General features: G+C 34.4%; 12 protein-coding genes and 1 long non-coding RNA gene across 16 annotated transcripts in view; 5 read left to right on the top strand and 8 right to left on the bottom strand.

Annotated features, from left to right (window-relative positions):
- Positions 1–17,519: 17,519 nt before the first annotated feature.
- On the top strand, positions 17,520–21,588 carry LOC114196309 (Tetratricopeptide repeat (TPR)-like superfamily protein). Of its 2 annotated transcripts, none has more exons than XM_085666199.1 (4): positions 17,520–18,287; positions 19,401–19,547; positions 19,709–19,789; positions 20,642–20,856. In XM_085666199.1, the coding sequence occupies exons 1-4, from the start codon at positions 17,634–17,636 to the stop codon at positions 20,648–20,650; spliced, it is 891 nt and encodes a 296-aa protein (XP_085522325.1). In that variant the 5' UTR covers positions 17,520–17,633; the 3' UTR covers positions 20,651–20,856. The 2 variants fall into 2 exon arrangements, with proteins under 2 accessions (XP_085522325.1, XP_027942711.1); XM_028086910.2 differs by lacking the exon at positions 20,642–20,856 and adding an exon at positions 21,183–21,588 and having other exon boundaries at positions 17,521–18,287.
- A 5,508-nt stretch (positions 21,589–27,096) lies between these two features.
- On the top strand, positions 27,097–28,720 carry LOC114163629 (O-Glycosyl hydrolases family 17 protein). Its single transcript, XM_028047931.1, has 2 exons — positions 27,097–27,461; positions 27,616–28,720. Exons 1-2 carry the CDS (start codon positions 27,097–27,099, stop codon positions 28,718–28,720), a joined length of 1,470 nt encoding a protein of 489 aa, XP_027903732.1.
- A 1,542-nt stretch (positions 28,721–30,262) lies between these two features.
- Positions 30,263–51,909, bottom strand: LOC146883897 (uncharacterized). Its single transcript, XR_014984478.1, has 3 exons — positions 51,624–51,909; positions 46,028–46,111; positions 30,263–30,526 (listed from the first exon to the last, which is right to left on the bottom strand). It is a non-coding gene; the product is annotated as an uncharacterized LOC146883897 (long non-coding RNA).
- On the top strand, positions 50,910–53,135 carry WRKY51 (WRKY DNA-binding protein 51). The gene is made up of 3 exons (XM_028046613.2): positions 50,910–51,195; positions 51,328–51,477; positions 52,759–53,135. Exons 1-3 carry the CDS (start codon positions 50,963–50,965, stop codon positions 52,952–52,954), a joined length of 579 nt encoding a protein of 192 aa, XP_027902414.1. The 5' UTR covers positions 50,910–50,962; the 3' UTR covers positions 52,955–53,135.
- An 8,819-nt stretch (positions 53,136–61,954) lies between these two features.
- Positions 61,955–65,555, bottom strand: LOC114196054 (programmed cell death 2 C-terminal domain-containing protein). Of its 2 annotated transcripts, XR_003606614.2 has the most exons (6): positions 65,367–65,555; positions 64,803–65,220; positions 64,473–64,710; positions 63,607–63,808; positions 63,174–63,315; positions 61,955–62,506 (listed from the first exon to the last, which is right to left on the bottom strand). XR_003606614.2 is itself a non-coding variant. In XM_028086550.1 (5 exons), exons 1-5 carry the CDS (start codon positions 65,457–65,459, stop codon positions 62,390–62,392), a joined length of 1,068 nt encoding a protein of 355 aa, XP_027942351.1. In that variant the 5' UTR covers positions 65,460–65,553; the 3' UTR covers positions 61,955–62,389. The 2 variants fall into 2 exon arrangements, 1 of the variants encoding a protein (XP_027942351.1); XM_028086550.1 differs by lacking the exon at positions 63,174–63,315 and having other exon boundaries at positions 65,367–65,553.
- Positions 65,556–67,032: 1,477 nt separating this feature from the next.
- On the bottom strand, positions 67,033–72,317 carry ABCF5 (general control non-repressible 5). Its single transcript, XM_028048342.2, has 9 exons — positions 71,317–72,317; positions 70,237–70,578; positions 69,705–69,845; positions 69,422–69,601; positions 69,145–69,300; positions 68,626–68,727; positions 68,409–68,537; positions 67,355–67,459; positions 67,033–67,260 (listed from the first exon to the last, which is right to left on the bottom strand). Exons 1-9 carry the CDS (start codon positions 72,169–72,171, stop codon positions 67,165–67,167), a joined length of 2,106 nt encoding a protein of 701 aa, XP_027904143.1. The 5' UTR covers positions 72,172–72,317; the 3' UTR covers positions 67,033–67,164.
- Positions 72,318–77,394: 5,077 nt separating this feature from the next.
- Positions 77,395–80,559, top strand: LOC114163320 (sorbin/SH3 domain protein). The gene is made up of 3 exons (XM_028047563.2): positions 77,395–77,608; positions 78,576–78,824; positions 80,204–80,559. Exons 1-3 carry the CDS (start codon positions 77,591–77,593, stop codon positions 80,249–80,251), a joined length of 315 nt encoding a protein of 104 aa, XP_027903364.1. The 5' UTR covers positions 77,395–77,590; the 3' UTR covers positions 80,252–80,559.
- A 7,094-nt stretch (positions 80,560–87,653) lies between these two features.
- Positions 87,654–94,579, bottom strand: LOC114164040 (GTP-binding protein-like protein). 2 transcript variants are annotated; one of them, XM_085666846.1, is made up of 10 exons: positions 94,306–94,579; positions 93,909–93,962; positions 92,898–93,071; positions 92,296–92,367; positions 91,331–91,390; positions 90,395–90,504; positions 89,333–89,632; positions 88,551–88,742; positions 88,179–88,234; positions 87,654–88,132 (listed from the first exon to the last, which is right to left on the bottom strand). In XM_085666846.1, the coding sequence occupies exons 1-10, from the start codon at positions 94,345–94,347 to the stop codon at positions 88,029–88,031; spliced, it is 1,164 nt and encodes a 387-aa protein (XP_085522972.1). In that variant the 5' UTR covers positions 94,348–94,579; the 3' UTR covers positions 87,654–88,028. The 2 variants fall into 2 exon arrangements, with proteins under 2 accessions (XP_085522972.1, XP_027904306.1); XM_028048505.2 differs by having other exon boundaries at positions 87,654–88,089; positions 88,183–88,234; positions 94,306–94,578.
- A 15,327-nt stretch (positions 94,580–109,906) lies between these two features.
- On the top strand, positions 109,907–113,644 carry LOC114162269 (shikimate kinase 1, chloroplastic-like). The gene is made up of 10 exons (XM_028046094.2): positions 109,907–110,228; positions 110,587–110,645; positions 110,770–110,824; positions 110,896–110,968; positions 111,221–111,308; positions 112,164–112,246; positions 112,345–112,474; positions 112,644–112,722; positions 113,017–113,081; positions 113,207–113,644. The coding sequence occupies exons 1-10, from the start codon at positions 110,015–110,017 to the stop codon at positions 113,252–113,254; spliced, it is 894 nt and encodes a 297-aa protein (XP_027901895.1). The 5' UTR covers positions 109,907–110,014; the 3' UTR covers positions 113,255–113,644.
- Positions 113,645–121,040: 7,396 nt separating this feature from the next.
- LOC114196079 (F-box/kelch-repeat protein SKIP6-like) lies at positions 121,041–122,468 on the bottom strand. The gene has a single exon (XM_028086596.2). It carries the CDS (start codon positions 122,382–122,384, stop codon positions 121,302–121,304), a length of 1,083 nt encoding a protein of 360 aa, XP_027942397.1. The 5' UTR covers positions 122,385–122,468; the 3' UTR covers positions 121,041–121,301.
- A 4,208-nt stretch (positions 122,469–126,676) lies between these two features.
- On the bottom strand, positions 126,677–132,049 carry LOC146883898 (uncharacterized). The gene has a single exon (XM_085666069.1). The coding sequence runs from the start codon at positions 127,703–127,705 to the stop codon at positions 126,749–126,751; it is 957 nt and encodes a 318-aa protein (XP_085522195.1). The 5' UTR covers positions 127,706–132,049; the 3' UTR covers positions 126,677–126,748.
- A 4,805-nt stretch (positions 132,050–136,854) lies between these two features.
- On the bottom strand, positions 136,855–142,358 carry DPE1 (disproportionating enzyme). The gene is made up of 15 exons (XM_028048459.2): positions 141,503–142,358; positions 141,329–141,417; positions 141,196–141,256; positions 140,962–141,040; positions 140,190–140,326; positions 139,919–140,077; positions 139,738–139,814; positions 139,112–139,251; positions 139,000–139,031; positions 138,847–138,921; positions 138,318–138,390; positions 138,124–138,212; positions 137,591–137,635; positions 137,348–137,500; positions 136,855–137,197 (listed from the first exon to the last, which is right to left on the bottom strand). Exons 1-15 carry the CDS (start codon positions 141,875–141,877, stop codon positions 137,093–137,095), a joined length of 1,689 nt encoding a protein of 562 aa, XP_027904260.1. The 5' UTR covers positions 141,878–142,358; the 3' UTR covers positions 136,855–137,092.
- A 452-nt stretch (positions 142,359–142,810) lies between these two features.
- LOC114164821 (MIZU-KUSSEI-like protein (Protein of unknown function, DUF617)) overlaps positions 142,811–144,179 on the bottom strand; it is a 1,389-nt gene continuing 20 nt past the window's right edge. Inside the window, exon 1 of the mRNA XM_028049595.2 lies at positions 142,811–144,179. This exon is cut by the window's right edge and continues 20 nt beyond it. Coding sequence (XP_027905396.1) covers positions 143,435–144,172 — 738 coding nt within the window. The 5' untranslated portion in view covers positions 144,173–144,179 and the 3' untranslated portion in view covers positions 142,811–143,434.

Here is a 144,179-nt window from a genome sequence, read left to right on the forward strand (position 1 = left end):
TCCACTTACAACCAATGGGTTTTGCTCCTTTAGGCAAATCTACTAAGGTCCAAGTATTATTTTTCTGAATTGATTAAATTTCAGTCATAATGACCTTATCCCACTGTTTTGCATCAGGAACACTAGTAGCCTCTAGAAAGCTTGTTGGATTTTCAACTAGATAGGTATAAAAGTCATCTCCAGAGGAAGTTTCCTTCCTCTGTCTTTTACTTCATCTCAAAACTTCACACATGTCATCATTATTTTTATCTATAGATTGTTCAGGTATCTCACTAACCTTTAAAGGAAATTTATGTTCAAAGAACTCAACATTTTTTGTCTCCACAATAGTATTATGTTCAATTACATCACTTTTAAGAACAAGAAACCTATAGGCAACACTATGTTCAGCATAGCCTAAAAACATACAATCAGAGGTTTTAGAGCATATTTTTCTTTTCTTAGGATCAGGTAACATTACCTTAGCTAGGCACCCTAACACTCTTAAATATTTAAGATTAGGTTGATAACCTCTCCACAACTCATAAGGAGTTTTACCGGTTTTCTTATAAGGTATTCTATTTTGTAAAAAATATGTAGTAAGAAGGGCTTCTCCCCATCAAGTGCACTAAAACTAATAAGCATGGCGTTTATTATTTCCTTAAGAGTTCTATTCTTTCTTTCAACTACTCCATTAGACTCAGGTGAATATGGTGGGGTTACTTCATGGATGATACCTTCTCTAACACAATATTCATTAAACAAAACATATTCACCACCTCTATCTAATCTAATCCTCTTAATTTTCTTATTCAATTGATTTTCTACTTCTGCCTTATATTTTAAAAACACATCAAAAGCTTCATATTTATGCTTGATTAAGTACAATTTGGTGTATCTAGAATAATCATCTATAAAGGTTACAAAATAATTTTTACCACATCTAGACATGGTCTATTTTAAATCAGCTAGATCAGAACGAATTAACCCTAACAATTCAGTTCGACGTTCTACAAAATAACAACTTTTATTTGTTATTTTAGATTCTACACATATATCACATTTACCACTTTGTTTATCATGCATGTTAATTAATCCTAGTCGTTGCAATTTCATAACATGCGAAGAATTCACATATTCTAATCTAGCATGCCACATATCATACGAGTCAACAATATAAGCAGAAGAAGATTCATTAATAATTTTTGAAATATTGAGTACAAAGAGACCTTGATCATAATATCACTTCACAACGAAAACATTATATTTTGTCATTACAATTTTGTCAGATTTGAATGACACTTTAATCCCAACTTTTCTCAGTAGTGCTACAGATATTAGATTAACTCTAATAGAGAGCATATGCAACACATCACTCAAGGCTAGATTTTTCCAATATGTGACTTTTAGAAGAACCTTTCCTTTCTCTAGACAGGAGTTGTCTTGGAGTCACCAAGATAAACGTGTTCTTCTCCATCCCCTACACTAGTATAGGAAGTAAAAGCACTTCTGTTTGCACAGATGTGCCTCGTAGCACCAGAGTCTACCATCCAGTTACTCACATTGGTCATCAAATTTACTTGTGAAACGACCACAACTATAGTATCTTCCACTTGTGCAATATTTGCCCTAGGAGAATTGTCGTTTCTTGCTCTACGCCTACACTGAGGTGTATGATGGTCAGGCTTTCCACATACGAAACAATTTCCCTTTTTCTTAAAGGTGGGGTTAGATCCTTTGTCGACGGGAATTTCAAAAATTACTTTTCTTGTTGTGATCAGGTTCATTCTCGTACCTTTTTAAAGTAGGTTTTTCTTCTACAATGTTAGCTTTTGCAGATAATGCTTTGGCCCTTATAGTAGCACATTCCTTCTTGTTGGTATCTTCGACTATGATGTGTGTAATGAGCTCTTGAAGTGACATCTTCTTGTGCCTATGTTTCAGCTGTTGTTTATAGTTGGTCCAAGACAACGGTAGTTTCTCGATCAAGAGTTCTGAAACGAACTCATTTGAAATGATTATGTTCTCTACTTTTATATCTTCAAGCAACTTGTGATATTCGTTGATTTGGATATTAATGTCCTTATCTTTAATCATCTCCTAGCGGTAGTAGTTTCTTATGATGAATCTTTGTTTGACTACGTCTTCAACAGTATATTTGAGGATCAATGGATTTCAAATTTCTTTCGCTTCCTTGTATGAACAGTATACATCGAACAAATGATTAGACAATGCACTAAGTAAAGTGTGTCGACATACCTTGTTTGCATGAATCCAGTCTTTAACTTGTTTTGAAGGGATATTGGAGTTGGGTTTTGAAGATGTGAGAGCAGTAACAACTCTATACATGTCTAAAAGGGTAGACACACATTCTTGTCAGCGTCGAAAGTTTTATCTAGAGAATACGTCGATTTTTGACACATCCGAAAACGGTTTCGCAAAGACTGTCTAAGCTCCGAAAACAATGTTTGGATTATGCGTAGAGGATGTGTTGTTGTTGTTGTCAGCCATAAATCCTTAAGATTGTTTTAGTAGCTAACAAAATCACGAACAAAAAGTCTTCTCGAGGCGTGTAGATTCACTACCCTTAAGGACTTATCCGTGATGTATTGCGCAAGCTCCCTAGGATACAACAGGAACTTCTCGGAATTTTCGAAGCTTTCAGAACTAGCAAGATAACTCTTAAAAAAGAGTAAATGAATAAACTTAGGATAAAAGAAGAGGTATAACAGAGAAAGGATGAAAGAACAAGAGAGAATGAATGAATGAAAGTATGAAAGTGTGTTTTGGAAGGGAATTGATGCACCTATTTATAGGTGAAGGATGGGTGTAGGATGAGTAAAAAATTCCATAGTTCATGGAACATCAACAACCCACTCAACATTCACTATAACATGGCTTACATAAAGAAGGAAAGTAACGTACAAATAAATTATGGACCAAGATATGCAAAGGAAACTTTACAACTTCCGAGAATGTGGCAACGAGAAAAAATGGTTGTTAACCTGCAAATATCTTTTGCAATATTAACAATTATTTTATAACAATATCAAGGTGTATAAGTTCAAAAATTTTATATTAGTTGGAAGTATTATTAGCAAAAGGAACATGTTATTGTTTGGCTTGATGACAAGCATCACAAGTATTAGTGTCATAAAAAATAACATAGGGATATTTTGTTGACATAATGCGAAGACTGTCATTAGAGAGATGTCCTAAACAATAGTGCCACAAATTTATGTCCTTGGAATTATAATTAGTTAAAGAAGAAATATTATTTATGTGGATGGTAATGTTTACAACAATAGTATATAGGTATAGGCCAACTTCATTTTTAACTAAATCAATCAATTTGTTGTTTTGAGATCCTTGTATAACACAACCAAGAAAGGTAAAAGTGAGATTGCAAGTGAGGGTTTATATCAGTCGAGAAACATACATGAGATTATAAGAATGGAAGGAAACTGCATTTACATGGATATTTAGAAACAAATATCCTTTTTCCACATCTTTACTCATTTTCATATAACTAATATTTGTATTTAACGCATCCAAAACTCAGTGTCATATTACTAGGCATATAAGGAGAACCACAAAAATGAATTAAAGTAGCACTATAAGCCTTAGAACGATAAAGATAATATTTGTATCAGTCTATTAGAGAAAACCAATTTTAATTGGTTAAGTTTGTCATGATGAATTAGATTAGCTAAAAGTAGTTAAAGGGTAATTGCATACATAGGAGATGATCTTAACAAGATAACATACCATGCAACATTGAAGACACACTGCCATGTTCGTAGTAACCATATACCATAAGTTTATGCTCCTTTGAATAGTTATATGCCCTTAAAGCAACCACATTATCGTGCCTAATCCTCCCGACCATCTCCATCTGTTGTTTAAACTCCATTTTCTAACAATGAAATCCTTCAACCTTTTCGCAACCACGGTTGTAGCGTCTTCTAAAGCAGCGTTGTACACTATCCCAAACGTGCCATTTCCAAGCACTTCAACATATGCTCTTAACAAGTCCTCCAAGTCAAATGCAAGAGCACAACCCTAAGAGAAAACAACTTTGTTCTTGTCTCGACTTTCAGAACCTTCCCTTATCCTAGAAGTGAGCTGGTGGTGAGGGTTGGTTGGGTCTGATTGTGTGAGTAGTGTGAGCATGGTGGTGGTGAGGATGATCTCTACAATATGCACTTGTTGTTACAAACTTAGGGTAAGCTTATGCAGGCCATGGGTCAACCCGTGCTGTTAAATCATATTTGTCCACATATGGCAATGGGGCGAGGCGGGGACGGGTTTCACTATCCCATACCCATCCCCGTAAAAAAAATCCATCCCCATCCCCACACCCAAACCCAATGGGTATCAAAGTTTTATCTCATCCCCATCCCCACCGGGTAACAGGTATAATCTCGTACCCATACCCGTACCTGTTTCCTTACTACTTCAATATAAATTTTAATTAATTTTTATAAAATAATAAAAAATTACGATAAAGGAAACATAATATTATCAAATATTCAATATTAGGAGGATGATTGTTTCTTCGATATCAAATACTTTGAAATAAATTATAATTGTTTACATTTTAGATTGGAATACCAAATAAAATTTCATGAGAACTAGAAAATTTATTAAATTTGCAAACTCAAACATTAATGAAACCTAGTTGATAAAAAAAAAAAAAGAGTAAAAATTTAAAGGAAAAAAAATATTGAAATTAAAATATATTTTAAATGTTTGTTTACTTCAATTTTTTAAATTCTAATGAATCTCTTTTTTTATACACTAATAAAAATGATAATACATCGCTTAATCAAAATGACACAAATAATAAATAATAAACATAATAAAATAAATTTAACATGATTATTGTATCTTTTGAACTCCAATATATGTTGGATGGTGATAAAAAAATATTCATGGCAATTACATTAAATTTTGATATTGTAGTAAATAAAAGTTATTTATATAATTATAGTGAAAAATTACAGTATGATTGATATAATGAGTTAGAAAATAAAAAATAATTAGATAAAATATACTGAAATAATATTCTACATGGTGAAAATAAACAACAAATAAAAATATTAAAAAATTAACAAATGTATGTCTTAGAAACAATTTGAGAAACTATTGAAAGAAAACACACAAAGGAAAAAGAATGTATAATTAAGGATATGATAAGATGAAAAATACCTTAGACATCTAAGAACACTTTTCAAATATCAACATATATACTCAATGGTTGAAAAATAATTGTTTTAGCGAAATAAAAGAGTTCTTCAAATGAAACAAAAATTAATAAAAATAAGTAAAGAGTTTTTTTATATTACCTAGTAAATGAAATGTTTATGCTATTAAACACTTAAATTGAGAGTATTAAACATACTCATGTGAAAGGAGAATATACAATAAATAAAAATATTAAAAAATAATAGAAATATTCAAATATGAGACATAAAAAAATTTTAATTGACATACATCATTTTAACATAATTACATAAATGTTATGATAAGATGAAAAATATATTGGAGATGCGAATGAGTTTCATGACAAACCAAATAGTTAGAAGAAATAAAAAATTGAAAAAAGAAAAAAAAAAATATATATATATATATATATATATATATAGGGTTACTTAATTAATTGTGAATATTTTAATAATTTAAATGATAACGGAGATATGGCGGGGACGGGTATTATGGCGGGGATATGTACATACTCATAACCATCCCCATACCCAATTGAAAAAGCCGGGGATTCCCCATACCCATACCCATACCCAGTCAATGCGGGGATTCCCCGTCAAAACGGGGACGGGTTCGGGCAATACCCACGGGGACGGATTTATTTGCCATCTCTAGATCTGTCTAATATAACTCAACCAAGAGAGGGGGTGAACTGGGTATTTAATCTTTAATTGATTTTAAATGAATCTTGAAGGTTTCTTTAATCTTTATAACCCAATTTACCAGTTCTGCAGTTCTGTGTTAATGGACTGTTGAAACCAATCAAGAAAGATGTAATAGAAGAGAGAAACAAAGAACACACCAATTTATATTGGTTAGATTCAAGATGAATCTACGTTAAGTCTTCTCCTAAGTAACCCACTTAGGAGGATTCCACTAAATCAATAAAGATTCAAGAATTACAAGAGCATCTATATAATCCAAGACCCTAAAGACTAAGGAGCTTGATCTACAAATCAAGAACTCCCCCTAGGAGCAATGCATCCAGACAATTGCACCTAGACCTTCATTTTACACAGTGAATCAACTATGAACAGAAATACAATAAGAAAGAACCAAGGAACGAATACACCTAGTAGTTGTGCAGATTTGTCACTTGACTCCTAGATCCAAGCTTGACCCATCAAAGTTGAATCCACCATCAATCTTTTTGAATCTTTACTTTAATGATCTCTCAAGAATGCTTAGGAACTCTGTAAATCTCAGAAGGGCAGTTTCTCATAATGTTTCTCAGTAATTCTGTAATTTTTCTCCACTTTAAAACCGATTTCAGAAACTAGTTTTATACATAGTTCTCTGTAGTCATTAATGGATTAGGAGTTTACCTAATAGATTATCGTGAGTGTGTTTTCACTGCATTAGTGTAGTACTCTCAGCTAATCTATTAGTTAAGTAGCTAATCGATTTATGAATGCACATTCAAGAGTTTGATGGTTGATACAATTCAATGCAAGCTTGTTTTACATATGATATTTTCGCTCTAAAGCCCTAATGCACAAGCTAACAAAGCAGGACTAATTCTAAACTAGTAATTCACATGATGTGTAGCCTTGGACATCATCAAAATCATCTTCATTTGAGTTGAAGTAGCTCCCCTATCAATACGTGCAGGTCGTGGTCCAGCCCGCACGGGTCACGAGTTATGCGGACCAGACATTGACAAGCCTTTGACAAGCCTGTGGGTTCAATGCCCCGCCCCGCACATTTTTTTACGGGCCTGTGGTTCTACCCGCCGAATCAGACCCTTACCCATAATTGAGAGTTTGTCCCTTCTAATGCACATTAAGAATGTTATTTTAATCACATGTAACTATTAACCTTAAAAATATTATTTTAATGGTATATGAATCTTTAGTTAAATTGTGTGTGCCTTTTTGAATTCAATCTCATGACATAAAATGAAAAATACCGTTTGTTGAGTTTCTACTTTAATGCCTTTCGGAATTGTGGGAGATTAATTGGTAGTCTTTCACTTGGGGGACAAAGGATACTTTGAAAATGAAATAAAATAATATTTAATTAAACGCAATAAGAGTCATAATTACTTATTTTAACTTTTACGTTTGTTAATTTTGCCTACGGGATTAATTTGCCTGTAAAGTGACATCCTAATGAAACAATGCTTTTCTACAATAATAGCTCTCTTTATAATGCTTTTATAAGTCTATGTGTATAAAATAGCCTCAGTGTGAAACCTTCTATTCGTCCTCTTTCGGGATATTAATTAAATGCTAGGTGAAAAGATACCTAAGAGAGGATTATTATTCCTTAAAGTCGTTGTTATTATTACCATATTTTTGTCATTGCAAGTTACCAGTTTTAAAATCAATTCCATTGCATGATAAGGTTTGACATTGTACACAAAAGCAGAATAATATTATACCTGAACAAATGACAAGCAGACAAAACCTTAACTCTTTTCCTCATCAGATATAATTTTAGATTTCAGAATATAATGAAAAAATTATAATATAGTTTAGATAATTATAAATTATATAATTTAAAACTCTTTTAAATTATATATTTTAAAATGTTATTTCAAATTAATTTACTATAAGATATTAAGACAGGGATAGGTTAGTCACAACGTATATTACATAATACACGATATATTTTAGATAATTCTAAATTATATGATTTAAAAATGTCTCCAATACGTTAGTCACTTCCAATATCAGGGGATGCAAGAAGAAATTAAGGTGCAGAAAGAAAACTCATCAAAACACTTGTTCTTTCTCTTTGTATTAGACATTGAGCCCAAATATGAATAGGTGTGGAAAATGGAATAAGTGTTCTTTAGAATATGGTCGGTTGTTTCTTTCTGTACCTCCTTTTGTTTCTACTTGTACCTCCATAATGCCTATAAATTCTAAATTACTTCAAAGTAAAATTATAATAAGAGGTAAAATTATCCTGCACCTCTTTTTTCTTATTAGTATATTCCGATTTATGTAATATAGTTACCAGAAATTCTCATATTATATGAATTTTTTTTTGTAAATTTGTTAAAAGAATTTGCAAGAAAAGAATTTTTTCTACTATTTTTTCTAAAAATTTTAATTGACAGGTAATTTCTTTGTCGGTAATCATTTTCTACAAAATTATAAAATTTGCAAGTACTTCCTACAAAATTTGTTGCAAAGAGTGTTTTATACAAAATATTTTACGAGAAAATTGGTAGCAATTTCTTGCAAATTTTTTTTCTCTCAACAAAATTTGTAAGTATTTTTTATGAAAAAATTTTCAAAACAAAATTGACAGAAAATATGAATTTTTTTGTAATGTATGAAATATATTTTTAAATTCAGATACACTCTCAAAAATATTTTTTTAATACATGTGCATTTCAAAAAAATATTGTCTCATGTTAGGTTTAGAGTCATATCTTACTGTGTTTTATTTCCTCTGCTACACTAAATCATCTTAAACAAACACAACATGAAAGTATAACATTTATGACATACAATAATTTATTAAAATAAAATTTAATATTAAATTTCAATTTATTTAATATATAAGAATTATTTTTTATTTTTTTATATTCTACATTATAATTATATTTAATTATTATTTAAAATTATAATATATTTTTTAGATATATTTTAATTATATATTTTACATTCGTATTTACATTTAAATCTATTACCACAACCTATGATTGGGGAATATAAATCTATTACAGGTAGTTTACTTCAATAGAGTTCAAAATTAGTGGAGTTGTGCAGATATTGAGAGAATATTGAACAGAGTTGGGTATTCCTCCTTTCTCTGAAACACTATAAGCGTTTGCAACGATCGCAACACGTATTCTCCCCTTTGGTGTGTAATTCAGCAGTAGCAGAGGCCAGTGTCAATGTAGCATGGATGTCCATTATAATGTTAATAATAATAATAATAAAAATTGTAATACCAATACTAATAATAGTATAACTAATACTAATATTAGTTAAAAAATATTAATAATATTATTAAAAAATAATATTAATAAAATTATTTATACTAATATTAATTCAAAAAATAATACTAATAATATTATCAATGATAATATTAACCATGATAATATTACCAGTTATAACTGACACTAAAATTGATATATAATCTATATCTATACAAAGGATATCTTACTTTTATATCCACATTTCTATTTCCAATTTTACTCCTTAATAAATAATTGTTTTTGTAAAGTAAAATAATTATTTTATCACTGCTATGACAGATTCAACTTTTCTTTTAAATAAATCACTTTTAAACTAAAATAAGTGTCTTCAACAAAAGAAATTATCTAACAAATCAATACAAAAATATTTATAATAAAATTTAAAATAAATTTATATCTATTTTTAATATTGAAAAAAGTGAATACAGATACGTGTAGTATGTTTTCACTATTATTAATCTATAAAGAAAATACAACTTTTAGATGTACACAATTTTGTTTTAAATTAAATAATTTTCTATTTTTACTTTTATATATATATATATATATAATTTATAATAATGTATAAAGAAACTTTTTTTTTCACATTTTGTTATTTTAATTTTATTTTAAATTATTATTTAAAAAATTTCTTTTATGTACATATTTTATTTTTTTAATTTTATATTTAATAATTATTTTAAAAATTAATTATATATTTTTTATCGAAAAACTTAAATTTTTATAAAAATTAAAAAATGTAAACACACAGTATTATGTATGTTGACAAATATATTTTTACTTTTACTTTTATGTTATATAAAAAGAATACAACTTTTTTTTGTACACACTTTATTTCTAATTATATCCCTGACAAATAATTTTTTCCTTTTACTTTCATATTACTCAAGTAAATCTCATTTTTAACTTTTATACATTTTACATTGTATTCTTGCAAAGTCAATTTTCAAATTCTCGTATCATTATAATTGGTTTTAAAAGACTCACAGAAAATCAACAAGGCTATCGAAGTTCATATCTTTTTCATTGTCTCTCACCTTTTGATCTCCATTGCTTTGTAAAAAAAAATTTCCAACCTTACACAAAACTAATTTTAAAACTAAAGTACTTCCAAAGACTCCCGTCATGCCAATAATTCACGAAACACTCTCTTTTTCATTGCAATCCCTAAATTCCTCACGAACATAACACTTTTTTCACAGTTTTTTGTCTTTCCTTTTTTAATTTACATGATACACTCTGCATATTTAACTGTTTCAATAGTTAGTTGTCTTCCACCCACAGGATGTGAACCACTACTGCAAACTTTCCCTTGAACAGTTTATATAGTATATGTATTTTCACTAATAATATATAAAGAGAATACAACTTTTTGGTGAACACAATTTTGTTTCCAATTATATCCTTGACAAATAACTTTTTTCTTTTACCTCTATATTTCAAAATTAAATCACATTTTTAACTTTTAAACTTTCTTCATTGAACTTTTGCAAATTCGTTTTTCATATTCTCATATCATTATAATTGATTATAAAGGACTCACATAGAAAATCAATAAGGCAATCACAATACTCATCTTTTTCGTTGTCACTCACCCTTTGATCTCCACTTGCTTTGTTAGTTTTTTTTTTTTTTCAGACCTTACACAAAACTAATTTTAAAATTAAAGTACTTCCAAAGACTCCCTTCATGCCATAAATTAACGAAACACATTTTCTCTTTCATTGCAATATGTAAATTCATTACGAGCATAACGCTGTTTTCATACCTTTCTTTGTTTTTTCTTTCTTAATTTACATGATACAGTTACCATATTTAACTGTTTCAATAGTTAATTGTCTTGCACCCATGGCATGTGAACCACCTGTGGAAACTTTCCCTTGAACATTTTAAATAGTATGTGTTTTTGCTAGTAATATATAAAGAGAATAAAATTTTTTGGTGTACACAATTTTGTTTCCAATTATATCCCTAACAAATAATTTTTTTTACTTTTACTTTTATGCTATATAAAGAGAATACAACTTTTTGGTGTTCACAACTTTTTTCCAATTATATCCCTCACGAATAATTTTTTACTTTTACTTTTATATTTTAAAAGTAAATCTCATTTTGAACTTTTAAACTGGAAGAACTTAAAGAGAAAACACGTGAATTGAAGAGGAATGAATAAGTCTTGTTATTCAAAAAGTGGAGTAACAGGTGGCTTTTATAGCCTTTTACACGTAATGAAGCAAAACAGAAAAAAGCTACATACCATGGCACATTTACACGAAAAATAAAACTGACCCTAAAGAATCGGGTTTATTAAGAACGTGAAATAACAAAATAACAAATAATAACTAATTGACTATCAATCCCTCCCTTAAGCTAATGCATCTGATTTGGCATTGAGCTTAAACTTCAGCCGCGTTAATTACTCCGAGCATTCTACGAAATTTCACAAATTTCTCCAATTTGAGAGGCTTTGTCATTATGTCAGCAATCTGTTCTTCAGAGCTACAGAACTTCAGTTTCACAATTCCATCATTTACCAAGTCCTTGAGAAAATGAAATCTTACTCCAATATGCTTGCATCGTCCATGGAAAACAGAATTTTTGGACAGCTGAATTATAGAGTTGTTGTCACAATGAATCTCCGAACTTTCTCTTTCTGCAGCTCCAAGTTGTTCTAAGATTCTCCGAAGCCAAACACAATGACAAGCACAAAGTGCAGCAGCAATATATTCAGCTTCCGTGGTTGAGAGACTCACTACATGTTGTTTTTTCGAAATCCATGAAATGGCTCCAGATCCCATGATAAAAACAAAACTTGAAGTGCTCTTCCGATCATCCCAATCTCCAGAATAATTGTTATCTGTATAAGATACAAGACCTGCATTTTTGCTATCTTTTTTGTATAGTATACCAAAATCAAGTGTTCCTTTTATATACCTTAAAATCCTTTTTGCTGCGAGCCAATGAGATGACTTTGGATTTCCCATAAATCTACTAATTAGGCTTACTCCATACATCAAATCTGGTCGAGTGGCTGTGAGATACATAAGACTTCCAACTGCTTGTTTAAACATGGTGGCATCTACTTCATCTCCTGTCTCATATTTTGATAACCTTGTTTCAGGAACAATGGGATTCTTCACAGAATTGCTATTTTCCATGCCAAATCTTTTAAGGATTTCTCGAGCATATCTTCTTTGGCAGATAAAAATTCCCGCTTCATTTTGTATAACCTCAATTCCCAGAAAATATTTCATCCTTCCCAAGTCAGACATATCAAATTCTCTCATCATTGAGCTTTTGAATTTATCACACATATTCCTATGATCTCCTGTAAAGATGAGATCATCTACCTAAAGACTAACGATAAGTATGTTACCTCCTTCTTTCTTTGTAAATAATGTGTGCTCGCTGAAACATTTTTCAAATCCTTCACGGATAAAATATGCTTCTATCTTGCTATGCCATGCCCTTGGTGCATGTTTAAGGCCATATAATGCCTTTTTCAATCTGTACACCTTGTCGTCGTTTCCCTTTATGATAAATCCTTCTGGTTGTTCAATAAAAACTTCTTCTTCAAGTTCTCCATGAAGGAACGCACTTTTTACATCAAGTTGGAATATTTTCCCACTCATGTTGAGCTGCAAGTGCAAGAATTAGATGTACCGTATCAAGTTTAGCTACTGGTGCAAAAACTTATGTGTAGTCTACTCCAAATCGTTGTGCATATCCTTTTGCCACCAATCTTGCTTTGTGTTTCTCTACTTCTTCATGTTCGTTGAGCTTGGTTTTAAAAACCCACTTGACTCCAATTGGTTTGACACCTTTTGGTAGGTCTGTCAGCTCCCATGTGTTGTTCTTCTCTATAGCCTTCATCTCAATTTTCATTGCCTCTTGCCATTTTATACTTGTTCGTGCTACTTCGAAAGAGAATAGATCATTTTTAGTTGTGAACATCATGAGATTTTCTTCTTCTATAGCTAAATCAGCCAAATCAGCCCCTGTCACATAGTCTGTCATCCATATTGGCTCTCTTCTAACTCTTGTGGGCCTCCCTTGATCTGAACTTTCTTGATCAGTGTCGCTATCCTCACTTGTGGGTGATCTTGAGCCACTATCACTATCTTCATTTTCTTCTTGCTCAACTTCTTGTTCAACTTCTTCTTCTTCAAGAATGTCTCCTTCATCTTCACATATTAACACATCAGCCAACCTTTCTTCATCGGTTCTGCCCCAATCCCAGCTTCTTGCTTCTTCGAACACCACATCTCTACTTATAATTATTTTCTTGGAAACAGGGTCAAATAATCTATAGGCTTTTGATTCATCACTAATTCCAAAGAAAATACATATCTTACTCTTATCTTCAAGCTTGTTCTTCTTTGATCTGGTATATGAGCATGAGCCACACAACCAAAGACTTGAAAATATGCTACTGTAGGCCTCACATTGCTCCATGCTTCTTCAGGAGTTGTATTTTCTACCACTGAAGTTGGACTGCGATTTTGGACATGCACACACCATTTCACCGCCTCTGGCCAAAATACTTTCGGCACTTGCCTTTCGTTTAATACAACCCTCACACCATTCATGATCGTTCTATTTTTCCTCTCAGCAACTCCGTTTTGCTGCGGGGTATAAGCAGCTGTTAATTGCCTTCTGATGTCGTGGATTTTGCAGAATTCTTCAAACTCGTGTGAAGTGAATTCACCACCTCTATCCGTTCTCAAGCAAGCAATGTGCCCGTCAACTTCTTTTTCAACGCTAATTTTGTAGTTCTTGAAGGTTTGGAGTGCTTCAGATTTCTCATGTAAAAAATAAACCCAAGCTTTACGTGAAAGGTCATCTATGAAGGTTAAGATATACCTTTTGTTGCTGTTTGAGGAAGGTTTGAGAGGACCACATATGTCAGCATGCACTAGTTGTAGTTTCTTTGAGGCTCTCCACGTGCTCCTTTTCGGGATTAATCTTCTATGTTGTTTTCCAATCAAACAAGTGGTGCAAATCTTCTTTGGTAGCTTCAGATTTGGTAAGCCCGATACCAAATGGTTTTTTGAAAGTGTGTTGAGTCCCTTGTGATTAAGGTGCCCAAATCGACAATGCCATAAGTGAGCTTCCTTCTCTGTCTCTATCTCTGTTTGTAGACACATCATCTTCCTTGTGCTGCAATAGCTAATACATAAAACATTCTATTTCTACTCATATTAGTTTGCATGATTAAACCCTTCCCAGAGTGAAATACTTTACATGTTCCATTCTGAATCAAGATTGTCAATCCTCTTTCTTGAAGTTGTCCTAAGCTAAGAAGATTATTCTTAAGCTCAGGAACAAAGTAAACATTGGAAATTATTTGAGTAACCCCGCCAACTTGCATTCTTACACTTCCTTTTGCTACTACTTTCATTGTCATGTCATTTCCCAATTTCACAGTTTGGCAAAAACCTTCTTATAGATTAGAAAACCAACCTTTGTTACCTGTCATGTGGTTGCTACATCCTGAATCCAAGAACCAAACTTCCTCATGCCTAGTTTGGTGCAGATCCATGTGTGACATTAACATGAGTTCTTCTTCTTCTTCCATCTCTACGTAGTTTGCCTTTTTCTCCCATTCTGGACATTCATATTGAAAATGTCTAAGCTTGTGACACTTGAAGCATTCAACAGTTTCTTTGTTTAGGGACCGTCTTTCACGTCCTCTTCCTCTGCCACCTCTGCCACCTCTGGAGAAGGCGCGTCCTCCTCTTCCTTGTCCATAACTGTCATCATGAGCAACTTTCAATACGTGTTCCTCCACTTGATGTTCTTGCATCCTTTGTTCGTGAACAAGAAGACTTCCATGGAGTTCATCAAGGGTTAAGGTGCTCAAATCGTTTGACTCCTCTATCGCACATACAACATAATTGTATTTAGAAGTCAATGATCTAAGTATCTTACTGACCACCGTACTTTGCTCTATGTTTTCACCATTTGATTTCATCTTGTTCACTACACCAAGGGTTCTTCCCAAAAAGGTGTCCACCTTCTCACCTTCTTTCATACCCAGTAGCTCAAACTCTCTTCTCAGGGCTTGAAGTTGTGCCCTTTTTACTTTGGTGGAACCTTGGTACTTCTGCCGCATTGAAACCCAAATCACCTTCGAAGTCCCTTTGTCAAGAATTGTCTCCAAAATTTCTCTATCAATGGCCTGGAATAAGAAATTCTTAACCTTCAAATCCTTGAGCTTGGCTTCTTCCATGCCTTTTCTCTGTGCCTCACTGGTTGGTGCGGTTCCAATTGCCAGCGGTGGGATCCCTTCATCTACAAGACTCCATAACTCTTTACTTCTCAGAAAGCTTTCCATCATCAAAGACCAATGATCATAATGACCATCAAATCTTGGAATAGCTGGTTGCACGAACTTTTCTGACATTTCTTCTGTAAACTCACGCACAATTTTCACTCTATATCAGGGCCCTTACGGAGCTCTGATACCAGCTGTAAGAAGTTAAAGAGAAAACACGTGAATTGAAGAGGAATGGATGAGTCTTGTTATTCAAAAAGTGGAGTAGCAGGTGGCTTTTATAGCCTTTTACACGTAATGAAGCAAAACAGAAAAAAAGCCACATATCATGGCACATTTACACGAAAAATAAAACTGACCATAAAGAATCGGGTTTATTAAGAACGTGAAATAACAAAATAACAAATAATAACTAATTGACTATCAAAAACTTTTTTCATTGTACTCTTGGAAACTCATTTTTCAGATTCTCATCATTATAATTTTTTATAAAGGACTCACACAAAAAATCAATAAAGATATCACGATTCACATCTTTTTCAATTCGCTCACCCTTTGATCTTCACTTGCTTTATCAGGTTTTTTCCACAAACCTTACACAAAAATAATTTTAAAATTAAAGTACTTTCAAAGACTCCCTTTATGCCAATAATTTGCAAAACACACTCTCCCTTTATGCCAACAATTCACGATATGTAATTGGGTGCAAACCTCACCAAAACAGTCAGTTTTGTAAGTTTGAGTTAGGTTTAAAGTCCACATTTTAACATGGTATCAGAGTCATGAATGAGGGTTTATCTTAGCGATATTTATTATTTGTTGGACTTATTGTTTCACCTACTAACGAGTCACTATCAGACCACCTATTAGTGCCTAGCCCCACGTTCGAGATGTATATACCTATAAGTGTAGGAGTGTGTTGGAAATCTCACATCGAATAGAGATAAGGTTAATCCACGATATAAAATAGGTGCAAACCTCACATCTCAAACTAATTTTATAAAGTTTAGTTAGACTTAAATTTTATTTCTTAATAATTACGAATTCAATTGAATGATTATAAGAACTTTGGTGCCTATAAAGGGAAGATGTTTCTACATGTGGATGCTAATGACAAGCTATTGAAGCGTTTATGCAAGTGATGACGTGACAATTTGATCTTTCAAAAGTGAGATCCAAGATATTCTTGAGCAAAGGATGAAAGGTGGATTAAGCTTCAGAAGCCTAGTAAGAGTTTTCAAGAAAAAAAAAAGGATTGTTCTGTGGAATCTTTCTGGCAAGACTTGAACAAGATAAGAAATTGATGTATCTTTTCCTCTTATTAACTTTTTTTATCAATAACAATATATAAAGGAAATTCCCCTTTTTGTGTCCACTTTTCAAAATACCAATTTTACCCTTTCAATATAATAATTTATTAAATTTTTAAAAATTGACTGTTATTTTTACAAATTTTTTATAAAATCGGATGTTTATGCTTCTTCTTTTCTTCTTTATTTATCAATGACTATTCTTTTATCTGTTATGATATATTTCACTTTATTTTTAATAAATATAATTTTAATTTATATATTAACTTAATAACATTATAATATTATCACCTACTAATATAATATCTCGTATATTTAAAAAGTGCATACACACAGACACGATAGCGCCTGTTACGCTAGTTATGATAATGTTGTTTGTGAAATTGAAATTGCATTGTCTTTTTTAAAAATTTAATAATACGTCGTTATGTGTGTTCATATTTTTAAATATTTTTATTTTATTATAAATTAATAAATACATGTAATTTGATTAAGTTAGTATATAAGAAAACAATCCTGAGAATAGAAAAAATTATCTGAATGTTTATAGTATAAACTACAAATACAATAAAGAAAAAAAACTTTTTTTATACAAAATATTTTAAAATAACAATTAATTCTAAAACATAAATTAATAATTATATCATAAAGAATAAAAAAAATTAATAATTAATTTAATACAGAAAAAATGGTATTACACCAAAGGGTATTCTGAAGTAAAGATGTATAGACGATAAATAATGAGAGATTTAAGTCCATTAAGAGGTTTTAGGAGGGAGAGGGATAAAAGACGACGAAGAGGTGTCCTTGGTCTCAAACTCCGACGACAACAGGTGAGTATTCCCGGCAAGAATATCTATGAAAAATGGCTTCAACTTCAGTCACCACTTTCTCCATCTACTCCGAATCCCAATCAAAGTTCCGCAATTTCCTAGGCCACCCACTGATTCCTAACCGCAATAAACCCACATCAATTTCGGTTCCACCTGCCATGGTTCGCGCCACCCTTTTCTCGACATTCACTTGCTCCCAAACCCCTTGCACACCCTGCTCGAATTTTTCACCGGGAAGAGCTTTATTCAAGTTCCTCTCAGAAAAGGTGGCATTTTTCCTCATTGGGTCGTTTCTGTTGTCGGGTGCCTTCAGCAAGAGAGCTGCTTTCGCAGAAGCATCGCCTTCTGTGAGTTCTGATGTTGTGTTGGAGGAGAAGGTGAAGCCCGCAGAAGAGAAAAATGAGGAAGAGGAAAGCGATGAAGAGGAGGAGATGTGGGAGAAGGTTTTGGAGAAGGACCCGAAAAATGTCGAGGCTCTCAAGGTGGTTTTGTATGGGAAAATTAAGAGAGGGAAGTCAAAGGAGGCTGTGAAGTTTGTGGAGGATTTAATCGCTGCGGAGCCGAAGGAGGTTGAATGGAGGCTTTTGCTTGCACTTTGTTATGAGACAATGGGGCAATTGAGTAAAGCTAAAAGATTGTTCAGGGAAATCTTGAAGAGAAGGCCTCTTCTACTCAGAGCTTTGCATGTAATGTCTTTCGCTGTTTCTTTTTTGCTGTTAAAATTTTGAATGTGTACTGTAAAGTTTGAATTTTGGTTCTGTTAAAAAGGTGAGTGGATAGATAGGTAGGCTTTGGTTTGGTTATTTGAATGCTCTCAGATAGGGATTAGCAATTCTGAAAATGTGGTTCATATTAACTGTCAAAAGCTTTAGAACATAAACTGACAAGAGGATTTGTTTGGTGATAGATTTGTATGAAGAATATTAGTGGCAGTTATGATGGTTTCTAATCAATTGTTTAAATAACTACTATAACTATACTGTAATGTAACACTGATTTGGAAAGTGTGGTTGGAAGGGTTGGTTTTGGGATGGATTCAAATTAGAGATGAGGTTGTCTCAGTCTGGGGATCATAAGGTAATATGGAAGAAACTTAAATGACGATTTGAGGACAAGGCTGATCCTATGTAGCTCCAAGTTTCCCACTAAAGAGAAAGAAAGTGAACGGAAAATAAGAATATGTTATTGGGTATTGTAAATTATGAATTATTCTTCTTAGAACAACCTCAAACAAAATCAGTTTTGGAGAACACGTAAATCCCCATCTTCATTACCTCCTTTCCTCATTTTCATAACAATTAACTGTTTGATTGGAGACCTACTAGCATATTCATTACTTATGTATTGGCATGGTTCCACATCCTACCAAGTTCCTTTCAATTGTTGCGTTTAACTGTATTATTTTCAGTTTCTTATTATGTTGCATGCTGGTATTATTATTATTATTATTATTATTATTATTTATTTCTGCGAAAAAGTTTAACTCGTCACTGTCCTGTAAACCTTGCTTTAACATCTTGTGTTTACCTAGAAGTTTAGAATTCTTGTAGAGCTTCCTGATATTATTTCTGTATCATCAATAGTATTGAATTGTTATTTCTTTGTTGAATTTGGCCTTTTCCATTTTGTTGTGAGCGTTCTTTAGACAGGATTTGATTAGGTTAGTTCGAAATTTATTCCAAGAGATATGTTGCGTACTTTAGATTTAGCTTTGAATGTAATACGTTGGTTATTCCATGGCACTTTATTTGTTACGTTTTTCCATATATGAATGAGATGAGTGACACTCTCATTTACAGGGTTTGGCTATGGCAATGCATAAAAACCATGAAGGTCCTGCTATATTTGAAATGCTAAATAAGGCTCAAGAATTAGCTTCTCGTGAAAACAGAGTTACTGAGGAGAGAAATATAAGAATCTTAATTGCACAAATGCATGCTGTACAGGTGAACTGATGATCCATCAACATAGGGTGGGATTCTTTCAAATTGTTCTATTACCAATCAAGTTTCCACTTTCTCTGCTTATCGGCTACCAATTCAGGATAAACCCAACACAATATCTGTTAGACTTAGTTTATCATGCATAGCATTTCTGTGCTTTGCAGGGTAATTTGGAGGAGGGCATAAAGAGATTGCAAGAATTGATTGATCAAAATCCTCGAGATTTTAGGCCTTATATTTGTCAGGTGAGTTTATCAGCTGGTTAATTATGAGTTGTGCATACAGTCAGTGGTACATTAGTTAATCTTTGAGAATCGTTATGAACATATAGGGTAGTGCCAATGCTTTATAGACAAAATTGCTTTTTATCACAATATTGCCAAACTTTTGGTTCATTTGGTTTTAAAACTTCAAAACTGGAAACATTTTATGAGCTGAAGCACTTATTAATCTGATAAATACAAAATAAATTACTTGGGTCAGAGTTTTAGCTCTGCCAGCTGGACAAAAAAATCATTGACTTGGTCCCAAAGTTGGCTCAGTCGAATCCTTTGATCAATCAAAACTTAGTGAACCAGGTAAGAAAAGAAAAAAGAAAGGGTAAAATTCGAAACCAAGAACAACATGCTGACTAAATGGAAATATTTTACATTTTCTATTAAGTTCTATTGTTGTACTCATGAAATACTTAGACGCAATTTGCAAAATTTAACATAGTTACAGCTTTGATAAAGAATATAGACTGGTTTGTTTATGATTTTTTTTTTTTTTTCATTTAGGAATCCAAAGAGTTATTCCATGAGGATTAAAACAAACAAAAAACTTGCTATTTGTAGGGACTAAATTCTTAATTCAATATCATTTTCATTTGAAAAACTTCAGAGCACAAACACTGAGAGGAGAGGTTTTCAAGAGACTCGGCAAGTGTGTTCTGTGTGATCATATTCTGATTGTATGTAACAAAATTTCTAGGGTGTGAAGAGTAAGAAAACCTTGGTAGAATAGTTAAACTAAACAGTAACTTCTTTCTCCTATAACTGGTGTTTTCGTCAAAGAGAGCTCACTTTTGTTTTTTGTGTCTGCAATGCATGCTGAAGATGCGGTGAGCTTCAAAAACTTGTTTCGTTTCAGTGTTCAAGGAGCAAACTTTTATTTCCATTTTCCATGTTGCACCTGTCTGGTTTTTTTAATATGCTTATTATTTGTGTTAATGCAATTACTTTGGTAGTATACTTTTGTATGATAATTCACACTGAATGACTACTTTCTTTGGTCATAGAACCTAAAGGTAGAGACAGAAGTGATTATGGTTGATTGTGTTGAGAATAGTCTAAGTATGAATCAAAAGTCTCACATTGGATAAAATAGACAAAGTTAAACACTCTATAAGAATAAAGACCCATAACACTATTGCCTTAAAGTTTTGGTGTAAAAGTGGTGTCAAATACCTTGTATACGTGTAATACAAATGTTATATATATATATATATATATATATATATATATATATATATATATGTATGTATATATAACCACAATCTCTCAATATGTCTATAACCATAATCCATATGACGTAAAATATATAACCCATCAGATTGCTTTCATGAAATGGCTAAACTGATTTTGAACAAAATTGCAGGGAATAATATACAGTCTCTTGGGTAAAACTGAGGAAGCTGCACAGCAGTTTGAAACATATCAAAGTCTTGTGCCTGAAGAATTTCCTCAGAGAGGATTTCTGGATGATGTTACCATAGCAGCAAAAAAAACATCCTTTGAAAAGTTTAATAAAGAATTTAGAAATCAATTTTCTTATCGGAAATAAACTTGCTGTCTTGGCAACTATCATGGGTGCAATTCAGTGGCAGACTCTTGATAAAGCGAAAACTTAGACTACTTTCTTGATGTAATACAATGTATAGCACAGTTTTGTTTTGTGTTTTTTTCTTGAGCTATATTACATGTTTGGTTAGGATTTTCTTGTTTTACTTTGCTTAAGATAATGTATTTCAATCCTAAAATATGGAGCTCTATTTTGACACAAACTTTTCGGCTCTCGTTTGAATGTGTTAGAGTTTCATTGATGATTGACACCTCTTTTCAAATGGCGTATCTGGTGAAACTTTTCTCACTACACTTTAATGCAGCAATTTCTTATCATAATGGAAAAAAAACATTATATGATATTATGCAATCTTATATTATTATATTGTTATTTGTAATTATAACTTTTAACAGAAAAAAATGGCAGGTGTTCTTATTTAAAAAAGAAGAAGAAATAACTGGTTATTAAACTTCTAAAATATTACAATCTAAAAATAAAATATAACAAACTTATTTTATGATTGCCATTTCTTTACTATATATAAAATATTTATTGTTTGTATTATTTTAACTATTATTTATATTTTCGTTTATCTAAAACAAAAAAATTAGGCATTTAGTTTTGTATTATTACCTTTATTTTAATAAAATAGAGACAACACTTAGGAGTTTTACATAAATAATGATAATTCACTACAAAAATAAATATTTAAATGGGAAGCCATTTTTAAGACAAAATAATTAGTTTCTATAATAACAAATTTAGATAATAAAAATTATTGATATTTAAAATTGTTATTATGAATAAATGTTATAATTGATTTGTGAATTAGTTACTAACATAAGTTATTAAGATTTTAGCTATGAAAAAAATTAATGTCTAAATTGGTCTCTAAGTAGAGACCATTTTTAGACACTAATTCTTTTGATAGTTAGTTAACATTAGAGGCCAATTTAGTGATCAACATTCAAAATTCAATTATACTTTTTTATTCATAATAGATACGATTTTAAATGTTAATAATCTTTAATTTATAAATTGATCATTATACTGACTAATTTAGTTGCTACACAGAAATTTTCTAAATTATATTATTGTTCTTTATGATGTAATGTAGTAATATAATCAACATGAAATTAGAGTTATTAATATTAACATTAGTAGTGGAATAAATGTTTATTAATTGATATTCAATTATAACATATTTAAAATACAAATGTGATAATGCTGATTCATTCGGTAATGTGTTTAATAAGGTTGAGTTAAGTTAGATCGATCAATTTGACACCTATACTTCAAACCCATATCTTACATTTTCTAAATCTCACTATATTAGTATAAACAAATAATAATTGTTTGGTCAATATTTATTTTATTATATTATTTTAGAAGAGAAGTCATCTTTAATATCTTTCCATGTGAAATTTGGTACAAATGAGGTTTAGTGAACTATTTATTTTTCAATGTTGTTCGGTAATTAAAAAAATAGTAATTGGTTGTATTTTTCTTAAAGTATATATTTTTTTGTTAATGTCGTTTAATTGTCTAATGTATGTTGGATAAATGATTAATTTATAATTGGATCATTCTTTAAAAAATCTTAGTAGGAAGTTGATCATCTCTCTTATAACGTTTTTTTCTCTAAAATTTTTGTCTTTTCTTCTTGATATTTCACTCAAATATCATTTGTTGTTCAATTAGAGCTTGTCATTGCAGTCACCATGAAGAACTCTACAAATATCATTGATCAAAATCAAGAATAGAGTAAGTTCTCTTTTTCCTTGTTTGTAGGAGCTCAATTTGTGTATTCCCGTTTTCTTGATTGTTTTTTTTTTTGAGTTACATGTGATTTTTCTCTACTCCTATTAACTCTAAGAATTTTGGTGAGTCCACTCATGCCCTCATATAATTAATTTGATCTTCTTGTGCGTGTAGATAGGTTTTTAGTGAGAGGGAGATGTGGAAAGGTGATTGAGATCTTAAGTTACCAATTGAGGTGAGAAAAGCTAAAATTTTGAACTAAATGTACAATGATTTTCATCTATTTATGATTATACACTTATGTGGTGATCTGATATACTAAATTGTCTGTTGAATGTTGTCTTGGTTGGTATGAGATGAAAAATCGCTAAATTGCATGTTTGTTATGTGTATGTATGGTGGAAATTGGGGTTTCTTTGAAATGCATGCTAAATGAGATAAGTTTGTTAGCAATAGAAGTGTGTAAGAATTGGAGATGTTTATGACTTGATGGAAACTTGCAATTAGTTTTTGTATGCTTACCATTTGCTAAATTGCAGGAAATTGGTGTCTGCGTTATGTAGACTCATTGGATGAGTTTGGTCGAGAGTCAGGAGATGCCTTCACGGTGAGCAAGTAAACTCTCTTAGAGTGAGTGCTAGATTCAAGTTTGGTAAAGATTCCGGGAATGGGATCTTGGTAAGCGAGCCTATTCTCACTAGGCGAATTTTCATGCTATTTGTTCCAGTGCTGGACTCGTTGGGCGAGACCACTAGTCACTAAGTGAGTGAACCTCCATGGGTTACTCGTTGAAGGTCACTCATTGAGCGAGTACATGATATCGTTGAGTGAGTTTGTATTTTCCATAGTGTTTTGTTTGAGAAGGAATTTTATGAGAATTTGAGAAGGAAAGGTGATATTGTTATAATGAGGTGGTTATCAAGTAAATAGAATGATATGTGATACTATAATGTTGTGATTTGTTGTATGGTTGTATCCTTTCTAAGGAGCAAGCTTATATAGTAATTCAATTTTAGTGTTATGGTTTGACTAAGGAACCCCTTTTGAAGTCATCATTATAATGTACTAGACTCATGAACTCATGTAGAGGTTGGAGTTTAGGTAGTGAAGAGTGAAGGAGATTCCTATAGTTGGCTCTGAGGTCGGGACCTCTTTTCTTTTAAGCTATAGAGAATTAACCTTGTCACAATTAGGGGAAAACCGATTATCATTACTGGTTTGTAATGCTTGAAGCTTTAAGGATTTTAATCTTTGGGTGATAGGTGTAGGGCTTCTAGAGTTCGAGTTAGTGCATAAATCTAGATAAATTGAGTCTAGAGTTAAGTGCTTATGGATGTATGCTTTATTGTGGAATGTATGCTCAATGGTTTTATTTTCTTTTTAATTTCATTTGAATATTATGATCTCTCAAAGTGATCATTAGCTTACCCTCCTTCGTGTGTTAGTTTTCGTATCTCTTTTGCAATGGTCACTTTCACGACGTGAGCAGACGGGGCAACAAATGGTGATGAGGCTAGCCAATATGTTGATGGTCGTCTTTGGAGTTTGTTTTGGAAAAATGTATATAAATATATATCAAATGGTGTAGTTATTAGTTTTAAAGTGTATTATGAAAATTTTTTAGTAGCTTATGTAGTTTTGAAGAACTATAGTATGTAAAAAGACTATAACTACACTATTATGGTATTTTTATGTATGCTTCATTCAACTATATGACCAGGTATTGTTTAATACTAGATTTGTAGGAATCCAAGATAGTTGAAATATTGTATTTGGGTTGTTACATTTTTTGTATCAGAACAGTTGAATTCTATGGTGACTTTTGTCTTTCGGTCTATGATCCTTGAGAAGGAGTCATATAAGTGATTAGAGGTTTTTAAATAGTGTTAAGTATAGGTTATGATTATTGTATTTCCTTGTGTGAACAAAAAATATGGCACATAGGCCACCAACCCCTCCGCCTTCTCCCTCTTCATACATGTCTAGTCTAGCAAGGGCGATCGAGACCATGGTTGCAACTTTGCAGCAACAGAGTGCGTCCAAGTCACAACAACATCATGTTGCCCTCCAACAGATGGAGGCTGCAAGGTTTGCACTAGAAGCCTCTTAATGACAACATCTAGTTGCTGCATTGCAACTGTTGGAAGCTACCAGAGTGAAAATTGGAGCTTCTCAACCACATAGTTCACAACCCGTTGAGTGGAGTTTGGAGGATTTTCTGAAACATAGTCCAAGACGGTTTGATGGGAAGACAAGCCCCAATGAAGTAGATCAGGGGATGAAGGACCTAGAGACAATTTTTTATACTAGAGGTGCCTAGAGGAGAGTGAGCTTGTTTACACTATGTGTATGCTATCGAGAGAGGCAGAACATTGGTGGACTAATCATGAAGCTAATCATGGAGGAAAAAATGAACAAGGGGTGCCATGTGTCAAAAAATTGCTATATGTGCTTCCTAATTTGTTACGTTTCTTGATAACATACAAAAATATAATATCATAATTTAATAATAGTAAAAACTAAAACTAATATATTTTAAAATTTTTAAATATTTTAAATAAGCATAAAAATAAAAAATATTTTTTTTAAAAAAAATTGAGTTTTAATACCATATAAAACACTTTTAAAATAGTAAGTTTTCCAAAATGAAGATGACACAATTCACTTTTTTTTACTATAAATAACTATTTTTTTCGGTTATGAATAAGGATAAAAACCTTATCATGTAAACCTATTCTTCTATAAAGCAAAAACTCATATTTATTATAACTTTTTAATATATGATGAATGTAAAACGTGTATTTCACTTCATTCATATTTCATTAGATAGAATATTCTCGTTCATACTCCATTAAATAGTATATTTACATACTCGTTTAAATATTCATTAAATAATTAATTTTACAAAAATGTAAAAGTTAAAATAAAAAAAATATGATATTAACGAAAAATTAAATGTAAAAAATAATTTTTTTTCTCTTCATGTCAACTAAGAATAAAAAAAATTATAATTACATAAATTTTAAAAAAAATACTAAACAAAAAAAATATATTTTAATAATTTACAAGCTATTGCTTCGTGTACTCTCCTAATTATTAATTGCAACTACACAATAATTGAAAATTATTAAAATATCTTTCGTTACCCTACCACACTATTATAAGTGAAGGAGAACGTTGCAAAGAAAGTAGAAGTGAGAGAACACAAAAAATAACTCATTCATGAAAGCTTTTTTCGAAACTTATTTCATGTATTTGGTAAAGTTTGTTTCAGAAATCTCATTTCAAAAGGTGTTGTATACACTTTTGGAAAGTTTGTTCCGATAATCCTATTCTAGAAAATTTATTCCAAAATATATTTCATGTGTTCCAGAAATTGTTATCAAAATTTTGTTTCAAAAAGTTTGAAAAGTTTGTTCCTAAAAATGTTTAGAATATGTATGTTAGAAGTCAGTTTTACAAAGAATAAAGAGCCATTTTGAAAATTTGAAGGTTGCGCAAAGAAATTTTGAAGTGTAGAAAGCAAAAGCCTTATTGACAATCTGAAAGCTTGGTCCACAAAGAACAAATATTCCATAAAAATTTATGGGCAAACTGAAACATGCTAAAAATAGTAGAAATGGTTCAACCGTATAAACTAAAAATACCCTCATTTACTCATGTTCTCTAATACATGGTAAATTATTCAATAGACATCGTCGACAAAACTTATTTATGTTGTTTTAACAATTACAACATGCCAATTCTTATTTATGAGTGTAAAAACAACTACTAGAGTTATATTGAGTTAAACCTTAAATAACCAGTGTTTTGAACTCTTTATTTAGACATAACAAGTATGAACATTTAAGAAAAACAACTTATTTTCGTTTCCAAAACTCAATATTTCCTTCTATAAACCTCTTCGATATTTTTCAATCTCATCATTGTAGTATCCACTAATTTACCATTTGCAACAACTCAAAGCATGGCTCGAGTGCAGTTCTTTGTGTTTTGTTTGCTATTGGTGTTAGCTTTGTACCAATTTCAAGATGTCCAAGGTGCAGAGTCTGTACCAGGTCTTGGCATCAATTGGGGTGCATTAGCATCCCACCCTTTGAATCCCAACATTGTGGTAAATATGTTGAAAGACAATGGGATTAAGAAGGTTAAACTTTTCGATGCAGATCCTTGGATTTTTGGTTCTTTGGCTGGAACAGACATTGAAGCCATGATTGGAATTCCTAATGATCAATTGAGTAAATTTGCTGGAAGTAGCCATAGTGCAGAAGAATGGGTGGAAGCAAACATCACCAAACATCTTCATGGTCGTCATGGGATCGTAAACATCAGGTATAACATTAAGATCCATGCACTTTGTCATCATGGTAAACCAAATTACTTCTCCACATTTAAAAACATTAAAAATATCACAACAATGTCATTTAAGTTTGTGAAAGTTCAAAAATGTGTTCTTTAATTCCGCGTAATCATGTTATTATTGCAGATATGTATCTGTCGGAAATGAACCATTTATGAAAGCTTACAATGGTTCATATGCGGAGACCATACTCCCAGCAATGCAAAATATTCATAGGGCTATCAACAAAGCTAGTCTTGGAGACATAGTGAAGGTCACCACAACTTTAAATGCTGATGTTTATGAGTCTCCTTCAAACAATCCCTCAGATGGAGATTTTCGGAGTGACATTCGTGACGCTATGCAACAAGTATTGAGTTTTCTTCACGAAAATAACTCGCCATTTCTTGTCAATATATACCCTTTCCTTAGTCTCTACCAGAATGAAAATTTTCCAGTAGAATTTGCATTCTTTGACGGCCAAGGAGGAACAGTTCAAGACAAAGATGTGCAATATAGTAATGTGTTTGACGCAAATTTAGACACCCTTGTTTGGTCATTGAGAAAAGCTGGCTACCCTAACATGAGAATTGTGGTCGGTGAAATTGGATGGCCAACTGATGGAAACAAAAATGCCAATAACAATAATGCAAAAAGATTCTACCAAGGGCTACTTAAGAAAATGGCAAACAATAAGGGAACCCCACTTCGCCCTGGCGCCATGGAGATTTATCTATTTTCTCTCACTGATGAGAACATGAAGAATATTGACCCTGGTAAATTTGAGCGTCACTGGGGAATTTTTGGCTACGATGGAAGTGTTAAGTTTCCAATTGATTTTTCTGGTCAGGGACAAGACAAATGGCCTATAGCAGCCAAAGGTGTCGTGTACCAGGATCACATATGGTGTGTCCTAAACCCTGATGTTAAGAACTTGAGCCTTTTACCAAGTGCAATGGACTATGCTTGTGCTAATGGGGATTGCACGAGCTTAGGATTTGGTTGTTCTTGTGATAATTTAGACCTAGCTGGCAATGCTTCCTATGCTTTCAACCAGTACTTTCAAACAAGGGACCAAAATGTTGATTCTTGCAATTTCAATGGATTAGCCACTATTGTGAAACAGGATCCATCCAGAGGAAGCTGCATATTCCCTATAGAAATTGAGAGCAACGGTGATAAGCGAAGAGCAATTCACACTCTTGGAACCCATTTGATTGGCTTGGTGTTGTTTTTTATCACATTCACATAAATGTTGTATTCAATAATTATAATTTTTAAAATTCAAATTTGACTTTTGTATGAAAACATCTAACATACTTGATTTTAAGTTTGTTTTTAATCCCTGAACTTGACGTGAAATTAGAATTTTTCCATGTCCGAAACTTTGATACATTTTAGTTCTAAATTCTTAAAATTAATAAATATAGTCCCTTTTTCTTCTTCTTGTACTTTCTAGCTTTACTCTTTTCTTCCAACTTTTGCTTGAAAACTGGACAATCTAGTTTTATATGGCCTTGTTTGCCATATACAAAACATGTAGGAACAACAACTTGTTCTTGCTTCTTGAAAGGTCTCCTTGTTTATGTAGATTTGTGGTTAGCTTTATTTTTATATTTGAGGAATTTGGAAAGCATATTTACCATCAGATTCAAGGCTTCACTTTCTCAATTCAGAAAAAAAATTTAGCGTCATTGGGGAATCATTTTCTATGATGGAATATGGTCAGGGACAAGACAAATGGCCTGTAGCAGCAAAAGGGGTCATGTACCAAGATCACATATGGTGTGTCCTAAACCTTGATGTTAAGAACTTGAGCCTTTTACTAAGTACACCAGACTATGCTTGTGTTGGTGCGGATTGCATAAGCTTAGGATTTGGTTGTTCTTGTGATAATTTAGACCTGGCTAGAAATGTTTCCTATGCTTTCAACTAGTACTTTAAAACAAGGGACCAAAGTATTGAGGCTCACAATTTCAACGGGTTAGCCACTATTGTGAAACAAGATCCATCTCAATTTCAACGGGTTAACGTAATTTGGTTAAAAGAACTATATTGATTTACTTTTAAAGTTTGTGAACCAAAATGTATTAAAATTTCGGACATAGACGAATTCCAATTTTAGGTCAAAATTCAGTGACTAAAAGAATAGTTAACCCTACTTTAAAATATAAAATATGAAAAGATATTTAGACGTTTTGCTTGTGGGAACTTTCGATATTCGTATTTGATATTTAAAAAGAGGAGTTATCAATAAGGTTCTCAATCAATTTGTTGATATAATTTTAAAAGTAACAAATTTATAATATATGATAATTTATTAATGACAATACAAAACTACTTTACACCGTTACTAAATAGCCTTTAAATTGCATATCCATCGCAATATTAACATCTTATGCCTAACTAAAATTTTGTAGAAATGTAACAGATAATCCATTACATTTTTAATATAATCAATTATGTTATACAATTAATCATTTTAAAGTGAAAAAAAATCAATTTAAATTTAATATATTTAAATGTTTTATAGATTTTAAAGTTTCATTTTCCATATTAAAATGCAAGGTAAACCCACAAAAATATAGTATGAAATTGCCTCCTTAACCAGAAAAACAAAGAACAAAGCTGTGAAACACGGGTGTTTTTTCCTACATTTCATAAAACTTTTGGACTTCCCATTCATTTTGGAAATAATTTTCTATATTTTGAAAATAATTTTTTATAATATATTTTTACAGTCTAAAAGTTCCATTTTAAAATAGATGGAAAGGTGCCCATAATTTTACGGGACAAAGAAAATTAAATTCTTAATTCACTATTTTCAACTATTCTCTACATTTTGGATATATAACTTTTTTTCTCAAAAAAAGTAAAGCTCATAAGTTGATTAAGTAGAGTGATCCATTTTAGAAGCTATAGATATTATTGACGTGTTATTGCTTCCTACACTCCCAAAATCACTAACGGCATCTGAACACTGATAAAAAAAAGATTAAAATACTTTCTCTTATCGCACCACCCCCAGCTGCCGCTGCCACTTCCATCCTTGCCACCACTGCAAAGGAAGAAGAAAAGAGAAAAACGCTGTAAAGGACAAAAAAAAAAGAGAGAGAAAAAATATAGAAGGAAGTTTTTTCTGAAAAGTTATTTTCGATATTCATTTTGTGTTCCGGAAAGTTTATTCTAAAAATCTTATTTTAGAAAGCTTGTTTTGGAATATATTTCATGCATCTGACAATTCTATTATGAGAAACCCCTTTCAGAAAGATTCCAAAAATTATGAAAAGTTTGTTTCTAAAATTTTCAAAAACATGTAATTTGAAGGTCACTTTTACTTGGGATACAATTGTCATTTTGAAAATTTAGAAGTTATGTAAAATAATCATGGGGTGTTAGAATATATTTACAATATTGTTTTGCCCTCTATTACTTATTTTGTCTTTTGTGTAACAATAAGGTGATTCTAGAAATAGTTTGTTGCTGACTGTCAATCAGATATTATGCCTACTCTATATTTCTCTCCATTCTAATATGGTATATAGAGCTTGAAAAGTCTTTTTCATGGCTGACGTCCCTGGTCCCACTACTCCCTCTCCCATACTATTCTCTTATACTGTATCAGAAAAGTTATCTGATACCAATTTTTTAATATGGAAGCAGCAGATTGAACCTGTTATCAAGGCCCACCGCCTCCACCGATTCGTGGTCAACCCTAATATCCCACCACAATATACCTCCCTTTCTGATTGTGACCTAGGGAAAGAGAATCCCGATTAGACTCTATGGGAGACACAAGACCAACTTCTTCTCTCATGGCTGCAATCTTCCCTCTCTGATTCGTTCCTTCCGCACGTTCTTGGGTGTACATCTCTCTGGTTCTGCTATGTTTCCATCTGCCACAAATCCGCCCGTCCCTCTTTTACTCACAAATTTGTTATATGTTCCTTCTATTAATAAAAACCTAGTTAGTGTTAGCAAATTTACTAGTGATAATCATGTTTATTTTGAGTTTTACCCCTCTCTTTGCTTTGTCAAGTCATAGGTTGACCACTCTGTTCTTCTCTCGGGCTATCTAGGATCTGATGGTTTATACCAATTTCCTTCACTTCCACTGCACTCTATCTCCAAGTCCTCTCAGTGTCATCTCTCACAACACTTCTCAACTGTTGCCTCTAGTGTTCCTTCGTCATCTTCACCTGCATCATCCACCAATTATGTTGTTTCTTTATACTCTTTGTGGCATCATAGACTAGGCCATCTGTCATCTTATGTTTTACAAAATGTTCTCAAACGTTGTAATCTTCCTTCCATAAATAAAACACCTGTTGACTTTTGTGTTGCATGCTGTATGGGTAAATCTCACCAACTTAATTCTCAGTCTTCTTTCACCACTTATACCCAACCTCTTGAACTTATTTTTTGTGATCTTTGGGGACCATCCCATGTTCACTCCTCTCTTGGATACAATTATTATATTTCCTTTGTTGATGCTTACAGTCGGTACACCTGGATTTCTTTCATCAATCATAAAATTAAAGCAGTGCAAACTGATTGGGGTGGTGAGTTTCGACCTCTCACTCAATTTCTTCACTCTGTTGGCATTCATCATAGACTCATTTGTCCTCACACCCACCATCAAAATGGTGTTATTGAACGTAAGCATCGTCACATTGTTGAAATAGGACTCACCCTTCTATCCCAATCTTCTCTACCTCTCAAATTTTGGGACCATGCTTTTCATACTGCTGTTTACCTCATTAATAGACTGCCTACTTCTGTTGTGCCCCATTCTGTTCCTTATTCTCTCATTTTTCACAAAGATCCCAATTATCACTTTTTACGTGTGTTTGGTTGTGCGTGTTATCCTCACACACGTCCTTACAACCACCATAAACTAGCATTTTGCTCCACGTCTTGCACCTTTCTAGGCTATTCCTCTTGTCACAAAGGTTACAAATGCCTTGATTCCCATGGTAGGCTTTTTATTTCCAAAGATGTCATATTTGATGAACACACCTTCCCCTTTTCATGCACCTCCCCTACCCTTCCTTCCTCCACTCTTCAATTCCGGCCTCATCCTCTTGGTCTTCTTCCTACTCCAGTTGCACCACCCATTCAGCATGCTCCTCTTGAGTCAACCTCTGTTTTATCCTTTCCTGTCTCCTCTATTCCTACATCCTCTCCAGTTAGTTCTTCCCCTACTTTACCTCCTTCTAGTTCTGCTCCTGATTTACCTCTAGCTACCCCTCAGTCCACGTCCACTCACCCCATGCAAACTCGGTCAAAGTCTGGTATTATCAAACCCCGCCTCTATCCCTCTCTTCTTATTACTACTGCAGAACCTCATACAGTCAAGCAGGCCTTGTCTTCCCCACTTTGGAGAAAAGCAATGCATGATGAATATGATGCATTATTGGCAAATAATACATGGTCTCTTAGCACTCTTCCCTCGGGTCGTTCAACTTTTGGCTGCAAATGGATTTTTCGAATTAAAGAAAATCCTGATGGCACAGTAAACAGATACAAGGCCAGGTTAGTTGCCAAAGGTTTTCACCAGAAATTTGGTTGTGATTATTCTGAAACTTTCTCTCTTGTAGTGAAGCCTATCACTATTCGCATTATTCTCACACTGGCTGTTACTCACCACTGGTCTATTCAACATATTGATATCAACAATGCATTCTTACATGTTAGTCTTCATGAAGATGTTTACATGACTCAACCCCCTGGTTTTGAGTCTGTTGATTCACCTCTTGTTTGCAAACTTCATAAGTCAATTTATGGCCTAAAACAAGCCCCTAGAGCTTGGTATGAGAAATTCACCACTACTCTTATTGGTTTTTGTTCCTGCAGAGAATAAACAAGAGATTAGACACAAGCGTCACCTTACCATGTAGTCCGCTATCTCTTCAGTTGGCCTCTTCCCGGTCAATACGTGTCGGCTTGGACCCAGGAGGGGTTACCTGCAGAAGGGTCTCCGAAGCTCAAGTTAGTCAAAGCTCTCAGAGAGTCAAATCAGTGATTAATGAATGCGTACCTTTAAATGATGGGGTCCACGTGTATTTATAGAACATTAATGACGTTTGACCATCGCATGGGCTGGGTTTTGACTTGGGCCCCAGCTTGGGCCATGAGTGGGCCTGGGCCCCAAAACAGGCCCTGGAGGTCTATTGAAGGCGGGGCATTGATGTTAGTTAACTTTCTAGACAAGTAGTCGATTTCGACCGGCTACCTGCCTAGGTGGCTTATGCCGGTGGTGTTCGGGTACTAGATGCTAGGCGGTTTTGATGTGTATATTGTTTACTTGGTTGAGTTTGGCTAGGTACGGTACACCAGTCCCCCAGCCTTGTCCGATATGAGTTGTCGGTCAAGGATTACATGTGTTGGTGAACTAGCAAAACCAGCTAGGTGTGATACACCAGTCCCCCAGCCTTTAAGTGTGGTGAACAGTGTTAAGGCTTGGGATTTGTAGGTGTCAGAAGGTAGGTGCAATGGCGTCAGGTGGTCACATCGTTAACTTTTGGCGCCGTCGTTTTATGTGTCATATCCTTCATAATGATGGTGTCGATTGGTATGGGGTTTTATTTTGGCGGGAAGAATTTTAGTCGTTTGGGATCGTGGACTATAAATATGGGTTTGAAAGCAGCGGAGGGTTTACTTGGTTCATTTGCGAGAGTTTCGAATTCAGAGATCTTGTGCGCATCATATTGTCCGACTAGTTCCCAAATTCAACCGACATCTTTCCGTAAAAACGAAAACATGTATGTCTAGTAGCGATAGCACATCGTTATCTGCGTCTAGTAGTAGTCAAAGTACTGAGTCGGATAGGAGTAGGGATGAACGGCTTCGCGGAGAGGGTATGAGTGCTAGAGTTGGCACAAGTGGAATGCCAATGGAGGTGGTGAGGGAAGTTCGAGAAGATCCTCCTGAGGAGCTGGAGGAGAGTAACTGGCCGGCCAAGGGTGGTTATGCGTGGGTCGCATCTGATGTTCGTGACCAGCCATCACTGTTTAGGTGGTCTCGCTTGTTGAACTCTTGGCTAAACTGTACACCCGTCATGTCTAGAGGGGTCAGCGGAGATATTGTTTCGTTGGAAAGGGTGAGCGCCATCGACCGGGTATGCCACGGGCAAGAAGGGGCTACCGAGAAGTTCTTTTATATGTATATGTGCCATTTTTCTCAGCTTCACATACGACTACCCTTCGACGACTTCACTATGGGCGTGCTGCGGGCGTTGAATGTGGCGCCTACTCAGCTACACCCTAATAGTTGGGCTTACTTACAGGCCTTCCGCATTCTGTGCGAGTCGTTGTACTTGGAGCCTTCCCCTTATGCATTTTTGTATTTTTATGATACCAGACCCCGGAGGCCGGCTACTTGGCTTTCTTTAATCAGTCGTCCTAGCATTAGCAGGTTGGATGCATTCTCCCAATCTTTCAAGCACTTCAAAGACGGGTACTTCAAGGTCGTAGTGAAGGAGGGAGGTGAGCCGTATTTTCTGAATGCGGATGGGAGTACCAAGTTCCCTTTTAGTTGGACCAACAATCCTTCTCGTTACAAGGACATGGGAGTGGAGGAGTTGTCGGCTGGAGACAAGGAGGTGGTGGGGATGTTGTTAAGATTTGTGGATAAGTTGCCCACTAAGAGCTTAGTTAGGGTTTATAATTCGGTGCATCCGATAATAGATATTGAAGGTATCTGTTTATTACTTAAGCTGTGTTAATGATGTTAAGTTGTTTTGATCCGAGTTGTGATATGTTATTGCAGGGCATATGGCGCAATCTGGTAAGAAGAACTTGGCGCTCTTTCAAGCACTGAGGAAGGAGATGGCCGCCAAGGCCAAGGAGGCTGGGAAAGCTGGTGTTCCCAATTTGCAGGAATCCGTGGTGGAAGTACATGTACACGGCGGAACGAAAAGGAGAGCTGAGCTCCCGCCTCGACCTGGGAAGGGTAAGGATGTGAAGAAAATAAGGACATCTCGATCAACCTCCTAGATACTGTTGTGAACTCTATCGATAACATGGAGGTTGATCATATCGTGAGAACAATGGTTGAGTTTGGGAGCAAGGCATTAGTCTTGGCGGTGAGATTACGTATTTGGGCTTTTTCTCTGAGTTCGGGAAGGAGGTTGAGATGTAAGGCCATGTTCTGGTGGTTGTGAGTTGGGTCGTACAGTTCTCGGCGCAGGGACGGTTCGCCAATTTCTACTGGTATCATGGCGTCTGCGCCGTAGACTAGGCTGAAAGGGGATTCATTTGTTGACGATTGAGGGGTGCATCTGTAGGCCCATAGCACTTCAATTAATTCTTCCGGCCATCGGCCTTTAGCGGTATCCAATCTTTTACGCAGTTCTACGAGGATAACTTTGTTTGCCGCTTCCGCTTGCCCATTGGTCTGTGGGTGTTCTACCGAACTTGTGATATGTTTGATGCCTAAATCGGTGTACAATTTTGCTAATTCCTTGTCAATGAATTGTCGGCCGTTATCTGTTATGATGGTATGTGGTATACCATATCTGCATATGACGTCCTTCCACACAAACTGCTGGACCTGCTGGGCCGTGATGGTGGTCAATGGCTTGGCTTCAATCCATTTGGTGAAGTAGTCAACAGCTACGATTAGGAACTTAACCTGTCCTTTGCCGGGTGTGAAGGGGCCTAGGATGTCCATTCCCCATTTAGCGAATGGCCAGGGGGACAATATGTGGTGTAGCTGTTCTTGTTTTTGATGTATAAGGTTGTCGTGCTTCTGGCATGGTTTACATTTCTTGACGTAGTCTTGGCAGTCCGCCTCTATTGTGGGCCAGAAGTACCCGGCTCTGAGAATTCTTGTGGCCATGGTGCGCGCGCCTGACTGATAACCACAAATTCCTTCGTGTAGTTCCTTAATGACGTACTGGGCTTGTTCTGGCGTGACACATTTAAGTAGGGGTTGGCCGTATCCGCGTTTGTAGAGGTCGTCACCTACCATAGTGTACCTAGTGGCCTTGGCCAGCCAAGTTTTGTCCGCGTCGGCAGGATGGTTGCCGGTTTTGAGGTACTGTATGTAAGGGGTGGTCCAGTTTGGGTTTTGGGTGGGAGTGATACTGTTTGATGGGGTATGTGTTAACGTTTGGCAAGTGTGTGTAACGGAGGGTGTGGATAGTGTTTGCTGCAGCAAGGACCGGTTACGGTTTTTGAGTTTGGTGCTGGCTAATTTGGAAAGAATGTCGGCTCTGACATTATCGGTTCTGGGTATGTGTTCGACGCGGACTTGTTCAAAGGCGGATTGGATGATTGCGCGTACTAGATGGTAATATTGTTGGAGGATGGGGTCTTTGATTTGGAACTCGTCGTTCAGATGACCTACGGTGAGTTTGGAGTCGGTTTTGCATGTTAACCTTTTGACACCGACTTCACGGGCTAGAGAGAGCCCGGTGAGGATAGCTTCATACTCGACTTGATTATTCGACGTTTTGAAAGCGAAGTGGAGAGATTTCTCAATGAGGATGTCGTTGCGGCCCTCCAGTACGATGCCGGCACCGGCACCCCTTGGGTTGGAGGAGCCATCTACATGAAGCGTCCATTGGTCCTCAGTAGGTGCTTGCTGCAGGTCGTTGACAAAGTCTAAGAGACATTGGGCTTTGATGGGGCCGTGTGGTTCATAGCGGATGTTGAATTCGGAGAGCTCCACGGCCCATGATGACATGCGTCCGGCTAAATCTGGTTTTTATAGTATTTTCTGAATTGGGTAATCGGTCTTGACGGTTATGGTGTGGTTTTGAAAATACGGGCGTAAGCGGCGTGCGGCGTGGACCAAGGACAAGGCTAGTTTCTCTACCATTTGGTATCTGGTTTCAGGATCTTGTAGTGTCCTGCTTACAAAGTAAACAGGATGCTGCGTGCCTTCTGCTTCTTGGACAAGGGCAGCACTGACGGTGTGATCGGTGGCCGTGATGTATACTAGCAGGGGTTGGGTGATGTCGGGTTTGCGGAGGATAGGGGGTGAGGTTAAGGATGTTTTGAGCTTGAGGAAGATTTGTTCACAATCTTCAGTCCACGTGAACCGGGCGGACTTCTTTAGGAGCTGAATTATGGGTTGAGTTTGTTCTGCTAGTTTTGGCAGGAAGCGAGATATAGCTGTGAGGCGGCCAATTAGTCGCTGGACTTCCTTGATGGTGGTGGGGCTACGCATCTCGATGATGGCCTTGCACTTTTCGGGGTTAACTTCTATGCCGCGCTGGGTTAACATGAAACCGAGGAATTTACCTCGATCGACGCTGAACACGCACTTGTCTGGGTTTAGGCGGAGGTTGTACTGGTATAGGGCGGAGAAAACTGCTTCTAAATCTTCAGCGTGCTGATGATGGCTCGGGGACTTGACGACCATGTCATCGACGTAAACTTCGACACAGTGTCCTGTGAGGTGGCTGAAGACTTTGTCCATTAGCCGCTGGTAGGTTGCCCCAGCGTTTTTGAGGCCAAAGGGCATGACTCTATAGAAGTAGTTGGCATCATCTGTGATGAAGGCGGTCTTGTGCATGTCTGCTGTGGCCATGGGTATTTGGTTATAACCTGAGTACGCGTCCAAAAAGCTAAGTACTTTATTTCCTGCCGCGCCGTCTACGAGGCGGTCGATGTTGGGTAGGGGGTAGGCGTCGCGAGGGCATGCCTTGTTCAGGTCTGTGTAGTCCACGCACATCCGCCATTTACCATTGGCTTTCTTCACCAAGACAACGTTAGACAGTCAGGTGGTGTACTGCGCTTCATCTATAAATCCTGCGCTCAGCAACTTCTCGGCTTCTATCTTGGCGGCCTGTCTGCGTTCTTCCCCAAGTTTGCGTTTTTTCTGGGATACGTAGCGGGCTTCTTTGTATATCGAGAGCTTGTGGGATGCGACTTTAGGGTCTATCCCAGGGAGGTCGGCGGCTGACCAAGCGAAGAGATCCGTGTTGTTTATGAGGATGGGTGTAATTGTGGCACGCTCATCAAGATTTAAACCAGTGCCCAAGTTGATGGAATGGCCGTTGGGGAGTTCCAGAGGGGTTGTGTCCTCAACTGGTTCGAGGCGGGCATCCTGGCCTATTCTGGGGTCAAGATCCTCGCCGGATAGGGCTATGCGGGAATTAGGTGGTCGCTCGATGTGGTTTATCTGTTGGATTGGGAGTTGGGGCCTTAAGCTTGCCATGTAGCATTCACGTGCCAAACGTTGATCACAGTGGATGGTTAGGATGTCACTGGATGGTGCTGGGAACTTCATGGCCAAATGGGGGGTGGAGACGACTGCACCAAGGGTGTTGAGGGAAGGACGGCCCAGGAGTATGTTGTAGGATGTGGGTGCGTCGACTATAAGGAAGCGGATTGGGATTGTTTTTGTTTGGGTTCCCTCCCGAAAGATAGTATGGAGGTCTATGTAGCCCCGGGTGGATACTTGTTCGCCAGAAAAGCCGTATATGGGCTCATCATACGGTATCATAGCGGTGTCGGGGAGTTGTAGCTTCTGGTAAGTAGTCCAGTAGAGGATGTCAACGGAGCTGCCTTGATCTACCAGGACTTTCTTGACGGCATAGTTTTCAATTTCCACTGTGATGACCATGGGGTCGTCTTGCTGGTGGTCGAGGCCATGGAAGTCGTCATCTGTGAATACGATGGGGGGCATACGTCGTCTGTGATGGGATTGGGTGATGTGGTTTATGGATTGTATGTGGCGGAGGTGTTTCTTTCTGGCGGAAGAGGTGGAGCCTCCGCTTGCGAAGCCACCAGAGATGGTGTTAATGGTGCCTCGTAAGGGGGGGTCGGCAGGGGTAATGTTGGTGGAAGCGGGTTGTGGTTGTTGGTCATTGGGTTGGGTGGGGTGGTTACTGTGGTGGGTACCGCTTGGGTGTCGTCTATGGTCGTGTCGTGGAGGGTGGCGGGTGCGGGAGGAGGAGGTGTGGTCATCCCTGCGGATGAAGCGGCGAAAATGGCCGGCGCGTACCAGTTCTTCGATCTTATCCTGGAGCACTTTGCACTCTTCTGTAGTATGGCCTTGGTTGCGGTGGTACCGACAATACTTGGTCATGTCGGCGTTAGGAGGGGTGGTTGTCTTTCGTGGTGGGGGGAGGAGGTCAGCCTGGAGGGCCTCGTCTAGGATGCGGGAGCGGGCGACTGTGAGTGAGGCGTATCTGGTGAAACGAGGTTGGCGGGGTTCACGTGGGCGGGTGTCAGGGCGCGGGTGAGGCTGTGGGGTGGGATTGGGGGTGGGATTGGAGGTGTTGGCGGCATAGTCGCTACAGAATTTGGTGTGAAGAGTTTGCATTTCTTCCATGCGAACGTAGTCAGCTGCGCGCAGCTTGAGTTCATGCATGGATGTGGGTGGGTGGAGGTATACATTGTTGGCGAAGGGTCCAAGTTGTAGGGTGAGGGTCATACATTGGAGTATCATTTCCTGATTGAGGTGCGGTGTGCGAAGGGCTGCTTTACTAAAGCGATCGATGAATTTTCTGAGTGGTTCATTGGGCTCCTGTCTGATGCCCAGTAGGGATATGGTGGTGGTTTGGTGTGGGCGGCTGCCGGCGAAATGTGTGGAAAACAAGTGGGAAAGGGTGTCGAAATTATCAATTGAGTAGGGTGGGAGGGTGGTAAACCATTCTAGGGCGGGGCCTTTGAGTGTTGTGGGGAAAGCTTTGCAGAAGACTGCGTCTTGGGATGTATATAGAGCAACGTGTGTGATGTACACTTTCAGGTGTTCATCGGGGTCGGTTTCGCCAGTGTAGCGATCGAGGTTGAATGGTTCCCACTGGGTCGGGAGAGGGGTGTTAGCGATAAAATCGGTGAATGGGTGGCGGCGTCTGGGTTGGTGAGGGGGGGGAATGTGGGGTGGGGGTGGGTGGGTGATCATAGCGGGAAAGGTAGAGGTGATGTTGTGAGGAGGAATGTGGGTTGTGGGAAGGTACTGTGGATTGTAGGGTGGGACATATGTGGTATGGAGGGTGGTGGGTATGTTGTAGGGGATGTGGGTGGTAGGGAGGGTGGGGGCGGGAGTTGGGGGTGCGGTGAGCCCCGGTTGACCGGATGGAAAGTGGTGAGGGTGGGTAGAGGTAATGGGTGTCTGTTGGGTGGTGGTGAAGGTGTGGGGGGTGGGGTTGTATTCACTTTTCTCCTCTGTAGGTTGGAAGGCCGGAGACTTCGTAGCTTCAGAGATCTCTTTGGCTTTTCCCTTGAGGTCGGCATCTGCCTCGATCCTCCTTCTGAGGCGGGAATTCTCTTGTTTAAGCGCTTCCATTTCTTCAGCGTTGCGCTTCTTCAGGTCTGCGAGCTCCTGTTGCATCTTTACCTGGCCGTCTAAGATGGCGGCCAAGTCAGGGGTGATGCCGGAAGGTCCAGAGGGACCAGCGTCCACTTGCTTGCTAGCTCCGGCTTTGCTACGGGTAGAAACCATCTTCAGAGAAAAACGGGTACTAAAGGTGTTCGTCTCGTGCCCCACGGTGGGCGCCAATTGTTCCTGCAGAGAACAAACAAGAGATTAGACACAAGCGTCACCTTACCATGTAGTCCGCTATCTCTTCAGTTGGCCTCTTCCCGGTCAATACGTGTCGGCTTGGACCCAGGAGGGGTTACCTGCAGAAGGGTCTCCGAAGCTCAAGTTAGTCAAAGCTCTCAGAGAGTCAAATCAGTGATTAATGAATGCGTACCTTTAAATGATGGGGTCCACGTGTATTTATAGAACATTAATGACGTTTGACCATCGCATGGGCTGGGTTTTGACTTGGGCCCCAGCTTGGGCCATGAGTGGGCCTGGGCCCCAAAACAGGCCCTGGAGGCCTATTGAAGGCGGGGCATTGATGTTAGTTAACTTTCTAGACAAGTAGTCGGTTTCGACCGGCTACCTGCCTAGGTGGCTTATGCCGGTGGTGTTCGGGTACTAGATGCTAGGCGGTTTTGATGTGTATATTGTTTACTTGGTTGAGTTTGGCTAGGTACGGTACAGTTTTGGTTTTCAGCAAAGCAAGTGTGATCCTTCTCTCCTAACATTCACCTCTGCAGATGCTTGTGTGTATGTACTCATCTATGTGGATGATATCATCTTCACCGGATCTTCTTCTATTTTACTACAGACAGTTATCTCCAAATTAAGCTCTGTTTTTGCCCTTAAACATCTTGGAAATCTTGAGTATTTTTTGGGCATTGAGGTCAAATGAATCACTAATGGCTCTCTTTTACTTTCCCAAAGCAAGTATGTTCGAGATCTTCTTAACAGAGCTGGCATGATTGATGCAAAAGGCATTTCTACTCCTCTTCCTGGTGGTCTCAAATTGTCTAAACTTGGGTCTGATTATATGGATGATCGTTCTCTTTATCGGTCTATTGTTGGTGCATTACAGTATATCACTATTACCAGGCCCGAGATTGGATACAGTGTGAATAAAGCTTGTCAATTCATGGCTCGACCCCTCATGGATCATTGGAAGGCAGTTAAGCGTATTTTACGCTATCTAAAAGGATCTATTGCTTATGGTTTGCATATTCAGCCCATCTCAAATGTCCAAAACAACTACAATATTCATGCCTATTGTGATGCAGATTGGGCTTCAGATATTGATGACAGACGTTCCACCTCTGGTGCTTGTATATATTTTGGTTCGACATTGGTGTCTTGGTGGTCTAAAAAGCATACATTGGTTGCTAGATCAAGTGCTGAAGCTGAATACCGTAGCCTTGCCATTACTGCTGCTGAAATTGTGTGGCTCCAATCTTTACTTCATGAACTTCACCTCAAATGCAATACCCCTGTCATCTACTATGACAATCAAAGTGTTGTTGCTCTAAGTCACAATCCTGTTCTTCACTCCAAAACCAAGCACATGGAACTGGACATTTTCTTTGTTAGGGAAAAAGTACTCCAGCAGTCCTTAATTGTTCATCACATTCCAACTGTTGATCAAATTGTAGACATCCTAACTAAACCTCTCTCACAAGCTCGGTTTTCTGCTCTAAGACACAAACTCAATGTGATTGATCATTTTCAATCACCTTGAGTTTGAGGGGGACTGTTAGAATATATTTACAATATTGTTTTGCCCTCTATTACTTATTTTGTCTTTTGTGTAACAATAAGGTGATTCTAGAAATAGTTTGTTGCTGACTCACCTCTTAGGCTCTATATAATATTGTTTTTGTGCTCTCTATCATTTGAGGAAATATATCAGATATTATGCCTACTTTATATTTCTCTCCATTCTAACATGTGGTACAGGCAAAATAATTCTTGTTGACAATCTGAAATCTCGGTCCACAAAGAACATATGTTCAATAACAAATTATGGGCAAAATAGAACATGCCAAAAACAAAGTAGAAATGGTTCAATTGTACAGACTAAAAATACACTCATTTTCGCATATATTCTCCAATACATGGTAAAATATTCGATAGACATCATTGATAAAACTTATTTATGTTGTTTCAACAATTGCACCATGCTCATTCTTATGTATAAGTATGAAAACAACTATTAGATTTATATTGAGTTACACAGTTAAATAACCAACATTTTTGACCGTTTAAGAAGAATAGGTTTTTTTTTTTTCAATACAATATTTTCTTTTATAAACCTCTTCAATATTTTTCACTTTCATCATTGTAGTATCCACTAATTTATCATTTATAACAACTCAAATCAATACTCGAGTGTAGTTCTCTATGTGGGTATTTTGTTTGATATTAGTGTTAGCTTAGTTTCAATTTCAAGATGCCTAATGTGTATAGTGTTAGCTTAGTACCAATTTCAAGATGCCTAATGTGTAGAGTCTGTACTAGGTCTTAGCATCAATTGGGTGCTATTAGCATCCCACCCTTTAAATCCCAACATTGTGGTAAATATGTTGAAAGACAACGAGATCAAGAAGGTAAAATTTTTTGATGCAGATCGTTGGATCGTTGGTGCTTTGACTGTAGATAGCTCTACGACGTATGTAGATAACTCAGATAAGTTAATGGAGCAAGTGGAGAGCTTGTATAGCTCGATGATGCATCTTGAAAAATTAGTGGTGCATATGTACAATTCAGATAACAAGGACATGTGCAAAGATGAGCTTGTTATTCAAAAGTTTAAGATTACAAAAAGCGATTTGCAACAGAGAAATGAAAAGTATGTTAGAGACAATGGAGTCTTACAAGCAAGCTTAGACAAAAGAAAGCAAGTTTTGCATAAGTGGTGCTTGGATCTTGAACAAGATGTTTCAAGTTTGCAAGAATAGTTGAAATTAGAGATGGATCTGAGAGCTACATTGGAGGTGCAAGGTGAGGAGTGACGACTTGCAATGAATGATGAGATAAATGCGATTGAGCGCAACAATATATGGGAGTTGTTTGATCCCTCAAAAGGAGGTCAGCCTATTGATACGAATCTGGTTAAGAACAAGTTGGCTACTAAGATAGCAAGGAACATGATGAATAACAAGTCAGTCAAAGGGAAGAACAAGTTGGCCAAAGCGAGGAACAAGTCGGCCAACAAGAAATTAAGTTGACTACAGAAAGAGTAGAGAACAAGTAGACTACAATAAAAGAGGAGTCATCTATGAAGAAAATGAAGAACTTGGCTATTCATGAAAAGGATAAGCACAATGTGAGAAGAATTATTGCACATGGAAAGTCTAGATGAAGAACAAAGGAACCGTGATGAAGGATAAGAGAAACATTTATGTTTACGGGGGAGTTTTGTTGATTTTAGAATAAACTTAAATGGGTTAAATATGTTTTTGGTCCCTTAACTTTTATTGAATTTTGGAATTAGTCCATTTTGAAACTTTGGACTAATTTAGTCCTTCATCTTTCGAAATACGTGGATTTAGTCATTGTAATCAAATTTTGTTAAGTTTATTTTACATTTCAAGCACGTTTCATAATAGTATTTGACTTAACATTAAAGCAAAAATGTGTCAAACAATATGAAAAACTAAAATACAACACTGAAATGCATACAAAACATCAAATAAACTTAACAAAATTTGATTAAAAAGACTAAATCCATGTATTTTGAAAGATGAAGGACTAAATTGGCCTAAAATTTCGAAATGGACTAATTCCAAACTTTATTAAAAGTTAAGGACCAAAAACATATTTAACCCAACTTAAATGAATTAGCCGTTGAAGTCTTAATAATAATTAATAAGTTAATTATTGTTGTAGTTAATAAGTTAGTCATTGTGGATAGTTAATATACTGACCGTTGTAAATAGTTAGTGTACCGGTCGTTTTAAGTATAATAGTAAGAAGTGTGAGTCTATAAATTTTATTGTAAATTCTATGAATAAACAACAAGAGATAAATAAAATTTTTTAACAATAAAAAATTTGTTTTCTACCGAAGTCACATATTCCCTATAGAAATTGAAAGTAGTATACTCTTTGAACCTTTTTATGTTCTTGGTGTTGTTTTTTATCACAATCATAGAGATTATATTCAATAATTATAATTCTTAAAATTCATGTTTGACTTTACTATGAAAACATATACACACGTGTTAACTAGATAAGAACATCTAACAACAATATCTAACAATGAGAAAACAAAAGTATATAAAAATAAGAAAAAAAACACGTGTTACATTACTTTTCTTTTTCTTTTTTTTTTTGTCTTGTTTTAATTTGTAAGGTTATTTCCTCGTACTTACAGCTATAGCATGCGAAGTTTCTTAGTTGCTTACAGGTGCTGTGACAGTAACATAAGACTCTTGTCACCGCCACACCTTAATTTTTGAAACATGAAGTCATGTCAACTCCCAAAATAAGAAATTTTGGAACATCTTGTACGCTTTTGCATTATCTTGTTGTCAGTTACATAGCCATGGATCTTAAATTAGCTCCTCATAATAGTATTATGCATTGAACCTTTCCTTGCTTCAGATTTGTCCTATTGGAGTTTGACTTACGGTCCTCAACCAATCTAGTTAATAATTACTTAAAGGATACTCTAAAAACATTTTATAAATATATTTAGAGAAAAGGGATAGAAATACATTAATGAAATTTAATTAAACTGCTCTTATAGGTGAATATAGAACATATACAGTGCATAGTTAATTCGATTGATTAATACACATTGGTTGTGTTCTTTAACAAATAGCATTGCAACTTATTTATGTGACAAGCTTTTCAAAATTTTAGTGATATTTCTTCTAAACAAAATGTGTTTAACAAAGGAATGAGAAAATGTAAATAAAAAGAAAAATGATACATTAACAATTTTTTTTTTCACAAAATTTGACAAACTATAAGATAAAAGAGTATTATTTTTATGACTTTTTTTGAATAAAAAATAAAATAAAATAAAATTATTTTAATCCTATTTATAGAAAGTTTGTTAACTTTGTCAAAACCTCATGTTCCAAATAAAAATTATAAAAGTGTGAATGAGTTTTACTTTTTATTTTCACATTGAAAGATTTGAAAACTAATATATAGAATATGAAGTTTGTTTTACTTTTCACATAAAAGGAGCTAATTAATGTCCCCACAGGAATGTAAGAGGAAAGGAGGTCCTAAAGGGAGAAAAATCAAAAGTTGATTATTATCTATTCACAATGGCTAAATATAATCACCTTGACCAGGGCATAAGAAAAGAGAATGTTGTTCACACATGACATGACACTTCCCATCCAGATGTGCCCTCTGTGCCATGCATTCTAAGAAACAATGATATCAAAATTCCAACTAAATAAATTCAATATGAAATAAACTGAATTTTCTTTGAATATAATATAAAGATAAAGAAAAACATATCCCCATACATCTCTATTTGTTTAAAAGAATACTTACCATACTTTTTCTTTTATCTTTTTTCTTTCATTATATTATTTTCTCTCTTTAAATATATTAATTATCGTTTAAATATATGAGACTCTCATAAATTAAAGAGCACTACTATAAGTGTTTTAAATAAGGTCTTGACATGGATCAATTTCACTTAAATGCAATCTTTATCTTCCTACTAAAATTAATATGTCATTGCTGCTTTTTTAATTGTTAAACCTAATTGTCTTCGAATCCAAATTTTTTACTAATTTTTTTAATGTTATCATTGGCATTAAAAATATATTATATTAATATTTTAAATATCTTTTTAATATATTTTAAAGGTTTAAATACCTTTTTGGTCCTCATTTTCACAGTGTTTGTTGCGAATGGTTCTCATTTTTACAGAATATTTAAAATGATCCTCATTTTTACCGAATATTTAAAATGGTCCTCATTTTCGCAATTCGTGTTTTATTTGGTCATTTTCTGTAACGCGGTTTAAATCATTAACGGAGCATTGTACAGGTGGCATGATTTGTATTAGGGTGTGTTACGTGTACTGTACATGTGTGGTAATTAGATATTTGGGGTTAAACAAGTGAGCTAGGGTTTTGGTAAGAAGGCAGTTGGTGAGTTTTGATAATCTTGTTTCTCCATTCCCAATTGTGGTGTTGTTGCAATCTTCTTCTTCCTGCAATCCCATTATATAGGTATGTTACGGTCCCAATCTTCTTCATTTACCTCTGGTTGTAATCGTTGGAGGCAACCGTGTTGTATAACTTCGTGCACTGTTGGTGGTTCAACGAGAAATGGATTAACCCCCATTTGTAGCTGCGGAGGGATGACGACTTTAAGGATGCCAAGAACTCCAAAGAATATTGGTAAAAAATTTTGGGTACAATCTGTTTTTATTTTTGTGTTAATAATAAATTGGTTTTAATTTTTGATTTATTGATTTACAAAGTGGTGGTTCCAATAATGTGGGCTGCAACTTTTTCAAATGGTGGTGTTGATGAAAAGATGTCATCATCATGACACAAATGAGGCATATTAATGATTTTAAAGTCTAATATGTTTTGTACTATTGTTAAATGAAGAAATGAATTAGTTTGATTATGTTGATATTAGTCCCAACATGTTCAAAATGACATCTTAATCTCAGCATTGAAGTAAGTGATATTGGTCTAAGCTTGGAAAAAATTAAATTCATCTAACTCTGGAAGAAGTTAAATTCATAATATTAATTCATCATCATCAAAATACACTACATCAATGTTTGACAAAAGTGAAATTGAACGAAGTTTAAGGAAAGTCCAAATGCAGTACAATGCTTGACTCTCCACTTCATTCCGAGCTCAAGAAAGACGAAGATGAAGAAATTTCTCTAATTGCAAAATTTACCCTAAATTGTAAAATTAACGTTAATTAGCCACTTGTACAGTATACGTAACACACCCTAATATAAATCGTACCACCTGTACAATTCTCCGTTAATGATTTAAACGGCGTTACAGAAAATGACCAAATAAAACACGAATTGCGAAAATGAGGACCATTTTAAACATTCTGTAAAAAAATGAGGATCATTTTAAACATTATGTCAAAATGAGGACCATCTGCAATAAACACTACGAAAATAAGGACAAAAAGGTATTTAAGTCTATTTTAATATTTTAAAATAAGTGATATATGTATTATGAAAATACAATAAAGAAACAAAAAAAAAAAAAAAAAAAAAACCAACATCGTCTTCTAACATTTTTCTCCATCCGATATAAGTTGGGATTCTGATTGCACTTACATTAATTCCCTTTTTTGATTTAGGTGTGTTCTCACTCTCCTTAATAATTCATTGTTTCAATGTCTCTCGCTTCTCGACACGTTCAGAGCATACATACTCTAACATTGACCTAACAACATTCTGAGTTATTCATATAAAAAAATAATATATAAATCAAATAAAAAAATATTTCAATCCAAACTACATATAAGTAGGGATGGCAATGGGGCGGGGCGGGGACGGGTTTCACTATCCCATATCCATCCTCGTAAAAAAAATTCATCCCCATCCCCATACCCAAACCCAACGGGTATCAAACTTTTGTCTCATCTCCATCTCCACCGGGTAACGGGTATAATCTCGTACCCATACCCGTACCCGTTTACTTACTACTTTAATATTAATTTTAACTAATTTTTATAAAATAATAAAAATTACGGTAAAGGAAACATAATATTATCAAATATTCAATATTAGGAGTATGGTTGTTTCTTTGATATCAAATACTTTGAAATAAATTATAATTATTTACATTTTAGATTAGAATACCAAATAAAATTTAACGAGAACACAAACATTTATTAAATTTGCAAACATTAATGAAACCTAGTTGATAAACTTTAAAAATATTTTTTAAAAAAACTATAAAAGGAAAAAATATTTTTAAAAAATATAAAAGGAAAAAAATATTTAAATTAAAATATATTTTAAATGTTTGTTTACTTCAATTTTTTAAATTATAATGAATCTATATTTTATACACTAATAAAAGTCATAATATATCACTTGATCAAAATGATGCAAAGAACAAATAATAAACATAATAATAAAATTTTAACATAGATCTTGTATCTTTTGAACCACAATATATGTTGGATGGTGGTAAAAAAATATTCATGGCAATTACATTAAATTTTTATATTATAGTAAATAAAAATTATTTATACAATTATATTGAAAAAATTAAAGTATGATTGTAATGAGTTAAAAAATAAAAAATAGTTAGATAAAATTTATCAAAATAGTATTCTACATGATGAAAATAAACAAAAAATAAAAATATTAAGAAATTATCATATGTGTGTCTTATAAACAATTTGGTGACTATTGGAAGGAATCACACAAAAAGAAACAAATATATAATTAAGGGTATGATAAGATGAAAAAATCTTAGAGATCTAAGAAAACTTTTCAAATATCAACATATATACTCAATGGTTGATAAAGAAATGACGCAAAGAACAAATAATAAACATAATAAAATTTTATCATAGATATTGTATCTTTTAAACTCCAATATATGTTGGATAGTGATAAAAAAATATTCATGACAATTACATTAAATCTTTATATTGTAGTAAATAAAAATTATTTATACAATTATAGTGAAAAAATTAAAGTATGATTGTAATGAGTTAGAAAATAAAAAATAATTAGATAAAAATTATCGAAATAGTATTCTACATGATGAAAATAAACAAAAATAAAAATATTAAAAAATTAACAAATGTGTGTCTTATAAACAATTTGGAGACTATTGGAAAGAATTGCACACAAAAAAAAGAAATGTATAATTAAGGGTATGATAAGACGAAAACTATCTTAGAGATCTAAGAAAACTTTTCAAACATCAACATATATACTCAATGGTTGAGAAATAACAAAAATTGTTTTAGCGAAATAAAAGAGTTATTGAAATGAAATAAAAATTAATAATAATAAGTAAAGATTTTTTTTATATTACCAAGTAAATGAAATGTTTATGCTATTAAACACTTAAATTAAGAGTATTAAACATTCTCATGTGAAAGGAAAATATACAATAAATAAAAATATTAAAAAATAATAGAAATATTCAAATGTTAGACATAATTTTTTTTAATTGACATATATCATTTTAACATAATTACATAAAGATTATGATAAGATAAAAAATATAATGGAGATGCAAATGAGTTTCATGACAAACCAAATATTTAGAAGAAATAAAAAATAAAAAGAATATATAGGGTTACTTAATTAATTGTGAATATTTTAATAATTTAAACGATGATGGAAATATTGCGGGGACGGGTATTATGGCGGGGATATATTCATCCCCATCCCCATCCCCATACCCAATTATTAAAAAAATCGGGGATTCCCCATACCCAATTAAAAAAATCGGAGATTCCCCATACCCATATCCATACCCAGTCAATGCGGGGATTTCCCGTCAAAACGGGAACGGGTTCGGGCAATACCCACGGGGACGAGTTTATTTTCCATCTCTACATATAAGTCAAAAATTGTCTAGATCAAATAATTTCATAGGATAAATACTAATTTGTATATAATTAAATAAAATGGAAATTTCTAAAATATAAATTTAGATTTGAAAAATAGATTTAGAATATTTTTAGATTTTTGGCGCTTATCACGGAAATCAGAGGCAAATAGCATTTTGGGTGGAGTGATTAAGTTCCCATCCGATGATAAACAGGGATGAGCCAGCATCAATGGACAGCCACTACATATATTTCTTCAAAAATTAAGAAAAAGTGAATATATATATATATATACATGGACATAACGCTACCACACTAGCTATGCATCTATCTATCGTCTTAAAAAAGCATTAACATGGTATCATTGTGTTATTTTCACGGTCCCATTTATACCTATTCTGCAAAATTAAAGTGGTAGGGAACCCCTACTTGCTACCTCCTACGTCATCACGCTGACATCATCTTCATCTGTCTTATCTTGACTCCTACCTCTGTGAGCAAGTTCGCAGCATCCTCCAAGGTGTTTCCAAGTATTTTCGAATATCAAGCATATTAAAGAAAAAATTAAAAACAAACATTAATTACTTATTACTATATATTATATATATATATCCAGTGTCGCTGTGCTTTGGTTCCAGCCCTGGTAAAAGCCCAAAGACTCTTGGGTCTCTGCAACATACCACCACACCACCATGGAACACTATTTTGGAAACCCTAATTTCCGTCACTCTGCCATGCTCAACATGGCACCATCTCCCTCCTCCGACTTCATCATATCTGATTATCTCATCTTGGAAGATGTTGTTGATTATCATCATGAAGAGTGTTGGTCGCAAAGCACTGAAACTGAATCATCGGAGAAAGCAAACTCCAGTGATGCCAGTCATGGATTTGGTGATGCAACCTCCACCACCAACAAAAACATGTAATAGCTTTTTTTCTTGATTTATGTTGTTTTTTTCGTTAAACAAGAAAATGTATATGGTGTATATTCTATGCTATTTCATGTGTAGATATTATTAATTAATGTTGTTGTGATTCAACGTTAATGTGACAGAAAGTGCAAAAATAAAGGGATTCAGCAAAAGAAGGCAGAAGTGACTCAAAGCATCACGTTTAGAACAAGATCGCAGCTCGAGATCATGGATGATGGATATAAATGGAGGAAATATGGAAAGAAGACAGTGAAGAACAATTCCAACCCCAGGTAATTATTCTAAACTATTAATTTCACAGATTATATGAACAAAACAACTCTCTTTATAAAAACAAGAAAAACCCTTCGCATAAAACTGCAAATTAAAGAAACATGTAAAGTAACTAGATTAAAGGAACAGTAGCAATAAAAGGAACCTGATGTAGTACAGTTAGTCAATGCTCCATTGCTTCCTGTATCATGAATAGCTTTGAAGGATTACGTTAGGATCTAAGTTGGTGAATTTAGAAGGATGTGAAATAATTAAAGAAATGAAGATTGTGTAGACATGAATGGAGAGGGAAGTGAGGGAATGATGTGAACCATGCACTGTAAAATAGGATAAGATATTGGGCCCGATAGGTAGCTAGAAAGATAGAGATGAAAGTGGTGGCGGCTGATATAAATATATAAACATATATAGTGGTTAAAAGAGGGGACAAGGACTAGTCCTGGGCCTTAATCATACATGATTGGAGTGTTATCAATGGTGAAGCATTATGTGGGGATCGTTTGTTTGCGCTTGATTAACAAAAGTAACATGCTTTGCAGTGAGATTAGGACAGTTAAGTGAGCAATCTTTCTTTATGAACACTGCACTGATGCGGCTGTGAGACCGTACATGACGTGGTGGCACTTTGCTGACCTAGTTTTAATTCGCTCCTGTGCTTGTTTTAGCCTAAAGGAAGAAGGAAAGGGTAGTTAAGAACACAAAAATACTTACTAATTCATTTTCTTGTACGGAAACCCTTCAAATATTTTGGGAAAGTGCTCACCTGCTAACTATTCTTATAGTTTAATAATATTTATTAGTAAAGTTCAAAAATAAAGTAAAAATTGATTAACATACTAACGTTCAATATTTTGAAGGATGTACACTCCACTACAACATGAAATTTTGTCTAATATATGTACTTTTTAGGAATATATGCATTTTGGAAAATTTCATATTAGGTAAGAATTAGAAAGTTAAGTTTCGAATAGAAGAACATATTACAAATATTTAGTTTCATTTATATTTTATTATAGTTAATTTCTTCTTGAAAGACCTAATAGTAATATATTGGAGTTGATAGTTTGTGTTAGTAACTTGTTGAAATCGAAACAAACATGACCCGGTTACGAATTTATTAATGAGTTAAAAATTGATTTTATAAGAACATTCAGTAAATTTTAAAATAAAAATAATTGAATGTAATCCTCTCTTTATTTTCTCTTTAAAAAATTTGTAAGCAAGTTTGAGTAGATAGATAATTTATTGTGGTTTTGAAAGAATTGATAATGATTGTGCAGGAACTATTACAAGTGTTCAGGTGAAGGATGCAGTGTGAAGAAAAGGGTGGAAAGGGACCGAAATGACTCCAACTATGTTCTAACAACGTATGTTGGTGTCCACAATCACCACACTCCGTCTTCCTATTATACCCAAATGCCTTTGCTGCATTCTGATGATTGGAACCTTCACCCTTCTGCAACTCAAAACTCATAGCTCCTCATTATATACACATACTTAATCATAATTATATTGTGTAATTAACTATCTCTTTCTCCATTTCAAGTTTAATTATGTACACATCTATTCATCCATATAAACTTATATGGAATAGATGGTGACCACTGTGGCTACCGTGTTATGTATTACTATAAATACAATCTAACATTTGGAATAAGACGTTAGCATCATGTGAAAATGTTGGAACTCTAAATACGATATTGAATAAAAATAGAAAGGTTGAACACTATATAATAAATTTATTATTTTAAAGTTTTAGTTTAGATTGGTGTGAATTCCTTTTAAGGATTGATCTCCATGTTTTATTAATATTATATTTTTTGGTGATTTTTTTCGAAAGATCTATTAATTTACACCAATCTCCCGGATAAACTTTGGATTATGATGATCTTAAGTATTTGGTTAAGGAGAGTGAACCTAGTTGACTGAATAAAAGAATGTGTAAAAATGTTATGTGAGCGATGATGCAATTAATTTAAGGGCAAAAGAAACGTATTGAGATAAAGCCAAATGACCGGTGCAAAAATGAAGTCAAATTATCAAAATTATTGGTCATCCAAACAACAGAAGTAACGAAAACAAACATGCGAAGTAGTTGTCTTTATTAAACTCAACATATAATAAAAGGATCGAATATGTCTTGTGTCAAGGGATTATAGGATTTGTAAAGATATGACCAATCACATTCCCACTACCTTTTTATCTTTTTCCCATATATAGTATGGACAAGATATAATATTGCTTATACCAGAAAATCAAACACTGCATCAAGGTAAAACTAGTGGGTAAATGCATAGCTTTGCCTCTTAATTTAAGGTAAAAATATATATACAACTCTAAATTTTCATTATTCGTTTTGACTAAATGATGGATAATATAAAAGAAATAAACCATCATTTCTCATCCTTGGCTAAATGATGGATAAGAATTAGTTCTTTTTTTATTAAGTTATGGGAATGTTTTGTTATTAAATTATATATTTTTTATGATAAATCTCTGCACATTCATGGATTAAGGGAAGTTTGATAGAATTAGGAAACAACTGTATATATCAACCAGCAAACCCTTACAAAGTCCCGCAAAAGACCTTAAGGGATGAGTTGTGTAAATAAATTGATTTATTATAGAAAATTGCTCTAGGATCATGATTCTCACACATTCAATTATATAAATTATAATAAGATATTATCATTTGCTTATGAGAATGTATTTTTTAATTTGTCTGTTCTTCAATTACTCACCGTTTTTCAATCTATCTTTTTATTTTTTTTTTCTCACACATTCTTGATTAATGATGTCCAGTTAAAGAACTTATACTCTGAAACATAGAATTCTAATTTTATAAGTCAATGTTCATCAGATTAGACTGCACTTTATTTTTATTTTATTTTATTTTATTAATTACGGTTTTTTATAATAACCATTAAGTCCATGTAAACAGATGAACCTAGACATATTGCAAAATCTGATGATGTCGCATAAAGAAGACAATAGAGAAAACATTATTAAGCAGTTCTTACAATGGAAGCCCCTGCCTCGTACACATTGTCTCTTGTTAAGAACAAGCTATTAGCGACGAAACCTCAGAAACAAAAACGAAAGCTATAACTAGTTCACGGAGTATTCTTAACACAACTGTTTTATTCAACTTGTTTTATCTGTGAAATTTATTTGGAAATTATACAAATATAAAAATGTGTGATTCATACCATGATTTTGTCTCTATTTATTTTTGTCTAGTACCTAATTGTTCGGGGAGGTAGCTGAAGCAAGTTTTGATAGGGTAGTTAACTTGTCACCTCCAAATATCTGTGAGCTTTGACCCTCTTTTTCTGTATTTGTTTGGTCTAAAGGGTTGAACGAGCCATTCCATTTGCTATACTCTTCTTCCCGAACAACTTTTCAACTAAATAACATACTCTTCATATTTTTCTTTTTTCCAAACAATATATAGTATGTTTTATTTAGACAAATAACACGTTTTTATTCTGCTAGAATTTCATAGAAAACTGAATTTTAAATATGCTTTTGGACTAGTATGTTTTTACTTCTTTTTATATCAAGTACAACAAAAATATGTTCAAATTCAATTTCTTTTGAAAACTGAATTCTGAACTAACACAATAAAAATATACTATTTCATAAATAAAACTTACATTGTAGTGTTTAAAAAATTTAACAATATACTATTTATGTATTGTGTAAAAATTTCTTATTCTTAAATCTTTGATAAGAAGAAATATATTATACAACAATGAAATAGAATTATTAATAATAACAAAATAATATTATTACGAACAAAATAATAATTGTAATTACAATAACTGATTATTTTATTAAATGTGTTAACATATATATCAAATATTGAAAACACAAATAAATATGTAATTCGTTAAAAATTATATTTTTTTTTTCTAATAATACTTGTTCTAGTCAAATGGTAAATGCAATAAACTAGAACATTGAGAGTAGTTTGTCCTTCTTTCTTAGCTTCTATTATCCTTTTATCCTATATCATCCCTACCCTCTTAAATATTTTCATTGTTGATCTCCCAATGTCTTATTTACTTTTGTCATCCATATTTATTATCCTTGTTTAACTGTCCAAGCCTTTACTATCCACCATGTAACCTCCATAAATACTCATCAAGTCACCATTTTATTGATCGGGGCCAAATAACATTGGACCTATCACCACACAATCCTCTAACCTTAGCATTATAATGTGTAAGGCTAAAGAGGTTTTGTCCATTGATTCAAATGAAAGACCCTTATTATGAGCCCAAACAACATTGGGCTCAAAGAAGCTGCTAAGGTACATGGCGATCCATCACATTTTCATAATGTTCTAGAATATGAAGTGTCAAAAGTATTGAAATGTTTCCTATCTTAAAATGATTCAATATATGTAACGTCTTCCTCGAGGTACTTTAAAATACACCATAAAACTATACAAGTCAATACCTTACTCGAATTCACCAAATATTTTTAGATTCTTCCAATAAATTGAACTCAATAGTTGAACTATTTTCATCGGATTTTAGGAGATCTTTTTCATTCCTCAAGAGAATGGTTGCTCCCATCAGATTTTTACTTAGTGTAACAAAGGATATTGTTTGCTCGGTGTAGTTTTTGTAAAGCAGGATATTGCTTGCTCCATGTAGTTTTTGTAATGAATGACATTGGCTGCTTGGTGTAGTTTTTATAAAGTAGGATATAGCCTGCTCCATGTAGTTTTTGTAACGTGGGACGTTGTTTGTTTGGTGTAGTTTTTGTAATATACTGCCTACTCGATGTTGTTTTTGTAACGAGGATACTGCTTACTCGATGTTATTTTTGTAAAGCAAGACACAACTTGCTCCATGTAGTTTTTGTAATACAAGTAGTTTTTGCAACACAGGATACAGCCTGCTTGGTGTAGTTTTTGTATAGCATGATACAACTTGCTCGATGTAGTTTTTATAATGTAGGATATTGCCTACTCGGTGTAGTTTTGTAAAGCAAGATACAACCTGCTCAATGTAGTTTTTGTAATGCATGATACTACCTACTCAATGTAGTTTTTGTAACGGCAAGATACAACCTGTTCAATGTAGATTTTGTATCGCAAGATATTGTTTGCTTAGTGTAGTTTTTGTAAAGCGGGATATCGCTTGCTCGATGTAATTTTTGTAACGTAGGATGTTGTCTGGTTGGTGTAGTTTTTGTGACACAGGATGCAACATGGTCAATGTAGTTCTTGTGACGCAGGATAATGTTTGCTCAATACAATTTTTGTAACGTAGGATACAGTTTACTCGTGTAATTTTTGTAATGCAAGATGCTGCATACTCTATGTAGCTTTTGTAAAGCAAGACATAACTTGCTCCATGTAGTTTTTGTAACGCAAGATACTGCCTACTTGGTGTAGTTTTTGTATTGTAGGATACAGCCTACTCGATTTAGTTTTTGTAAAGCAGGATACAACTTGCTCCATGTATTTTCTAACGCATGATACTGCCTGCTTGGTGTAGTTTTTGTAACGCAAGATACAACTTGCTCGATGTAGTTTTTGTAATGCAAGATGTTGCCTACTCGATGTAGTTTTTTGTAAAGCAAGATACAACCTGCTCAATGTAGTTTTTTTAATGCATGATATTGCCTGCTCGATGTAGTTTCTGTAACGCAAGATACAGTCTAATCGATGTAGTTTTTGTAACGTAGGATATTATGTAGTTTTTGTAAAGTAAGATATCACCTGCTCTGATTGTAATTTTTGTAACACAAGATACAGCTTGCTACCAGCCTAGTTGGAATTATTTTGAAGTCTTCAGATTTATTCTCACTTGCATTTTACAAATGAGTCTCATGCTTTCTTCTCACCTCTGTTTTGAAAGTGGGTCTACAGATTTCGTTTGACCTATATTTTACAAGTGAATCTTCACATTTTTTCTCACTTACATTTTACAAATTATTCTTCTGATTTCTTCTCACATGCGTTTTACAAGTGAGTCTTCAGATTTTTTTCTCACCTATGTTTAACAAATGAGTCTCTTCTGATTTCTTCTCACTTGCGTTTTACAAATGAGTCTTCAGAATTTTACTCACCTGCATTTTAAAAGTGAGTCTTTTCTATTTCTTGTCACTTGCGTTTTACAAGTGAATCATCGGATTTTTTCTCAACTGTGTTTTACAAGTGAGTCTTTGGATTTTTGTCTCATTTATAATATACGAGAGACTTGGAAAATATTTTTATGAGCTGCACCTCCACCTGCACCATCACAACTAAATGTGTGATTAGGGAAAGTAGTTATCATGTTTTTCTTCTTCTTGTTCTTCGTCATCTTGTCATCTTTATTTTCTGAATCAATGCAAAATAGGTTGTTAAGTTGTTGATTCAACGATCAACCTTCAACCTTGATAGACAACTGAGGACTCTGTCGAGAGGAATTTGGGTGGTTTCCTTTTCTAGATTGGGTTTTCATCTCATCAGTTTAATCAACTTTATTTGTAGCTTTCCAATTTCTTCAAGATTGAAGCTTGGGTAATTAATTTTGCATTGGGCATTACCTAGAAATATAACTCCAATTTTTAGGAGACTAGTTGTTGCTTTCGGCTTTTAGGAGACCAGTCACTCCTTTTGACTGTTTGGAGACCAGTATTTTCCTTTAATAGAACACCTTAAAAGGTCGTCAATTCTTCTTTTTCTATGGCAGTGTCGTATTCTTGATCTCTTGCTCAAGTTGTTATGTTACTCTGCCAACAAAGACAACATTAATCTGGATACGGAGTGGCACAAAGAAAAATTGAAAAGTAAAACACAATATTAATCACAAAAGTAAAAATGTAATATAAAATCTGATATATAATTTCTGATGTGAGTAGGCATACAAAAAAAAATGTTAAATCACACTCTAACTAAAGTGAAAAGAAGAAAAACTTGGAGAGAGAACACCTATCATATTTTTAGGGTCCCACTACTTCAATTTTTGCAACCTTCACAGCACCAGAACTAGATAGAATCTTTTCCACTGGTCATGCAGAGTTTTATGAATAGCATAATCTCGCATTTCCCTTGTACTATCACGTAGCCTTCACTACCCCTAAGCCTGGACCAACTTTGCATTTTCCTTTATCCATACCCTTAAACCACCACTTTGGACCATATACATATCCATGCTACATGTTCCATGCTACATGTTCCACTCTACCTTTCTCCACCACTACTTTCAAACACAATTAGAAAACAAACTATTATTTGATCTTCAAGGATAACATGGTACCAGGAAAATAGGGCATTAATTAATCAACCAATCAATTAAAAATGTTACTATTATTATATTTTTATATATGATATCCATACGCTATTGAGCTTTAGTCAAATTACATCTTAGTTTATTTAAGAGTTGGTCCTTCTCACCGAGTTGGTCTTGCACAACATTCGGGTCTGTTGGACTGTGCTGATATTGAGTTAAAGTAGGTGGGTCGCAATCATACAATGCTTTGAATAATGTCATTCCAAAGCTTTTATGAAAGGACGTGTTATACTAATATTTTTTCTACGTCAATCATACCAATACTTTTCCTAATTGACCATTTGTTTGCGGATAATTAGTGGAGCTCATAGCAAGTGGTGTGCCCTGTATCTTAAATAATATTTGCCAAAAGTTACTGGTAAAAACTATCCCAATCAAACATGATTGACTTCAGAATATCATGGAACTTAATGATATATAACATGAATGCTTCAACCACAACTTTGTTGTTATAATCTTATTTGAAAGGCACAAAGTGATTGTATTTGGAAAGGCGGTCAATCACCACCACAATAATCATGAACCCACATGAGTTTGGCAAACCTATAATAAAATCCATTGCAACATCTTCCCACACTTGTTGTGGTATAGGAAGCGGATGTAACAATCCTATAGGGAGTAACTGACTCATTTTGGCTTGTTCACATATACTGCATTGCTACACAAACTCGATAACATCCTTCTGCATTTTGTGACATTGTGACATGTAACAATCCGAGCTAATGGTCTACCAATACCAACATGGCCCCCAATAGGTGAATTGTGACATTTGAAAATGTTGTAAGTCCCACATCGACTATAGATAAGGCCAATTTGCAGTATATATGTGAGTGCAAACCTCATCTTACAATATGGTTTTGTGGGGTTGAGCTGGACTTAAAGTTCACTTCTTAACATAATATTAGAGTCATGGGTTAGAGCTTATCTTAGCAAAATTTGTTGTTTGTTAGATCTATTGTTTCAACTGTTATTGGCTTGCTACCAGACCACTTGCTAATGTATAATCTCACACTCAAAATGTATATACTTCAGCATGAAGAGGTGTGTTGTAAGTCCCATATTGATTAGAGATAAGACCACTTTACAACATATATGTGAGATTCTCACCTTACAAGTCAATTTTGTAAGGTTGAGTTAGATTTAAAGTTCACTTCTTAACAGAAAAGAACCTTTTGAATCAAAAGACTAGGTGATAGAAACACTAGACAACCCTCAAATATAACAACACATTGTGCATTTTGTAACATTCATCAGGATTAGAATAGAATAGACATAATTGAATGATTTCTCATAAATTTTTATCAACTATAAGTACTTGCTTTAACTTGTATAAGAAGTGGGACTTAGGCTCGAACCAAGCCACAAAGAAAACATGTGACAATGCATTTACAACAATTTCTTTTGGCCCAGTTTATATTCAATTAAAGTCATAACCCAAGAATATTTGAAGCCAACCTTGTTGCTCATGTGTTTGCAAAGATTGATCTAATAACAAACTTAGGCCCCAACAAATAATGACAAAATTTTGCCAAAGTTTGGGTGATAGCAAACAACTCTGCAATGTAGAAGGGCCATTTCTACATTTCGGTTGCTATTTTTTTGAGAAATAAAGAATTGGGTGATCTTGTTAACTCAACGCTACATCAACCCTAATCCCTAAAGCATAAGTTTCAAGTGTAAAAGGCTGAGTAAAATTAAGAAGCACCTAAGTAGGGGCAGGAGTAATGCATGTTTTAATAAGAGAAATGTGTCATCTGCAATATCATTCCAAGAAACAACATTTGATTTTATCAAATTAGTAAGGTGAGTCATAATATTAGCATAAGACTTGATGAAACGTATGTAATATCCAAATTGGTCCAAGAAAACCTCGAAGCTACTTGAAATTCTCTTAACAAGGTCGCTCTAATATTGCTTGGATTTTGCTTTTATCCATTGCAACCCCAAATCTAGACACCACATGACCCAAATAATCTAGTTCCAACAAGCTGAAAGAACACTTGTAAAGTTGAGTATACAATGAATGTTGTTGTAAAATCTGCAAAATCGATTCCAAATGAGTCAAATGTGCCACGGAGTGAAGGGCTATAAAGGAGAATATCATCAAAGAACACAAGCACATATTGGCACGAAACATAGTGAAAAATTTGATTCATCGGGCTTTGAAAGTGGTTAGGGAATTAGTGAGCCCAAATAACATGACCAACCATTTGTAATGACTATGATGTGTTTGAAAAGCCATTTTATGATGGCTAGACCAAAATCCGATAATATCTGAAATGCAGATCCAACTTGAAAAAAATATTTGTCTCCATATAGCTCACCCAATAATTTATTCACCGTGGGCATGAAAAAACTATCTTGATATTCAAGGCCCTATAATTAGTGTAAAATCTCCATGAGTCATCCATTTTTACTAGCAATGTCACAACTCATCATCTATTACCAAATATAAGTAGGAGTGACAATAGAGAGAAAAAATATATAAAAGACGAAAGGAAATTCAAATGGAAAGATCATACCATACCCCACGCATACCAACCGTCAAATAAAAATTATTCCTCTGGAATTCTAGTGTATGAAATCCTACCATTCAGGTGGCCTTTTGACTGTGCTTTTGGGTTTGTTTGCAGAAACACCAGTAGTACTTTGGTCATTAGAATTAGAACCTCCACCACCTGCAGTGATATCAGCTTTATCAGCTTTATAATCTGGAGTAAAGATCCTGTATCTGGTAATTAACCATAGCAATACATCGATGGATTCTTGGCTGGAATAAGGATCTATGGTTGTTTAAATTCTGCGCTCAGCTTGTAATGTCTCTAATACCTTTTTATAGGTAACTGTTGTTTACCCACTAGATTAACAAATACTTCTAAAAAAAATTTCTAGAAGCTTTTAAAAAACATTTGTTGATGCATCTTCTAGAAAAGAATCCACATACTACGATTGTTACTACACAAATTTACTAACTCGGAGAACTTCAGCGGAAGTGCAGTCTTCTTTCGGCGTCCAACTCGTTCTTCAGACGCAGCTAGTGCGTAAGTTAATGGGACCCCAAATAAGATTACCTTTATAAAAATACATGTGAACAACCAAAAATATAGCAATTAAAAGAACATTTTATACTTTTTTCTGGCAACAAACTGATAAAAGAACCACTTATCAACAACAAATTCGATTCTAAAATAAACTCAGATAAGAATTTCATTAGAAATTCGCTACTAGCAAGAGTTAAGTAAATTATTCTGTGAACAGCTATGATATTGATTACATATGCCCATGTCTGAAAATTCGCAATTTACAAATTCAAACGAACCAGACACTGAATTCACAAAAGTCATTCTTTTTAAACAAATTAAAAAAGATAGGAAATGCAACATCCATCTAGTTGCTCCCGAGCTCAAGGCTGGAGTGGTATGTGTAGCAAGGCAGAAGTTCACCTCACTAAATCTTCATTGTAAATACAACTCCAAAACTAACTAACTCTTCAAATTCCTTTTCTTGATCAACCTATAACTTTCTTAGCACTTCAAAATTATATATCGGTTCTGAAAAACGCCAATATTTTCTCTAAGCATGAAATGTATTGCATTGTTTACACCGACGCCAGTGGTCATGAGAAAAAGCCAGGCTGAACGGGCATGGATTCTTCACATTGAGCTACAACTGCCTCCTCTGCTACAATCCATCCCATATTGGACTTTGCTTGTTCAATCTCTACAGAGCAACTCTACGAAAATCAAAGACATAGATAAGAACATAAGCGGCCCAATAAGACAAGTTCACAAGATCCACATCATTCACTAAAGGATTCAACCCTACATCCTTGCATGAAATAAGGAACAAATCTCTAAGACATAAAACCCAAGTTCTCTGCAGCTGTACACATTGTTGTTTATTGGCAGCACCATGGCTGCCATGGAAGATTCTTTGCTAACTACCACAAGCAATTTTTTAAGAGAGGTCTGCTATAGCAATGCCATAGACGACAATGGTGTGTTAAGATGAAGGAATTTTGCCCTTCCTCCACGGATAAAATTTGATGCACCTTATTCAAATTGTGGAAGGGTCCATGTCAACTAAAGATAAGCTTAAATTAAGTATATCTGTAAATGCAAATCTCATCTTATAAAACAATTTTATAAAATTCAATTAAGTTTAAATTTCATTACTTTAACATGGTACCAAAGCCATATTAAAAAGCCTACCCTAGCAGGATTCGTTGGGACCACTGTGCACCGCCATTAGACTCCTATTCTCACAAATACTTAATCTCCCGCTCAAGATGTTCATTTCTTGGTGTGAAGGAGAGTGTTGATAAAATCATAATATATAAATGGAGTATAAATCTTACTTTATAAGACAGTTATGTAAAGTGAAGACATAAATTCACTTACTATCATGGTATCGAAGACATTTAGGACCTATCTTGATCATGTTTGTTGGGTCTCATGTCACTTGTTATAGGCTCTACTCTAGTTCTATGCTTGAGATGCTCATTCCTTAACATGAGAGAGTGTGTTGAAAAGCTTCCGTCAACTAGATCAGTACAATTTATAATATATAAGTAAATCCAAATCCTACTTTATAAACCAATTTTATAAGGTCAAATTACGGTTAAATTTTACTACTTTAACACAAAGATAACTTAAACTCCCATTAATCTGCATTTTTTAATCTGTGAGCATTTTGCTGACAGATCTATCTTGGTTGACACTAAAGACAACTGCTATTTAGCAGGTTTATCACCAAAAAGCCTTTTTTATTCTCAAACTTATAAATTGGTAAAGAATTGATATCTAGACAAGTTGGCAACGGAAGAATACAAACCTCTGAACAAGTATATACAATAAGGGTCATCCAATCCCACTTTTCCACCAAATGTCTTCGTTCACCAAGAGCTTCCTGGAGAAAGTATAGTAATGGAGGCATCAGCTGCATCTCAAATTGCCTTGGTTTGCCACACAATCTGCAATTCCCAGGGTTTATTTCATTGACTGCAGCTAAAATTGGCCTCCCACCATATGAATATCTACACAAAGTAATGTTATTAAGCCCCAAAAAACAGGAGGAGGGAGAAAGATAGGAAGTAGAGCAGAGAAAACCAAACTATCAAAGATTTGATGCTATGAAAAAAAAAAAATATATATATATATATATATATATATATATATATATATATATATATATATATATATATATATATATATATAATAGAATGATAGCTAAAACGCACAATCAATCAATGTATTTAGCAACCTTAGTTCCTATGCATCGCCCTTATATTAAAGGGAGACGGAAAAATGGATGGAAAATCCAAACATTATCCAAACTTCCTTGACTCAGTTGGTTTATTACTTACTATTGCCTGTTCATAAAACCAAGCCCAGGTGGTGCCAACTCCCAATCATTACAATGACGGGGAGAAATTATATACCTGTGGTAAATAATTCTACAACCAATACTTAACATGTCACATCAGAATCACTCACTCTAATAAAAACCCTATCCAACTTTATCACCCAAGTGCATTGCTCTCAAGTCTGTACTATTCCTTCACTTTCAACGAAGACATTGAACTAAATATTCTAATCCACGAGTAACTCAAATTAAAACAAGGACTGAGATCCAAATATGCAACATGGCGGGGCGGGGCGGGGGCCAATAGTCTACTCCAAATTATCATTTGTTCATACCTAAAACATTGTTCAGGATATGCATCCAATCGTTTCTTGAACTTGAGGTAAGTTCTATCAGCAGTCAAAGCTTTATCATACTCATAATGCTCCTTTTCCCACGCTTCTTCCGGTTGTGAAGGATCCTCAGCATCACTTCCAGTCTCCTTAAGAGAAAGTGACGAGTAGCTAGAACATATAGGACTAATATCCACAGAGGAAGACTCTTCCTGTGCGTATATATAAAAACAGGGCACCACTGAAAACAACCACCCAACAAATAAACAATTACTTCACAAAACATCATCAGACTTGCGCTAATTAGCATCTAGCAATTACACAAACAATCACCAGGCACGTCATTTTGAACAAAAGCTGTCGGTTTTGGATGTGGAGAAGATGAAGGGGCCTTGTTCTGTCGTTTTTTCCGCGGCTTCTTGCGCTTCGTATTGGAAGCCGCAGTCCCGGCCTCAAAGAGAGCCTTACCCAGTTGTTCAAAATCCATGTCACCTACGTCTTCCTCATCCGACACGTTGGCACATGGAACTTCACCATCGGACGCAGGTTGTTTTCGTTGAGAGGAGTCCACGTCAGCAGTGTTCTGAACTCGAAGAACGCGCCAAGCGGTTCCGCATTCGGGCGAAACGCAACCGAGAACGAAGAGGTTCCGGTGTTGAGAAAGGGGAGCGTAAACCTGCGCCACCAGGCAGAGTTGGCCGGCGCACGAGGCGCACCGCAGCAAATCGGCGTTTATGGGGAGGGGCCAGTCCTGTCAGAGATGCTACAATTACTTCAACGAAAACACAGTAATCTTAAAAGCAATTTGCATAATTGAAAAAGCAACAAGAATTTAGCGTTCAAAAATTGTGAGTGGTTGAAGAGAAAAGAAGAGAAGAAAAGGGTTAGTGGGTGTACAGGGAGTCCTCCAATTTTAGTTGTATAGGGATCAGATGGTTCGCGATAATCCTCCGCCCATGGACCTGGCATCCCTAGCAAAGTTGCTGCCATCGTAATCTTCTTCTTCTTCTGCCAATGTTGTTTTCTTCTTCTTCACAACAAGAATGGATTTTTCAGAGCTTCAGTAGGGTTTAGTTCAACAATTTGGGTTTACGAGGTTAGAATATATTATTCTATTAAATTACTAATTTTGTCCTTTTTATCTTAATAGGATTTAGTTATTATTTTTTAAAAGCTTAGTTCAGTTTTTATGAGCTTTTATATCATTGATATTTTAAAAGATAAAGGATCATTTCGAAATTTATAATTTAGTCTATTTTTATTTTCTACAAAACCTTTTTCGTCTTTATTAATCTTTTAAGAGGTTCTTATAATTTTTTAATTCGCAAATTGGAATCTATGCAATATTTATTTTGATTCTTTAAATTTATGTTAAAAGCTCTAATCTTACTTTGTAAAGCAATTTTACATAATTTGTACTAATTTAAGACAGAAGATACTAAAGTTACTAACATAAAAATTATAAAAGATATGTGAAAAATGTTAAAGACCGATAACATATATTCTTTACAAACAATTAACACTTCAGTTTTTCATACATTTAAACATTTTTAATATATTTTATTCTCAATTTTTAAATATTTTTAATTATAATAAGTTAGGCTAAATATACATAATTGTTTTATGATTTGTTAAATTTGAAATCTCATATTATGTTCTACTATTTTGGTGTAGAATTTTATGTAGATTTAATTACAATCTACACTTTCAGACACGCTTACACCTACATGTATACAGGTCATATTATAGACCATATGAACTTTAATTATATGTAATGAATTCATTTATTTAGTTTTTTATTTTTTAAAATTGTCTCTTACTTTCATCATCTATTTTTTCAAGTTCACAAAATTGTCTCTCTTTTTTTTTTCTTTTGTGTTTGTTATTCTTCATTTATTAGAAGAGGAATCAATTGAATATTAATTTAACTATTAAATATAAATTATAAATTTTGATTTAATTCATATATATATATATAATAACATTTATTTCATTAAATTAATTAATTTTACTAGTACAAACTTCTTTAAATTTGTTAATTGTTTTCTACATGTTGTGTTGTTTGCGAATTATCTTAGTTGTGCTAAAACTTAAATGTTTTGAAATTAAAATGACCTTGAGAATTACACATGAACAAAAATAAAATAATCTTATATTAAAGTTGTCAGTTTTCAATTACTCCATAATTTGTCAATTTTTATGTCCCTTAAATTTATATATAAAATTATTTTTATTATATTCAATCTAAAAAAAAAAACTAATCTTAACAGTAAGACCGTATTTTTGCTTTGTTTGCATATTAAATTATTTTAAATAAAACTTAATTATGAAGGATGAACTGATCTTAAAAAAAAATATGTAATTCTAAGAGAACAAGAAGTATTTCTCCCTCTACTTAATCCGAAAGATTAAGAAAAAAAAAAAGAAACACATTCCGGATTAATGTAGAAATAATTTATTAGGGTGCAGGACGCATTTGCTCTAAAAATGTTTTTCCAAATGAAAAGACCCAAAAAGAAATTTGTATGGTGGTATTGCAGTGGAGAACCCAACATGGGATGAATGAGGTAACAACCTTCTATATTTCCCGTAAATGAGTTATCAATTGATACATGAATATACAAAGGCTGTGTAGCTAACCCAAATATGCTACATCACCTTCTGCTAAATTACTCTTAACATTCCAATGCTTCATTCAATTCCATCTCTTTGAATTTTTCACACCTTTAGACTTCTGTTTTGCGGCCTGAAAGGCCTGCATCTTTTGCTTCTTCCGTGCTTCTTTCTCAGCCTGTTATTGCAAAAAAAAAAATGAATTTATAACTACTGGTAGTAAAATAGCCCGATCTCATGGATTCAAGTGTTTACAACTAACAAAAGTTCACCTTCGACATCTTGGATTTGGCTTTCACTTTAGGAGCTTTGCTATCAAGCTCTGCCTCGCGTTCAAGTTCTCTATCCCTAGCATCAAGATTCTTCTCTAAATAATACTGCAATTTTTTGAGATTCAAACATGTTAAAACCAATAAAGAGACATGCGATATAAGATTTAAACGAGCTGTACCTGAAGCAAACATATTACAATTCAATGATCACGAAGTTACCATATAGTAATATCAGATAAACACAGATTTAAAGTATAAAACACTATTTTGGACCCTCTCAAATCCAACGTCATAGTTATTATTTTCATGATCCCGCATTAGAAGTATTCCCAATCTTGTATACCCAGTATCATTTTGGTCCATTACATATATCTTGCTTTCATTTTGGTTCCGACATCATTCCACTTAAAGGGAGAAGGACTGCAACAAAACGAGAAAAGGATCCAGAAGGCTGTTTTCTTTATTATATTATTTTACTTTGTCAAAATTTATCAATTTGAAAATCCTAATAAGTTAGTGAAAATGTCAAGTCCCTTGCTGAGAAATGAAATTGAAATAGAATACATGCAGAAAGGACTAAAATGGCTAAATTAGAAAATAATTTGAGGGTCCAAAAGGAGATGAAAAAAATCTGAGGAAAAAGTATTTTACAATTTTACCCTAATTTTAAGATATGATATGATGAGTATATACACATGAGAATATATATGAACAAGATAATCGAAATGGGAACAGGGATAACATAGTAGAGAAGTGAGGACCAAGCAAGGGATACTATGATAGAATTCAGATCATCCTAAGCATCTTAGATAATATTAAACTCCAAAACACTGTCAATGATTCAAACATCCAAAAGTTTTTAGAAGATTAATACGACTAAAGTTCCTATCGTACTGATGATCATTGAGTTCCTAGAACCAACTGTATCGTGAATAAAGCTAACCCCTTTTAACCAACTCCGATATTAAAATATAAAACAAAAATAAATTGTTTACCATCACACTCAATAAGACGGGGAGGGGTAGAGAAGGGATCAAGGGATCAATTAACTTACATTGTAATCACCTGCATAATCCTGTATAGTGCCATCTTTAATTTCTATGACCCTGTTAACTATTTGCTTTATGAAGTATCTGTCATGAGATACTGTAATAACAGTGCCCTCGTATTCACTTATTGCCTCCTGTGAGAAGAATTAAACATTATTAGGCCGATAAGCGACAATAAGATTTTTTTTATAAGGAAAAAGCAGACGACAAAGTGAGACATACCTCAAGCATTTCTTTAGAAGGTATATCCAAGTGATTGGTGGGTTCATCCAACACAAGCAGAGTTGATGGTTTTACCATGAATTTGCAAAAAGCCAACCGTGCCTAGTAAAACATGAGACAAGATAAATCCAAATAATTTTGCATCACCAAACGCAAAGAGTGTGAAAGAGCGGAACATTGCAATGCCACTAGCAAATTAAAAATTATATATATGACATGAGTAAGTCACGACCAACGAAAATTAGAATAATTCGTCCATATACTATTCTTGATGCTACAACAGTCCATGACACCTGAGATTACTGCAAACATTTACTGGGATCGGTAATCACCCCCGTAAATGCCGTAATGATGAGGTTAATATCATTTGGCAAATTCAATTTTTCTTGATTCTTATATTTTTTTTCAAATACTATCATCTCAAAGCTTTTACTCAAGCTATAACAGCTCAAACATCTAAAGGCTCAAAACTGTTAAATACATGTCAACCGAAAAGAATGACACAAATCTTGAATTTACCTTCTCACCACCACTCAATAATGAAACTTTTCGGTCAAGCATATCAGATTTAAAATTACAACGCCCAAGAAGTCCTTTAATATCGTCAATCCTCCAGTCCTCTGCTGCTTCCTCTACTGTCTCAAGCACTGTCTTGTCTAGATCAAGCGCCTCAGCCTGTTAAACAAATGAAGTCAGCATTAAAAAAATTTTAACCATGCAAATTTTGACATCTGGCACTGATAGCAGATTCATCGGTTTAATTACAATTAGCATTTCACTGATTAAAGTGGCACACCTGATTCTGCTCAAAATAGTTAGGTAACACATTATGCTCCCCAAGCAAAACTTCACCCCCAGTTGGCTTTTCCAAACCCATAATCAATTTCAGTAAAGAACTCTTGCCACATCCATTTGGACCAATAATAGCAATTTTTTCTCCCCTTTCAATTGTAAGATTTGCCTTTTTGAAAAGTGGCTGGCACAGAAAAGCATCATCAGTTGACATCATATAACTATAACATAAAGATAGTCCACATTTCAATGCTAAGGTTTTCAATAATGAGATCTTGATATCTAACCTTATCCTCAAAGCCAAATTCCAAGTTCTTAATTGTTACAACAGATCTTCCACTCTTTCCACGCTCAGGGAACTTGATTTTCATCTGTTTGCGTTCAAATGGCTTCTCCACCAGCTCCTCTTCCTGGAGTCTCTCCAGCTTCTGTTGCCATGCAAAGAGAAAGAAAATTCTTTTAAGCAAATAAGAAAACAACATGATTAAAATATTCGAAGCAGAAGGATGCAATGCAACTAATCTAAGCAGCTAACACAAGTATTGTGTTTATGTCATCTCAATTGCCTATCACATAATGTTGCCTTATAGTTTGTTAGAATAAAACCATTTATGAACTCTCAGTCATTAGCTTAAGCTTTTGGGAGAGTTGATTCTTGACATATATTATGAACTCTCCCAAGGTATTATGAAGCCTACAAGTCCACCATACCTTGTCCACTTCAAGCCTAGAGAACTCTGGCATGAAGGACATGTTAAATATAAAACCATCAATGAACAACCTTTAAAGCTACTGGGAAAGTAGATTCTTGTCGTATACCTTCCCAGCAGATGAGGCACGGCCAGAATTTGCTCCAGCACTTAATCTACCGATCAAGTCTTTTGTCTGCTCAATTTCTTTCTGCTGCTTCTCCCAAGCAGCATACTGTGCTTCAATCCATGCTGCTTTTGAAATTACATACTGCGAATAATTTCCCTCAAACGTCCTGGAAACACCCATGTCAGTTTCCACAATTTTTGTACACAGTTGGTCAAGGAAAGCTCGGTCATGGGAAATGATAACCATTGGCACATCCTGCTGGTTAAGATACTCCTCAAGCCACTCAATGGTGTCAAGATCAAGGTGATTTGTGGGCTCATCTAACAGCAACAAATCAGGCTCCTGCAACCAAACACAGATTCCCATTGTTACCAACAACACTTGTAACACTCACCCATATCATCTACACAACAAAGTAGTGTAGCCATTGAGAGATTTTATCACCTAGGTAATTAAATTATTCCTTTCTAGACAATGAAGCGCGTGTCAAGGTGCAAATATACACATACCCTAGACAAAAACAGCAGGATGTTGTGAAATATCAAGTATTTAGGATCAGCTATTTTATCATTATCAATTATATATCCTAAATTTTTCAGCTCAAACCAAAATAAACCGCAAAAGCGACAAATAGTAGCTTTCGGCTTACCATGAATGGAATGTTATGAGACATCAAACCAATCATACACTTTAACTAATTGGACAGCTCAGTAAACCTTTGCAAAATTGATTTTGAAATAATGTGATTTATGTTTGGATGTTTTCACTCTTAAACATACAAATAGCTGCTTTCTGCTTAACATGGATCCAATGTTTTGCGATATCCAACCCCTGGCACAATTCATTTTGTTTATATTTGATGATGAAGTGATGTGATTTTTATTTGAACGTTTTCATTCTAAAAATAAGTTACCAAAAAAATTTACAACAAACTTTTTTATCCGACTATAACACTAGTTAGAGTTGCTTCAATAAAATCAATTAAGGACCAGAGTTACTTCCTAAAACCAAAATTTTTACACAAATCTACACCAACATAGCAAAGCGATTCTGAAGAATCCAACGTGAACTCAACCGTACCTGAAGTAGAATCTTTCCAAGACACATTCTCATTTGCCAGCCTCCACTGAAAGACGCAACCAACCTATCAGAATCCTCAGGAGAAAAGCCAAGTTCAGGCACCAACTTATTTATTTTCGCATCAACCTCATCGAGGTCCACAGACTGAGCCCTCCGCTGAAGCAAATCAAACTCATCCAAAAGCCTTCCCATAAACTCCAAATCGTTGACAGCACCCTCGAGCGCCTTCTGCACCCTCTCCAACTTCCCCGCCACCTCCATTTCCTCCTTGAACGCGCTCATGAACTCCTCCCTCACTGTCCTGCTCAGCGACACCTCGAACTCCTGGTTCAGAAACGCGATTTTCATGTTCGGCTTCGCCTTTATGACATTCCCGTAATCCGGCTCCTCCAATCCCGCGATAATCCTCATCTGCGTCGTCTTCCCCGCGCCGTTCACGCCAACCAAACCCACCTTCTCCCCCTTCTTCACCTCCCAACTCACATCCTTCAACACTGTCACGCCCTTGTACGCCTTCCCTACGTTTTCCAGCTTCACCCCCGACGACACGCCCGACGCGCCGCTACTCTGCTGCTTCCCCCTGCGCCGCGGCTCCTCCGAGGCGGTTTCGGAGAAGAGAGACTCGATGTCGTCGTCAACTGTTACAGTTGTCACGCCCGAAGAGGAAGCGGAATTGGGCCGCAATGGGCCCGAGAAGCGGTTGGTGCAAATTAGATTGGTGCTGATGTTAGTGTTGTTGGTGTTCGCTCTGGTGGTGACGCGTGGCGGAAGGTGGCGTAGCACGGAGGGCTTTCGTGCATCCAAAATGACCGCGCCGGTGAGGTCTAAGTGATGAAGCTTCGCGGCCAAGTCCATTTTGGAAGATATGAAAATTCAGAGAATCAGAATCGAGGAGTGAGAACAGATATGGTGTGAGTTCTCTCCCCCACAAATGCTGAACCAGATTTCAACCCATAAACCGGTTTTGCGCGCTGTTGGAAACGTTTGCGCTCACTGAGTTTTGTTTTGTACTTTTTTGGGTGAGAAAAATCTCTTATTATATATTTTTTCAATTTTATTTTTTAAAAAGGAAGAATAAGAATAAGAAAAATTAACAAATTGGTACGTTTGGATTACGAATTTATTGTGGCCAGAACTAACAAGGGAGATAGAAAAATCGGACAAGAGATTTCAGATAGATAAGGATCCTGAGAGAATACGGATTATATGTGGTGAAGAGTAGCTCAAAACGGCCCTCTCTTTTTGTGACGCGTGTCCCATTGTGTGGCTCGCATCTTTCTCTTCAGTCCACGTCCACCACCGTAAACAACCAAAATTCTGACCCCTTTTTTTTGTTTTCATCATTGGGGATCTATATCACGGTCGGCATTTTGCTTACTTTTTGTCTTAGCCCATAAGAAACCTTGGTTAAGCCTTGTATGGGCTTTGTTGGTTGCTTCTTTCTGCACCTCCATACTTTTTTTCTGCACTTCTATAGATCAAACGAAAAAATCATTTTATTCTTGTCTTCTTCTCTCATCTCTTCCTTCTCCTTGCTCTAATTTTCTTCATTCTCCCCTTTCTTCTTTCTCTACTGCTGCACCACCGATATCGACCTTGTGGTGAGGAATGGTGTTGCCACGATGTACTTGGCATTAGCACTGAAAGCCATGTCAAGACTTTCAAGTGTTTGAAAGATAGGATTTTGGGACATCTTAAAGTAACAAGAAAAGTCATGACAGGAAAAATCAAGTTGCACCAAACACGGGGTGAAACAATGAGGATCAAAGCCATTGACCAAGCAGCAGTGAGACGATAAAGGGTATTTCAGCTAATGTAGCCTCTCCGAGACGCGTTGTTTTATTTCCTTTTCACTCTTTTTATTTCTATCTGTATTGCATCTTTTTAATTTTTACATTTTAAATTGTATAATTTAAAATGATTTTCTTATATAAATTGTACAAATCAAAATATAAAATTTATATTTCAAATAGTATATTTTGAGATATACTTTTTAATTTACAATTCAAAATACAAATCTTATATTTTAAAACTTAAAATGAAAATGTACATATTGCGTACAAAATTCTTACCGATGGATATATACGTGATGTTGTCATCGGTATCGACTTACTTGACCAATCGGTCGGGTATGGCCGAAACAACATTAAAAGATAATTCGATGATTTTCATGCTAAACAAGGTTATAAGGTTATTAGGGTATTATTAGGCCTCCATTAAGGTAAAATAGAACCTTATAAATATAGCATATAGGTGAAATATTTAATACTTTTGCTACGTTTATTGTAACATGCCTTAATTGAACACTCACTTGAGCGTCGGAGTACCTTTTGCAAGTAATGAACCAAACGGATCCTAGAAGGACAACGAGTAGCTCTGAAGTAAAATAATTAGAGCATTGTAGATAAGTGGTGAAGTTTAAGGATAATCTCATCCATGAACTAACAATTTGATTCCCACCATGGGACTGAGAGGACACTTTAATTCCAATGGTAACCACAAGAAACATGACGAGCAACAAAATAAAAGTATAAGAGATTAAGGAAGAGCTAGACCAAATAATGATGATAAGAGAACTCAGGAAGGAGTTGGAGACCTTAAAGAAAAAAATCAAGAAATAATTAAACTCCTTTTAGGCCGAAAACATGTGCATGAAAAACAAAATAGACACCCTTAATTAGTTGGTACCTAAAACCATTCAGCAAAGATCAAATGAGATGGCCCAAACAACAAAGACAGCTGACCGGACGATACAAGGAAGTATTTATAAGGCTAGCAATGAGTATTAACCCTCAACGCATTAGTGTAGTGCCTTCTGATAATCCATTAGTTAAATATCCAATTCATTAACAAGTTTTTCAATTGACATATTCAAAAGTTTGACAGCTAATCTATACAGTTCAAGCTTGGCTTACATGTAATCCTAGATATACATCAGTTATACAAATGATAAGTTCAAGACTAAGCCTAAAACAATGATACAAGGTGTTTGTATGACTTTGAACATCATCAAAATCATCTTTGTTGGATTGAGCAGGCTCCCCCTTTCAACAAGGTTGAAGGTAGAATCAAACGGGATCGAAGTTCAAATCAGCTCGAGTCGGGCTGATGGTTGAATTGGGCCGGGTTGAAGTTCGAACCGGCCCATATCGGACTGAAGGACAAATTGGGTCGAGTTTAAGTTTGAACCGACCCAAATCGGACTAAAGGTCGAGTCAGGCTTACTTGGGCCGAAGGTTGAGCAAGACCTGCCCGAGTTGAAGGTCTAGTCAGCCCGACCCGACCCGTAGGTCGAGTCAGTACAATCTAGGTTGAAGGTCGAGTTGGTCTCGCTCTCCCTGTCATGCACGACATTTTCCTTGGCAAACACAATCGCCATTTCTTCCTATTTAGCCCTTTTCATTAACTTTAGAAAAGAAGAGTTTAAGGAACAAGAATGGAAGTAGAAAAAATAACAACAAACAAAATCAAATTGTGTTCAATAGATAGCATCTAGGATTTTGAATTCTACAGTATTAGTAATACTATACTCCATACCAATTCCAACTGAAAGTTCCATAACACATTCCCACGAATTAGGAATTTATGGAATAAAATTTTGTGATGAGAATTTTGCAAACATCATAGGCTATCTCTTGTCACTTATAAGAAAACATAAATCCTTAAGATTGTAGTAAAAAAATGATAAGAACACAAACACTTAAATTTTTGAGACGTGTTGAAACATTACCCTTAAGGATTTATGCGCATTGTATGCGCAAACCCCCTAGGGTACAACAGGAACATCTCGGATATATCCTGAAGATAACAGAAACTAGCAAGATAAACTCTATAAACCCAGGATCTCAAATAAAGAGAACATATACTCATAAAATAATAAAAGAGAGTGAAATCAAAAGAAGAAAGGAGAAAAAATAAGAGTGTGAATATATATCTTTGGAGGAAGGATAAGACATCTATTTAAAGGTGTAGAGAGGAGTTGAGATAACAATACCAGTGAAATTATTGTTGTAACTATCAAATCAAAACTGTTGCAACAATAATGACCAGATCAAAATTGTTGTTTGCAACTTTCATACGTTTGCAATAATAAACAAAACATTGATTTTACAACAGGTTGATCATAATCCTGACAATCATGGTCCCAAAAACATATTATATTGAACAAAATGTTTCTTATTGTGCTTAATTTATTTTGGAAAATCCATTCATATAATATTGATTGGAGAAATATGTAAATCAAATTTGAGTAAGTTGTTAATATATTTAATTGATTTAATTAAGCTTTTTAATTTGAATTTACTTTATAAAATAAAATCTAAACTTCTTTCTTTCCTTATTTTTTCCCTTTTTTTAGTCAACTTCTACCGTAAAAAAATCTCATTAACAATTAATTTTAGTGACCAAAAGTTATTAATCACTATAGTATCCGATTTAGATACCAATTTACAGAATAAAAACATTATTGATTATTAATAATCACTATTGTGAATAAAAAAATATATTTGGTTGCTAAATTTTTCACCAATTAATTAGAAACTAATTTAAAAATCAATTTCTTTAAAAGTAAAAGCTAATAACTAATGTTTAGTCATCAATTTCTTGTGATAACTAAAATTTTGGTATCTAAATTTTAGAAACCAATTATATTTTTGTATTCATAATGGTAACTATTTTATAAACCAATATATTTTTATTTTATAATTTAGTATTTAAATTAATTATTATAGTAGTTAATTATTTTAAATCATTAAAATTGATCGTTAACTAAACATTCTTCTAGGATTAATGATTAGAAAGACTAATGGATATTAAAACGTAAAAAGTTACTTATATAGAAACTAAAATTATTAATTTTACTATACCAAAATGTCAAGTTTTTTTTTAATGAAAAAATCCAAAAATGAAACTACAAGTACTTGTGCAAGAATAAAGTGAACAGATTTTGTAGCGCAGAAGTAATAGATAAATTTTGTATAATTGTAGATAAAAACATAAAATAAATATTAATATAGAGTAGAAGTAGCTATTATTATTAATAAAAGAAACATTTTCTTCCATTGCTTTTATTTATTGTTAAAGTTGTTACATTTAATAAAAAAAATTAATCTCTTTATATTATTAATTCGTAATACTTTCTAGTATGTATTTAATTTCTTATTTACTCTTTTCATATTTAACAAACTAATATTTTCCTTATTGAAAACGATTTCTTCTTAAATTTTAAACAACATATTCACAAATCTATTTTTCATTTAAAAAGTAAAAGCAATACTGCTATATTCATACTATAGTTTTCCCTCCACCGTACCCAAATTGTTTAACTATTTTCATCACGAGTGTAATAATTGACGACTTCACAGTCCAAATAATAGAAAATAAAAAAAGTTGAAAGAAAAAATGTATCGTAATAATTAATGTTCTTTTGTTTGGGCAATGATTGTTCCTTTTTTAAGTTTTTTTTTCGGGGAAAAAGGATTGCAACTCTTTTGTTATCTGTCATTGTCGAGACACGACTTTATTGTTCATTTAATTTTGAAGCAGAAGAAAATAAATCTACTGGTCCCCGATTATAGAAAACATTAAGTTAAATTAATTCAATAAATCTAACATATATAAAACATTGAATACTTTCTATTTAAGAAATATAAAAATCAGAGTTATTACGAAATGAAAATATCCAGAAATAAAAATTGCACAAAGATAAAGTATAATTGTGGTTGTGAGTTTGTGGGTTCCAAATGGAGAGAATACTTTGAGGGTAAGACAGCTAGAAAACCGAAAGCAAGTGGCGGGTGGTTCAACACGGAAAGAAAGTACATTAAATTGAAACAATAATAAATGAAATACAAATATTTGGTACATAGTTAGTTATATACTTTCAACTAGGTAACTAAGCATGACTTAGATATAAAAAAAATGTTTAATTTTGGTTATAAAGTAAATTAAATAAATATAAAAGATAAGCAAATATTTTATAACTAATTTTTTGGTTTACCAGCGTGTTGGTAATAAATAATAAAACTATTATATTACATGCTATTTCATTTGATGAGAATTGGTAAACGCTAAGAAAGATAGCATATGTTTTTGTTTAGAAAATAATAATAAACTTAAGGAAAAGTCTGGATATGAATTTTCTTTCTCGTGCATAAATAGAGGACATACATGCCGAAACAGCTATGCTTATCTATCGTTTCATTTGGCTAGAAAAGGCTGTGCCACATTTATCAAACTCTTTCTCTCTCTTAACTCGAGATCTGAAATCACTCTGATGGAGCAAAGTAAGGAGGTAAGTTCTGTTTTCTCTCTAAACGCGTGCGTTTTGCTCTCAGACGATGTTGTGTTTCACGGCTAAGAAACGCAAGGAAGAATCAGAATAATCGAATGGAATGAACGATTCCCGTGGTTGCTCGAAATCGATGTTTCTATGTGTTTTATTTCGTTGGATTCCGCTTCGTGAGAATTGCGAGCTTCTACCTGATAACCTTTGTACCACGCGCAACTAGTTCATCTTGTTCGATATTTTATTTGTTCTGGTCGTTGAAAATCATGTGCATATTTTGATTTAGTTGTGTTTGTCGTTTTTCTTGCTTGTGCTATCTATTGGATGTTTTGTTTCGCTTCGTGAATAGACGCGGCTATGATGATGATAAGTGATGATATTCTTTCGCTTCAAACTCTGTTTTATTTAATTTTTCCATTTGTTTTGTGTTTAAAGTTTGATATGATGATATTAGTGTTGCAGTAGCACAAGCAATTGTAAATCCCTTTCTGAAGCATGTCGATCATGAGATGGAAGAGGACTTGGGTTTTTTTTAGTTTATACAGCAGCCGTGAAACTGCATATCTTTGTTTCTCGTTATTTGACTCTTGTATGAATATAGTGAGTCTGTTTTTATCTTGAAAAATCTTTCTAATGTTAGTGCAACTGTGAGATTGCTGCGTGTGACTTGTGTTCACAGTCAGAAACAGCTTTCTGCTGAGTGCTGACAGTCGTGCACTTAGGGGTCATTTTAAAGGAAATTATTAAATGCTATTTTTTGCTTAAAATGTGTGGTAGTTAATAAACTTTGCCTCTACATTGGCATTAGTAGATGCTTGTAATGGTTCTTTTGGACCGGAGTAAAAACAGGTGTTTTGTAGAACCTGTTTTACTGTGTCATAATTTATTTGGCTGTTATCGTTTTTGTTATTACGATGAAAGATAGTTTTATTATGGTGATCAACCATCTAACCTATAGATCTTTTCACTGTAGAAAAATGCTCCCTGGTTATCAGTGCCACAGTTTGGGGACTGGGATCAGAAGGGACAAGTGCCAGACTACTCTCTGGATTTCTCTAAAATTCGGGAAATGAGGAAGCAAAACAAGACAAATATTTCAAGGGCAAGTCTTGGTAATGAAGAGGAACTGATGGCTTCTTCTACCACTAACAATACAAACACTGTCCACAGTGATGAACACCAGCACCAGCACCCTCACTACCACCAAACCAGCTCTCCAACTGTAAGATTCCTCTTCCCGAGCTTTGTCATTCATTATGTTATTAGCTATAACTTTTTTACGGTCTTAGGTACTAATTTTTAAATTTGCCTAAAAATTTATTCAACCCTGGTGAAGTAGTCACCATTGCTACCCACTAGAGTACCTGTAGCTTTTCTTTTTTCAGAAAGATTGGTGGGTAGTTATTATGGGAACATAATTCACATTGATTCCTGCAATAATTGACAGCTTAGGAATGACTGCCTCATGCATCTTTTACTTAATAGGTGCAGCGAGAATATTTGAAATAAGGAAAAGTTTTAAACATACTAATTTGTCCACCAAGGCATTCATCGAGTCAAGTTTTGAATTAAAATAACTTTTTATTGTCATATGAGTTGATATTTTGAGAACTCCTAATCAAATTTTTCCTTTTCCTTTACAAATCATTTACACTAATATCTATTTTATTTCATTTACCTCTCTTCCGGTCAATTCATTTTTCTTCTTCTTGAAATATCAGTGTTAAAGAAACCTAGCCTCAAATCTTCATTGGTTTGGATTAAAAGACAAATAAGGAATAAATTAAACTTGACATTTCAATCGTCTGTCTGCCCCTTTAATACCAAAATATATTTGGAAAAAGGATGAAAACCAAAAGAATTCAATTAACTAAATGATTTTTTAGACAAGTAAATCACAAAAATCTGTAGGGTTCAACATTTCTAGCAACCGTACAGTATATTTGTATAATATTGATCTTGATTTGAAGAGAATAGAGATAAAGGGAGAAGAATAATAAGCGGAAACTTTTTATCAAAGAAAAGTGGAAAACAAAGACAAATACAACACGACATGACACCTCTTGACAAGTAAGCTCCTAGTAGCATAAGAAAACAACAAAGCTCACTAAGGCCGCCTGGTTAATGACAAATTTGCGTTGTAATCCATCTGCTTCTTTAGCGAAAGTGGGTACCAGAAGCTTATATACTAATATTTTTCAATCCAAAGGAAAACAGGATATATTAGATTATATATATTACTCGGAATTATATTTTGATACCCGAGATAATCTTCTTCCTTTTTAAACTAATGTTTTTCACAAATTCGAGTGGGCGGTGGTTAGGTCGAAAAGGATGTAAACATTAATATTTATATCTGTGTAGATATATTCTATTTGCTAAGGCAACACGCAATTCTAGTTGCTGCACATGGGATGAATGTCTGGGGCAGTTGCATTCATTTCGTTGGTAAGAGGGCTATAAATTATGGTGATTATCTATTGACTAAAGAAAACTAGTTGAACTTTGAGGTCGTATTCATTTCGTAGATACTCTAAATATTGGATTAGGAGATATGTGGTGTCTAAATATTGCATCTTTCTTTGGTTTTTTCCGTGACAGACAAGGAGGAGCTTCCTGAGCTACTTCAACTGTTGCGTAAAAGCTTGATGCTGCTGGGAATCTAGAAGCTTTTTTGTCTGCCTAAGGCCATGGACAGGGACAAAAGTATGGTTTTGCGCTTGGTGATCATTACCTCGCACTTGTTTCTTCTGATTTAGGAAAGCAACCTTTTTTAAGCCTCATCTTCTGTAGGCGATTCTATATATTACTTGCATCTTAGTTTGAAATTTGTGTATCCAATTAGAGTTCAAGATAGTAAGCATGTAAATGACGCTCTCACTACTTTTAAACCTGTACCACCGGTCCAAAATATGATGATGAATTAGTCCAGCATAGCAATGTTGTTGACCTTGAAATTTTTATTGCTCAATTAGTTCGTTATTCAGTCAGGACTTGAATTCTGAAAAATCTGCAATCATTTTCAAACAAGGATAAATTATGTTTACTGTTATTTTTCATGGCTGGTTTCGTTTATTTGACGTCGACGTCTATCTACTTGGACCACGCACACTTCAGCTCAATCACTGTAGTTGTATGCAAGTTCGTGTTTGTTTTACCTCAGTTACAGATTTCAAAGAAATCTTCTTTTAACGGTTTTTCCATTTGAGAATTAAATTATATGCTTTCTTTCGTCGTTTTTGTCTTCAGAAACGAAAAAAATAAATAGTTTGATTGAACGTGCTATAAACTATTAGAAGAAAAACAAACATACCCTCAATTCTTAAATAGATCATTATCACATTGCTTGCCTTCTACCCTGTCAGTGATATAAACTATTCTCAATACTCTGTGATGTTAAGGAGGTCAAGTCAAAGCGCAATTTAAATATATATATTTTTAAATATTTAAGATATCTTTTAAAGATAAACTTTGACGGAATTTTAAATTTTAAACAAAAGTAAATTAGAGTTAATTAAAGATTTTACATTTTTAATTATTAAAAATCGTGTTAACTCATTGAAAATCCTTTTAAATATGGTTTTTTAAAGTAATTATTACAAAAAGTTATCACGTAGCAGTGGGTAACTATTGGCTTCTCTAGTACATTAGCGAACATTGTTGCCTTTATTTTGATTACTCTAGGAGTGGAGAGTAGACTCTTAAACCACTAATTATCGTATCTGGGGCATCTTATATCCCAAAGGCTTATTATCCAAAAAATAAACATGTTTTAAATCGAATATTGTCTTAAACTAAATATATTGTCCTAAACTAAATATTATTGCCAAGTACATATTCTTCTAAATGATTTTTTTTTCTTCAAATAAATGTAGTTCTAATATAAATTGTTACATAAATATTGTCTTAAACATTTCACAAACTAATAATTGTCCCAACCTAAATATTGTTCTAAATTACTTATTTGTTGTAATATAAAAATTATCTTAACCTAAATATTGTCCTAACTAAGTACCGACGTAACATAAAATTTCCTACAAGTTATATCATAAAAAATTAAAAAATAGATAATAATAAACTTTCATTTCATATGACGTACAATAAAAGCACATTTTTGATACGTTACAAATATACCAAAAAAAAAAAAACATGAATTCAAAGAGGTATGACTTTGTCCAACGCGAATGAGAAAAGGCAAAAGTGATGAGGAGAGGAAAAAGGGTTTACTTTTTGGTTTGGAGAGCATTCAATCGGAGTAATGTTTGGTTTGGAATAATGGAAATATATAAAGAAAGTGGAAGAGAAAATAAAACAAGAAAAAAATAGAATATTTTTTTTATTGAACATTATTATTATTATTATTATTATTATTATTATTCATCGATACTAATATTATTACTATAATCTTTATAGGTGTTATAAAAAAATTATGTTTTTTTTTTTTAAATTTAAGTAACATGATTAACTAGTCATGTATACACAATATAATTGAATGTGTTGAAAATGAAGGGATGCATTCTTGTTTCCTAGATTTTTCTATTATCTGTGCGGAATTACTTTGTGACGGATTCCTCACGACTTTTATTTTCTTTCGTAAATCTGGCGTCGACAGGGAATAATCTGATAAAATATAAATGATAAACTTATTATAATCTAATTATCATATGCTTAAATAACATCTTTGGTTAAATATGCTCCAAATTATTATTTCAAATAATTTTTTTTACATATATCCTATTTTATTTTCATTAAATTGAATTTAATCACAATATTTTTGTACTATAAGGGGATCGAAAGATGTTTTTGCATTAATGACACGTTACAAAAGAAAGACTTATGACTATCTGCATAATGGGAATACAAACAATGAAACTAAATCCAAAGTCTCAATTTTCATTCAATATCAGAAGAGTAGAGGAATGAAATGAAATGTGGTTGGGTCTACAGATTTTTATCTTATCACTTTCCCATACCAATTTCCTATCACACAAACATGGAGATATTTAATATTTTCTTGAAATCTCTTTCAGAAATTATCAGAAAATGTATATTACATTGTTGTTTCCAATCGTTATCTAGAAAAAAAAAAATGCTAGTCACTTTATCACACAATTTTTGACATATTTTCTATTGATTAAAATTTATTAGAATCTCAGATTTGAATAAGTCTCATTTATCGAGTTTTTCTTTCTTTAGTTTTTAATAGTTTAATAAATAAAATTGTGTTAGATATAATGTTATCTTAAAATAGGTTGCTACCTGTTTTTTTTTTTTTTAATGCGTGTAAAACATAATAAACATAATGAATAATTAAGAAGAGTTAAATTATGTTTCCAAAAATATTTAAACTTGCTTTTGAGATCTTAGAAAGTATCTTTCGAAATTTTCATTATAGGTAAAATATGAGACGCAAAATTTCCGATAAATAGGTAATATACTATAGTTCATAGAATTTGACACTTTTTACTATCGCTAAAAACATAATTTTAGTTTAATTATAATGATATAAATAAATATGAAGAAAATCCTATGCGAGAATTTTATATTAGACTCAATTTAGTATAAAATATTGTGAGGTTTTTGACAAATTTGATCAAAATTTACTATCTATTAGAAGAACGATTATTTCTTCAAATTATTCTATTGGAGATCTTACGTTAACTACTAAAAGTAAAACGGGTTTATAGTATATTAGTGTTGTAAAAACTGATGAAATCACAAATAAAAAGATGACTTACGACAGATCCCACAACTTGCGGAGGAGGAAAACTTCATTAACAACCCAACGTGGCTTGCAGAAGATTATTTTGCAATGTTCAAGAACCTGTTGAAATACTTTTGAGTTTGTTTTATACTCTCTTTCAGCCACATAAGCTATATTCCTTTGCAATATATTTATTATCATAACAATCCCCCACATATTGCAAATGATAACATATAGAAAGAAGATAAATCTTTGGTTTCACATAAGATGTCAGAGCTGGTATAACAAGCTATATGAACCGATCCTAAATCGAGAAACTTAACACAGTGTAATTGGTATAGCAAGTTATACGAACCAAATACTTGATGCGTGTTAACGATTTATTAATCACAGTACACCCCCATAATTTTTGTTTCTATCATTGGGTTGTTCTTACTAGGTCATGTGTATGCCCGATGTTCATGAGTGCTCTAGAGATCATGTTAAAATCTCATGCAAATGGCCCCACTCGACACTCATATAGGTGATTTCATCAAGTGTATGCTGCAAATCATACACCACTCGTAAGAGATATGAAAATCATTAAACTAAAATCCTTACACTACATAGAATTTTAACTACAAATTTTAACCTTTCAATAATTCAATCTCTAGCACTTTCACACACACACCCCATAGGAAGGGATATAATTGATTTAAAATCAATTTAGTGCAATCAGAACTAACAAGTGACTTGTTTTTACTCATATGAACCTTATTCATGGGATTTCCAATCACAAAAGTTAGGTTACCATCACTTGTTTGTTTGCAAGTGGCTTAACTCCCATTTTCCTTGATGTTTCTAAAATTATGTTTCTTCTCAAGGGTTTAGTCAAAGGATCTGCTAGATTCCGTTCTGACTTCACATAGTCAATGGAAATAGTTCCACTCTTTAGCAGCTACTTTACCAAATTATGTCTCAATTGTATATGTCTATTCTTTCCATTGTAGTTCTTGTTTTTAGCTATAGCTATTATTGATTGGCAATCATAATGTATTGACACATATGGGGTTGGTTTCATTCCTAGAGGAATATTTGCTAAAAAAATTTTCCCCACTATAGTATTATGTTCAATCACATCACTTTTAAGAACAAGAAACCTATAAGCAACATTATGTTTAACATAGCCTAAGTACATATAATTAGAGGTTTTAGACTCTAATTTCCTTTTATTGGGATCGTGTAACATTACTTTAGCTAAGCACCCAACACACTCTTAGATATTTAATATTAGATTGATAACATCTTCATAGCTCATAGGGAGTTTTACTAATTTTCTTATGAGGTATCATATTTTGTAAAAAATATGTAGTAAGAAGGACTTTTCCCCAAAGATTATCAGGTGCACTAAAACTAATAGGTATGCCATTCATCATTTCCTTAAGAGTTCTATTCTTTCTCTCACCTATTGCATTAGACTGAGGTGAATACGGTGAGGTTACTTCATGGATAATACATTTTTAACACGATATTCATTAAACAATACATATTCACTACTTCTATCTGATTTAGTCCTCTTAATTTTCTTATTCAATTGATTTTTTACTTCTGTTTTATAAGCTAAAAACACATCAAAGGCTTCATCCTTATGTATGATTAAGTACACTTTGGCATATCTAGAATAATCATCTATAAAGGTTACAAAATAATTTTTCCCACCTCTAAACATGGTTTGTTTTAGATAAGCTAGATCAGTATGAATTAACCCTAACAATTCAATTTGACATTCTACAGGATAACATGTTTTATTTGTTATTTTAGATTCCACACATATATCACATTTACTACTTTGTTTATCATGCAAATTAATTAATTCCAGTCGTTGTAATTTCATAACATACAAATAGTCACATGTCCTAATCTAACATGCCATATATCATATGAATTGATGATATAAAGAAAACAAGATTCATTAATAATTTTGGAAATATTGAGTACAAAGAGACCTTGATCACAATACCCCTTTCCCATAAAAACATTATTTTTTGTCATTACAATCTTATCAGATTCAAGTGACACTTTAACCTCAACTTTCCCAACAAAGCTGCAAAAATTAGATAATCTATGATTGTTAGCACATCACTTAAGGTCAGAGTCTTCCTAGATGTGATCTTTAGAAGAACTTTCTACTTTCCCAAAATTAGAGTTGTCCTTAAGTCATTGATATAGACATGTTCTTCTCCATCCCACACACTACTACTACAAAAATCACATATTACATCGGTTATTTTCTACATTTTAAATATGTTATATCACCGATGTAAAAAGAATGACATGTTTATATCAGTCGTGCATATAATCGCAGTAATATATTACTCTACAATTTCATCCATCCATATTGACCATTTCATCACTTTCAATATTAACTAGCTACCAAAAATTTTATTTTGTTAATTAGCCACAAAAAGAACCAGGAATGTAATTTGATTCAAAATCGTGTTTCTTCCCGAGCTTAGTGAATCTTAAACATCTTTCAGATTTATTCTCATCATTCAATAATAAAAAAAGCACACTAAATAATTTATTAATGGCAAAAATGCACACTGTATGATATATTCTCAAGATTGAATAGATTTATTTTTGAAAGTGTTATAATTAAAGAGGGGAAGGTTGAGCAGTGGCAAGAGACAACAAATAGAGCTAGGCACGACGGTGGAGGAGAACGAAACCCTAAACCTAAGGTAGCGAAAACAGCGGTGCAAGGCAGTGGAAGCAACCAGCCAAGGCAGCAACACAGGAAAGAGAAAGTGGAACCCTAAAACCAGGGTACAGGAAGCAGCGCATCTCACAAATCTTGATCTCTTTTGGTGCAACCAAAGGTGGAAGAAAGGTGGTCTCCTCCCGTGATCAGCAACAACGACAGCGGCACATCGCAACGACGATGGAAGTGGTATCCCGAGCAGTGGAAGCAGTGGGGCAGCAGAAGAGGTGCACATGAATGTTGATCTACTTCAGCCCAACCAACATGGAAGAGAGGTGGTCTTCTTGAGCATGAGCAGCGGTGGTTTTCTTGATTGCAAGCGTGCGAACGGCGGGGGACACATTGGTGGCTTTGGACCTCAAAGTGAAATGAAAATGGAAATAGAGAATGGGAAAAAAGATGTTCGCAAAGGAAAAGCAAAAGTCAGGTTGAAATAGAACCCTGTTAAATCGGTTCTTCAATTAATGGATGTAATATAGAATTTCGTTATTACATTTATGCCACCAGCTTATGTTTTACATTGTTTTCAAAAAAATCTTGATGTTGAAACTTATTTTTGCACTAGTGTATATTTGCACATATGTATGTGGTAACACCAGAATCTACTACTCATTTACTCACCCTAGTCACATTTATGTTTCTAACTCTATTGTCCTTAAAAGTGGAGTTAGAAGCATTGGGATGAGAATTTTTAAAGCTAACTTTACTATTGTGATCAAGTTTTTCCACAAACTTTTTTGGAGCTTTAGTAGATAATGTCTTAGTCCTTGTAGCAACACATTCCTTAATAATATATTCGACCTTCCAAATATCTAGGAAAGGTTCCACAAATATTGCCTACGTTTCAGAAACATTGTTTAACTTCTCGATAATCAGCATGATGATAGAAGAAACGCACCAACCAATCACATGAGAAGTAATATTAAAGATAATTCACGATAATGCCATGTTAAAAGATAAGATTAGCATACTACATATCTTGTATTAATAGTAGAAACCAGGTGCCACTGAGTTTGAAGAAGAACCAAGGTAAAGCTTTGGCCCAAACCATCCGTATAAATGTCATGAGAAGAATTAATATATACAACGGTAAACTTGATAAGTATCTTTCACAAGACACCGGCCTATAAGAGCTGAAAGTAAAAAGAGGATTTAAAATAAAATATAAACTATTAAAAAGTTTATATGGTTTGTTTTTTAATTTAATTTAAACTTTTATAACTTTCTTTATAAAAGTTAAATTTAAAAAGAGCTGAATAATAAAAACAATGATAAGTATAACCTTAAATCAATAATTCAAAAAAGTATAAAAAATTATAGTCAGGATTCACCAAAATTTAAACCAAACACACCACTACAATGGAGGAGAAACACCAACAAAACATTTTTTTCATGTACAAAACAGTTTGATCAATACTAGTATAAATAACTAATAATTAACCACAAATTACTCCAAATATAAATTCTAATCACCTTTCTTTACATATGGTATATATAAAGACAACGAAAAAGACACATTTTCACTATCAGTATATTTTAATTAAATTTCAAAAAACAAATTAAGTATCTAACTGATGCTATCATCATGTTAAAAATGTTCAGTTGCATGCATGGAAAGAGTGATATCCACCTCTATATAATATCCATTCAGCAAAACCCTATCAATTTTACAAGTACACACCAGATTATTCTACCCATTATTTGTTTGACACGGAGAATTCAACAAGATACATCATTCCATAACTTAACGCAAATGGCGTCCCCTATAAAACTAATGATTTAACAACGCATCACACTTTAATGTACTCTACCTCACCCCCAACTTAAAAAAGACAAGTAATTGGAGTGTAATCTAACGGTCCTGGAGAATGTGTCTCGAAGGGGTGTTTGATTCTGTTCAGAACATCCTTGAATAATCTAGAGAGAGTGCGTGCAGGCATTCTGATCGACTTTTACCAAATTTCATCTTGGTTTCTTTCTGATTATAACAAATTAAACTTTCTTGATAATTTGAACCACATCTTCATCTTCGAGTTCATGCTCCTGTGACGCAGCAACATATTCCACTTAGTAGGTGACACACAAAGTTCAAAGAGAATGAAGCAAAAAATATAGTAAATAGAGTATAGTATCAACCTTGCCAACCCTTTGAGGCTTGTGTTTCGCACTTGAACCCCAGACCAAAGCACTGCATCGTTTGGTAAATGTCAGCATTTAATAAATGTAAGCAAAAACATAACTTTTGGAGTGGCCTAGGCAAGGTGGATTCACTGACTCAACTTTTTCTTTCCATGAAAAATGCCCTTATATTTGATTATAATATAAACGCGTGCTTCACACACACATCAATGAAATGCTATAAAACTAACTACAATTCAGAGCTTCAAGTTAAAAAGCCAATTTAATCTTCATATGCATTTGCTCCTCATTAACACAAATGGAAAAACATTATGAATGAACAAAGCTTAAAGATATTATGTTTTGGGAGAAGAGAAGGTACTCACTACTTAAACTGTTTAAGCATGTCCTTGTGAATACGATCGCAGAAGTCCTCAACTGTCCTCTTCTTTGAGGATAATATTACAGGGTCTTCATAGTCAGGATTCATCCCTTTAGGTTTAGTATAGATACGAGTTAAGCTGAGATATTCCCAGATTTTGTCCAGAAGACCATCCAGGTTCCACTCCAGGTGTGCACTGAAGGATAGATAGAAATTTGCACATATTTTCATTAAGAAAACAATTTCATCAATCAATTAATGTAAAAATCACAACAGAAATGGGGAAACATGACAGTTGCTAGTCCCAGTGCTCTACGTTTTCTTTTCTCTTTAGCATAGTCCTAACAAATTTGATCTCAAACAAAGATACTTCACATAGTAATCCGTGCAACAATTTTGGACTAAAATATTACAGATAGATGCAATGCAAAAGGGAGACCACCTAACATTGATTTAAAGACATAAACAACGATGAAAACACTACTTTACACAATCTAAGGAGTTTGTTAGAATGAACAGGTAACGTAACTATAGTGAGCGGGAACCAAATCAATGCAATAAAAGAGACCGTAACAAAAATGAAACAACAGTAGAGCAAAATCCCCAATATTTCTTGTAGTATGCAAATACCACAAAAATGCTCCAAAATAAATTCCTAAAAAAACTGAAAAACAAGAAATAATAACTTAAGCGCTTTCACATAAGGATGGACAAAATTATTTTAATTTTCTTTTGTTCAAAGGGAAAACGTATTGAGATAACATGACCAATGATTTGAAGAATTACCTGATTGGGCAGTAATGAGGTAGCTTATCCAAGATCTCCAGTTCTTCAAGTGTGATCTGATCAATCTTGTTCACAACATAGATACATGGCATATATACTCTACTGCCCTCAATGACATCTATAAGGTCATCGGCAGTGGCATCATACCGAAGAGTAATATCGGCATTGTGAATTCTGTACTCACTACATATAGCTTTCACAGTCTCAAGATCCAAATGTGTTGTGGTGGCAGTTGAAGTGAGATTAATTCCACCTTTATCCTTCTTCCTAAAAGACAGATTTGGTGGCTCTTTGTTCAACCTACAGCCATAAAGGAGGAACAAATTGTCATGAGGTTGAAAATAGAAATGCAAAAAAAATCTTAATACAAATACATGCATATAGTCCATAAAGAAAAATTGGAACAAATTATCTACTTAAACTGAATTCCTCTCCCAACTGATCCTACCCGGCCTGCCAGGTGCACAATTGGTTACAAGCAGCAGTAACACTTCCCTTGTTGATTTTTTGGAGGTATGACCCCCTGCTGCACTTCTATCCCTCATTTTTCGGAGCAAAGTACAAGCAGGATGCCAAATAGAATCTGAGACTACTAACAGTACAACCAGTACACTGTTGGTTAATATCTTAATCAAACAGACAATGTTGTTGAAATTCGAAATACTAAAGCCAATTCACAACTGTCTTCCTCCAACAAAAACCCATAAGAAGCAAGCCTCCACAAGATTCAAATATTATCTCCCAAAATCATAATTCACCACATGATCAAAAAAACATCAAATCACAGTACTTATTTTGACCCCATGGGTGCAACTGCCGTCATCAATGATGACAAAAATGCTAGCTTTTTAGGTCAAATGCATAATCACTAAAATCTTCATTCATCACCATATCATGCTACATTGAGAAATATATTTGAAAAAATCATGCAAAAAAACACTAAAGTATTCATTCAAGTATTGGCTGCCGCATACATTGGTGGAAATTCTAAGTAGACCCCAGCTTGTCCAGAACATTGGTGACATAACGTAAACATATTAAATAATCAACATATCATGTTACCTTATACCAAATCCCTCCAGCTCTTTTTCTATAAGACGCTTATGTGTTATTGGCTTTATTGCATCTAGGACAATCAAAATGCAATTGCATGTCCTTGCAGTACTAATAACCTGCATTTGCAAACAGCATATTAGAAAATATGAGTGTTTCTTGGTGTATGTGTTAATGAGGGTGGAAAATGAGGTCCACTTGGAACATAGTCCTTAGTTGCTGCAAATGAAATATTTTGTAGGCAGAACTTGAGAGCAATACCATATACATGTAAAATTCATTGTACAAGTGATACAAAATATTTAATGCTAACGAACTCGATAGCATAAAACAAGGAGTGTATCAGTGTGTTACCAGAAAAGTTTCCCTGACTCCCCCACCCAGTTCATATTGGGTCTGTTTGTTTAAAGTCTTTCAGAAATAAAGTGCTTTTTTAATGAAGTAATCACTTATTATGATTTTTAACATGTTTAGGCAATGCTATTTAAAAAAAATCAGAAGCATAAAAAGGCAACTTTCTGCGTTTTTTAGTGCAACTTGGAGTTGCTTATCACAAAAAGCAATTGCGGTGGAAGAGAAGAGACAGGAACTTTTTTTACTGTATATAAGAATCACTTTAGAACAAATCGTTTTTTAGCAATCACTACTTTTAGCACCAACAAAAAGACCCGTTAAGAGAGAACATAAACCTTAATTTGTCTAAATATGCCACAAATGTCTCTTCAATTATACACATTCAACAAAAGATAAAGAGAAACATTTTTTTTAATATACGAGGAACTTTCCACTCTTTAGAAAGAAAAAGATAAATGATATTTTGACAGAACTTTGACTAAACCCAAACTTTATGCTTTGGCTAGGTTAATTGAAACTACCTCATTTCATTGTTAGAAATGATCAAACCTAGTTTAAGCATGACCAAAACAAACTACGTTTTTTTCTTACCTGCCTTCCTCTACCCTTTCCATCCTTAGCACCCTCAATGATTCCAGGGAGATCCAACAACTGCCACACAAAATTGAAGAAGTATTACTTAAAATTGAACAACTTAAATTTACCTCACAATTATAATAAAAGTTGTACAAATGATTATGATGCAACAGCAACCAAGTCCGAATTAATTGAGGCTATACTCTGGGGTTTGGAAATTTTATTTTGAAGAAAACAAAAAAGATTCAGAGGACAAGAGTTCACGTAACACTTTAATGCCTAAATTAGTTATATAAAGAAACACAGAAAGAAAAACCTTGGCATAACAATAGAAACTTCATCTTTAAAATGTTTTGATGCCTTATTTAACAATAGAAACAGACACGACAAAATTGTCCAAGTGTAAGGAATCTTAAGAGATATTTAAAAAATCTACAGCCCTATCAAAATAAAATTTCAGATATATCCATTGGTAATATGAATAAAAATATCAACAGAAACAGCCGAATAACAGAAGATGAAACTTTAATCAATTTTGGGCATCTATCACTTTAAGTCGTCTAGGGGTAGCTGGTCCATCAACCAACACAATTTACTAAAATGGAAAAAATGAACATCAAGAGGATGGAGAAATAAATTCACCAAAACCCATACGCAGGTGTTCTTTAAAAAGCTGAGCACGAATGCAGGTTATAGTCAGAAGCTAAAATTATAGAGTAGCAGCATTCGCATATCATTTAATCTTATCTCAACTAATACAAGAACAGTTACAACTAAATTTAGCTTTAAGCATCCTTAGTTTTTCAACTGAAAAAGAATGCCATGAGCTAGCATGGATGAGTTTCTCGAGAAGGACTTCTAAGAGAGAAAAATATCTCCTTTCCTAGATGAATACATGGAAAGGCTCATTTAAACAGGTAACTTGTGCATAGTAAGGTCATCACAATTTTATCAACATTTAACTTGCTTATGTAGGATACCTGGATTTTTGCTCCACGATAAGTTATCACTCCTGGAATGCAAGTTAAGGTAGTAAACTCATAGGAAGCAACCTATAAACCAAATGAGTAAAATCATCAGAAAAATCTTTAATCTTTAACACAACCTAAACTTTATATAATTTGGAAAACCGTTATGCATGCATCCCACCACCACCACCCAAATCAATGGTTGAGTACTTAATGAACACAATGCATAACCTCTGTTATCCAAAAGAAAAAAAAAAACATTTGAACTTGTTTATAATTACCTTGATTTCCATTCAGTCTAGACAATAGAAATTGTTAGAAGAAGATGATTATTGCTAATAAGGTTTAAATGTTATAATATTTTTAATCCAATAGGTTAACCATGTTTCCAGTAGCCCTTGTTAATTTGTCAAGAGTCTTTTCCTACTATTACCATATGTTTATCCTCTATTTATTTTCTCTTTTTATTATTATTGTCAAAACTCAAAAGGTTGCACTTCCTAAGGCTCCATTCAACCAAAGTCACTTTTCAAAACACAAAGATATAAAAGATAAGACTATAGTATACCTCGCATTAAATAAGAAAATCTATAACAGATAAAATACATCCATACCTCAGAAAATGTCCCAGTCAACTTATTAAGTAAAGTAGATTTTCCAACTGAAGGGAAGCCCACAAGACCAACTCTTGAATCCCCACTTTTAGTCACATCAAAACCTTCACCAGCACCGCCACCTCCTTTTGATGAAGGTGTGAGGAGTTCCCTCCGCAGCTTTGCGAGTTTAGCCTGGCACCAAATAGTAGTGAACCAAATCCTCAACAAAAACAACGGGATACAGGAAAGAGGAACTTGAAAAGGTCAAAGAAGGGGACAATCAGGAATGAATTATAAATATAAGTAGAATAAGGAAACCAATCATCCTGCGTTCAATATCACATCATAAGACATTTATATGTATATGAAAGATCAATTTGACGTAGAAACAAGAAGAAAAACAAAGACAAGCAGGATAAGATTTCATACATGTAGTTTGATGCACTTATGTTATTTATAAACAGATGTTTACCCAAAGGGTTATAAGTATACAAGGAGCATGCACCCAAATTTTGAAGATATCGCTAAACACAGCAGTAGGAATTACTACAACGACTAGAGTGAAGACAAAGTAGACAGATCACACGGGCAGAAAGTACCATGATTAAAAGTACTACTTCCACTATGAATATAGAACTGGGGATAGATATAAGTAAATATGAAAATTAAACTAGAATCCGTATTACATATGGAAAAAAAACTCAGTCAAATTGCACGGTAGAATGAGCTACACCGTCTAGTATATGTAGATCACAATAATCGTGAACCAGCTACATTTCCCAATGCTTACATCCAAGTCAAACAAGATCAAGCGAATATTTCAGTAGTTGAAAGGGCATTTTTTCTCTAAGTTTGAAATAAAAAGAACTAAGGTATCACATTGTCTTCAATAATCAACCACAACTACAGCCAAAATACATATAATCAACCACAAAAAAAATAAAAATCAGACAGCACAAATGCAATTAATTGATCTCTTTTTTTCTTTTTCAAAATGCTATTTAATACCAAATGCACTTTGGTGCTCACCTTCAGCAAGCCCAAATGATGAGCAGTTGCCTTGTTTTTTTGGGTTCTTGCCATCTGCAAATAGCAAAATAGAATTTACCAATCATATCGGAAATAAAAACAATGAAAACATAATAGAGTTTGTAGTAACCAAAATAAAAAAAAAAAAAAATGAAGGACAGACAGTTGCTAAGAAGCAGTTATATGGAAGAAAAACTCAATCCTTAATCAAATATAAAAAAAATACAAAAATGCAATGACAAAAAAAAAAGTGAAAAGGAAAAAACCCTGCTGCTTTAATCTCATTCTTTTCTTTCTAAATAATAGTGATAAATCAGCAGTACATAAATTGTTAATGTTCCGCTTGAATAAATCGCATGTCCACAATCATTCCCCTTATTACACTCCGAAAAAGTACCTCATCTTCGATATCTTTGATTTTCTGCATCACCGTCGCCATTTTGGAAGAAAGATGAGAACCTTAGCGGCAACGCAAAAGCGATTCAGATTGACGTGGCGAAAAGTGAAGTGCTATCGGACTTGGACAACTCCACAGCGGTAAATTGCTGCGGCGTAGCGTTTGTTACGACGGAGAAGAGGTGAACGAAGCAGAAGGTGCTAGAACAAATATGCAGAAATGCTTACGGTGGGTCCTAGGGTAGAGTATTTCATTCTCGAATCCGAAATTGAAACCAATGAACATGACTACTTTTCATACAGGTTGGGTAAGCCCAAAATCATGTTGTAAAGTATTTGGGCCTGGATTTCTCTTTTACCCAATTCAATGTAAAATAAAATAAAATAAAATGTGCACACAAATAATTAAAGAACCAAAACTTATTTCATAGAGGTTGATATAGTTGAACGTTTTTTAAGAATAGGACCCAATTTTCCTTTTTGGGGAAAATAAAATGTAATAAAAAATTTAAGGATAAAAATATACATCCAAATTTATTTACATCTAAATACGAACATAATTTGATCAAATCAGATTTATGACTATCTGAAATGAAATATAATATTTTTATATGTAAATCTATCAAATTTATTGGTCTTACGACGATATAATTTCATCAACATACATGTAATATAATTTATTCATTTAATAAATATTTTTTTCTAAAATATATAAAATGAAGATAATTTGTAAAAAGATTATTATATTTTTATAACATTATTTAAAATTAAGAAAATGTTAAACTCAAGTATAAATATAATATCTTTTTTAACGTAATATAAATAGTATTATGTAAGTTGAAAAAATAATTGAAAATACATAAAAATTGTTCACGTAGAATAAATTTGTTTAGTTGAATTTTTCTAGAGATGTTTCTTTCACTTGTCTTTATTTCCATAAGCATTCCAAATAATGTCTTAAGAAATTCAACGATCACATCCAATCTTCTTGATAATGTATGTTTACCAAGATATTGATCATTTTATTTTATATTTCTTTGATTCTCATATTTCCTATCATCCATAATCTTCTTTTGTTCAATTTTTTACATCTTTTAAGTTTTCTTGTTAAGCTCCCATCTATTATCTTTTCATCAACCTTAATTTATCAAGAACTGCCTAAAACTCATATATTCAGCCAAACTTCCTCGTTACACACCTAATCATGTTTCTCGAAGAAACCAAACATACCAAGTTTTCTCAGAAAAAAAAAACGCACAAATATATTGTTGGAGTTGGAAATTTACAATGCAGACAACATATGAATTCCTCTCTATTATAGTTAATAGATAAAAGCCATATAAGAGTGAGAAAGGTGCCAAAGTTAATAGATAACAGTCACCTAAGAGTGAGAAAAGTATCACAATGGCATTTAATTGATGATTTAGACTTGTGTGAACACTTTCGGTTATAAAAGGACTTAAATGTTAAATGATCTTTTCACAATCAAAAGTGAAAAAAAAAAAAACATAAAAAGACCAATGATTTAGTAGGCCTTTAACTTTCATGGACCGGAAATGTACTTCACTAGTTCATTTAATAAACAAAAGTTAGGAATGAAAAGGATAATAATAAAAAAAAAAATGTGAATTATATTTTTCTTCCCCCAACTATCAGTGTATTTTGCTTTTAGTTTCCCATCTAAAGGTTGATCCATTTCAGTCCCTGAACTTTTAAATTGCATGGAATTGGTCCTCAATTTTAAACTCCATTAGCATGAATTGACACCTGGCTAACGGATGGTCACGTGAGGATCATGTTTAAAGCTTTCTCTTTAGTTACAATAAAAGTTGTTTGGGGGTAATTTATGAAACCCTAAAATTGGGAAAATTGGAGAAATTGCAGATCTTGTTGTGCGTCCTCTTCAGAAATTGGAGAAATTTAGCTATAGTGATGAATAGCAGAACCAAATGATTGGATTGTATGCAAAGGAGTACTGGTTCAAAAATATGGCGAAGTTGTGTGCCCTCTTCAGAAATCGCATCGAAAGTGTGTGGGTGTGGAGAAAATTTGTTGCTTCTAAAGGCAAGTACTATGAAGAACAAAGGCATATTATTTTAGAGGTGTAAGAATTGGGCTGTAAGTGACAAACTCCTTCATTTTTTTCGAGCTTCATTTGGTTTTCTTTGTAATCGTTTCCTTTTTTGTGCAGTCCAATTCCCATTGTAATTATTTCAAATGGGTTAATGAGTCAGAATCTACGTTTGAAGGGAAAGACTCTGAATTTGAATTCAGCGGGCGAAAAACTGTTGAAGAAGACAAAGTTTGTTGTTTGGAAAAGGACAAAGTTATAATGGACTTGATAAACAAAAATGAGAAGCTGAAGAGGAAATTGCAACCAAAGAAAAAAATTGGAAAATTTCTGCAAATTTTATTTGTTTTGTCGTGGGTGGCAACTGTTGTTTTGGTTATTATGGTGTTGTTGAAGGTTAATTGTAATTAGTTATATCTTAGCTAGTTGTAGCAGTGATTAGGAATGTATTAAAGTTGGTGGTTACTGTTGTGTGAATTAAGTTTCGTGTATTAAACTTGGAATGTATTAAACTTGGTGGTTAAACTTAGTGGTTACAATATCAGAATATGAAATATATGAGAATATTATAGTATTCGAATTTGATATTTGCCTTGTGTGATGTTATTTGATATTCGATATGGTCTCCTGTTATTTTCTGATTAAGAGAATATGAGAATATGACAGTCGAATGAATTTCCTAATTGGTCTGTTGTTATTCGATATGGTGTCCCCAATTTTCTCCAATTTCATGTTTTACCAATTTCATAGTATGAGAAATAAATTTGGAATGAAAAAGCAATAGAAATACGTGTTTCATTGATCAATAATGGAAAACAAGTGGTCCAAAGCAATAACAAAAGTGTTTCCTTTAATTGAATACAATAATACAAAAGGTAGTCCAAAGAAGGCTGTAAGACCCGAGAAAAATTAAATAGTTATTTAAATAATTATTTAATTATGGCGGGTAATAGAAACATTTAAAGCAATTAATGTGTGGAATTATAACGTGGAAGAGTACTAGCTCAAATGGTTGAGAGTACTTTATTGTGTGTGAGGACTTGGGTTTGAGTTCTATGTGTGTCACTTGAATGTTATTTAATTTATGCATTTTTGTTTAATTATATATTGAATGCGTGGCGTGATGATAAATTCCTAAAATTGTAAGAGTTATCACGAAAGATGAATTGGTTGAATGGTTATGAAATTGACTTGGTGAGTGGTGGGTTGTAGGTTCAAACCTTGTTGAGAACTAATCAATTTTCTTTTTTGCCAAAATTTCGTTAACATGAATATGAAAGGGTTTAAGAACCCTAGCAGCCAATGGATAGGCATGAATAGGTAATTCAGAGGGCTAGTTACATCATGTTAGGGGACTTAATTAACCATTAAACCTTCATTATATTTAATTTTCGTTTTGGTGGTAAAAAGGGTAATTAGAGAGGTAGTGATTCAAGAAGAGAGAGAGAATTAGCAAGAGGAGAGGTATTAGGACTGGAGTGTGAACGTTGGGTAGAGAACGATTGGTGTGGGCGTACTGTAGAGAGGAGTTGGAAGGGAAAAAACAGTGTGATGGGTGCAAACAAGTGAGTAGGAGGTTTTGCTTCGAGGCACACTCACCAATTCGGGTTTGAGAGCGGGAAATCTAGGTAAGGGAAGTTGTTTCTGTGTGTTTTCATTCGTAAGTACTATTTTGGTGGATTGTATGATCATATTTGCGTGAATGCTGTAATTGGGTACGTCAATTCTGCACTATTTGGGGAGTTTCTGGGTTTTTCCCAGAAACTGCCTGCGGCTCAAGCCCTACCGCCAGGCGACGCATCAGAGGGTATTGTTGTTCTGAATTTTGGGTTGAACCGCCTGGCAAGGTTGAATGCCCGCCAGGCGGCGTGTCACACGGTACGGGTTTTTCTTGATTTTTGGTTGGTGCATGGATTGTTTTGAATTCCGAATGTGATGTTGTGCGTGATACCATGTGTGTATAATATTTCAAAAATGAGAATTGGCAGTGATGATAAAAAGTCATGTATGAACTATTGGGATAAGAGGTTTTGGGGCTTTAGAAATGCTGGAATGCTCATTCGATGTTGATTATACCAATAATCCCACGACTTAAAGGAGAGAATGTTAGGTTTTTCTGTCTGGTAAAATTGATATGAATTAGTGAGGTTTGGTGTAACTCAATTGAGTAACAAAACAAGCTAGGAGGAATCACGTACTGGTGTAGGAAAACCTGTTTTGCGCCAGGTACTGATGCACCGCTTGGCGGCAATCTATCTGCCGCCAGGCGGCAACGACTGCAGTGGCAGTTGTGGCGTTGTGTTCTAAATGGGCGCGATGAACACTGGCGATGGGTGTCAGAATAGGAAAGTAAATTCAAGATAAAGTAAGTAATGATCCTAATGCAAAGTCTCAAGGAAAATGTGTAGCTTAGTTGATAATAGATAATTGGGACATGAGATGGTGTGTCTTAATGAATTGCGGTAAAAGTTAAGGTTTGTGTAAAAAGGATTGAAGACTAATTGGTAGGGAGAATAGGAGAATTTATGTTATAAGATTGGAAGAAATTGGTGAATCTTAGGTATGATAGGGAGTTTGGAATGAGAGATCATAGGGACTGTAATTAGTCAAGAGGCTGGCTAGGAATCCAAAATGAGAGTGGGGTTAACCAGGATTGTTTTGCTACCTTGGGAGAGATTAGGGAAGCGGGGGGATAATTTGAAAGAGAGGTGAAAATCAATGACTGGTATGGTACTGTCACAGCGCCTGGCGGTTGGATTGGGTGCGCCAGGCGGTCGAAGACCCAGAAAGGGAGTCTGTAGAGATTGGCGCCTAGCGGTGAGGTGAGATGCGCCAGGCGAACGCGAGGCAACGAGCTTTCTGTTCGAGGACCTAGCGCCTGGCGGTGGGACGTGAACCGCCAAGCGGTCTGAACCTGTTTCGCTAGGCGGTGCTGGGTGATGCGTCAGGCGATTGCACAACAGGTTCTGAGTTATGTGTGTTGCTTTTAACTGATAATGACGCTATGCTTGGATCGGGAGATGTTGTGCCATGAACGGGTAGGTTCATGGATGGTGGTTAACATGTGATGATATGAGCGGGGAGGTTCATATCCAATTACTCTCACGTGGGGATACGAGCGAGGTAGGTTCGTATGTTCCATGCTCACGTTGAGAGATGCCACGTGCGGGGAGGTACGGGACTGGTGGATTACATGTGTTGGACTACGGATAGGCAGGTCCGTAGAGTAGGACTACGAGCGGGGAGGTTCGTAGAGCAGGACTACGAGCGGGGGGGTTTGTAGAGGCAGGACCACGAGCGGGCAGGTTCGTGTGAGCATCATATTCTCGAGTCCAAGGCTAACCAGTTGTGTGATTTAAAGGCTATAAAGCCTTGGGGTTAAGGTCTTGGCCAAGAACTAGTAGATTAACTAAGATGGGTGTATGATTTATCTTACTTATGATATATCTGATGTTTTAATTTTCTCACCTCACCCTTTTTTGTTTGTGTATGGCGATGATCGTGTGATTCGTTACACGGGAGCAGATGTTGATACAGGTGGAGCTGAGGATGTCCAGGCGACGGAGTGAGGACTAGCTTTCGGATTAGAGATAGGTTTTTCTCACATGTATTTAGTATGCTTTTATTTATGAACACGAATTTTGGGAACTTGTAACCCTTTATTGTTTAAGTTATAAGTTTGGCGTGTGTTTTCATAAATTTTAATTTTCCCGCGTTGGGATTATTATTAATGTGACTTTTGATATAATTTATTTCTTTTATTATTTATTTTAAGTAATATTCCTTAGGGATGTTACACAGGCAAGTGGTCCATAACTTTAACTAAAATATTTAAGTAACACTGCTCCAAAATAAAAAAAGTGGTCGACTATCACTATGCCCAATATTATAGAAGTCTTAATCTATTACAAATGTCTTTAATAAAGCAAGAAAAAGTAGGAATCTTCATTCATTTTCACGTGGGTTGTGCACAAGTTGTACTACTACTAGCTTGAGACCCCAATGCTTGTGCTGCCATGCTCCTTGGTTGTGTTGTTGGTGCTCTTTCTCCTTGATTCACGTTTGCTGCAACTATGGGTGTGGATCTCGTTCTACTGCAGGTTTGGTTTGATGGTCCAACAACGTTGGTAGCTACAGTGGCAATTCGAGTACATTGTGCGTTTCCCTGTCAATTCAATATGTTTTCAACTTTCATATTTGTATTTTGCAAAAGAAAAATCATTAAGAAGTAAAGAACATGATGTCTTACCTTTCTGGATCTCATCCCCCTTCTACAACTTCTGATATTATGTCCTATTTGCTTGCATTTGCTACACTTCATGATCATATTCTTCTTTGAAAGTTTTGAATGACTAACATTTTCATCTGCTTCCCTTCTTCTAAGTTTTTTGGGCTTGCCAGGTGGTGTTTTGTATATGGGTGGGAGTAGTTCAGGTTGATTGATTTTGGGCCAAAGTTGTTTTCCATTTATTGGGGTGATTTCTAGGCTATAACAAGCATGATAAGCTTCTCTTTTGTAGCATGGATGCACGTATGCCTCAGGATTTTCTATCTTATAGTTAATTGCAGCCACAACATGTCTACAAGGAATACCCACCAAATCCCAAAAATAATAAGTGCAACTATGCTTACTTAGATCAACTACAAACTTCTCCATAGTGAACTCTTACGTGACTTCGAACTTAGAACCCCCTTCCCATACTGGAAGTCAATTCCTACTTTTTTCCACTTCCTTCTCAAGCCTTTTTTGAGGCTTAGGGATTACATATTAAGGATATGCAATCAACTTTTCCCTAAGTGTAGCAAATCTACTCATTGTGTATGATCTAATCCATTCCATCATACTAATGATTGGTTTATCTCTAGCCAATAAAATAGTACTATTGAATGATTCAGACAAGTTATTCATTAAAACATCATATCTAGGGTAAATGTTGAATGCATGTTTACACCATGAACTTCTAGGAATGACAACTAACCAATTATATGCTTCAGGGTTAATGTTTCTTAACTCACCCATTTTTTTCCCAGACAGCGTAAAAAGTAGCCTTTGATCTGAGATGAATACCCAACGATGATTTGCAACATCTCCAATATCCTCTAGCAATAGTGTTAGGAACCATCTCTAGGTCTCTTTACATTCATTCTCAACTGCAGCAAACTCTAGTGGATAATATTGGTCATTGGGGTCCTTGCCCAAGTTCTACCTCAACCCCCCGTTCTACCACCCCCCCAATTCTGCCTCAGGAACCATATGAGCCTCACCCTTCATTTCTACCTCAGTCACCACATCAGTCTCACCCATCACTTCTGCCTCACCTATCACTTTAGCATTAACCCCTACAGGTGCCTCACTCACCAAACTAGCCTCACTCACCAAACTAGCCTCACCATCCACATCAGCCTCAAACCCTGTAGGTGCCTCAGGAACCACATCAGCCTCACCCACTACAACTGCATCAGGAACCACATCTTGTTCACCCCTCACTTCTGGCTGACCCAATTCTTCATCCATTTCAGCACCAGCAATAAAATGCATCACTTCGGGCTGACAAGGAATATGTTGAACATATATATCAACCTCTTCGTTCCTATCCTCTGCATACTTAGTCAAAGCTAATGCCTCCTTATCATCATTCAACAATCTTAGATTGTTTAACTGCTTCTCTTTGGAACCCTTCCACCACAGTTTAACATCTCCGGCGTATTTAAAATCCTTCACAATGCCTAATGCTTCAAAGAATGACCAAAAATCTAGATCGATCCCTTTAACAACGTGGATTTCATCGCCAACGTATTTCAATCCCCTATTCCTTTCAAACCTACCCATATGATGAAATGCCACCGCAAACCCCATTTGCATCCCTACATTTCAAATAAAAGCACAAACCCAACAAAAACAACCACAATCAAACTTTAATAACAACCAAACCAGAGTAAATCGAACAGTCAACGAAACAAAATTTGTAAACAATACAACTAACATCACTTCACGATTGTTGATTTCGTCATTCAAATATAACCACAAAATCCACTTCGAGTTCACTCTGTGAATGAAGTTTCTGCCTTTGGAATACGGACTGAAATCACCACTTTTGTCGTCGTTCACCAGCGCAAGTTTAAACTATAGGGTTTTTAGCAAAAGTCCCTTTATAATTTGAATAGAACCCTACATCTAATGTTTACTTTCCCATTCTTTAATTAACACGTGAGCTGAAAGCATTAGTAATGTGTAAGCAATTCTTTAATAAACACGTGAGTTGAAAGCATTACTAATGTGTAACCAAAACGTGAAAATAGTGTCATCAAAAGAAATCTTTAAATGGGATCCTTACGTGGCTATCCATTAGTCAGGTGTCAATTCATGCTAATGGAGTTTAAATTTGGGGACCAATTCCATGCAATTTAAAAGGTCAAGGACTGAAATGGATCAACCTTTAGATGAAAGACTAAAACCAAAATACACTGATAGTTGGGGGACGAAAAACATAATTAACCCTAAAAAATCTTATAAAAGTAAAATTACTATAAAAGGCAATAATTGATACGGCTTAATTAGTTGAATAGTACCCGCTTTCGTTCAGAAGTTTCAGTTTGGTACCCGCTTTTGAAGAAGTTTCAATTTCGTCCCAACTTTTGAAGAAGTGTTTCAATTAAGTCCTTTTCAAAAAAAAAAAATCATTAACGCCGTTAATGGTGTGCCACGTGTCAGCCTCTGATTTTTTCTTATTTTTTTAATTTTTTCTTTAATTTTTTTTAAATTGCATCGTGTCAAATCCTTGGTGTAACACGTGGCATTGTCAATGCCACGTGGCAAGGTACCTACCAAGTGTCATTGTCTTAATTTCAATTTAGTCCCCACATATGTCTATTTGTTTCAATTTAGTACTCATAAGTGTTTATTTGTTTCAATTTAGTCCCCCCTCTATTTGTTTCAATTTTGTCCGAATATGTTTTTACAAAATAGAGAAATGTTGTCTCTCCCTTAAGACCAAATTTATTACTTATATAAATGTTATATTTATATTTGTTATTAAAAATGACTTACAAAATTAAACATATACAGGTACTAAATGAAACAAATAGACAATATGGGGACTAAATTAAAATCAAGACAGTGACATTTGACAAATACCTTGCCACGTGGCAATGACAATGCCACGTGTCATAACAAGGATTTGACATGTGGCAAAAAAAATTTAATTTAAAAAAATTCAAAAAAAAATTAAAAATTCAAAAAAAATTCAAAAAAATTTAGAAAAATTTAGAAAACTCAGAGGTTGATATGTGGCATGCCGTTAACGACATTACTAAATATTTTTTTCTGAAAAGGACCTAATTGAAACACTTTTTCAAAAGTTGGGACGAAATTGAAACTTTTTTAAAAGCGTACCAAACTGAAACTTCTGAACAAAAGTGGACACTATTCGACTAATTAAGCCTAATTGATACTTATAAAAATGTTGTTTACAACTATTGGATAAGATCACTTCTATTTATCTCTTTTTAAGATAAAACACAAGTATTAATTTTCACGAGGTTATTTGTGATTTTTCGTTGTATTTATTAAATGTCGCCTTTAGCTAAAATAAAATAGTTGTTTAAAAATACAATTACATAGAAATAAATATCCTTATTGAGAAGTAGATTCACAAAGTAAAGGTTTAATAAATATAGAAAATTCTCGTTATATTATTTATAAGTCACTTTATGATCTAACACATGAGCTTGATGTAAGAACACATCCAAATCATGCTAGTATTCTATGTAGACCATTTAGTTGGTTTTTGTTAGTTGATTTTGCGTGAAAAGTCTTGTATTTATGGGTGTGTTGATTCTTAATGCGTGTTAAATTTATAACATGAATTGGCAACCTTTTAATTGATAAAAACCTTTGTTACATTCAACTTCTTATGTTTCAAAGTACTTTTAGTTAACATCCTTTTCTTGTGTTAGAAATATTATCTAAACATACAACTTTAAGTAGGTCTCTTATGCCAAAGTCTTTATAGAGATTCATAAGCCAACATGTTGATGTTTCTTTTTAAGATGGATTGACAAATTCAAAAATATGCATCTTATTACAAAGCTTTGCCTTGGACTTTTCATTTTCTGGTACATCAACTTTACCAAGAACATCAACTAAGAGTTATATGATGACATAGCCCTAGCCAAAGGACCCATCACCAAAGCTATGTCAAGCAAGATCCAAGAAGGTTGGAGGTCTACTTAACTGAGCAAACCCAAGATGATGCTTACATGGGCTAAAAAAGATATGAAGATATAGAATAGATTTTCTATTTGGACCTTGTATTTGGGCCTCGTAGAGTAGGACTTTATTTGGGCCTTGTATTTGGGCTAGGATTTATAGTTTTGAGCTTTCATTTGGGCTTGGATCATGAGAGATTACCTAAGGTTCCAATTAGGTTTCGATTGGCCTAATTAAAATCCTAGGTCGATCATTGGAGTTGAGAGTGCACACACTTTCCTCATTTTGCACATGTTGCAAATGCATGGGAAGTGTGAGTGTCTCTTGGCATTTAATAACACTCTTTTAGGACACATGGGGAATTCAATTCGAATTCTCCCTCTTTTGTTTTGTCTAGCTTTGGAGACCTTTATTCCTATAAATTGAGGTCCCCACCCTTTTGTAATTCACTCTTAAATGATATAGGAAAACTCTGTCGAGATCACACCAGAACCCTTCCTCTAGAATTGGCCTAACCTTTTCTAGAAAACCTTCCTTACTCACCATCAAACCACCAATCACCAAACCAAGCACCTTAATTTGCTTATGCTATTCCATCAAATGCGAGTCTCCTTCCATCATTCTATGAAGCTTAGGGGTCATCATGTGGTATCAAGAGCAAGATCAATCCAAGGGTTTCAAGAGCTAAGTCTTGGTTTTCTTTGTACTTTTCCTTGTTGCTTTTATCATTTTCTTAAATGTTTTGTTTTTTTGTGTTGATTGAATCATTTGTATAAGTTTAAATTTTGGTTCAAATAATTGTTCATCTTGAAACAATTGATAATTGTGTGATTAGGCTTACTTACTTGTTAAACCATGTGTGCTTTCCTAAATTTTTTTAGTCTTTGATCATTTTGTTTTGAGTCTATTTTTATTTTGAAATCATATAAATTTTGATCCTTTACTTGTCCTAATTCATTGGTTTAACCAATTAAAACTTCTAATCGCTATATATTTTCAAATTAAACCAAATGAATTGTGCTTTGGAATAATCTTTTCAAACTGACAATTGAATTTGCATTTAAAGATGTTAAAATCACTTTCTTTGATTGATTTAGCCTTTGTGTGCTTTTCACTTTCATGTTTGAGTTCATGTTTGGTATTAGATTAATATATGATTCCTTTGTGTTTTTGTTTGAAGTTTCTCTAAATCTTGTTTGTTTCCTTTAAGATTTCTTCCATTAATACATTTATTGTGATTTCCAAATTCAATTCTAGTTGTTTACATTGAATTTGTGTGATTTGTTTTTTTTTTTGAAAAAGGAATAGCAAAACAAAAACAAGATAAAAAAAAGAGTTGAACAAAAAGAAACAAAAGAAGAAAGTGAGTGAAAAAAGTTGAAAAATTGGTACATATAGCTCTCGGGTTTGGCAAATTTTCATTGTTTGAAATTAAGATTACTTGTATGATGAGCTTTGCTCTTGTCTCTTCTCACTTATAAGCTCTCGCTCTTAACAAATTGTGAGATATATCACTTGTTTTGGTTTAACAATTTTAAGCAACAACATTTACCTTCATTCTAGTACGAATTTTGGTGTTTTAAATCTATTCTAAAGTTATTTCATAGGTTTCCACTTTGAGTGTTTACCTTGTTCATTAACCTTTGTTTCTTACTTGTCCTTATTAGTTCTCTTTCATATTGTCTATTAAATTATCTTCTTGAGGTTTAACATTTATTGTTTGAAGCTTTTCTTGCTTTATTACGTAGGCTTTCTCTCGGGTCTGATGTATTTTGTGGTGTATGATCTCTCTTTGAAGGTGAACCAAGTGTTATAGGTATCATCCTAAGAGGTGGAAGCACAAATGAAACTCCAAGCTCAAGGAAATATCTCAAGAAGGACTAAACACATATTTGGATAGGAGAATTGAGTGTAAACACGAAAGGAGTTGTCCATTTGAGTTTCGATTTTTGTAATCTTGTTCTAATCATTTTGTTGTAAACATGGTTGTCAAAATCATAACCCAAAACGTAAGATTGTACGAGTCTACGATCTTTTGCATCTTCTCCGATCCCGCTCCACTTAAAATACACGATCTTCAAGGATCGTGTTGGATCGCCGTTGTAAATCGCAACTCGGTTGGGAGCGGCGATTCCGGCGATGCGGTCCCTTCCAATCGCGACAGTGCTAATCCCTTCCAAACAGTGAGGAAAAAATGAGCAGACCTTGTGGCGATAATGACAACTGCAGCAGCAGCGCCCTTTATCACCAACGATGAGTCTTACGGCAACGTCGACGACGACTTTCGCATCTCGCAGCAGCACCACATCTCACAACAGCAGTACCAACTTCGCATCTCGCAGCGGCAACACCAGCTTTACATCTCGCAGCGACAATGGCACCAGCTTCGCATCACAGCGGCATCAACAATAGCCAACTTTGCATCGTAGCGACAATTTTTAACCTAATTCCCGAAAACCCTAAATTTCTAACCTAATTTTTTAAACTTTCAAAAAGCCCAATTTTAAAAGTCTAGTGTTTTTCAGAAGTCAAACCTGCATAGTAAAACCATAACTGCAGGTAAAAATAACTTTTTTTAAAAAAGTTACTATCTCCCTCTCTGTTACATTAGAAATAATGACATGATTTAAAAATAAAACGTTAAAAACTATCTCCCTCTCTATCACACATCTAACGTTAAAAAAAATCAATCAGTGGGATAATAACTCCTTTATTTCCTTCCACTTATTAAATTAAAAAATTTACTCTTCAAAAAGATTTAGAAAATATTTTATTAAAATTAAAAAAATCTGCTCCTTAAAAATTAAGAAAATATTTTATCATATTAAAAAATCTGTTGTTTAAAGATTAAAAAAATATTTTATTAGGATTAAAAAATCTGCTCCTTAAAAATTTAGAAAATATTTTATTAAGATTAAAAAATTTGCTCCTTAAAAATTAAGAAAATTTTATCAGATTAAAAAATCTGCTCTTTAAAGATTAAAAAAATATTTTATTAGAATTAAAAAATCTGCTCCTAAAAAATTAAGAAAATATTTTATTAAAATTAAAAAATCTGCTCCTTAAAGATTAAGAAAATAAAAAAAAAAACGGGACAACTTACCTTAAAAAAACTACTAATTCTCTCCTTGCTGCCACTTTTTACAATTAAAAATCACTAATTTCCAAAATTAAAAAGTGGGACAGTGATTGTTTACCTTAAAAAACTACTAATTCTCTCCTTGCTGCCACTTTTTACAATTAAAAATCACTAACTCCCTCCTTTTGCTAAGATTAAAAAAACTACTCCATCTTCCTTATAAATAATAGAACTACCACGACACACATGACACAGACTACTGTACTACACAGTAAAATTACCATTCCATATGTTCTCTCTATTTTTTTCATTACGTGTACCCAAACGTCCATTCTCTTTCCTTCTTCCACACCATCACCACACCAATTTTTCAACTTACATTATTCACAACATCCAAACTGCAATCCACTTTTGCATTATTAAAATGACTTCAAAATCTTCTATACCCGTGGCTCAAAAAAATGCCCGAGGAAATAGGAGTGATATAGCATGGAAGCATTGTAATTCTGTTGGTGGGGATACTAGAAAGCTGCAATGCAAATACTGTCAGAAGGTAGTAACATGGGGAGTTTATCGATAGAAGCATCACTTGGCTGGTACTCAAAAGGATGTTGGTGCTTGCAAGAATGTTACTGGTGAAGTGAAGAAAGAGATGTGAGAAATTGTTGTTGGTTTGCAACAAAATTTAAACAAGAAATCAAGGCTGAATATGGAGGAGGAAACAATAGAAGCTAGTGAGACAAGAAAAAATAGTGAAGCTTCAAGTCCTAGAAATATTTTTAAGAAGAGAGTAGTTGGTACACAAACTACCATCAACAACATGTTTAAGAAAGGTATGAGAGAGGAAGCTTGTCAAGCAATTGCTAGATTCTTCTATAATAATGCTATACCTTTCAATGTGGCAAAAAGTGAAGAATTCATTGCTATGCTTGATTTGGTTTCAAGACATGGTCTTGGATTTAAGCCTTCATCTTATCATGAGATCAGAGTTAAATATTTGACAACGACCTTTGTGCTAAGTGTCTTGGAAAAGCCTTTGGCGTTCTTCCATCTCTTAGCTTGTGAATTTCTTATAATAAGCTTTCGTGTAGTCGGTGAGTATGTCTTGAAGGCTCACGAAGCCAACAAGTCTCACCATAGGAACTTGTCTAGCTAGTTCTTAGGTCATTTTTAGGTGTGACTTGGTAAATATATCAAATTTTAGCCTTGTTGCTTTGAGTCCGTGTAGAGTCTAGGTTGTTTGCTTGTTGAGTCAATATTTTAAGGTTAAGAGCCTTTCCTTTTGTTAAAGTTGTGGAGTAAGTAGCGAGGTAAACTTTGGCTAGGCAACATTTGGTACAAAAGCAACCCTAGTGACTCACTCTCTTACCTGAGAATGAACTTGTGAAAACCTTCTAATACTTTCACCTTAGGAGAACTTTTAAAATTAAAAGGTAATTATGTTTAGACGTCCTTCTATACATAGGAATGGAGACAATAAGAGGACAAACAAAAGGCAACAGATAAAATTGAAAGCAAGACCCAACTTGCCATCTTAAAGTGGGATAATAGGATTTTAAGATTGAAAGATGAAAAGAAAGATTAAACATAAAAGTAACTCTAATAGGAATGGAGATACAACAGATAACTCAATTTCTATACTATCATATCGAAGATTATTACACTCTCTTAGCATCTTTGTTTCTTTTATCTATATCCTTTATAAATTTCCTCATCTTTATAAATTTTTCTATATATTCTTTTGACTCTCTTTAAATATATTAGCTATATTTAAATAAATTCATTACATTTTTCATTACTTCATTAATTAGTAAAAAATAGATTTATTTTTATGATTTAAAATTTAAGTCTCTCCCTTATCTATAATTCCAACAATTAAGTTCAGATCTCAAGTGACCAAGTTCTAATTCCACAGGAAGAATAAAAAAAGAAAAAAAAACTTATTTTAATCCGAAACTATTACTTAAATTCAAATAACACTACGTTAGGTCATGAATGTCCTTGGTTACATCAACTTTTAAAGTGAATAAGCTCTTTTATCTGGTAAATGTTTATGAAGGTTATAAGAACAAGACAATTTATTACTATGATATCTAATCTGTATTTCATGTGTATTTAATTGTTTACCATTCGTTCGAGGTTCACTTACTCTATTTTATCACTTATTTTTTGTCGTATTGCTCCAATTTGTTTGATCCACTTTGAATCATGGAGACATGAATTTTAAAGTGTGTCATATAGTTGCCATTACAAAAAGTGGCTCTTCATTATTCTAGAGGCCGACACCGTTTTTTATTATACAATCACTGTCTAGTTTACTTCTGAATTCCACAGTTTCAAGCTGAAGCGCCATGGAAGCTATAGCGGTTCAAGCCTTTCGATTTTCAGTTATGCTGCATTCCACGAAGCCTGAGAGAACAGGGCCAAATGACTCTGTCAGAATGTTTGGTGGATTTAAGAAACAGCTTTTTGTTTCGTCAACGTTTCACCCACCAAGACCTTCAACGAGGATACAGCGAAAGAAAAAATCTTTGGTGGTTGCATGTTCGCATAACAATATTCCAGGTTCTTGTGGAAACTATTCACACTTTGACTATTTGTGAACAACGATTGCCATTTTTTCTTTCTGTCTATAGCCTTCAAACAAGAGTTTTGCATGTTATTCGTGCCAGTCTCTGTCTATAATGATAAAATCTGATTTGTATCAATTTGTACAAATCAAAATTAATTAAACATTGATGTTTTGAAAACGAGGATTGCACTCGTGCTTTTTGATATTTAGTGTGACTGACTACAGAAAGGAATTCTATAATTTGGACTGGTCATTTTGCAAACCAAAATTTGAATTACTACTGATTCAATCTCAGATGATATGAGCAAGTGTTGAAGTGCTAACATAAATTTTCAAATTTTACTCCTGTAGCGAGGACATTGGAATCTGAAACATTTCATGCTCCGGTTGATGAAAAGTTGATTTTGAAGGTATATAGCACGATGCCCTTTGTCACTTTCGATTGATTTGAGGCCTTTTAGTGTAATGATGTTGCAACCTTAAGTGATACTACACCATCTATACATTATCTGACTCGAATCCGTAAAATTGCAGAATAAATCACAAGAGATCGAGACATATTTAAATGGGCGCTGTATATACCTTGTTGGTCAGTTTCTTGCAGAAGTACTTGTGCTTAGTTACATTGCAAGTACAAAATATTTTGAATTTGAGATGCAGGAATGATGGGCTCTGGGAAGACAACTGTGGGGAAGATATTGTCACAAGCGCTTTCTTATGCGTTTTTTGATAGGTTAGAATTTTAATTGCTCCTCCTATCTTCTTTTCAAAGTGAAAAATAGAGTATTGAAGGTAACTGAAGCATGCAACATTTGAATGTCAAACACAATAGAGAAATAATTTCTATTGATTATTATAACAGACTGATATCATCTGTTATATTGATGAAGTATGTGTGTATCACAATTGAAATGTTCTACTCATGGGCACATTAAATTTCAACTGGAAATGTTCTACGATTTCTTTTTTGCATTTATGAGAACAGTGATGCCTTGGTGGAGGAGGAGGTTGATGGAACATCTGTAGCTGATATATTCAAGCACTATGGAGAGACATTTTTTCGTAATAAGGAGGTCAGTTAAAGAACACAATATTTCCAGATTACGTGTTTCTCACTCTTCAGTATATTGAATTATTAGGTTTTCCTATTTCTTCTTTCCTATGCAATCCTCTCATTTTTCTTCTATCCAAATTTAATCTGTACAGCACGTGTACTTTATAAAGTAAGTTGCAACAAGGAAATCAGAGTAGTAATTCTGAAGTACCAATTAATGATACAGATACTTTCAATTAATTTGATGGAATACCTATCCCAGATACTAACTCCTCTCCTTATATAATACATGAAGAACATTTACACTTGCAAATTTGGAAAATAAAATTAGTTCGGTTTGGTGTGTAGAGAAATTAAATGTAAACTGTCAGGGGCATGAATCCTGCATTATGCCTTTTATGACAGTGATGATGTATTGTACTGTATTATTCAAGTATAGTGATAGAAAGAAACAACGAACACTTGATTCTTGGGAGAAGAAACTTAAGCCCCAGAAGCTTCTAAATGGTGTTGAAGTTGAAACCTAACGACAATTGTATGAGGGACAGATGTATATACTATAGTTCTACAGTTAGTTTGAGAACTGTGTTCATGATCGTTTCTGTAACAGTTTGATTGAGATCAACCTAAATTTAAATTTTGGTTAATTTGTTAAAATAACTAATGGTTAGGCTCACTGAATATTGTGTTAGATAAAGTGGATGGCTTCCTATCTAATGAATACATGTGGGAACAAATCACAGATGAATCTCTCAATTACCATTCTTTTGACTCACAAAAGAACATTTAGGAATGTCTTCAATTGTTCTGTTTTTCTTCCAGGTTCAACCATCTCATTTACTGTTCATTTTCCGTACTTATTTAACCGTTGTAGACTGAGATATTGAGGAAGCTGTCAATGATGCATAGACATGTTATTTCTACTGGTGGAGGTGCTGTTGTGAGGCCCATCAATTGGTATAATAATTAACATACCAATGAGCAAAGTTTTACATCCTATTTTGCATTAACTCTTCTCAATTTAGCTTCATACATACTTATATATGGATTGCCAGGAAATATATGTACCAAGGAATTAGTGTTTGGTTGGATGTACCTGTAGAAGCATTGGCTCAGAGAATAACAGCCGTAGGAACTGATTCTCGCCCACTTCTGCATTATGAACCGGGAGATGCATACACAAAGGTAAATGATTCCTCTTCCATGACAGTAGTTTTTCTTCTTCTGCAAAATGTAAAAGAAACTATTATGAATCTTAGAAAGTTAGAGGAGCGATCTAAGTAGGGTAATAGAGTCAAAAATATTTTTTCCCACTAAATAATTTCGTGTTTTACATTCTGGAATTCACCTGCAGACTTTCATGCGTTTGTCTGCCCTTTTAGAAGAAAGAAGTGAAGCATATGCAAATGCCAATGCCCGGGTCTCCTTGGAAAGTATGTCTGCAGTTGTTATTTCATTTTCTATATAAGAAATTAAGAATAGTGATTCTTTCCAGAATCCTTGTGAATACATCATGGAAGGGAAATGCTACTTATAAACTCTTTTGACTTCTGCAACTAAACTCTTTTGGTTTTGAGTTCTGGGTAGTTAGTTTTTAAAGATTGTCAAATGCTAAGGCATGGAAATTCATATTACTTTATTTTTCAAATTTCTAGGGTAATATATTCATTCATCATGCGCACTCTGCACATAATCCATCTATTATTGTGTTATGTTCTTCTGTACAGATATGGTAGCAAAACTGGGTCAAAGAGATGTGTCAGATTTATCTCCAACTGCTATTGCAATGGAGGTGTGCCACTTCTGCCCCGTCTTCTGAACTTCATTTTAGTTTGCTCGTGACTAACTAACGTTTCCCAGAGCTAAAAGTGTATCGACATTTTGCATCATTGATACTTGTGTGTATGTATTTCTCAGGCGCTAGAACAAATCAAAGGCTTTCTTATGAGTGAAGATGGCTGTTAAGCACGTTCTGGAAGAATCTTCAACACAAGCATGTTTTGATAATGCATAATTTTCTCCCCAAATTAAAATTGGATATGAGAATGGTGTATCCTTTTGTTTGGAACAGTAATGATGCATGCAGATATTCAGTGTTTATGCGTAATTTGACGGCATGCAGCGTTTAATTTTCACATCTTCTGTGATGTTTGTAGTAATGTGAACCGGAAAAATCAGTATGCGTGCCTTAGTTGTCACGTAAACTTAAATAAGGGTACTGAGGAGAATCCAAAAGATAGGAGTGCTTCTTAGAAATAATTATGAAGTTCAATAATTTGTACTTTGGTAATAGTTGGTAGTTGCCTTTGAGACTAGAAGTTCATTAATAACATTTTGGTAGTAGTTGGATAGTTATATTAATTGTGTTTTGGTAGAAGTTGTATTAAATGTATGTGGTTGAAAGACCAAGTTAAAGGGCCTATAAATAGTGCTTGTACTCTAAATGTAAGACACACAAAGTCTTAACATAAAGAGTGTTTATCCATAAATACTTGTTTGTCAACAAATTGGCTTCAAAGCTCGAGAGCCCGAGTGTCTCAGTGCTTAAGGAAAAGTGTTTGAGAGTTAGAGAGTTTGAGCGAGATGAAAAACTTAGCAAACAACATGCCCCTGCCTAAGTTATCAAAAGGCATCAGCTATGATAACTGGAGTCTGCAGATGAAGGCACTCCTTAATTCCCAAGGAGTATGGGAAGTAGTCGAAAATGGATACCAAGAACCTACAAACATTGAAGAATAGACGATTGTCCATCTTGTTGCGTTGATAGCAACGTGAGTGAAGGACAAAGCAACCATGTAAGTGTTGTACTAAGTTGTTGATGAGTCCGACTTTGAGAAGATAGGTAATGCTAAATCTTCAAAATAAGCATGTATTGGAGAAGGCATATAAATGGGATAATTGTGTGAAGTAAGTCAGACTTCAAACTCTTAGAGGCGAGCTTGAAAACATGAGGATGAAAGAGGATGAAAGAGGTTGAAAGAGTTGCTGAGTACGTCACTCGTGTTGTGATCATGGTGAATCAACACAGAAGGAATGGAGAGACGTTGCCCATTTGCTGAGTGGTGGAAAGAATCTTAAGGTCGTTAACGAACAACTTTGAGAACATTGTTTGCGTAGTTAAAGAGTCTAAGGACTTGTCAATACTCTAGATGGGAATAGCTTACCGAGTCGCAAAAGGCGCATGAGCAACAGAGAAGGAAAAAGAATGACGAGTCTCTTAATCAAGCACTACAAGCAAAGGAAACAATAAAGGGAAAAGTTCAAAACACTCAAGGTAGAGGTTGATATCAAGGAGGTATTGGAAGAGGTTCTAGTGGTAGTGGTAGAGGAGGACAAGAAGTGAAAGAGCATTCCGGTCAAGAAATTTGGAATGGCCGAGGACGAAGATCGTAGAGAGGAGGTCGGTCAAGCAGCTCATGAGTTAAGTGTATCAAATGTGGGAAGTACAGTCATTTTGCAAATGATTGCAGATCAGTTAAGTGCTTTAGTTTTTGGAAGGTCGAGCATTTCGCAAAAGATTTCCAATATGAAAATGAAAGAGAAGAGACAACCAATCTTGCCAAAGAAGTTGAAGAAGAGGAGGTGTTGTTAATGATGGGATGTAACTCGGGGGTCAAGAACAAGCAAGTTGAGAATTTAACAAGAAAGTCGAGTGTCATAAGTCAATTGAGTAGCATTGGTAGGTCGATAAAACGTGCAAATAGTCTGATCAGCTTGATGTGATGCTTGGATAACATAGAAAGCTTAGTGGAGCATGAGCTTAACTCGGTTAGCTCAGTGAAGCGTCTACATAGCTTTGTTAAAATGATGGAACAAGTGAAATGCTCGGAAAGTTTGGTGGAGAAGGTGAACAACCTGGAAAGCTCAATGGAGCAGGTAAGCAATTCAAATAACTCAGTGAGATGTCTTGATAGCTTGGATTACTTAATGTAGAGTGTGGACAACTTAGGTCTTGAAGAAGACAAATATGTTATTCAAATTTTAGAGCTTGCAAAAGGAGATTTGCAACAAATAGTTGAAAGGAAGTTAGAAGTAATGTAGAGTTACAGGCAGGCTTAGAGAGAAGAAAGCAAGTTTTGCATAAGTGACGTCAGAAACTTGAACAAGAAGTGTTAAGTTTGCAAAAGCAGTTTTGTGTCAAGAAGGATCTTAAAGTTGCACTAGAAATGCAAGATGAGAAGTGACAACTTGAAATGGATGATGAGTTTGGTGTGAATAAGGCATGAGAGTTATTCAATCTCTTAAAGAGAGTTCGGCCTATTGACAAGAATTCGGTTAATGACAAGTCGACCATAGAGACAATAAAAACTCATTTAGGGATAAGTCAACGAAGTTTGAGAAGAAGTCGGCCAAACTAGAGAACAAGTTGACAAAAACGAAATACAAGTCGGCCACAAACAAAGAGAAGAACAAGTGAACTACAATGAAAGCAAAGTCGGTCACGAAGAAAGTGAAGAATTTGAATATTAATGAAAGAACAAGCACAATTGTGCTGCTGATAAGTATTAAAAATACTTATTATTCTTATTTTATTGGACTTCTTAATTGTACTTAATCATGTGTTTTGTGGGAATTTTTAGGTTGTTTTTAGGTTCTTTTAGGTTAGATATATTTTGTGTTATATTTGAGATTATTGTATAGGAAAGTGAATGATTGGAGAAGAAGTGAGGTTATTTTGTCAGGACCCAGTCGCCAAGCGAAATGGACCAGTCGCCCAGCGAGTAATCACCGGTCGCCCAGCGAGAAGACGATTTTCTGAAGTGGTTATAGTTTCGAAAACTTACACGAAACGGGGTGCTGGAGTGTGGGAACGCGACAGAACCAGAAAAGAGAGGAAAAAGCGCCATTCTAGGGCAAGGAGACTTCACAACAATTCATCCATTCCATCAAATTCATCCATCCTTTGTTCTAGATGCTTAGGAGTGACTAAACTCCTCCTTCATTGGGGTTGGATGTAATGAACCTATACTCTTTGTAATTTTCCTATGCAATGTAATCTCTTTCGTTGTTCATATGTTTTATCTCAATTATAAATGTGCTTGATGGAAATCTTTGCTATTTGGTTGTATCTAATTATTGGAAAATGAATTGGAACTTAACCTTGGATAGAACAACCATGAGATAGGGTTCTAGGAATAGACGTAATCTCTAGGTCATTCTATACGTCAAACCTTAATGCAAGTCATGTGTTAAAATAGTTAAGGAATTAATATTTTGACATATTTGACTTAGAACTTACTTCTAAGGAATTAGGGGTTAGTAAGCTTATGATGAGGATGTTTGAGCACGATAGAGAAATTGTGTAGGAAATATTGCGTTATAATGGTTCATGAAATCCAACCTTGATGAAGTGTTTCTTAAATTCTTTTATAACTTTAGTGTTTATTAATTTTACATGTTGTTCTTAAATTAAACCAATCTTTTACGTTGACATTATTGCTAAAATTAGTAAATAATCACACTTAGACAAATGAATACAAATCCCTTGGGAAAACGATACTTGGACTTCTATTTTTACTACTTGTAACGAATTGGTACACTTGCCAAAAAGTTAACAGCTGCATGAGGCAAAGCCGGGTTGAAGGGAAGAAGGATGAAAGACAGAAAAAATATTTAAGTCTACATAAAGATTTTGTTGGATAAACTTAAATAAGGGTAGTAGGAGGAATGAAAAGGACACGGGTGATTCTTAGTAATAATTATGGAGTTCATTAAATTATACTTTGACAGTAGTTGGATAGCTACCTTTAAGACTAAAAGTACATTAATAGTATTTTGTTAATAATTTGGTAATTGTATTAATTATGTTTTGGTAAAAGTTGTACTAAATATATGCAGTTGAAAGACTATGTTAAAATGTCTATAAATACTACTTGTACTATTAAATGTAAGACACAACACATCTTAATACACAAAGTATTAATATAGAAAAACTTGTTTGTCAACCATATTCGCAGAATTTGCAAGACAAAGGGTGCTCATGACTCAAACCCTTCATAATAAACGAAACTAAAATTGTCGAGTTCGTGTTTGCTCAAACATTTGTAGTCTCTGATTCACATATTGGACGTTAAAAAGTGGTGATCATAATCTATATTTGTCAAGAATCGAAACACTAATTTTTTATAGACTTTATTTTGGATCTTACTAAAACTTCATCTAATTTTATTTGAACCAACTCTTGTGTATTTAAGGTAATGTAATATCAGAAACATTTCGTGTTTTAATATTTTTTTATTATCTTACTAGTGTTTTTTCTATTTTAATATAACTTCATTATTTTTTTTTTCCTTTAAATTGGACGAAGTCTAGTTTGAACTACTTTTGTAACTAGAGTACTATGCACTACTTTTATTTATGATTAGATTTACTTAATTCACATGCAGGAGTTTTTTTAGTTGTCTCAACTAATACTTCATTTAATATTGACTAAACCCCCCCTAAGTTGATGGAATGAAATATTTATATTTGTCTTTGTTTTAATTGGATTTATTGTATAAGATTAAAATGAGTTATGTTATTATTTGTTTATGCTAATCTCCTGTGATTTATGAGAAAAGAAAGATGCGAAAGGTATGAAGCATGGTCCCGATGTATTGAGGTGAAAGAAGAAAGACTAATGATACTTTTGACATGTAAATTTTTTTTATGCTCATTTTATGTTATTCTTTATTTTTATTTTTCTATTTACAAATTCAAAAACTCACTTTTTTTTTTTATGATTATTGTACTTGTACGATGAGTTGTCAAATGAGTTTAATATATGTGAAAGTATCAAGAACTACAAATCACATTTACACTTTTATCTCTTATCCCTCTTTTCTATCATAGTGACACAAATAATATTTAGATCATTCACGTGAATTTGTTGGGCAATATTAAACTAGATAATTATCAATTATGTTGAAAAAAAGTTCAAACAATCGATTATGCGTGTAGACATAACTAATTATGTCTTTCTACTTTAGAATTGATTGTACTTGATGAGAAAATCAATTATGCACATGCCCAAAATCGATTCTGATTGTGTTGTGGACTTAGTGTCTTTCGTTAACCATAGATATTTACATTTTGATGTTTCATGTAAATAGATTATGACTTAATAATGTATGACGTTTATGTGCCTGAAGCATATCAGGAGGTGCACATTACAAATGCAATTAATTATGCTGAAAAATAACTCACGTTATAATCAATTATGTTACAGTATCTAACGTAGCGAAATTGATTATGTATATAACATGATAAATTATATCACAAATATTTTATTTTTGTTATATAATATAATAAAAATAGTAGAATATCAATAATAATACAAACAATAAAATAATAAAATAATAAGGCTTAAATATACATTTGGTTCCTATTTTTGTTGTTTTTATTTAATTTAGTCCCTATTTCGTTTTGAGTTCAGTTAGGTCTTCATTTTCGTCAAATTGTAGTCAATTAGGTCATTTTCACTAATGGTGTTTAAATAGTTAACGTTTTTTAATATACATGTCACATGTCAACTCCTTTTTTTATTAATTTTTTTTTAATTTCAAAAATATTGTCCACGTGTAGAGTCACAGTTGTGCCTAGGGATGGCAAAAATACCCATGCCCGCAGATAAAATCCGCGACGGATAGTTAATACTCGTGGGTATTTTAATATCCGCTTATAAACGGATCAGGTACAGGTATCATACTATTCGTATCCGCGTACCCGTTACCCGCAAAAAAATTAAAATTAAAATTTAATTTATATTTTATTAAGTTAAATTTAATTAAAATTAAAATTAGCAGTAATATTTTATTATGTCAAATTTAATTATAATTAAATTATAATTTAATTTAATTTAATTTAATTTTATATTTTATTTTTATAATTTTATATTAAACAATTTATAAAATATAATTTTTTTAAATATTTGCAGGTTTCAGGTATCCACGGGTACCCGCGGGTTTTAAAAATATCTGCGGTATTTTTGAAGCGGATACCCGGCGGATAAATAGGCGGGTAGCGGACGGATTTTTTTTTGCGGGTCGGGTTGCGGGTAGGCATTATCCGTGCTCGACCCGTTGCCATCCCTAGTTGTGCCACGTGTCAGTTTGTGGTAGTATTATTATTTTTTGTTCAATTTAGTCCCTATATTCGTTATTTTTTGTTCAATTTAGTCCCAATTTTTGTTAAATAAATTAATTTTTCCCCTTTCAAATTGACACTAAATTTAATCTATTTTATACAAATTATATTAATAATTTTTCTAAAATTGACATTTGAATTTATTATTTTTTAAATTCAATTATAAATTATTAAATTTAATTATAAATTGAATAAAATTTTTATATTTAATTTCTAAATAGAATATAATTATTTAAAATATTATAAGAATATAATTATTAATTTTTTTCTAATATTTATATTCTAAAATACTTTTAAAATTGATATAAAAATATTTTAAATATTCAAAATATTTTAGAAAAGTAAACTAATATTTGTAAAATTAACATTTAAATATAAAATATTTTAGATTTTAATATCTAAAATGCAATAAAAATATTAAATATTTTAAATTTAAATGTGAATTTGACAAATGTTAATATATATTTTTAAAATTTTAATAATTATATTTTAATAATATTTAAGTAATTATATTCTATTTAATAATTGAATCTAAGAATTATATTCAATTTATAATTAAATATTATAATTTATAATTGAATTTAAAAACTAACTAATAATAATGTTAATTTTAAAAAAAATTTATTTTAACAAAATTTAGGACTAAATTAAACAAAAATAACGAATATAGAGACTAAATTGAACAAAAATAACGAATATATAGACTAAATTGAACAAAAAAATAATACTACCACAAACTGACACGTGGTACAATTGTGACTTGACTCGTGGACAATTTTTTTAAAAATTAAAAAATTAAAAAATTAAAAAATTAAAAAATTAAAAAAATTTTAAAAAAGTAAAAAAAAAATCATAAAAAAAAACCAGGAATTGACACGTGACATGTACTGTTTAAAAAGTTAACTATTTACCATAATTTGACGAAAATGAAGACCTAATTGAACACAAAACGAAAATAGGGACCAAATTGAATAAAAACAACAAAATTAGGGACCAAATGTATATTTAAACCTAATAATAATAATAATAATAATAATAATAATAATAATAATAATAATAAATGATGATAACAATAAGAATAAAATAATAATTAATAATTAAAAAAATTAAAATCATAAATTAAATCAAATATATAAAATCGAAATTATTGTGGAACGATTCATTCTGAACTATTATTTATAGTTTGTTCAATAATTACTAATATTATTAATATTATGACTACTAATTCATGCATCAATATTAAAAAAATGGAGGAAGTATAACAATTAAATAATCATGAAAATTGAATTAGTAGAGCAATTATTCATTTTTCAAACGTAAATTCTTTATAATTTGTTCAATAATTTCTAATATTATTGATATTATGAATATTAAATCATAAATATCTTTTGACATTGATGTTAATGTATTGACAACATAAGAGAGGTTCATTCTCCATTTTTTTGCATCTCTGTGTATTACTTGAGCATATTTCTCTCTTCACATTATAATTATAGACATGTATCTTTCTGTTTGGAAAAAGAATGATGCATACACCAACATGATGCAGAACACATATTTTGTGTTTAGGTGTAATTTGTGTAAGCACATTTTGACAACAATTATGTTCAACTTTTTGAATCAAACATTGTGTTCCTAAAGAAATATTTTATTGGGATACAATAAACAGGTATAGATATACATTTTCTGCCACTGGCATATGAATGTCATGTTATGATGCTTGTACACAAGTAGATTTACTTCTTGTAGCAGCACTGCTAGTTGAGCAGCTCCACTTATTCACAACTTTACATGTAATGGCAGAAACAGTGGTGCGATAAATGCGACCAAACCAAACAGAGTGGGAGGAATTGAAAGTAAACTTTAAAGAATGCTTACAAGAGAAAGGTCACAAGGAAACAGAAGAACAATGGACAACAGAGGAGCCTTTGGGAACAGAGAGGACTTTCCCAAACCAACCAAGTTGACCCCACAGTTCTCCATCTGAATTCTTCTGCACTCCAATCTCAGCGCACCAAATCTCCATTTCTTTCCCATTCCCTTGGCACTCCCACACCACACACAATTTCCCACCCAAATCAGCCATGGTGGCTCCACACAGAAACCTAGGCAAACCCTTCTCCAACCCCTTCAACTCCTCCCACACCCCGCGCCCCACATCGAACCCTTTGATTTTCCCCAAATAGTCGTAGCAGTACAAAATACCCTCCACCACGCACGCCCTACCTCTCCACCCGAGATCCAATTCTCCCCCTACGCTCTCCCACGATCCGCTGCGCGGCTCGTACGCGATGCCGCCGCGGTCCGCCATCGCGTACACCTTGTCGCCGACGACCGCGCTGGCGTGCATCCACTTCTCTCGGACCTCGGAGGGGCTGGCCACCCTCTCCCAGCGCCCAACGTCGGGGTCCAGGACCTCCGCCCAGTGGGCGGAGCGGGACCACGTGTCAGCGACGCAGCCACCGAGGACGTAAATCTTTCCATCGAGGACCCCCGCGGCGGCGAACTCCCGCGCGACGCGCATGCTTGGACCCGGAAGCCAGCGGTGGAAGCGGCAGTCGAGGAGCCAGACGTGCGGGGAGGGGACATCGTTGATGGAGCCGCCGAGGACGTAGATGGTGGAGCCGAGGACGGCGTAGGCGGAGCCCACGGCGGGGGAGGGAATTGGGGGGAGGGGCGCTAAGAGGGGGCTAGGGAGCGTGCGGTGGAGCGTGAACCACTGGAGGGAGGAGGCGCGCGTGCGGAGAGTGAGGTAGAGGAAGGGTTGCGTGCAGTTGAGGAGGCAGCGCGTGGTGAAGAAGAGAGGGGTAGAGAGGAGGGTGCGGAAGGGTTTGGAAACGAGGGATAGGGTTGGGTGGTGACAGCGAGGGATGCGTGCTATGCAGTTCAAAGCGACGTCGTCTGGGAGGGACGGGATCAGGTTGTTGGGTGGTGTCTCTGCTTCTCCTTCTGAAGAAGAGGGTTCACACATGGCTTCTGTTGTTGTGGAAGGTTACTTTCCCAACACAACCTACTCTTCTATCTATTTTCTTTTTCTGCCATCTAAATGTGTCTTACAATCACATCCTTCATAAACAACTAAACTAATATTATTTTATTTTCAAATTTTATTTTTAAATAAATATAATATTTTATTATTAAAGAAAGTTACCAAATTACTTTTAAAATTGCTATTCATCCTATAATTTCTCTTTTATTCTTTATTTATTTAATTTTATGGATAGTTTGACTTTTGTTGTAATCTTTTAGAATATCCTCATGTGATGTGATTTGACTTATTTTGGGCTGTTTGCTTATGATTATTTTTTTACTCTATTAGCTTGGTTTTGTTTTTTAATTTTCCAAGCAGCACATTGTTCCCATTATTTATCCCAATAGCATGATTTTGTTGGTAGGTGAGAAATTTTTTGAAAAATATCCAATAGATATTATTTGAAAAAATGAAAAATAATTTTTTTTTTGTCTTTTTAAAATTTGTTGATTTTAGAATAGATTTTGTATTGTGTAGTAAGTTATTTTATGTGTAATTTGAAAATATTAAAGTCAATTTAATTAAATTTTTTTTACTTTGTTGATTAATTTCATTTTTATAATAGTGATTTTGGAAAAAAAAAATTATGAATTATAATAGAGGTAACTAAAGTAAAAATAATTAATATATAATGTTTAATGTGGTGTTGTATCGTTTATTTTTTAATGTTTATTAAATATTTTAAATTAAAAAAATTTGTTTGAAGTACGAATTATTTTTTATTTATATATTTATATTTTGATTTGTTTATAAGAATTTTATTGATAAAATATTTATTTTTACACAAAAATAAATAATGTAAAATTTATTGTTAGAATTTATAGTAGGTATTAAGTTTAAGGAAAATAATATATTAACATCCATTTATTGAGAACTCCACTTACAACTTGACGTGACATTGTCACTTTCTATTTGTTTTAATTTTCACGTTGGTTTTCTTTGGAAGGAAGCGAAAAGACAAAAAAACAAAAGGTGCAAATGCAAATTAGAAGAGAAAAAACAAAAAGTGTGAAAGAATGTGTGAAACCATTGTGCAGTATTTTTGCTTACCCATGACTACATAAGTGCTAACCTGTGGTATACATTTTGAACATGTATGAAAGGATGTACAAAACCTATTTCAATCTTCACTCTCTTCATTACTATATGTTGGTGAGTCAAAGAATAAAATTTTTGTAATTTAATTAACAACATATGAATTCATTCCCTTACTATGTGCCAACCCGTGAATTAATAAATGCTAACTCAGATGCAATGTTTTGCACATGAATTTTTTATTTCTTCAATAACTTCAATAGTGGCACTTTCATGCCTTGAGTTCATATGATAAAGTTAAATCTTCATACTCATATTCCTTCAAGTGAGTCTAGTTTGCCCCTATTTGTTGTTTGGAAAAGGAAAATAAAGGTGTATATATTTCTTCTTCACTACCAGTGTGCAGTATTTTTGCTTACCCATGGCTACATAAGTGCTAACCTGTGGTATACATTTTGAACATGTATGAAAGGATGTACAAAACTTATTTCAATCTTCACTCTCTTCATTACCAGTGTGGAGTATATGTTGGTGAGTCAAAGAATAAATCTTTTGTAATTTAATTAACAACATATGAATTCATTCGCTTACTATGTGCCAACCCGTGACTTAATAAATGCTAACCCCAGGTGCAATGTTTTGCACATGAATTTTTTCTTTCTTCAATAACTTCGATAATGACACTTTCATGCCTTGAGTTCATATGATAAAGTTAAATCTTCATACTCATATTCCTTCAAATGAGTCTAGTTTACCTCTATTTGTTGTTGGTGTATATATTTCTTCTTCACTACCAATGTGCAGTATTTTTGCTTACCCATGGCTACATAAGTGCTAATCTGTGGTATACATTTTGAACATGTATGAAAGGATGAACAAAACTTATTTCAATCTTCACTCTCTTCATTACCAGTGTGGAGTATATGTTGGTGAGTCAAAGAATAAATTTTTTGTAATTTAATTAACAACATATGAATTCATTCGCTTACTATGTGCCAACCCGTGACTTAATAAATGCTAACCCCAGGTGCAATGTTTTGCACATGAATTTTTTCTTTCTTCAATAACTTCGATAATGACACTTTCATGCCTTAAGTTCATATGATAAAGTTAAATCTTCATACTCATATTCCTTCAAATGAGTCTAGTTTACCCCTATTTGTTGTTGGTGTATATATTTCTTCTTCACTACCAATGTGCAGTATTTTTGCTTACCCATGGCTACATAAGTGCTAACTTGTTATATACATTTTGAACATGTGTGAAAGGATGTACAAAACCTATTTCAATCTTCACTATCTTCATTACCAGTGTGTATTATATGTTGGTGAGTCAAGTAATGAAATTTTCGTAATTTAATTAACAACATATGAATTCATCCCCTTACTATGTGCCAACTCGTGACATAATAAATGCTAACCCAGGTGCAATGCTTTGCACATGAATTTTTCTTTCTTCAATAACTTCAATAGTGACACTTTCATGCCTTGAGTTCATATGATAAAGTTAAATCTTCATACTCATATTCCTTCAGGTGAGTAGTGAGTGTAGTTTGCCCCTCTTTGTTGTTTAGAAAGGAAAATAAAGGTGTCTATATTTTTTGTTCACTACCACTACGCAGTATTTTTGCTTACCCATGCTACATAAGTGTTAACCTATGGTATACATTTTAAACATGTGTGAAAGGATGTACAAGATAGGAATTTAAATAGTTCTCTTGGATGTTGATGCCAAAGTGTTCCATGTCGAAGCATTGACAAGTCTTGTCCAAATTGCAGGGTGAGAGTAAATTTCTGAATTAAACATCTTCCTTGGCACATTATGACAAGGGTAATATAATAAATCAGCCTTGGCACCTCCCAATAAAGTTGATAAGTGTTGTCATAATTAGAAGGTGAAGTGAGACCATTTATTTCAAATATGCGTTAGCTTTTACAATGGTCAAACTAAATTTCTTAATTGGCACGTTGATACGATCCTATCCAGGAAAGAGTATGATCGTTTCTGAATTTAAACCCTCAAGGGGCACGACACGAATAAATCAGAGAAGAACGCGTCATAAGACAGAGATGGAGGACGCTATAATCTAGCAGATTGATAAGTCAAATGAAGATTCGCCACAAAGGTGTTAATCTTTGATAAGAACAGAGGCTTAAGCCAAGAACAAAGAGAACACTCTCTTTAATGAAATCAAATTCAATATATGACTAAAAGTTTTCTACATCAGTTTTTAGTACCTTTATTTATAGGCACATAAGTTTAAGCAAACATGCACACTACAAGAAGGTCCAAGCCCAAAACATAAAAGCATAAACTAATTATAAAAGAAAGCTCAAAACCCAAAAACATAAAACATAACTAATTTCTAAAAGAAAACCCAAAAGTTCATCTTCAAGTTCTTCTTGTATGGAATCTTGGGATAGTCCTCTATCATTCCCTCCTTCTTGAAGAGAATTAGTCCTCAAATTCGTACCACTTGAAGTTTAGGAAATAGACTTCTATCGTACCCTCCTTCTTAAAGAGAATTTGTCCTCAAATTCGTCTCACTTGAAGATTCTTTATCATTCTCCCCTGTTTGGAGAGAATTCGACTCGAATTCTGAAAGGTCCTCCCGGGTCAAATACGCAACTTATAATGATATATTTGATGGCCCTGCAGGTATTGCACATCGACCCCAATCTATCTTTCATAGGTACCGAAATGACTAGAATAGCACAAGGACTCAAACTTTCCTGAATCGATCCTTTGTCCATAAGTTGCGCCTCATGCTTTTGTATCTCTTTAGTTTCTTCTGTGTTACTCCTATAGGTTAGCCTATTAGGAAGGGATGCACCCTGAATGAGATCCATATTATACTCAGTACCCCTTTTAGGAGGTAAACCATGAGGGATGTCTTTAGGAAAGACATCATCATACTTTTTGAGAAGTTGCGTCATACCTAAAGACAAATAAGCTTGCACAGAAGAGAGACAAATATTGTTAGGCATAAGCAAATATAAGGGTTGGTTCTTAACCAACACTCTGTTTATTTCTTTTTCTCACAATAAAAGGCTTTTATCACTCCTTATTTTTTTACCTTCCTTTTTCTTGCCTTTTTCTGGAATTTTCTCTCTTCCTTCTTTTCTCTCTTGCTCTCTTCTCACGCTCATCTTAATTTGATCCTCACAAACTTCTCTAGGAGATAAAGGTGTTAGGGACACCTTCTGCCCCTTAAACAGGAAAGAATACTTATTGGTTAGACCATCATGGGTTACCTTTCTATCATATTGTCAAGGCCTCCCCAACAATAAGTGACTCGCCTCCATAGGTACCACATCACATACTACCTCATCGACATATTTACTGATAGAGAAAGTAATGTTCACCTGCTTATCTACCACCAATTCTCCATCCTCACTCAACCATTGCAAAGTATAAGGACTAGGGTGCATAGATGTCACCAAACCAAGCTTTTCCACTAGCCATTTACTAGCTACATTTGTACAACTTCCTCCATCAATGATGAGTGAACACACCTTTCCTTTAACCATACATCTAGAATGGAAAATATTTCTTCTTTGGGTCTCATCTTCCTCTTTATTCATACTACCCAACAACCTCCTAACCATCAAGAGATCTCCCTCCACAGGGGGGACTTCACACTCCTTTTCCTCCTCGTCACTACTAGATGATTCAGATGATTCACCTGCGGAAGGCTCACTAATGTACTCACCATTCACCAACAACATCATAGTTCTTCTATTGGGACATTCAGCTGCGATATGTCCTCTACCCAAACATTTAAAACATTTTATTGCACTAGAACGTGAAGAATCATTATTACTAGCTTGTGAAGTTACTTTACCATTTGAGGACTCCTTCTCCTTAGATTTAGGAATGGTAGAAGTAGCTTTCTCCTTCTTATATTTCTCTGTATCTCTCCATGAGGTGGATGACTTCCTATAGGCGCTTCGTCTCTTGAGCTGTTGTTCCACTCTGGTGGCTTGGTGAATAAGATACTTCAAGGTCTCATAATGGTGCATTTCCACCACATCTTGAATCTCCCTATTTAATCCATTCAAGAATCTAGCCATTGTAGCCATATGTGTTTCTTCCACTTCAGCTTTCATCAAGGTGACCTCCATCTCTTGAACATACTCTTCAACACTCTTATTTTCCTGTGTAAGTCGTTGTAATTTGTTGAAGATCTGTTTTTTATAATAAGGAGGCACAAATCTTTCCTTCATAGCTACCTTTAATTACTCCCATGTAGAAATTGGCAACCGCCTTCCTCTAGCTATGTCCACGGTGATTTGATTCCACCAATTCATAGCATAGCCTTCAAACTCCAAGGAAGCCATAAGCACCTTATCATCATCCTCATAATCGCAAGAGTTGAAGATTTGGTCAAGCTTCATTTCCCATGCTAGGTAAGCTTCCGGGTCATTAGCTCCATTATCTTCTTCCACATCTTATCTCTTCGAGGTGTGTGGTTCCCGAACTCCTCTCGTCTTTGGCCTTGTCTTGGCCTAAAATCATACTCCTCCTCATCATTATCCCTCCTAAGCATGTGGTTACCAAATGCCTCACGTCTTTGGCCTCGCCGTGGCCTAAAAACATGTGTCGCTTCATCATTATGAGAAGAATGGTCTGAATCATCATGTCTCCTTCTTCTTCTCTCCACTCCCTCTAATCTCACGCTCACATCTTCATTAAACTTTTGGAGCCTTTCGAACTGTTGTTGATTGTGTTGTTGCATTTGATTCATTTGTAATGTGAGCTTATCAAGTGCAACCATGAGTGTCGTAGTCTTAGGTGAGACAAGATCACTATTCTGGGAAGAAGTCATGTCCTGCAAGAAAATGTTAGCAATAATATTTTTTTTTGACCTCACCACTCTACTAAGTGTTTCACTCAATTTTCCACTCGTGTATCACACATATAGGTTTTTTCTTGAATGTACTCTCTTGCCTTTTACCACTCAAATTCCCTTTAGTGCTTGGCAAAGAACTCTAGTAGCTTAAGGAAAGAGTGAACAAACAATGTGAAGAAAGTTGCGAGATCTAAATCTTGACTTAAGAGGACAAAGAAGATTCAAAACACTAGACAAAACTTCAAGGAATTGTAAAGACACAAAACAAGCAAATTAAAATTAGAAAATAATAGGACTACCAAAAAAGATTTAAATGAGACAACACGGAGACTCTAAGAGAAAGACTGATTGCAAGTAAATATCAATAAACCAGAAATAAAATTGCAATCAAAGTTGTGTTGAACTCCCCCCTTTTTTTTTGGATCCTTCTTTTTCTACTTTTTTTTTCCAATATATATTTGTTTCCTTTTGACTTGATCCACAATATTTTTTTTAATTTATATTTTTTTTTGCAGTTCAACACAAAAACAAATTAAACAATTGAACCTTCAAACCCTCATACTCATGGAAATCAAAGTAAGGGCACTTGCAAATCCCAAACACAATAACAAATAATTTCCACGAATCAAATGTAGAAATACACAATTTAAATAGAGAACAAAAAAGAAAAGAAATACGCCAAAAAAAAATTCAACCAAATTGGAAACAACCTTAGGGGTTTTACTCCTTACAAAGGAAACAAACAAAATTTAAAACAAAACACAAAACAAGCAGACATTAAAAATTGTAATTTTTGTTTTGTTTCATATGACAGAAAAATAACATAGAAGAGGAAATTCAAACCAGAACCTTGCTTTAGATACCAGATGATACGATCCTATCCAGGAAAGAGTATGATCGTTTCTGAATTTGAACCCTCAAGAGGCACGACACGAATAAATTAGAGAAGAACGCGGAATAAGACAGAGATGGAGGACGCCATAATCTAGCAGATTGATAAGTCAAATGAAGATTCGCCACAAAGATGTTAATCTTTGATAAGAACCAGAGGCCTAAGCTAAGAACAAAGAGAACCCTCTCTTTAATGAAATCAAATTCAATATATGACTAAAATTTTTCTACATCAGTTTTTAGTACCTTTATTTATAGGCACATAAGTTTAAGCAAACCTAGACCCTACAAGAAGGCCCAAGCCCAAAACATAAAAGCATAAACTAATTATAAAAGAAAGCTCAAAACCCAAAACCCAAAAACATAAAACATAACTAATTTCTAAAAGAAAACCCAAAAGTTCATCTTCAAGTTCTTCTTGTATGGAATCTTGGGATAGTCCTCTATCACACGTTATCTGTAAGACCCGGGAAAATTAAATAGTTATTTAATTAATTATTTAATTAGGACGGGTAATGAGAATATTTAAAGCAATAAATGCGAGGAGTTAAGACGTGGAAAGATACTAGCTCAAGTGGTTGAGAGTACTTTATTGTGTGTGAGGACTTGGGTTCGAGTCCTATGTGTGTCACTTGGATGTTATTTAAATTATGTGTTTTTGTGTGCTTATATATTGAACTCGTTTGGATGATGATAAATCCTTAAAATTGTGGGAGTCATCATGAAATATGTGTTGGTTGAGTGGTTATGTATTTAAATTGTTAATTGGTTGGTTGTGGGTTCAATCCTTGCTAAGAACAAAACTAATTTTCTTTTTTTGGCAATTTTGGGTTGCATGGTATTGAAGGGACGTAGAAAACCTAGCTGCAGATGAAGGCAGTCCAATGGGTAGGAAATCATTCAATAGTGGTTCATGAGTAGTCATTAGCTAGGGTACTTAAGGTATTTTCGTTTTTAGCATTTAGCACCTTTATTTTGGGTAATAAGTGAGAGAGAACAAGCTAGTGGGAGAGGCAAAGGGTACCACAGTGGGTGTAAGGGTCGATTATTAGGTTTTCAGAAGGGAGAAACTGATTGTAAGAGAGTGGAGTGGCTGGAAAACATTGTGGACGTGCAAGAGAGGGTTAAGGAAGCTTTTTGGGTTGAAGATACATCAAGAATTCGTGGTTTAGCAAGGAATTCCAGGTTAGGGAAGCTGCTTATTATGTTTTTGCTTCGTGTTCGATTGGTTATGTGATGTTTGTTTGAATGCATGAGTTTCCCTTTCTTTCTGACGCTGTTCCACGAAAATTCTGGGTTCTCGCCCAGAAACCGCCTGGCGGGCATGAATGTGCCGCCAGGCGGCATATCAGTGTAACCCTATTTCTGGGTTTTGTTATGAGTTGCTTGGCGGTGGGTTGAATTCCGCCAGGCGGTGCATTCTGGTTGTCGCTGTTTTGTCGCGATTTCGTGATTTTTACCTTGTGTTGAGATTCCATTGGGACATTTATCCTATTTGAATGTATAATTGTACTTGAATGACTTCGTTGTGATGTTATAAATTAGATTGTGATTATAACCCTTAAGAGTTCAATTACGCAAGGGTGTGATTCAATCCTTGGAATTTGGAGGTTAGGGATGCCTGCATTAAATCAGTATATTGTTTGGAATGGATCAGTATCAATGAATCATGTTATTACTGAATTTATAAAGTGTGTTGGTCACTGGAAAGAAGTAGAGTGAGTGGGGTTCACGGGAGATGCAAGAACGCGTACAACGTGGTCTGGTTCTGGTGTAGCGCCTGGCGGCTCCTTGTTAGCCGCCAGGCGAGGACGTGAGCAGTCCCAGTTTAAGTGCAGTGTGTGATTGGCCGTGAGGGAGTTGTGGTATTTGACTTATACGTAACTGTTGGTGAGTGAAGAGAGAAAGATTGATGGGCCGAGGGTAATTGTGGGGAGAAGGATAAAAATTTACGCAAAAAGGGGACCCGATACGGTATGATGGTAAGTATGTTTATGGAATAGGGAAGAGTAATTGTAGTTAACAATTTGGGTTCTGAGAGTATATTGTTACATATGAGGATTGGATAACTGTGATCAGGACTTATTGTCCTAGGTAGTATACATGACTTAAGTGTGTAATGAATGATGTTGGATTATGTAACCTTGTATAGGAATATCAAATTTATAGTGTAGTAAAGGTACTGGATGGAGCAATGGTGATGTTAAGCTAAACAAACCTTTAGAAAGGGGTGGCATTATGGATGCTAAAGGGCAAGTTATGACTAGAATCACTTAGGAAGTGACTTAAAGATCATGGATAATGGGTAGTGTGAAAATATCACATTAAGTTGAGGGTGAGGAATAAGAGGTCTTGTGTTCTTGGTGTTATTAGTGGTATAAGCCCATGTACTCAAACTCGTGTGAGAAAATTGATAGTATGCAGACCACTGGTGTAGCGCCTGACGGCACGAGCGAGTGCGCCAGGCGATTGGACTAGCGTCAGATGTCCCTACACCGTGTGTCGCCTGGCGGCAGGGATGTGCTCCGCCAGGCGGTGACGAGGAAACAGTGGCTCTGAAAGGCGCTGGCGCCTGGCGGTGAGTGAATACCGCCAGGCGGTCTGGAACAGTTTCGCCTGGCGGCGTGTGGGCCGGGCCAGGCGGAAACGCTGTTATTCTTTGCCTTTTGGGTGTGTTGTTTTTAAACTGACAATGATGCTTTGCTTGGATCGGGAGATGCTGTGCCATGAGCGGGTAGGTTCATGGATGGTGTGACATGTGATGATATGAGCGGGGAGGTTCATATCAAGTTACTCTCACGTGGGGATACGAGCGGGGAGGTTCGTATGTTCCGTGCTCACGTTGAGAGATGCCACGTGCGGGGAGGTACGGGGGCTGGTGGATCACATGTGTTGGACTACGGGCGGGTAGGTCCGTAGAGCAGGACTACGAGCGGGGAGGTTCGTAGAGGCAGGACCACGAGCGGGCAGGTTCGTGTGAGCATCAGATTCCCGAGTTCAAGGCTAACCAATTGTATGACTTGAAGACTGTTAAGTCTTGGGGTTAGGGTCTTGGCCAAGATTTATAGATGATGAATAAGATGGGTAAATGATCTATCTTGTATTTATATGCTCATATTTTATTTTCTCAGCTCACCCTTTCTGTTTGTGTGTGGCGATGATCGTGTAATTCGTTACACGGGAGCAGATGTTGATACAGGTGGTGCTGAGAATGCTCAGATGGCGGAGTGAGGGCTAGCATGGGAGTAGTGCTAGGGTTTTTGCTAAATTGTAATTTATATTTTAAATACAAATTTTAGTAACTTGTACTCAGTTATGAATTCAGTTATGAGTTTTGGCGCGCTATCTTATTAAATTAAAATTTTCCCGCGTTGGGATTTTTATCGAGATGGCTATTAATGCAATTATTTATTTTAATATTTATTTTTTTTAAGTAATATTCCCTAGGGATGTTACATTATCTAAGTTGAAGTATCTGTCACCTTTTACAAAAGTAATATAATAAATCAGCTTTGGCATCTCCCAATAAAATTGACAAGTGTTGTCATAATTAGAAGGTGCAAGTGAGGCCATTTATTTCAAATATGTGCTAGCTTTTACAATGGTGACAGTAAATTTTTGAATTGGCACGTTATCCCAATTGAAGGAAATTGCGTACAAGTGTTTTGTATTCGACACATTACACAAAATTTTACAAAAAGATTCAAGTATACAACTTTGAAAAAGGACCTCGTCAACATGGGTAAGTTATTACATGTAAATTTTTCTTTTTCATTTCTTTGGCTGTTAATTATTCACACCTATTATTAGAAAATAAGTTCTTCTTATAATTATATTTGTAGCGTACGCATTGACAGAGCTACATTGTAACTACTACTACAACATCATTAGAGAAGACAACCCAGAAGCAGCAGCTTGGGTAGACCAAATACCAAGGGAGCAGTGGTGTCTTGCATATGATCAAGGAAGAAGGTGGGGTCACGTAACAACAAATCTGGCGAAAGCAATAAATTCTATCCTAAAGAAGACACGGAATTTGCCAATTTCATCCATAGTATTGGTCACATACACTAGGTGCAACACATACTTCACGAAAAGAGGTAGGCAAATAACTGCAATGGTCAATGTTGGTCATGTGTACTCTGAATATGCGACCAACTTCCTACAAGATGCGGAATCCAAGTCAAACACGCACCACGTCATTGAATTTGATAGAAATACCACAAGATTCAGAGTGGAGGAGATAGTGAATCCTAGAGAAATACGTCTTGCAGGAAAATTTGTAGTCAGATTAGATGAAAGGTGGTGCAATTATGGAAAGTTTCAAAAAATACATCTACCATGTTCACATGTTATTGCAGCTTGCAAGCATGCACATCACGACTTCAACATGTACATAAGTCCCCATTATAGGCTAGATGTCGTCATGAAAGTATGTGAAAATTTATTTGGCGAGTTAAGACATGAAGAATATTGGTCACCATACCAAGGGCCACAGGTTTGGCCTCATCATGCCACAAAAAGAAGTGAGAGGGGTCGTCCTAAATCAAGTAGAATTAGGACTGAGATGAACATTAAGGAAGGAAGACAATCAAGAAAGTGTTCCTATTGTAGAACTGAAGGACACACAAGAAATCATTATCCTAATAACCCTGCACTTAGATGATCCACATCAACCACTTAGTTTATGTTGTACTTTTAATTGTGTTCAATAAATTTATACTTGATTCAATTCAATGCTACATCTTTTCTTATTATCTTTTATTGTTACTTATTTTACATAAACCAAAAACAAGTAACAAAATTATTTAAAATACAATAATGAAATGGTTTAAATTATTTTAGTTATTTTTTTCATTTTTAAATTATTTTTTACAAATTTTCAATGTTTATAATATACAAATTTTTAAAATTATCCAAAACTAAAAGATAACTATAATTTCAATATTTATAAACATCAATTAAAAATAATTAATACTACACAAATTATAAAAATAAATTAAATTAAATTGACTTTAATATTTTTAAATTACACATAAAATAACTTACTACACAATACAAAATCTATTTTAAAATCAACAAATTTCAAAAAGACAAAAAAAATTATTTATTTTTCATTTTTCCAAATAATACTTAAAATAACTAAAAACACACTATTAAATCTATTTTTTAAAAAATAATTTTAACCTCTAATTCAACATTTTTCACAAATAAATAAATAAATTAACTCTTAAATATATTTTATTAAAAAAATAAAAAATCTTAATTTTTATTTCTTTTAAAAAAACAAAAAAAAATAAAAAATCCAATTCAGAATTCGGGTTCCTGTGGACCAAATTCTGACCGGGATTAAAAAAAAAAGCTTTTTGTAGGGTAGAATTCATGTCTCAAGAGACCGTATTCTCACCTACCAACAAAACCATGCTATTAGGATAAATAATGGGAACAATATGCTCTCTAGGAGTTTAATAAACAAAACCGTGTTATTGGGGTAAAAAAATCTGCTTATGACCTAACACTGATAATAATGTTTCACTTCCAATAAGGAACTGAAAAGTAATTAGACTTCATCTTTATTCTGAATGAAAACTGATGAAACTTGTTTTCGTTTTTTTTTTTTTTTTTCATTTGTTTAGTAAAGAAAGGATGTGTTATTCTCCCCTGATAATTTAGATGGTGTCCTCTTCTTTTAAGTTGTTAGACAAAATAATTTATGAGGTTGAAAAAGTTAGAAATTAGCATTTTCAAAATAAGAGTTGGAAAAGCTAAGTTAATAATCTCGTTTGCTGAATTAAATGTTTGAGAGTACCTAACAGATATAAAATGCTTTATTATCAATTTAGTATAATTGTTGATTTGGTTTTATAATTTTTTGGTTTACTTCAATTTGATTTTTTTTAGTATTGATTGTTTCAATTTAGTATTATAAGTATTTAAAAGAATTTAATTTGGTCCTCTCTATTAAATTTTTTAATTTTTTAATTTTTTTTAAATTTATAATCTGTCATGTGATAGGTTACTATCGTGCCATTTGGCAGTTTACCATCATGATATGTGGCAATGATAATAATAGTTCTCGATTTTTTTTTTACATTTTTACCTTTGTAAATTTTTACACTCAAAATTTTTTATATTTGTAAAAAATAAAATAATTTGAATATTTAGGTGTAGTGATTTAATGTATAAATTCAAAACAATTATTTTAACATGTATATATAAATTATAATTAAATTTATTTACTAATTTGGTTTCAAATTAGAAAGGACAAAATTGGATCGTTTTAAAAAATTGAGTACTAAATTGAACAAAAAAATTTAAATAGAGGCTAAATTGAAAACAACTATTACTACTCTCATGTTTCATAACGGTGAACTGTCACATGACACGACGCTAACCTGACACGTGATAGTTTATAGATTTTTAGAAAAAAATTTAAAATTAAAAAAAATTAAAAAAATTAAGAATTTTACAACTTGACACGTGTCTTGTACAAACATGATATTAACTTCAACTTAACGGAGATGACCAAATTGAACCCTTTTAAATAATTAGGATACTAAATTAAATCAACAAATAATAAAAGGATCAAATTAAACTAAAAAAAATTAGAAGAACAAATTAGTACTTATACCTATTAATTTCTAATTTGTACAAGAGAAATGCCACATTTTTTAATTATAGTTACAAAACTTTGACTATTTTCTTGTCCAATGGATATTTCAGTCTGATTTGATTGTCATTCTTTTCAACTTGATTCCTTTGGTCCATTCAAAGAACTAGAATGCTATATCTAGTTTAGATACAACATACTGAATACCAAAGTTGAAATCATCCAGAAACAGGATAACATGAATGCTTGTAAGAGAAATCTTCTTTTGCATATTAAGTGTCCAAGTACCAAATCAAAACGTATACATTACAGCAAGAACTTGAAGTACTGAAACAGAGTGTGGATATTAGCTATTCAAATTGTTCACTTTAATATTATAAGGCTATGTATATCAAACAAACTTCACTACTTATCCCTATTGGATACGGTATTAAGGGTTCGATATCCACAGAAAAAGTTGAAGTCAATTTAAGATTCACCCTCCATGAAGGCGGCTTAACATTCAAATTAAATACCTAAACCACAAAAGGGTGTGCCCCAGAAAATAAAAGAGTAGTTATTGAGAACAACAAACAGGAAGAGTAAGAGAAGAACATAATAGTTCACATAGCAAATAAGCATCCAGCAAGAAAGCATGAAGAGTAAATGCAACAAGAAGAAAACAAATGACAAAGGAGAGTAAAATAGAGGAACTGCGTCCACCAAAAGGGCTATTCGATTCTGGATGAAGCAAAAGCCACAAGAGGTTACTTCATACACAACGTAGTTTTTATCAGCTACATGTTGCTTCTTAGAAACCAAACATCCCAAATTTGGGCCAAAAGTGATTTGATCAGTATGAATACAATTGGATCCAACCACCATGAAACCAAACATGCACTGCCAACACTAAAGAGTGCACAAATAGCTGAAGACTGCACATGCAAAAGTATAGCTGATTGTACTCCTACCTTACCATCACATTATGACATTCAATCTTCTGAGATATTTTTTTGTTAATAAATATTTCTATGAAATGGTACTTGATATAATATAACATATCTCTTATTTTCATATTTAAACAAGCATGTTACATTACAACAAGAGATCGGCATTATCCTTTTTACAAATTTCCATTGAAGCATCCAGCCTTCTCAAATTACTTGACCCCAACACAAGCACCCAGTTTTCATTTATCAACATCATGCATTTTCCACTTAACTTAAGCTTCCGCTCAAAAAGAGAACTCTTCAACTTTACACTCAAAAAGGAATTCCATAATCAAAGCCGGCCATACATTGAAAGCATTTCTCTGAGTCTGTCTGCCTCTCTCTCCAAGCCATCAAAGCTCACCGAATTTGCAATTCTCCAACCCCAGTTCCCAAACTGCATTTGTCAGGGTATCAACCAATGTCATGATTTTATTTATTTATTTTGTGCGGCGGTCCAGATGTTACAAGTCATCTAACATTTTTATTTTCTTTGTTCAGGTTGAATAAATCAAAATGTTGCCCGAACATACAATGCACATTTTACCTGAGTTGCGGGAATATTCATCCTGGCAGAATTACCCAATCCAAGAACATCTTGCATAGGTATTATTGCTGTTTGAGAAACAGAGCCCAATACTCTCTGGATTAGACCCCAAGAAATGTCATCTCCCTCATTTAAGGAAAGATAACTTAATGCCTGAAATATAAAATGAAGAGGGAGATGAACTCTTCGCTCAACTTGGTTAAAAAATACATTTCATTAATTCACAAAGACAACCAAACCTACCTTGGATTTCTCTTCTTGGTTCAAAGCTTCCCACCAGCCTCTGATCTGTAGCAGAAAGGCAATTCTTCTCAAGGTTTTTAGTATTGACAGGTAATATTTCTTAAGTTATACATGCCAGATGCATGCATCAATTTCAATAGGTAAAACATTCCACAAAAGATGAAAATGTGAGTTCTCCATGCAGAAAATCTTGTCTTAGTGAGCAATCTATCAGATATTACTGATTAGTCAATGAGAGGGGGGTGAGTTAGAAAAATACGGCATGTTGCATTTAAATGAGAAAAAAGGGATGAGAGGGAGGGACATCTTTTCAATTTGTGAGGTAAAGGTAATATGAGCCTTTGGACATTAAAAGGTGCTGAACCTCTAAGTTCAGTAGTATGTTCGTTCTATCTTGTACACAGGAAAGTTCTTCCCCAAATTTTTTAATTAAGATATCAGATCCCTACCCTATCACAATCTTCGACTAATTTCTGCATAGCAAACACCCAGGCCTATAATATAGATATGCAACTGGCAGAAGAAATTCTTACTGTGTCATTGTCATGAGTCCCTGTATAGACAACTTGATTGCACTCATGATTATGAGGCAAATGAGGGTTCTTAGCATCGCCTCCAAATCCTGGATAAAGGAAAATAGATAAAAAAAATATTCAGGCACTCTGACATTGAATTACTTGGAGCATGAAACTGAACATCGTATACAAAATTAGTAATCAATCATTACCGAACTGGAGAACAGCCATTCCAGGTGCTCCAATGGATCTTCTTAGTTGGACTACATCCTCAGTGATAACTCCCTTTCATAAATCACAAGCCCAAAATTTTACAATGAGTACCCTAAGAAAGAATCAGGAATCTGCAAATTTGGGATAAGTTTGATTTGGTCTCTCAAATTTAAAATTGATTTTTTCAGTCCATGTGAAAAATATTTGGTTTAGTACTTCTGTCCAAAGTACTGTTAAAGTTTGTGCTTGTTACATAACTAACAATTATAAATTGTTTACATGATAGCAATCTATTTCGATTTTGCATTCTTACCATCAAATACCCTACCACATTTATTTTCCTTTCAAAGTATTTATGTTGACTACATTTAGATATAAGCCGTTTGAACAAATGGACTAAAACAAACACTTTTGTCAAATTACAGGGACTAAAAAGATCCATTTTAGATTACCGAAAACAAACTTAGCTCAAATTTGACAAACTAAAATCATATTTAAAAATATTGAGTTTTGTTTTATAATGCATACCAGGTCTTCTGCTATTATATTAATCCTTCCAACAGCTCTGAAAATGGCATCAAACAAGGACATCCCAGGTCCTACCTATCATTTAAATGTTACAAAGAGCATTATAGTTTGATCAAATAGATTTATAAAATGAACAACTTGAGAGGTTCTGACCTTCCACTTTCCAAGCATAGCTACTTTTGCTTCTGCACATTTGTAGAGCACACACATGTCACAACAACCCACCAAGCAAGTGAAATAAGCTTATTCTAGATTGTATACTTACCAGCGGGAACAGCCCAGTATCCAGCAAATCCTCTAAAGTGGTCAATCCTAAATTCATCAAATAGATTTTGTGCTCGTCGAATGCGACGAATCCACCATGAGTATCTATCTTTCTCCATGGCTTTCCAATCATATAGGGGGCTTTTTCATTAAAAGTTGACAACATAAAACATGAAAATCAGTAATCTATATGGAACAGGAAACCTTCTACAATGTACTACAGTATAACATGATAGTAGTTATTACGATAAAGAAAAAGAAAATACCAAGGAGAAAAAGGCTGAAATAGGGTCTAGAGACTGTTAACAAATCCTACATTGACTAGAAATATGGCCAAAATGCTAAGACCTAGGCAATCCTCTCCTTCTGAGCTAACTTTGGGTTTGAGTTAGTTCCTGTCCTTTTTTAATAGAAATATTCAAGCAGGAAGGATACATTGTCGTATACAGGCACAGATGGTTAAAGCATGGGAGAGTGAAAGGAACTAAATCGAGTTGGGACAAGTCAAAGGAGATGCCTTTTGATCATAATCACAGAAGCAGATAAAGAATCAGGACGAGAATTGAATAAAAAGCATGGAAAATCGAGATTTATCAAAAAACATTTATCATGGTATTAACTTCAAACCTGCCCCATAGCTGACCAGTTTCACTGAATGCATCAGGAGGAACACCACTCACTAAAAGAGGAAATCCTTTCCGGTTCTGCCAGATAAATAGAGATATTTTACGATCAAAAGGTACAATTTGCTCCAAAAAATAAAAAATGTTATATCAGACTTCAGAGACATTCTTTAGAGATTGCTAACCAGTAAAAACTGTTTCTTATTTGCCCAAACATCGGCGCTATGATAACCAACATATATTGGCATGTCTCCCATTATGCTGATTCCCTTACTCTGTGCATAGCTGTGGACTTTCTGCCACTGCCTTTGAAACAAGAACTGTTGGGCAATAAATACATTTATCTGCATGCAAAAGTATAAATGAATCACCAAGATCCCTTCTGGACTATAAGTAGAAGTATAGCAATAACAAGTAGACGAAAATTTGAGCTATAAGGATAATTTATGTACTTACAAAATCTTGTTTCTGTTGATAAATGTCTTCTAGAGCTACAAGATGGCGATTTCTTAAAGGCTCAGGCCAATTGTACCAGCTGAATGTGTTTAAACTGTCATCAATAGCAGCAAAATATGCTGCATCTTCAAGCCAGCCTACAGCATTGCAAATATATTATTAGTTAAAACCATACCAAAGAGAGAAATCCCTCGAATGATTTTTGAAAGACTTTCCAAATTAAGTCTCGCAAACTGATAAGTAACATTAAGAAAGATGCATGTATCTTCAAACCCACAAGAAACTTCTCAATATCTAAGTCCTCTGCCCACTCAGTATTTTACATATTACCACCACCAATCCTAATGTTTCTTTCCTTCCAACTTCTGTAACACGTAATCCTAAAATCAATAAGTTGTCTCCATGCTGCAACCATCCATAAGAAACATGAAGTATTCATATTTTTTTTTTTAGCTTGAACTAATTATCTTGTTGCAATTGTTTGATTGGAATTTGCGATCACAACAAACTTCCAGATTCTATTTATTTTCCCGTTTGAATTGTTTTCAACAAACAAAAAGCTGTATTAAGTGGGGAAATAGCACGAATAGGAGGACAAAATCTAAACAACTGTGGGAAGAGAAAAAGTAAAATAACAATGAAAATATGCAGACGACTAACTGTGCACTTACATATAAATAATATAAAATAATTGTATAATCAAAAGGCACTGAAGCTAAAAGACATATATGCAAATTACATAGAACTGAAAAAAAAAAAATGAGTGTCTCACTTGATATATCAGGGTCTCTTCGGAAATTCTCGAACTCCGTTTTGAGTTCTCCTTCACTTGAAATGAGCCTCTCTGCAGCCTATAGATGGAATTTCCAAAACAGGAAAATCGATATAAAACACAGGACAGACAAAGATGCCTATGTAAAAAAAAGGAAGAGTCACAAAAAAAAGAAGCAGCAGATGGATGAGGTGAGGAAAAATTCTAGTAATAAGAAAGCTGTAAACACCTTACTTTGGTTATCAGAGGATCCTTAAGTTCAGCAACAACTGAAAAATTGACGCGCTCTGCATCACTGCATTCATTTAACAAATCGTTGAACAAAAGGAAATTACAACAAATAAAACTGAAAAACTACGCGACTCACATCGGTTCTGGAAGCTCGTGTTTTTCCAACAGCCCATCGTCGACGAGGCCTTCAAGAGAGATCAAGAGCGTGTTGCCACAATTCGCATCCTGAAAATCACAATGTAAAAGTGAATGCATTACACCGAAATAGCTGAGCGAAACAAAAAAAAAAAAAATCTGAACCGAATCGAACCTGGCCAGAGTAAGGGGATCCTTCTTCGTTGGCTTTTCTGCCAGGCGGCACGAGAGGAAGAACCTGCCAAACGGAGCAACCGGCGCGGTGGAGCCAATCGATGAAACGGAAGGCCTCGTGACCGAGATCGCCGATGCCGTGGGGCCCTCGAAACGACGTCGGATGGAGTAGAATGCCGCATCTTCTGCGAAGGTCGGAGTTGGGAATCCAATCGCTGTAGTTGTCGGGGAAATCTTCACCTACGGAAACGCTGAGTTGCGTTAAAGAGGAGACAGCGGAAGCGGTGGGGAAGGAGAGAATTGGTCTGGAGGGTTTGAAGAGAGTGGGGCAACGCTGGTGTGGGAAACCCACTGAGATGTTCAATGCCAGAGCCATGTCTTATCTCTGTCTATCTACAAATTTCAGTGTGAATTTGAAAACGAAAATCAGCAGATGCGTTCACTTGAAGAATAGAGTAAGCGGTGGCAGGAAACTCGTGAAGCCACAACCAGACAGAACCTGTCTGTCATCATCACTGTGTGATTCGAGGCAACCCCAACGGACAGCAATGTATGAAATTGTGCACATTCCATCATGTCTTATCACTTACTGTTGCAGTGAATCACGCTGAACTGTGACATTTTTACTTTCTAAACTTTTAGAGAATTATCATTGAAAAGAACTCATTTTTCAAAGTAAATTGGCCAAAGGGGTAGGCAATAAACCCTTGAACATGAGAGCAGCTCTGATTAAACACTTATTTTAATGATACTTCCTTAAACAACAAGGTAAAAGGAAAAAAAAAAAGGACGAAGAAAATCGGTGGTGAAGAGAAGGACGAAGATTTTTTGCTGGTTTGTGTCAGAGTTGAAGTGGTGTAGTTTGGTTGTTTCTGAATGTGGTAGCAGAGTTCGGACTATTTGCTAAGATTTATCTTGAGTTCGAATCTAATGAGTGGGTGTGTTACATCCATTTTATTTTAATTGATTTAGGATAAAAAATAGTTAGATTGTTTAGATGTATCAAGTGAAAAATTGATATCAAATCTTTTTTAATCAATGTGAATGTGGATAAATGAATGAGTCTGAATTGTCAAAGTTAAGAAGAGAAGATGGACAAGAAAAAAAGAAAGTTAAATAATCACACAAGTGAAAAACTTACTAATTCCATGAAAACTATAAATTCCCAGAATTTGTTGTAGAATTTAGAAGAATAATTTAATTAACAATATATTAGTTGCACCAGGTTTGATCACAGTCACTTCATACAAAACTTGAAAACACTTTTTTTCCATTTCTTTTTATCTTACAAAAGCTTAAATTTAAGTGTTTTAAGTTCATTTCCTTCCTTGTCAACATTATGCATCACAATTCATAATATTGGAGCATACAAATTTAGTTAAATATTGATACAGCAGCAGTGAGACCATGGCAGCCGCAAAAAAAAAAAAAAAAAACCCTCACCTCTCTTCAAATCACACAATTACAGCTCAAACTAAAAGAGACAATAGGAGTAGAACTGCACAGTGAAAAAAAACTAAAAAAAAAATGTTATTTCCTGACGTAGCTTGACCAGACGACATCGTTTTGGAACCTTGCTCTTCCATTTTTGGCATGCAGAAGTGTAAGGTGATTTTGGTGAACTTCACCTGGTATGATAAATGAAAGGGAGCTTGTGAATTTTGATGAGCACATAAGCAAAAAGCCTTCTTCCATCATTTATATATATATGTCTATGAAAGCTAACCAGAAAACCTAAACGCTAATGATGCAGGACCTAATAGAAAAGGTTGGGAGAAAAGGGAGAGAAAGTATACATAGATATAACATGAGTAGACACAACAACCTGGATTACTACGTACCCTAAGCCTTGATGGCATGAACCCTAATTCACCCAGAGATACAAATGAACCCTCTGATCAAACTCACTGTACATCATTAATCCGATTTTGAATTAAACCCTGACAAAAAATATAGTAAGATCGGGTCCACTATTCCCCTGCGAGTCCGGGCTCATCATATAGAGAGTCTCGGAATCTTTGGATCCCACTACGTGCTCGAAGGGTGCTCGCATGTACGCCAAATCTCCTCCGTCGCCGCCCTCCTCAGCCTCCGATCTCAACGGAAGAACGCCGGCGCCCATGGACGCGGCCTTCAGAAGCTCCATCACGTACAGGTCCTCCTCCGTCGCCTCCCTCCGCACGCCGTACCCATTCTTCTTCCCGTTGCAGTACATTGTCCACAAGGGTTCCTCCGAGATCCTGGTCTTGTCCTTCTCCGAACGCTTCTCGCACTCCAGTGCCACCCTGACCATGCCGTTGGCCAAGTCCTTCTGCAAGGTGTGGGTGTGTATGGAGAGCTCCACGACGAGGGAGGGGAGGCAGCGGGGGTTTTCCTGGACGGCGAGGCTGACGCGGCCCTTGCGACGGCCGAAGAGGGTGCCGGTGACTTTGATGCCGTTGTTGACGGTTTTGTGGAGGTGGTTGTTGTTCTCCTGGGGGAGGGAGGGGAACTTGCAGGAGGGAGTTATGATCGGTAGGGAGCGGAAGACGGAGCGGAAGACGCGGATGACTTTGGGTTTGAGGCGTTTTTTTTGGGAGGGTCGGACGAGGGAGAGGGACATTGGTGGTGGCGGCGGCGGAGGTGGTTGTGCTGCTTCTGCTGGTGGTGCTGAAGATCTTTTCTCTCCCATTGGTTGG

The sequence above is a fragment of the Vigna unguiculata genome, chromosome 9 (genome assembly GCF_037176805.1).
Source record: "Vigna unguiculata cultivar grain cowpea cultivar isolate G323 ecotype 2 chromosome 9, ASM3717680v1, whole genome shotgun sequence".
NCBI lineage: Eukaryota > Viridiplantae > Streptophyta > Magnoliopsida > Fabales > Fabaceae > Vigna > Vigna unguiculata.

Coding starts and splice junctions, on each gene's coding strand:
- LOC114196309 (XM_028086910.2), top strand. CDS start 17,634: ATGGCTTCAACTTCAGTCACCACTTTCTCCATCTACTCCGAATCCCAA. Junction 19,548..19,708: donor CACAAATGCATGCTGTACAG/GTGAACTGATGA, acceptor TGTGCTTTGCAG/GGTAATTTGGAGGAGGGCAT. Junction 19,790..21,182: donor TTAGGCCTTATATTTGTCAG/GTGAGTTTATCA, acceptor ACAAAATTGCAG/GGAATAATATACAGTCTCTT.
- LOC114163629 (XM_028047931.1), top strand. CDS start 27,097: ATGGCTCGAGTGCAGTTCTTTGTGTTTTGTTTGCTATTGGTGTTAGCT. Junction 27,462..27,615: donor CATGGGATCGTAAACATCAG/GTATAACATTAA, acceptor TTATTATTGCAG/ATATGTATCTGTCGGAAATG.
- WRKY51 (XM_028046613.2), top strand. CDS start 50,963: ATGGAACACTATTTTGGAAACCCTAATTTCCGTCACTCTGCCATGCTC. Junction 51,196..51,327: donor TCCACCACCAACAAAAACAT/GTAATAGCTTTT, acceptor TTAATGTGACAG/AAAGTGCAAAAATAAAGGGA. Junction 51,478..52,758: donor AAGAACAATTCCAACCCCAG/GTAATTATTCTA, acceptor ATGATTGTGCAG/GAACTATTACAAGTGTTCAG.
- LOC114196054 (XM_028086550.1), bottom strand. CDS start 65,459: ATGGCAGCAACTTTGCTAGGGATGCCAGGTCCATGGGCGGAGGATTAT. Junction 63,809..64,472: donor TATCCTGAACAATGTTTTAG/GTATGAACAAAT, acceptor TACTTTGTGTAG/ATATTCATATGGTGGGAGGC. Junction 62,507..63,606: donor TTGTATATACTTGTTCAGAG/GTTTGTATTCTT, acceptor TGATTTTCGTAG/AGTTGCTCTGTAGAGATTGA.
- ABCF5 (XM_028048342.2), bottom strand. CDS start 72,171: ATGGACTTGGCCGCGAAGCTTCATCACTTAGACCTCACCGGCGCGGTC. Junction 69,602..69,704: donor AATTTGGCTTTGAGGATAAG/GTTAGATATCAA, acceptor TTTCTGTGCCAG/CCACTTTTCAAAAAGGCAAA. Junction 69,301..69,421: donor ACTATTTTGAGCAGAATCAG/GTGTGCCACTTT, acceptor TTTGTTTAACAG/GCTGAGGCGCTTGATCTAGA.
- LOC114163320 (XM_028047563.2), top strand. Junction 78,825..80,203: donor ACCAAACCAGCTCTCCAACT/GTAAGATTCCTC, acceptor TTTCCGTGACAG/ACAAGGAGGAGCTTCCTGAG.
- LOC114164040 (XM_085666846.1), bottom strand. CDS start 94,347: ATGGCGACGGTGATGCAGAAAATCAAAGATATCGAAGATGAG. Junction 89,633..90,394: donor CTGGAGGGATTTGGTATAAG/GTAACATGATAT, acceptor TTATGGCTGTAG/GTTGAACAAAGAGCCACCAA. Junction 88,235..88,550: donor ATGCTTAAACAGTTTAAGTA/GTGAGTACCTTC, acceptor CAAACGATGCAG/TGCTTTGGTCTGGGGTTCAA.
- LOC114162269 (XM_028046094.2), top strand. CDS start 110,015: ATGGAAGCTATAGCGGTTCAAGCCTTTCGATTTTCAGTTATGCTGCAT. Junction 111,309..112,163: donor CATTTTTTCGTAATAAGGAG/GTCAGTTAAAGA, acceptor TAACCGTTGTAG/ACTGAGATATTGAGGAAGCT. Junction 112,247..112,344: donor GTTGTGAGGCCCATCAATTG/GTATAATAATTA, acceptor ATGGATTGCCAG/GAAATATATGTACCAAGGAA.
- LOC114196079 (XM_028086596.2), bottom strand. CDS start 122,384: ATGTGTGAACCCTCTTCTTCAGAAGGAGAAGCAGAGACACCACCCAAC.
- LOC146883898 (XM_085666069.1), bottom strand. CDS start 127,705: ATGAAGGAAAGATTTGTGCCTCCTTATTATAAAAAACAGATCTTCAAC.
- DPE1 (XM_028048459.2), bottom strand. CDS start 141,877: ATGGCTCTGGCATTGAACATCTCAGTGGGTTTCCCACACCAGCGTTGC. Junction 139,252..139,737: donor ACTGGTCAGCTATGGGGCAG/GTTTGAAGTTAA, acceptor TTAATGAAAAAG/CCCCCTATATGATTGGAAAG. Junction 137,636..138,123: donor GGACTCATGACAATGACACA/GTAAGAATTTCT, acceptor TTTCTGCTACAG/ATCAGAGGCTGGTGGGAAGC.